This window comes from Pecten maximus, chromosome 16, assembly GCF_902652985.1.
Source record: "Pecten maximus chromosome 16, xPecMax1.1, whole genome shotgun sequence".
Lineage (NCBI taxonomy): Eukaryota > Metazoa > Mollusca > Bivalvia > Pectinida > Pectinidae > Pecten > Pecten maximus.
The window spans coordinates 8,915,903-9,060,081 of NC_047030.1; the positions used below are offsets into that span (position 1 = coordinate 8,915,903).

General features: G+C 36.6%; 3 protein-coding genes across 4 annotated transcripts in view; 1 reads left to right on the forward strand and 2 right to left on the reverse strand.

Moving 5' to 3' along the window:
* Nucleotides 1-2,432: 2,432 nt before the first annotated feature.
* Nucleotides 2,433-52,307, reverse strand: LOC117345122 (5-hydroxytryptamine receptor 1-like). Of its 2 annotated transcripts, none has more exons than XM_033908083.1 (2): nt 52,219-52,307; nt 2,433-7,471 (listed from the first exon to the last, which is right to left on the reverse strand). In XM_033908083.1, exon 2 carries the CDS (start codon nt 7,417-7,419, stop codon nt 6,208-6,210), a length of 1,212 nt encoding a protein of 403 aa, XP_033763974.1. In that variant the 5' UTR covers nt 7,420-7,471; nt 52,219-52,307; the 3' UTR covers nt 2,433-6,207. The 2 variants fall into 2 exon arrangements, with proteins under 2 accessions (XP_033763974.1, XP_033763972.1); XM_033908081.1 differs by lacking the exon at nt 52,219-52,307 and adding an exon at nt 16,950-17,300.
* Nucleotides 52,308-125,781: 73,474 nt separating this feature from the next.
* Nucleotides 125,782-128,514, reverse strand: LOC117314601. Its single transcript, XM_033868667.1, has 2 exons — nt 128,472-128,514; nt 125,782-128,129 (listed from the first exon to the last, which is right to left on the reverse strand). Exons 1-2 carry the CDS (start codon nt 128,512-128,514, stop codon nt 125,782-125,784), a joined length of 2,391 nt encoding a protein of 796 aa, XP_033724558.1.
* A 6,290-nt stretch (nt 128,515-134,804) lies between these two features.
* The window catches only part of LOC117314602 (integumentary mucin C.1-like), a 10,449-nt gene continuing 1,074 nt past the window's right edge, over nt 134,805-144,179 (forward strand). The window contains exons 1-5 of the mRNA XM_033868668.1: nt 134,805-134,926; nt 136,605-136,819; nt 138,406-138,669; nt 139,615-139,908; nt 142,373-144,179. The exon at nt 142,373-144,179 is cut by the window's right edge and continues 1,074 nt beyond it. Coding sequence (XP_033724559.1) covers nt 134,805-134,926; nt 136,605-136,819; nt 138,406-138,669; nt 139,615-139,908; nt 142,373-142,683 — 1,206 coding nt within the window. The 3' untranslated portion in view covers nt 142,684-144,179. The remainder of the gene's footprint in view (nt 134,927-136,604; nt 136,820-138,405; nt 138,670-139,614; nt 139,909-142,372) is intronic.

Consider the following 144,179-nt stretch of genomic DNA (forward strand, 5'->3'; position numbering starts at 1 on the left):
CACAACGAAAGATTGAACGACACCCACAAAACCAAAAGAAAATTAAATGACACCTACACAGCACAACGAAAATTTTTTGACAACCACACGGCACAAAGAAAGGATGATATTTTAGAACGTAATGGCTAAAGATTGATATGCCATTCAAAACATAACGAAGGACTGAATAATGCAGTTAAAACATAGTGAATGATGTTCACAATATTGAACTATGATGGCTATTCAACTACATACATTGTTACATTCCTATTTATATTTCGGATTTCTTTCCCAATCTTGAACTGTTTATGTTGCATGCGGAATAAACATTACAAACTATGCCCAGCAGGAGGAGCAAAGGACATTAGTTTTATCGATTGGGCTATATTGAAAGATCGTGAACGTTCTGTGAAATTGTACAAATCTTATGAAAACCGTATTAGTATCTCTGTTTTTATCGGTAAAAGCTATCATTGATAATAACAATCTTGCTCTTAGTGATTCTTAGAATTTGATTTTCCCGGAGTGTGCGAGTTAAAGACACCCAATTCTGCTGTGCATGTTTCTATCAACATGAAACCTAACAGACGTGATGCTGTTAAATGGCTAGGCTGTCACCAGCAACGTTTCCAGAAGGAACAGCATGGTTTTTTCTAGGGTAATAAGGACATATTTAAAGAGTAATTATAAAGGCTTACTCTGGTGTGTCCTGCATAACTGAATGACTAACGCGATCGTGACCTGATGCCTTCCCCTGTGGCACAACAGAGTTAATCATCTGTCCGTGGGCAAGACAAACTATCAACCAGGATCGACCAAAATAACTTTTTTCAAGGATTCTGTGTGTGCTTTTTGTTGTAACAAGATTGACATCTTTGTATAAGCTAGAAATCATAAAGATTTATCTACACGCATGCACCTTGGGACATTTTGTTTTGTTTTATTTTGTAGGGGTTTAACGACCTCGCAACAGCTAGGGTGATTGAGGGTTGGTGTATTTACAAAAATAGATACACAAATAATAAAAGGGTCTTTATTTAGATTTAGATATTGACATTTCTATTGGTCTATTCCAATCACCTTCTAGGTTTCAACATATTACTGGTAGATCACTATCGAGTCCTAAAACCTACTTGGCTATACTGTGTGTAATGCTAATTGTATAAAAAGGTGTTGATGTCCCGTGTTTTGTGCATCATTTGATATTGAAATGTGGTAGACACTGCTGTCGACTTAAGTCCCCGAGGTTAACTGTAACCTGTATTATACTGGGTGGTAGACACTGCTGTGGACTTTAGTCCCCCAGGTTTACTGTAACTTGTATGTTACCAGGTGGTAGACACTGCTGTCGACTTTAGTCCCCGAGGTTTACTGTAACTTGTATGTTACCAGGTGGTAGACACTGCTGTCGACTTAAGTCCCCGAGGTTTACTGTAACCTGTATGTTACCAGGGTGGCAGACATTGTGGACTTTAGTCCCCGAGGTTTACTGTAACCTGTATGTTACCAGGTGGTAGACACTGTGGACTTTAGTCCCCGAGGTTTACTGTAACCTGTATGTTACCAGGTGGTAGACACTGTGGACTTTAGTCCCCGATGTTTACTGTAACCTGTATGGTACCAGGTGGTAGTCACTGTTGTCGACTTTAGTCCCCGAGGTTTACTGTAACTTGTATGTTACCAGGTGGTAGACACTGCTGTCGACTTAAGTCCCCGAGGTTTACTGTAACCTGTATGTTACCAGGTGGCAGACATTGTGGACTTTAGTCCCCGAGGTTTACTGTAACCTGTATATAACCAGGTGGTAGGCACTGATTTCGACTTTAGTCCCCGAGGTTTACTGTAACCTGTATGTTGCCAGGTGGTAGACACTGCTGGTGGACGTAAGTTCCCGAGGTTTACCCTAACCTGTATATCATGTTTTAAATCATTTGAATAATTGCACTTTCTTTTGTAATCAAATATAAAAAAGGATGAACTTTTTTTAATAATGGGTTTACTTCATCTCCCCATTCTAATTTTGACAGTTATGTCGACCTATTTTAGTCACCTCCTATGTATCAATACTTCAGGTCCTTAGCATCACTGACGAGTCCTTACAGGACAAAAAAACTACTTGATACCATTGAATTAACCTTTTGCTTTATTGTATATAAATCTAAAGTAATGAAAGTGCTGATATCTTGCATGTAAACTTAATTTATTTTACAACAATTGAAAAAAAACCACATTAACTTATATTAATCTGTCTTGTTGTAGGAGGACGGATACTCAGAGAAAACCCATGTGATTGGGCAGGTGACCCGACCACATATGTCCATGTCCGATCGGAGAATCGAACCCCGGCCGCCTAGATGAAAGTGCGTTGCCAATATGTCACCCGAAAATACAAAATCTAATTGTAAAAAAGAAAATGAAACAAAACAAAATCAATCATAACGAAAAAACGGATATTAATTTTTGGCATTTTATTATATTTTTGTCAGTTTATCATTGTTTCTTGGATAACAACATAACGACGGATACTCACGATACACTAGGGATTAGTGTGTATATATGGACGCCAGTACAACCAAATGAAAGACTAGAACAATTTATTATGATCACAACATGGCATAGACGTCGCTCTACTGGAACAACACCATTAAACATCTCCTACACTTTGTCATGGTCGCAGTATGAAACAAATATTGCCTTTTAAAACGTTTATATGTGATAATATAAATTCAAAACAGGCATCATCTGATCTCATTATCAATAAAGCATCACTTTGCTAGATAAGCCTGGGTGACCTCTCAACAAATACATTCCATATACTCACACACATACATATACACACTCATAATCTTCCTCACACACCATTCTCATACACAGTAATCTAAATGCGTCTATGAACTTTTTCTTAGTTTGTGAATTGAATATTTATTAACATTTATCTAACCTTGAGAGTTATGATGCAGATGAAATTACTCAATAAAACAAAGAAACATTTAAAGTTCTCATAGAAACCTTTCAAACTGTTATACCTGATGTTTGGTTTACCTTTATCATCTATTATAGCATATCTCTATTTCAATTCCGAGATGGTCACACTTTTAAGATTTCTGAAATAATGATTCGTCTGAAATAGATTTTTTTTTAAATAATTGCGTGAAGCTTGATAAAATATGTCATGCTGTTTGTAATGACATTTTGTATAATGAAAATGAAATATTTGTTCCCATACTACAATTGTCTGTTACTCGCGTGATATATATTAGCGATAGGCTATATATTCCTCGTGTTCACTGTGTATAGCACGTTAACCATATCCTCTAGTTATATAAGAACAACTGTACTCTCAGATCTCAATTATTTGTTGGCGGTTCAATGGCGGAGAAGTTATCAAAATACGGATAATTTGGCTGCCCGATTTATACACGTATACCGCCTGCGGGAACTGTGATAAAGTAATTGTGGTTTTGTGTCATGAACATATTCAATTATCATTATAAGAACTGAAATTGAATTTAAGCTTAAAATAATCTAGGTTTATTTTTGTTTTTCGCAAACTCAAGACATTTGGCGTCAACTATTAGAAACGGGCCTGTTGCGAAAACCCAATTAATGAGTTAAATTACTTTATTTCGGAGTCCTATAAGTTATCACGTGATGTAATAACGATTTAACTGTCTACAACTATGAGGTCACAGCATTTCGCTTTCAACGGTTAATATGAATTTTGCTTCCGTTGAATCACGGAATAAGTGATAACCCAAACGCTAGTTTTCTAAAAGAACATTGACAGTTCGACTTTTCGTTACAGCAATATCACCAGTTTGACTTGCATGACTTACTGCGGCATATATCATTACTGAATATTAGCACGGGATAAGCTTTTAAATTTCAGTATATCGGAAAACCCTTTCTTTTCCAGTGTATTGTGTAACAATGTTTCTCGCAGTATACCTTTGTGACGTCAGAAGTCTAAACTGAAGCGATGCATATGCCATGAAAAATACAAGAATGGATATTTTCTTTACATACAGCTTTGCTTACTGTAGACGTACATATTTTCGCGGTGGAAGCACTGCACTAAATGATTATAGCGCTAATTACCTTATCTACAAATTCTATATTAAAAAATGTTGGTACGTCCTTTCATCATCACTCCTATCTGTTAGTTAGTTATTAATTAGTGCGCTTGCAGTATATACACTATAACGGAATATGACTTCTCAGAAGGTCCATAATGTCGGAAAAGCAAAGTGAATAATTGAACTCGGACAACGGTCCAGATTATACTATTACCTTGTGACCACTGCTAGCCTTTTCAGACCTTATTTTAACGATATTTTAAACTGATGTTTTCATTAGAGAAGATTAAACCTCCATGCTAGTAAATGTTGTGTATTGATTCACGGAATTAACATCATACTTTACATAAAAGTGCTTTCGAGAGAAAGTAATGTCCTCTTTTGTTAAAATGTTTAATGTTCTGTCCACGGGCGATTTAACCAATTTGTTACCAGCTGTGTGGGTATACTATAGACAAAGTTTACTGGGCCATACCATTGTAAAAATAGCTGTAGTACCTTTAATATTGAGTGGCAGACAGCAAAACTGCCGAGTCAGCGGAACTAATTTATTTAATCGCATATTAGTAGATTTACCCTTATTTATATCTTTTTGAATTAAACTATTATATTGCTTGCTGCATATCTTGTTATTATCTTTTGCCTTTGGTGGTCATTCGTAAAATGATATACGAAATGACTCGTGACCAGCTCCATTTTGTAAAGGTTTAGTGTATATTCTTTAATTTGTAATTCAATTACAAAGATAATGCTTTTTTTTTTTTTTTTTTTTTTAAGATTATCTATGTGTATTTCCAACAAACAAACACAGTTGAAAATGAATTTGCATTCACAAACCATGCAGGTTTGATATCCAAGGCGTAGTCTTATCCGATAGTATGCGGCACGTACATGTTAAAACACACATTTCAACGCCACATTCCCCCCTTCTAATTGCTAGATCAATAATATCACTGATGCTGGTATTACAGCAAATTGCCATTAACTTCATGTTACAAAAATAGTCTTAGTGTGTCGGTCGCCCAGCGGTTACGTAGCCTACGCATTTAGTAACTATATAAACCCTATATTAACCTTAGTGGGACGACGTCTATTTCTGTCCTCGTGTTAAAGGATTTTTGTACACAGATAATTTGATTTGTGATCTTGTAAAGCAATCTGCAGCTATTGCTATTGTCTGGGACTCTCGCTTTCGCTTCGTATAAGTCGGGTATTTATGGGCGTTATTTAAACCCATATCGACATAGGGAGGGTCTATCAGATAAATAGTTATCAGATAATGATGTTCACATTAGATGATTGAGGTCGAATGGTTGTGGGATATTATGTCATTACTTCAACTAACTAGTGGATCAAAAACAGTGAAAGCTAAACACGGTACTAATTTGTCAATATACCAATAGTTGTCTAAATCATTCAAAATAGAACAATAACTTTAAAAGCCTGCTAACATAGTAAACATTATTTAAGGGCTGCGATCTGTTGTTTTGGGGCTAATTGATGATATATATTAATCTTAATTGTCTCCTGAATATCTTGTTCGCTGAATTATCTCTTATTCCTAAAATCACTTTTATCACTTTTTATTAATTTCTATTCTGATATTGTTTAACCAGAGGGACATTTGTTTTCATCTGTCTTGGAATTTTTATGAAAAGGATTTTTGTGTTTAAAATGATTGGATAGTTACAGAATAATAAAGCGCAATTTACAAACTCCTGTCACATTAACAAAACAACCCACACTCTCGCGCCACTCGCTCATGCTAAGAATATAGCTTTTCTTTTATGTTACCACACCGTCTTACCACACTGTGTTACCACACTTTGGTACCACACTGTCTTACCACACTGTTACGTTATGTAATATAACCTTCGTCACTCCCATCTCACATTATCATTATAAATATCACAGAATGAACTAGAGTATGATTATATGATCCTTGACCAAATTGGCCTCTTAACACATGAACATGTATATGTATAAATAACAAACCAGTAATTACGAATATAGAGCGACAATTTTGACATCCATAAGCAAAATATGTAATTTAACAGCGAAAACATGAAAAAATATTATTATTTACTGCTTTTGAATACTATCTTGATGAAGTGAAATTAAACATACAAATGTAACGTGTATGCACTGCTTCTTATATTACAGCTTTGCGTTGTTGACATTTTGGAGAAGGAATGCACCTATATACTTTATCTTTTCTGAGGGACTTTATCTTCTTTACATACGGACAACACTTCGTAAACATAGATTTGTACACTTTCCGAAAGTCTCTCATAAACAACGGATAAATGATGGGATTAATTAAACTGTTGCAATACCCTAACCACACGAATGCCGTAAATAACTTAACGGGAATCACATGTAAATATGCGTCAATGCTATTGGCAATTAAGAATGGCGTCCATGTCACCACGAAGGCGCCTACTATGATGCCCAGAGTCACTGTGGCTTTCCTTGTGAAGGGTTCACGGATGTGTTTGGCAGCCACATGTTGTCCGAGAAGCACATTTCCCGCGGCGATCAGGCTACCAACAAGAAAAGCCTGTCGTTTAGCCTCATTGGACACCCTCCAGTACAGAGTGAGGGCTACAATGATGGGTAGCAGTATAGTCACTGATCCCGCTATAACCGCGTACGGGAAACTCACTATAAATATACACTGGGGTTGGTCACTAAATATCGTCAAGTTTTCTAGCGTTGGCAGATTTGGATTATGTAGTCCGTTCTCCACGGGGACAAATGAAGAAAGTATGGCTATCCCCCACACTACCAAAAGCATAAGGATAGCCCGCCGGTTTGTCATCAGTGACCGGTACCTAAGTGGTGTCATAATGGCGATATAGCGGTCAATGCTTATCAAACAAACATTCAATATGGAGGCACTGGTCAACATGACATCAAATGACACCCATATCGAGCAAAACTCTCTGGCTAATATCCACTCGTCGAAAATTTCATTAAGGGCCGCGGGTATCATGACTATTGTTCCGACGAAAAGATCTGTCAGACTCAGCGATACAATGAACATATTAGATACCGTCCGTAACTTCCGGTTCGAAAATACGGCTATAAGTACAATAACATTTCCAGCCACTGTGAGAATAATTAGAAAGAATAGAATAATTCCAACGAAAACGCTTTCAATTGTGTAAGCATAACCGATAAACTCCGGATAAACATCTATCACGATTCCAGGTTTAGAAACATCCATAACACCCGCTGTGGACTGATTGATAAGGGAGCAGTTCCGACACCGGACTGTTTCCATGGTGACTAGGGATAGAGGAATCGCCGTGTACAGCTCTAGAGATGGCGCTCTTTCCGATGAATTAATTGTCCTTTCCATGTTGGAACTGTGTAAGTGTTCTGTTCATTAGTTGATGATTATGGGAGATGATCTGTAATGTAAAAAAGAAAAGAATAGAAAATTAGTAACAGTACAAGGTATTTGTCTTGTTTTACTGAGTCAATCTATATTTGTCTATGTCAATGTATCGAGGCACTGTAACAGCTGAAAATATAACGGACAGGTCTTACATTTTTTTTTTGTACATGAGAAATGGTTACAGACAACGGGTTTTGCACGCCTACCAGCAATAAAAGTATCGGTACACTTGATAATCAGCAGTAAGGGCAAAGGAATACAAAACAACCAATCTTGAAGACAGTCTGGAAAATGAATAGGCAGTTAAATACAATATTGAGCTTGCTTTACGCCATTATTTACCATACCATTATGGGGTTAGAAGTATCAGGCTAAATTTGGTCGTTTTGCCTTGTACGTGGATGTGCAAATGGTTAATATATAGTCATTATGGAAAAAATCTAATCACTGCATATATCTATTACAGTTTGGTCACCTCTTGCAGCATAGGCTATTTTAACAATGTATATAAATACAATAATTTAGTCGATGTCGGACGCAAAGCCTACCAGATCCCTGTACATGTTTACGACGGTTCAGTCGATACCTGATACAAGGACTCCACTGCATATATAACAACCATTTTGCGGAGTCAATCACTGAATTCAGTGCCCAAGCATGGTCGGCGAGGATTCAAGGATTTTTTCTATAGATGGAATCTATCCGGTCATTTGAACTGGATTTGATTCCAATGTCAGTGCACTTTTCAAAAGATTACATCATCTTCCCTGTTTTTCCAGGTTATTTTCCTGTTATTTTGTCTGACAAATAGATTTTTGCCCCAACACGATGTAAACAACAGACGTCTGAAGTCTTACAGCTCCGTATTCTAATACTACATCATTTCCAGTCTGTTAACGATGAACACATTTCAGACAAGGGAATATAGACAAGTCGTTATAAAGATATTTCAAAATTGTATTCTATTATCACTTTTGTGCTTTTCAGTTGCTTCTGCGCAAAAATGAGTTTTTAATGATACACAAGAAACGACTAAAAGTAAGAGATGATGGGTTTACCCTTTGTGCTGTATTTTGCTCTTGGCATAATCTACTCGTTAAAGCCGAAATGGCATACAACGCGACCATGGCAAGGAAACGGGCAAGTGCGAGCTGCTTGAGAACTTAACTAGGTCATACTCTATCTGTTTTCCCGATTTTCTATTTTCAGACCGAATCAAAGAACGATGTTTATATGAGATAGATTACCGGTAAGTGGAATTTAAGCTTGTTTCTGCTTGGCTGGTTTTATAGGAATGCCAATTAGATGATCGGTATGAGATATTTTCGATTTTGCCCTATAGGTATAAATATGTAACGAGAAAAACAATTTTAGGTTTTATTAGGAAGCAATATAGCAAATTATACCATTTACTCATATTATGTTCCTTGTGCTAAAGGAATATTCTAAAATGTTTGTTTTTTTGTTTAAAAAATATGTTGATAAACATCGAACCATAGTATTAGGTCATTTTTGGAACGTTATTGCAAAACGATTTTATTGGATAATTCGGATATATTATCACAAACAGTGGTTATTATTTTCACTGCGCCATTTAACGATCGAACGATCGAGCAGAATGCATAATTAAAGAAAGTGTTTCACCTAATGGCGGTATGGGGTTGGGTCGCAGGTGTTCTGTGCAAATGTCGCTCCAGATATCTAAGATGGATTAATATTGAAAAAAAGATACTAAATTATTTTGTTGTTGTTGTTTGAATGTAAGTGATCATAACGATTAACCATTAAATGAAAACATTGTTTCTACCACAATACCCTGTGTTATTCAACTCTCAGACCATCAGTTAATCATTACAGCTGTTGATTAACAATCTGTTTATACCACACGTGGTATAAACTCTGTACGCATTTCGATTGGCTAACACGGTGAACTTTGACCCAAGCTGCAATTGTTATTGACGTCATCAATAATCTAATGACGTCACATCATCGGGTCCCGGACGTCACCGGTACACTTTATTTGCATACGCGAAATTATACTTGGCCACGTTTCCCTTTGATTCAAGCCGATATTATTGTGGTAGAAACAGGTCACACGACTCGAAATTGTTGGATATGGAATTTATTTCACACTCGTAAGTTTTTTTTTAAAGTTGCAAAAAACACTCGCTAAAGCTCGTGTCTTTTGTAACTTTTAAAAAATAACTTACTCGTGTGAAATAAATTCCATATCCAACAACCACTCGTTGTGTAACCTCTATTTGTTAACACAGCATTAAAAATAAAGGGGTCAAAATATAGTCATTTGTAGTAGCATTAGTATATCACCAAGAAGGAGGAGGATGCTTTAGATTTGTGATATCCAGAACGGAAAGTAAGAGTTAGAATCGGTTAAACAAAATGCTAAAATATACAAGGGTTTGTTCAGTTAACGAATAGTTGCATCAATTTGGTAATTTTTCTGATACTGGTGTTCATCATAACATAAACGTGACATGCATGAATGCGGTAAACTTGGGAAAAAATGTCCACCAGCAGTGTCTATAACTCTGAAAAGTGTGCATGTCCGAATTTCTGTAAATCAAGGTTACATAAAATGTGCATGCCAAAGTCAGAGTTTATGTAAATCATGTGTAACAGGAAAGAGAGTAGTGTGTTCTACTGAGGATCGAACCAGCGACCCTGGGCTTACTGGTCCGCCGCTCTACCGACTCAGCTAAAGGGAAATCTCCCCTCAAGCGAAGCTAGAAGTCGACCTTATAACTATGTACAATTAAAATCTGCCACACATGGTCAGCTCTTGCATCTTTCATATAAGATGGTATTGTTTGAAGCAATCACGGTGCATTATATACTTAACGCAACTCACAAGATCATTAGAAATAGAATGAACTCATTAATAGCATTTTGTAAAGTTTTATTTTTAAGTGTGGCTGTACATTTTTGTTGGTGTGTATGTAATACATTGTATGTTGTTAATGATTTGTATAAAAATGAGCAAATATATACACGTGTAAATTAGGTGTTGAACGAAACACACTACATTAGATATTGAAAGCTTCTGAACAGATATTTAAACTTCCAATAGTATGTTGATATGATACATTCCCTTTGATGTCGACGAAATGTGTCGAACGAATGATTTGAAGGTATTTAAAACGATAAGATATACCATATACCGTTAATGGTTTTCCTCTCTACCTCATACATAACAAGTAGAGATATCGATTAACGGATCTGGTGACGTCACGTCCCTTCCTACCTGACATGCATTCCACGTCCTGCAGCAGGAAACCGACACATAATCCTGTATTAATGTATCAGTGACAATAGAACTCACTTGTAGTGATCATGTTGTCAAATCCCATTTTATATAATCAATATATCAATATCTACCCACAACAAATCGCGTGGGAAGAGGTTCTGTGATGACGCTGATGATGAGGCCGAGTTAACGCTTATTTAAATTATTAAAGATGAGGAAATTGAGAGAGGAGAAACATGTAGGAAGGATTAGTACAAGAAAAATATGACTGAATTACTAATGGTGGAAGGTTGATTAGCAAATGATATTAATGAAAATGAGAGAAGTGAAAGAATTCTCCTATGAAAATAGTCATGGTAACAGAGTGGTGAGCCTAGCGCCCAAACTCTGTCATATCTCCAAACTTTATAAGGAATAGAAGCCAAACTGTAACATTAAAATGTGATAATAAGGACAAATCACGAGAGGATATAATATGGAAAATGTTGGTATCTAAGATAATAGACTTGTGTATTTAATTGACATGGGGAGTTATTCGTAGTAAGACAAACCATGCTACTGTTTGTGGTAAAGAGGTAATAATGAGGGCGAAAGGTAATTGTTCTAAATATAGACGTAAACGATGAGAGGAAAAGGTTAATCGATATTTAACAATCACTGTTCCATCACAAGGTAATCCTTACTCTGTCATAATTAATGTATACATTCATTACTCTACGTTTGTTTATAAATAAAGCTTTCACCGTGTAAAACCAGTAGACCATACATAGTTATATAAATAAAGATATTACGTGTAACACCAGTAGGCCATACATAGTTATATAAATAAAACTTTCACCGTGTAACACCAGTAGACCATATATTGTTCTATAAATAAAACTTTCACCGTGTAACACCAGTAGACCATATATTGTTGTATAAATAAAACTTTCACCGTGTAAAACCAGTAGACCATACATTGTTCTATAAATAAAACTTTCACCGTGTAACACCAGTAGACCATACATTGTTGTATAAATAAAACTTTCACCGTGTAAAACCAGTAGACCATACATAGTTCTATAAATAAAACTTTCACCGTGTAACACCAGTAGACCATACATTGTTCTATAAATAAAACTTTCACCGTGTAACACCAGTACACCATACATAGTTCTATAAATAATTGAAATCGTCAAGTGCTTTGTCCACTCAAATACTTTTTTTTCTTTAGTGAGAATCAGATATAGATCTGTAGATAAGTTAGGTAATTGAATTGTTCTTCATAAATATTCTAGTTTACTCTATATTTAATAGAACAGGTTTCGCTTGTTTAGTCATAGTTATTTATTTTTTTCCGTAACTACCGTATATCCTTTGATATTTCAGTTTTTTACACAGAGATCTTGTAATTTTCTGCAAGCTGTGTGTAATTTAATATATCCTGGTACACATGGAATATTGTATAGAAGGTTTATGGGGTTGTATTAAACATTTTATTAAATTGAAACAATTGCTAGTTAAAATACGCCAGGACTCTGACAAATTCTCAGATCCCCATGTTTGTTAACCGGGCGAAAAGAAATGTTTGCTCTTACTTTTAAAACGTAGTATGAGTACGTCAATGAGAGAATAATATATTTACACAATCACGTCACACAGGATATTAAAAGTCCATTGCACGCGTTCATAAGTAGTAAAACAGCTTGCCTGTGACATCTGCATCGCACGTGCACGTATATTTTTGTCTCGTTCGATGCTATATGCAGTACATGTTATATTCAGAAACGATTGCCCTGGCCCTAATATACTCGTCGTGTTTTCATTGGCATATTACACAACACGCACATGTTTCATGATTGTCCCGCAAGTACATACACTGTATAATATTATACACATGCAATATCAGTTATGCAAGGCCAAACATCAAGTAAAAAATGATAAGTTTTTTCACGCCGCTTTAAACTGCTTTCCTATATATAAAACTGTCGTAAAATGGTAACTTAGACGTCTAACACGTGTTATCAATTGAATTTCAACTCAATTGAGACCGTAACTTCAACTTTTAGGGAAATGAACATTTATTTATAAAACTCGTTCAGGCGTACACATCATCAGGGGTATTATTCCCTCCAGACGGCCAGCAAACTATTCCTAGGAAATAAGGTAACTGTATAATGTACTTTAGTTAGATTATCTGTTTAATTGTCGGTTGGTAAATCTCTTGCGAATTAATGCAGCTACTGGAAGTTATGGTGACTATATTGTGATCGAAACTTGATTATCTAATGGGGATGTATAAAATTGGATTATAGATTTAACTGGATTATCGTCTTAATTAAGGTGACTGACTTGTCTCCATAACAGGTTTTAGACGTGGTGATCTTTTGGGAATGAAAACAATAGGAATATATATTGGAAATTAATGCAGCTGGGTTATCTAATAAATAAACGGTGGATGATTAATATACTAATAATGAAGTTAAATGGATAATCTACTTCTACTGGGGACATAACAACAGGAATATCACTGACTTAATTTTCACTATGAACTTATCGAAACTGGATTATGTAATGGGGATAGAAATGCGACCTATCGAATGCATAATTTTACTTTAATAAAGCAAAGTCATCGATGAAAGTTAATTATTTTTAATTCTGAGTCCAACAAAATCCACAATGATACGATTTGTTATGGATAAGAACTAATGAGTTGTCTCAAGGTCATTATTTCCCGTGTAAGTCACGTGCGGAGTAAACAAGGTCAGAAGGATGGCAGTATACCCAGGGCATACAAACCAAATCTATTGGGAAATACATAATACCAATACTTTTCGCTATTTAGATACATGTATTTCAAAGGTGAAGTGCAGTTTTGTGGGCTTAATTCTATTATAACGATGAACATAAATATTCACACCTTTTCATTCAGACGAAGCTAAGCTGGATAAACACTTGGAAGGTCGTTCTTAATCCATTTCTAAATACACACGGCATTTTGACAATATATCTTTTACACAAACAACATTGATTCGTACCCTGGAGGATTTGAAAAACGTTAAATAAATCTATCCCGAGCCACCTGTGTCGCATTCATACCAATACTACTAGTATTTCAATCTTTTAATATCTGAGCTCCTCACCAGATTTTAGTATCTGACGGGCTTGTACAAAGGACACAAGATATTAACACATTTCAATAGAATTTTAGAATCAGATACAGTACAGCCTTAAATAAATTAAACTACAACATACAGATGTTTCGTCCATTTGTAATCGTCAGTTATACTAGGGACATCATACAGCTGTTTCGTCCTTCTAGGTCTCGTTAGTGATGTTAGGGACACCATACAGCTGATTGGTCTTTCTAGGACTCGTCAGTGATACAAGGGACATCATACAGCTGATTGGTCTTTCTAGTACTCGTCAGTGATGTTAGGGACATCATACAGATGTTTGGTCATTCTAGGACACGTCAGTGATGTTAGGGACATCATACAGCTGTTTCGTCCATCTAGTATGTCAGTGATGTTAGGGACATCATAAAGCTGTTTTGTCCATCTATTATGTCAGTGATGTTAGGGACATCATACAGCTCTTTTGTTCTTATAGGACTCGTCAGTGATGTTAGGGACATCATACAGCTGTTTCGTCCATCTAGTATGTCAGTGATGTTAGGGACATTATACAGATGTTTTATTCTTCTAGGACTCGTCAGTGATACTAGGGACATCATACAACTGTTTCGATTGCCTAGGACCCGTCAGTGATATAGTTACTTGTGGAAACTATGGATATATACATGATAATAACACGAGACTTACATACTGTATCTATAACGTGTTATACCAATAGCCTGATAAATTGTGCTTAATAGGCCATTACGTACGGTTAATATTTACCCACTGAAATGTTATGCAATTGTATGTAGTCTGTATGCAAATTTCATTATTTTCTATATGCTCAATACATATACTATCTATCTACTTAATATCATAATGTATATGATATCTTACCTAGCAGGCTTATATGTATGAGCTATATATCAATCTGAACCTGTATCTATATTTATGAATTATAAATCATATTTCTAATGACTTTATATATGATATTACACGCCTGCTGCCACCAACAGAACAGTACAACTTATCATTTAAATATCATTTCTCCTCTGTGACCTATATAGTGGAAGTTTCTACACACGCATGAATTTCATGGCATAAGACAGCTTCTTTACAAGTATCTTGCCGTTGATGAATCTTTATACATAATGTAAATTTGAAACTTACATTTAAAAGTTATAATAACAGGAACTATTTGTAGTGATCAATACGTCATTTTTTAGTTATCAATAGTCTTCCTTTAACTTGAGAGTGCGATAGAGAAAAACCCCGGTTCATGGTCCTTAAAATATATCAACGAGGATTGGATATTTCCAGTCACGTCCTCAAGGTAGAGAATGATTATTTTTCTCCCAACATACAATTTCATTTACGCATCATCCGCTTATTGCGATGCAACAGAATATGGACATGACGTCATTAAATTGTTGCAGTAACGTCATTGTATTGTTGCGGTAATGTCATTGATTATTGCCAGCACGCGCTACCTGGCATACACTATAGGTTGGACAGAGAAATCTTTAACAGGTATAATGTTATTTAAGTCTGTGGATGATAGAAGAGGGGGATTTCTATGTAGATATCACAGGGAGGACAAACATGATTTCCCAACGGTTACAGAGCTCTACTACGTGTATATGGCACTGTACCACCACTTTATTAGGGTGGTCGGCTGACCCTGTGCTAACACATTTGTCTTTCCACCTAGGCGGTCGGAGTTCGATACCCCGATCGGAGGTGAACAGGTATGGGGGTCACCTGCCCTACCACGTGGGTTTTTCCCGGGTACTCCGGTTTCCTTCCACAGTAAGACCCCTCGCGCGCTTCCATCCGGGCCAACAAGAGTGATAAATAATAAGTTGATATGATTTGTTTCGCAATTGTTGTAAAATAAATAAAGTTTATATTTACTTCTTACATATCTCTTTTATTAAAACAATTTCATATATTTTACCTACAGAGACCTTTATTCGTGTAGAAATATCTTTTGCTATTTAATGACATGGATAGTCGGTTACTACTTAATTTGTTACCTAAGGTATAGTTTGTGAAGCAGATAAGACACTTTTAAATGCAATCCTTACATAACTAGTGCATACATAAACATGTGCATGGTTTACAGTTACGCAGGCGGCGTGATAGGACATATAATGTTTTTGTCTTTATGTGATATCATGGCTGGTACCACAACAGTCTAGGTACCGAGAGCGAAGTTTGATAGAGAACTCACAGTAATGCCCATGTCTAGTGGACTCGGTTAGAGGCGGATATTTGATGAATATTTAAGGTAATGTCTGGGATCGTTACTCACTTTACTATTCTAGTCCTGCCATTCACTGGAAACTCCAGACATCCTAATATATTTTGTTTATTGACGACTTAGAGAGGATGTGTTGGACTGACAATGGATTCTTATATTATCGAAATGTTATTTCACTAGTCATACATTTATTCATTCTCCTTTTCCTTCTTAAAAATGAAATGTATATCAATATAATAATGAATAAAAATGTTTCGTTTGATAACTTCTGTTAGTGACAAGCGGTATATCATTTTTTTTTTCCGAAAATGTGCACCGAGGCATTAGTCTTTAATACAAATGATAGATAAGTATGCAATGCACAGCCAGGTGTTGGCTAATACACACTCATCTTAACAGGAAAAAACAACAACTTAATTCTGTTTAACGAAAACCTGTTTCTCTATCTACACACTTATCACTAGGATATCAGAAATATATTATGTTGTCTTTGAAACATAAAACTTGGTGAAAGAAAAATATTCATGTTTTTGGAAACAATTTGGGTCGCATTTAACATCGAATTAGTATAATATCAGCAAAATGGGCACGAAATTAGTGAAATTTGGTAGATTATGTCAGAAAAAGATTTTTAAACGGTGTTGTGATTAAAAATACTGGCTACGAATTTAGCTACTAGATTTTATCTGCTTATGTCCTGAAATTGTCCTTTTTATCAACTTTTGATTTCATCTCTGTTTTATCATATACCCAGGTTTTATTACACATTTTATATTTTATATTGAATTTGTAAAACAATATCTTCACGATCTAAAATAAAATGTTCATAAAATATTTTTTTCATATAAGTAGTAAGTCAACATACCTTCATGGTGTTATGACGATTTTGAAATCCTGAAGTAAAGTATATCATAACTATTGTGTCAATATCTTCATAAGTCAGGCCAGCTAACCAGCTCGGACGGATACACCCCACAACGTCCATCATAACATATACATCCAGCCGTCTGATCCATTCAATAAGTTTTAGTTTGGTTTCAATAAATGACCCTGGTTATATACACACGACTGTCCCACTACTCCTACAACATGTCCTCCTCTGTAGCTGATGCTGGAATGGTAACACCATCACACCGCCTAGTAAACCTTCTGTCTGAGGAGACACGGCGACTATCATAGCAGTAACACTATTCCACTGAGTGGCACATCAACGAAAGCGACTCACGAGAGATCGACGTCATATATAATCCACTGTATGGGACAGGGGCTCTCGAATCGTGTCAACGAAGCGGGTACACGCACCACTCTCTGGAACAGTCGTATACACTGCGACCAAAATATATCCGCGAACAATCAATTTGTATATCTAACTTTTTCAAAGTAAAATATAAGAAAAGATGGACTTTGATTAGCCCCTTTCATGTCTATGATCAGTTAGAAAGTAAGGAATTGTTATGTCACAATTATTTCCGACAGTAATTGATTTGTGTACTGAAATGTTAACGACTTAGACGGGGAAGCAATACGTCAGCTTATTGTTGAGATCGCTTTTTTGTCTATCACGATTTATCGGATTGCGTCAGCCGGAAGGTACAGTACTGCTCTAGTCAAGACGAGAAGTACTGAAATATTGAACATTTTAAAAGTAGATTCTATTCTCGGATGGAATTTACGGCGGAACAGGGAATTGATACATACTTCGTTGGTATTTATGGTGACATGAAAATGGATAGACCACACAGTATATATACCTACAGTACGAATCACTTTTACGGCGATCATTAAAACCAAGCTAAGAATACAAGAATACAGAAATGTAAAGGCTATCGTTGTTCATATTAAATTTAGGGGAAAGTACGTTGTTTTGAGTGGCTATACTGGCGATTAGAACATGAAATTTGGTTTCAACTCGAGACCGTGGGTCATCAATCATAAATGATGCGGAGTGTTGAATTTCGCTAAGAGTCGAACCTAACGCCAAATTGTTTTGATTAGAAACGGGGCGTGGCTTAACACGATATATCATGGTTCTATCGCAGATTAGAACACGGTCAATAACCAATCAAACGAATCGTGTTAGAATTAGGGGTAAACATGAACATGATAACGATTAACATGACGACATTTGATACCAAGGAAAATTAGACCAGACGTTCACGAAGCGTAATCGTCTTCTGCTCAATGGGGAGGGCGCGTCATGTTAATACACCCAGGTCATTCCGAGTACACAGAAACACGCTGGAATATAGTAAAACATTCGAATGGCAGGCATATCTGAAGTTTTTTATTTGTTATTTAAGGAGGAACGTCAAAGCAGATCACACGTACAACAATTTAAACCTTAAAATCGATTATAAAATATAGGATCCGACATGACATCAAAATACAGATAAGAAACTCCAACAAAAGGTAAACGAATCGGAAACCTAATTCTCCAGCTAAAACACAGCCAGTCTCTATAGGAACATTTGTGAGGAATCATGTATTGAGGTTTGCCAACGTTTGGTATGCAAGTGGGCAATAACTGGGAACCATGTCGTCCAATGGATGATGTAGTGGTACTAGGTGCTCAATATTGTGAACAACCGAAGTCATCCTGAATGATCCCAGAGGATGAAGTTAAGTTTTCAGGCTTGCTGAGAGCATGCATTCAGTGTTTACGGGACTTAGGACTGCCCTGTTCTACCAAGTGCGTCTTACTCAATTTCTTCAAACTCAGTTCAGGTTCCCGTTCAGTAATCGGGTCAGCAGCAACTGTGCCCCTCTTTATCTAGCGGTAGTGAATGGCTCTTCAGGCAGCTTCTGTTCATTTACTGGTGGTGGACGTTGATTACTTTCCGTGAGAGTCGTGACAAAACGTGCCGAAACGTCTACCATAACTTAGCTTTCCGTGAGAACCGTGACAAAACAAGGCGAAACGTCTACCATAACCTAGCTTTCCGTAAGAGTCGGGACAAAACGTGCCGAAACGTCTACCGTAACCTAGCTTTTCGTTGAGAGTCATGACAAAACGTGCCGAAACGTCTACCGTAACCTAGCTTTCCGTGAGAGTCGTGACAAAACGTGGCGAAACGCCTACCATAACCTAGCTTTCCGTGAGAGTCGGGACAAAACTGCCGAAACGTCTACCATAACCTAGCTTTCCGTGAGAGTCGTGATAAAACGTGCCGAAACGTCTACCATAACCTAGCTTTTCGTTGAGAGTCATGACAAAACGTGCTGAAACGTCTACCATAACCTTGCTTTGCGTGAGAGTCGTGACTTAACGTGGCGAAACGTCTACCATAACCTAGCTTTTCGTTGAGAGTCATGACAAAACGTGCTGAAACGTCTACCATAACCTAGCTTTGCGTGAGAGTCGTGACTTAGCGTGGCGAAACGTCTACCATAACATACAAAATGTAGCTTTCTGTGAGAGCCGTGACTAAACGTGCAGAAACGTCTACCATAACATAGCTTTCCGTTAGAGTCGTGGCAAAACGTGCCGGAACGTCTACCATAACCTAGCTTTCCGTGAGAGTCGTGACTAAGCGTGGCGAAACGTCTACCATAACCTAGCTTTCCGTGAGGGTCTTGACAAAACGTGCCGAAACGTCTACCATAACTTAGGTTTCCGTAAGAGTCTTGACAAAACGTGCCGAAACGTCTACCATAACCTAGCTTTCCGTGACAGCCGTGATAAAACGTGCCAAAATGTCTACCATAACCTAGCTTTCCGTGAGAGTCGTGACTAAACGTGCGAAAATGTCTACCATAACATAGCTTTCCGTGAGAGTCGTAACAAAACGTGCCGAAACGTCGTGCCAGAACGTGGCGAAAGAAGACAAAACCCGCGACAATCGTAAAACAGCCGTTATAAAAACATGCTCTACTCTAAACGTTGCGAAATGTGACACAACGAACCGCATGCAAGTTTTTGAAGGCCTATTAATTACTCATGTTTTCTCGTGTTTACCTTGTTTTACTGAGCTTCCGCATCGTGATAATTGTTTGACTGTTAAAACTACGTTCATACAATAATTCTGACGGCCACGGTAGCCCAGTTCAACTCCAGCGTAGATTTAACGGAATTAACGTGAGACAACGCCGGGGACGGGATGGTCAAACGTGAAATGGTGTGATTGACATGGATGCCGCGCCAGATCTTTAAATTGTTGTCAGGAAATGACCATGGCACTTGTATTAGATGATGTAAAAGATGAAGAACATGATAATTAACCAAATAAAAGTCAAGATATGTTTGAGCAGTCGTGATTATATACTGTGTACTTTTTCCTTGTGACCTTAACTGAAATACAGTATACTTTGTCTTCCCGAATCTACACATGTCAATATATCGGACAGACACGTGATCTAGACAAATGCATGTGACACATATTAGATATACCACGACCAAGTGGATCGCCCAAAGCCTTGCTATAAGAATGATCGGATCATAGTCTATTTATTGTACAGCAGTAGGTTGTCACGTTCATTTTGTCACGTTTATCTTTGATAATTATATCCGTCAGAGAGTTTGTATACTGTCATGACACGTGATGTGTTTTCACGTTTCAAAGCAGAATTTGAGTGGGTATGTAACCAAAACTACGGTCTGCTTTACCGACCGTTAGCTCTAACAGTACAATAAAAAAAACATCTCTGCTATGTAGGTAATAGTACGCAAGCATTAATATGGAATTGGTACTATAAAACAACATCTATCCTATGTAGGTAATAGTACACAAGCATTAATATGGAATTGGTACTATAAAACAACATCTATCCTATGTAGGTAATAGTACACAAGCATTGATATGGAATTGGTACTATAAAACAACATCTATCCTATGTAGGTAATAGTACACAAGCATTAATATGGAATTGGTATTATAAAACAACATCTATCCTATGTAGGTAATAGTACACAAGCATTGATATGGAATTGGTACTATAAACAACATCAATCCTATGTAGGTAATAGTTCGCAAGCATTAATATGGAATTAGTACTATAAAACAACATCTATCCTATGTAGGTAATAGTACACAAGCATTAATATGGAATTGGTACAATAAAACAACATCTATCCTATGTAGGTAATAGTACACAAGCATTAATATGGAATTGGTACAATAAAACAACATCTATCCTATGTAGGTAATAGTACACAAGCATTAATATGGAATTGGTACTATAAAACAACATCTATCCTATGTAGGTAATAGTACACAAGCATTAATATGGAATTGGTACTGTAAAACAACATATATCCTATGTAGGTAATAGTACACAAGCATTAATATAGAAATGGTACAATAAAAAAGCATCTATCCTATGTAGGTAATAGTACACAAGCATTAATATGGAATTGGTACTATAAAACAACATCTATCCTACGTAGGTAATAGTACACAAGCATTAATATGGAATTGGTACTATAAAACAACATCTATCCTATGTAGGTAATAGTACACAAGCATTAATAAGGAATTGGTACTATAAAACAACATCTATCCTATGTAGGTAATAGTACACAAGCATTAATATAGAAATGGTACAATAAAAAAAACATCTGCCCTATGTAGGTAATAGTACACAAGCATCAATATAGAAATGGCACAATAAAAAAAAACATATCTGCTATGAAGGTAGGCAAGCATCAACATGTAATTCAAATTTAAACAATGTGTATCATTACATGACCTGGTATACTGTAAACATGTATTCGACTGATTATCCATCTGTTATTTGTAAATAATGTTAATAAGGGTAGCGCTGGTCCTCCTTTATAAGAAATATTAGCTATTCAGGTTCGTGAATGGACACAAAGACACAACGGGCACTTACTTCCTTCTTAAATCCTTCTGTGCATAATTCAATTTGACCTATTCAGTGGAATGAAGATAGTTTGATAAAACATTTTGTAATTAATATGAAATGGAACAGGTAAAATAATTCGTATCATTGTATCTAATTTCATGACTATGACTGGTTTCCATTCACTATTTGGGAGTTCCTTAGTCCTACTTCTATTTGATTTTCCCTTTTTTGGGGGCTTGCGTTTCTTCTTTAAGACCATTGATAATGGGTGTCTCGATGGATTATATTTATAGATATTGAGGACGTCATCACAATAACAGATTCTGTTGACATAACTTGTTCTCGCAAATGATATTATATGCCAAAAATGTGAAAACTCAGACATGAAGTTATCTTGCTTATTGGAGCGAAGGTAAACTTTAGACCTTAGGACAGCAGCACGTCGATTCCACATCTAATTATTACAATATAAATATTTTAGGTGTGGAGTGCAAAATGCTAGATTGCAGGTCAGTGTATGATATTGGAGTGATCGCCCCTTCTGGGGACCCCGTGTGAGGAGATGCGTATCACTTTCTCTCAACAAACGTGTTTTGTTCTTTCCTCCATGGGATCTAGGATCTGTGCTCGGCAACCACCGGGAAATATCTTAACATGAAGTAAATAGCTAGTTGTTACAGTGACCACACAGTAGACTGGCTGTAAGGCGATTTAGTGGGACAGAGACAGAGCGAATTATTTCCAGCAAACCACAAAATCTGCTTGACTGCAGTACGTGTTACATGCATTGATATCGCGTGAGTGTAGAAAAACGAAGAAAGATACAAAAGCATTGATGTCATCAAAACAGAGACAACATAATGTATTCAATAACAGGGATTCTCATTCCAGATGCAACGGAAGCGTGATTTCTGATTAATCCACACCAATGTACGTCACATGAAACACAATAATATATGTATCTATATGACGTAAGTACTGAACTATTCATTCAGGTGTTGTTAGAAATCTATACACATTCCAGTTAATCAACACAATAATATTAACCGACATCAAGTTTGAGATAATGATGTTATTCGAAAACAAACCTTTCATATTAAAATACATATTCGAATTCACAATTACATATTATCGTAGCCATTAAAATACACACATTCCTCACCACCAAACATATTTAAATCAACTCAGAATATCGAGGTAATAACGAACACTTAATTCAAACTTAAAATCTTATAAACGAGGGCGAAATATTAACGAGGCACAATGGAAATAAGACCAGGTGTTGATAGAGGGTAAGACGTCTCTATTGATGAGTACTAGGGTGGTTAAAATAGAACCACCAGGCAAATCAACAAGTATCAAACACCTCTGATGCAGAGATGTTGCTATCTAGAATGGAAAATTAACAATAAATAAGGAAATTGAAATCATCATGCTTATAAATATAATACAGCATATTATATACACATCTCATAACGCCATATACCTTGAAGCCCAGGTACACAGAAAATATCGCCATATCTATTAAAATACACACTTAATAATATATTTATTCTGAATACCCATTAAAACCGCCATTCATGTTAAAATAAACATGTCATGTCATCACATAATATAAAGTTCACATTAAGAGAATGAAATGCTAGGACATGTCAAGTTTATCCTGAAACAGCTATGAACGCAAAGAAACATCTTTTTATACTCTAAACGTGGAAATTTAGGCGAGGGGAAATTTACTCCTATTACACGGAGTCCTTCTGATCGCGAAAATTTCCCTCACGCGTATTATTTTGATATCAATTTGCATAATCTCGAACTACAAACGAAGGTGGATCGATCGCGAAAATTACCCCAACGCGTATAGTTTACATATGGAAATCGCGAAATTACCCCCCCCCCCCCCCTCCCGCGAAAATAACCACGTTTACAGTACTCTAGACCACCAGCAATACAAAGAATGAGAAGGAAACCACTACTTCTTTCTAGAGAGATGTTAACATCACAGGAAAAGGATATTAAACATTTTTTCCCTAGCAATTCCGATTAAAGTTTAGTACAGGAAATGTATTAAATACCATGTAAAGGTTTATCGATTCCTCTTACAGTTTTGATTGCAGGAAATCTACCAAATGTCTCGTTATAAAGTGAGCGAAGCCTTGTAACATCAACCAAGTGTAACGCTTTAAGTTGATTTTACTTAAAATATGAACCACGGGCACTAATAATAGATAACAATTATACACAAACTGGCGCGACAAATATATAATTAAAATCAAACATATCGTGAGAATTGTTAAAATTGCTTGAACAATAAAATATAAAACACCTTGAAGTTTTATTATCATTAAACAGATCAGTTTCAATAATATGTAATCGCTTTCTTACTTAATCACATGGCATTATAAATATAAGCTTCTAAGTAATTTTATTACAAAATAAAATATTTTCATCAAGATTGTCTGCCTAAATATTGCAGGTGGTGTTAGCGTCAAATGAAAATATAACGATAAAAATCAGCGCCGATGCTAATTAATATTAACAAATATATGCTTTTAAGTGTCTGAAGCTCACATAAAATCCCTGAAGTGTTATTAATCACAAATGTTCGCTAACAGAGCGTCCCTACAAATTACAACCCGTATATATATATTAAACCGCATTAGTATGTTTAATACTTACCTATTCCCAAATGCTCTCGATCATGCTCTATATTTCTAGCATATATATCATATCTCGCCTGTGTTTTATGTTCCTTTCCCTATCCCTTCTCAACTCTATTGTGTCCCTAATTACTTGTAGTCTCACCTGTTCGCACAAACATACTGTTCACGTTTTCAATACATGTACGCTCGAAAGTAGAATGTCAGATCGCATCCGACAGAGTCGTGAAATTTTTGATAATGGGTAATAGTACAATGTGTCATAGGATTGCGATCGGACTCTTCTACATTAAAGCGCATAGTTTATCTATGAAAAAACAAATATTTTTGTTAAATATTTCAGTACAACTAAGTAATATTATGAAATGCCCCAAGTATTTTTGTAAATTGTTCCTATTATGCATGCAGATTTATTTAAACAATAACGTATTTACTATTATCTTGATAACATTAATGCGTATGTGTATGGATGTTGAGTTAAATCCAGGCCCTGAAATTAATGGTATGTCGATTTTTCATTTGAATGTTCGCAGTATTCGTAATAAATTAAGTTATATTGAGGATATAGCAAGTGAGTATAGTATTATATCTCTTACAGAAACCCATCTCGATGATAATATCTCTATGTGTGATATTAAATTGGAAGGTTTTACAGACCCCTTTAGAGCTGATCGAAATTTTGCGGGTGGTGGAATCTTAGTCTACGTTTCTGGACAAATTAAGGCAATTAGAAGACCAGATCTAGAATTCCCCAATGGTGAACTGATATGGCTACAATTAGATTTTCCTCAGTACTCTATATTATTGTGTACTATCTACAGACCCCCAAACTCAACAAAAATATTTTGGGAACAACTATATTCATCTTTAGAATCAGCAATAGACTCGTGCCCAAATATCATTATTGTAGGCGATATAAATGTAGATATGCTTACAGTCAACCGACATGCAGTTTTAGATTTAATGGCAACCTATGGTTTAAGAAATGCCCCAACTAGAATCGGCAATACGAGAGCTAGTCTTCTTGACCCAATTCTTTTGTCAGAACCAATTAAACGTATCGAATCAGCAGTTTTACCTATAAATAGAAATATTAGTGATCATGAAGCTTGCTTGGTATACGTTGATATAAATAGCAACTTTTCCTCTTCTTATAAGCGCGAAATATGGTGTTACAAACAAGCGGATTTTAATGAAATTAATAGATTGATTGATGCCTTTCCGTGGGAGGAATTATTATTACAGTCTATAAATACAAATGAAGCTTGCACAAATTTTACCAAACATTTTCTAATTATGGCGAGGAAATGTATCCCCACCGAAACTGTTACTATCAGACCCAAAGATAAACCGTGGATGACGTCAGAGTTAAGAAAAATGATTAGAGTACGTGATAAATTACACAAAAAAGCTAGAGTAAACAGCCGTTTGACTGATATTGTAAATTTTAAGCGTGCACGAAATAGAGTGAACAACATGAAAACATACGCTCGGGAATCCTTTTATGAAAACCTAGATAGTCTTTTTAAAAATTACCTCTCTTCTGATCCGAAACAGTATTGGAAATTATTGAGAAGAATTTCCAAGTCTAGTAGTCACTCTGTAGAAATTCCACATCTTACTGATCCTCTAAGCGGAAACATAAAATATGGTGATAACGAAAAAGCAAATTGATTGAACAATTATTTTTCATCTATAAGTAATTTAGAAGATTCAAACATCTGTGTTCCGACTATCGATCCTAAAACAAATTCCTTTATGAGTACAATACATATTACTCTAGAAGAAATAGTAGATGTATTGGAGGTACTGAAATTAGGAAAAGCCTGGGGTATAGATGGCATTAGCCACCACATGTTAAAATATACAGCAAAAACTATTTGTAAGCCATTACAAATTTTATTCAATAGATCACTGTCAGAGAGTTTATATCCAGACCTGTGGAAACAGGCTCTAGTTATGCCTGTATTTAAAAAGAAAGAAAAAGACTTGCCGTCAAATTACAGACCTATATCATTATTATCCGTAGTAGGAAAAGTCTTCGAACGTGTTATTGTTAAACATTTGCATAATTATTTCTTAGAAAATAATCTTTTTTATAGTAAAAAATCCGGCTTCCTGCCCAGTCATTCAACGGTACATCAGCTTATTGAAATTTACCATAATATATGTCTAAATATGGAAGGGAAAAACATACATGTATAGTTTTTTGTGATATCTCAAAAACTTTTGATAGAGTATGGCACAGAGGTCTTATAGCAAGGCTTAGGTCATATGGTAATTCAGGAAAACTTCTACAGTGTTTAGAAAATTATATAAAAGACAGGAAACAAAAGGTTTTTATCCGCGAATCTCATTCAAATATTCGAACTTTGAAGGCAGGTGTTCCTCAAGGTTCAGTGCTAGGACCCTTGTTGTTTTTAATTTTTATCAATGATATTGCAGATAAACTACTTAGTGTGTCTAGAATATTTGCAGACGACACATCTATGATGTATTCCTCTTCTTCTTGTATTGAAATTGAACGTGTAATAAATCATGATCTGAAATGTATAGACGATTGGTCAAAACAATGGCTGGTCACATTTAATCCTAACAAAACAAAAGTATTATTTATCTCTAACATAACTCATGATTATGACTTTGAGCTACATTTCAATGAAACTATTCTTCAATTTTCAGAAAACCATAGGCACTTAGGTGTTAAGCTTAGTTCAAATGCCAAATGGAATGATAGTATAGAAAACATCTATTATTCAGCGTTAAAAAAGTCAATGCATTGAGAAAGTTAAAATTCTTGGTAAAGAGAAAAATACTTAGTAAAATATATTTATGTTTCATACTTCCAACCTTGGAATATGCTTGTGAACTTTTGAGTGGGTGTACTCAATACCATATAGATCTGTTAGAAAAAAAATCAACTCTAAGCAGCTAGAATTGTCACAGGACTGCCTCGATATGCTAGCAAACAATCACTTTATTATGAAACTGGTTGGGAAACTTTAAAAAGTCGGCGAGAAAGAAGAACACTTAGTTTATTTTATAAAATGCATAATAAAATGACTCCTTCATACCTCTATAATTTATTACCTGGTTTAATTGGTGAAAGAATTCCATATTCATTGAGAAATAATAGCAACTATATTGTCCCCTTTTATAGTTTAACAAATACTCGATTATCTTTTTTACCAGCTACGACTAGACTTTGGAACAACCTCTCGGAAACTGACAGAAATCAGCCATCTCTGAATACTTTTAAAAAACATATACATATAGAAAACGAAAGCCCCCCTTTATATTTTAATTGTGGAACTCATTATCTCAATATTCTTCTTAATAAATTAAGACATAATTGCAGTGCATTACATTATGATCTTTATAGAGTAAATTTAACTGATTCACCATCATGTACCTGTGGTTATCCATGTGAAAACTCGTACCATTTTGTATTAGAATGTCCTATATATAATAATATAAGGAACGATATGTTAATAAAGTTGAATTATTATCAACCATTACAACTGGATACTCCCCTGTATGGGCATTTCTATCTGAAACTGGAACATAACACAATTATTTTTGAAAGTGTCCAAGAATTCATTCATGCTAGTAACAGATTTTAAATATATTCCTGCAGAATAGGTGAGACTATGAGACTATTTTAAACACATTATATCATACAAATACTCTTAATATTCCATCTCCTATATTCCTGTCTTTCTATTAATTCCCTACACAATTCTAACACCACCCTTTCTGGAACGTTACGAATTGATATTTTTGTATAAACTGTCCACCAATTTTTTGATTTGTTCTGTAAATATTATTCTGCCTGGCACAATGAAAAGTTACCTAGCAGGAGCTTGATTATCTAAAGGAGAACGATTAAGGAATGAGTATAAAAGGACAATGATAAGATGAAGGAGCGTGCATATATACTTAGTTTGTTCCAGGCAGATATTATATTATGTTATTGTGAGTAAATCAAATATTTTTGTTAGACATAAATTAATTATTGTATAATTATCTGTCTTCCCTTCACTTTCCCACTTTAGTCTTCCTTTTCTAATTTGTCAATCGTAAAATTAATGTAAATGTCCATTGTTTTGTGTCACATTGTTGTAATAATTTTTTGGAGGAGAGGGCTTTAATAAGTTGTATAACTTGTGCCCAATCCTCATGCTTACAGTTTGAAGCAATACAAATATGTTTAAACCTACAACCTGTATTGTTTACACGTATTTACAGCGAATACATAACACAAATATAGCAGAAACTCGTTATCTCAAAGTTGACATCGAGTTTAACTTCGGAATTGAATGGCTTTTCGAGTTATACGAGTAAGAGAGAACAAGGTTTGACTGTAATTTGTAAAGAAAACATGAGTAACCCGAGAAAACCGGTATAATTTTTTTTTGCAAAACCAATGGTAATTTATTGTTATCTTATAACATTGTTTTATAACCTTCCATTTCTACATTATACAACACAACCTTCAGGTCTAAGACAATAACGCTCATGAACAATACCATGTCAAAATCGCTTTGAACAGCCGTCTTAAGAATAATGAATAATGATTGCTCTTAATGCTCCTCCCTTCTATGTTTTAACACTTCTTTGGGCCAATTTGGTTAAACATTGTAGAGTTAGATATAGCAGAGCCAAATGAATTGCACCATACAGCTGTGCTGCAGACATCAACAAGTTTTGTTCTTCTAGGACTCGATAGTGATGTTAGAGACGCCATACAGCTGTTTCGTCCTTCTTAGACTCATCAGTGATGCTAGAGACATCATGCAGCTGTTTCGTCCTTCTAGGACTCGTCAGTGATGTTTTAAATAAGGTATTTAACAATGAAACTTGTTTAATACAGGATATTTTAATTAACGAAATACTGATATTGATTTCTGATACGGAATTTTAATAAGAATCAGCATGCTGTTTATTTTTGTATGGATGCAAACATAATTTCATAGTTAAAGATTCTATTGACTTCAGTTTCATTATAATACAATCCTGTTCTGTTCACTTGAGTTAAAAATCGAAAGCGTAATAGAAATGGCATGGGAGTATGTGCATATATATTTGTAGATAATGCTATCTCGGTAATTACAACTTGCTGTTGTTCGTGTGGCTAATGAACGCTTCAGTAACACACACTTTACCTACACTGCCTTACCGACAACAGTGTCATATCTCATAACTATATACGCGCTGGTCAGCTGATACCGATAACCATTGTGGTAATTAGGCTATAAACGTGTGTAAGAAAAACATAACATATTATCAAGACTTTCAACGGACTAAAGTCAAATAAAAGATGTTTCCGTAAAACCACAATAACATATTGACCAGATTAATTTTAAAGTATGGTGGTTTAGGTAACGCGTGAGGGTGGTGGATATCATACAGGAAGTGATAAATACAAAAAATGTAAACAAACATCCTGGTCATTAATATATAATATGATATCGGCAATTTCACAAGATACACCTAGTACATGTTTCAAGTAAACAAAAGCAGCGCCATTGTTACGATTAGTTGTCTTTTATAAATTTTGCAGCCATTAACATAGAGTCAATCGTAACCGTAACGTTGTTTAATGGAAATATTCTCCCTCGGTTAATATTTGATTCTACCAGGTTGATATAACATCATATAAACCTCACTAAAGGTCAATAGTGTATACACGTATTATGTATTTTTTTCATTTAAAAAAGACGTTCTTAGATGAACCAATAAAAACGAAAGTGAGTGTAATTAACAAATGCCACTTTTTCACTTTTCCGGGCACGAACGCGTTATTCAAGAATCAGAACGATATTCGCTTCGAAGACGAACAAAACATGAATAACAGCGGTTATAAGAACACTTTTTGGCAGGAAAAAGCTAACAAATTGGCCCAATCAGTTTCAATATATTTTACACGAAATTGTATTTATCCGTATTTTTTCCAAAAAATAAAATAAAAAAATCATTTCTCTAATCAGTCCATTGTGCATTGATGTAAAACGATACTAATTCATTAATGAAATAAAAAAAAAATCCTTAGTTTAATGCCATAAATGATGCATGCGTATAGGAGTAAATAATCAGGACTAAAAGTCGGACTCAAGTCTTAACGAGAGCTATACAAATACCCAAACAAAGAAACGCCATTATAATGATATGTATTAATATCATAATTGATATGATTAAATTGAAATCAATGGAGAAAAAATATCGTCGATAATTACACGGAGGTTTATTCAATGGTTTACATTGGTTCACATCTATTACTACGATACGCCATAGTAGTCAATGGTTTACATTAGTTCACATCTATTGCTATGATACGCCATAGCAATGCCGGTTGTTGTTTTAATTAAGATACCAATCACTTCAGACGTTACTCATTGGTGCTTGTGCGCCATCCTAACCTTGGAATATTCTTCCTCGAAAAAAAGTTTTAAATTCTAAAATAAGGAGGGGAAATTGGCATGGCGCTACATGACCGAGAATGCGACCCAATTAGTTACGAGAAGAATGTAAAAAATGAAAAAATAAATAACTAATAAATAATTTTCCTTTATTTGAAATGACATGTGCATTATAAAAGATACAATCGAGGCAGACACATAAGTCGTACAACTACATTTAAGATTTATTAGTTCGATAAAGTAAGAGATGGCATCATTAATTTTCGACATCTAAAAATGATTGCCTTCGCTATATATACTGTATCTGCACTTCTAAAATATCATTTGGGGCCGCGGTGGCCCAGTGGTTAAGGTGTCCCGACACTTTATCACTAGCCCTCCACCTCTGAGTTGCGAGTTATAAACCTACGTGGGGCACTTGCCAGGTACTGACTGCCAGGTACTGACCGTAGGCCGGTGGTTTTTCTCTGGGTACTCTGGCTTTCCTCCACCTCCAAAACCTGGCACGTCCTTAAATGACTCTGGTTGTTAATAGGACGTTAAACAAAAACAAAATCTAGCAAAACCAAACCAAGCATTCCTAAACATATTGATCTAGATAACACGAAATGAGCATTCTTTGACCCGCTTCTGTTATACATTGTATATCACCATACGATGTGGCCGATCTTAGCGTGGAACAATTACCGATCTAAGCACCATCCGAATTATAAATTCAATACGACTTATCTTAGGGACTCAATGAGCGGAGAGAATATATATGATAGAATGGATGAGATTGCGCACGGACTTAGCGGTCAGTACCCAGGACCTGTCGTCCCGAGGTCACTCTTCTTCGGACATCTCAGTTCGTTCGGTCGTTTTAAAGCCCTAGTAATTAGTTTTAGTCCTATTCCAATTATCATGATTTCCGTGACAGGTGTCGAATACTGACAAAGAAATTAACAACAAAAGACTCCGAGGGATGCATGTTGATGAAAACCATATGGAAGTCTTATGATCGACATATTGATCTTATTTGGATATATTCTATTTTCTGGTGCAACATGAAGTTTGACATGCCTGATGCTTGTTGATAATATGCCTCGTGGTTCCGTTGTCACCACCATGACTTTTAGTTTTGAGAGTATGACTTAACCCTGATAGGACCTTAGAAGACGCTTACTCTTCAGGAGCACTGGTCCTATTCTCCATGTATTCGGGAGTCTATGAAATTCTGTAGTTTTGTTCACATTTTGCCCTCGTTTAATGGACTTTGAGTTTAGATTACTGTTTCTTTAATATGGTAGTATTCTTTGTTTTTTACTTCTGGTGTATTTGTTAAAGTGTAATGTGTTGTTGCGTCAATCAAATAAATGTCAAGTTTACTATGCCAGTGTTTTGGGTTGTTCAATTCTTGACATGGGATCAATGTATAGTTATGTAGCTGTTGGTGATTAACTCACAGCGAGTAACACATCAATAATAACAGGCTTAAAAGTCAAGGACATTACAAAATAAAGTTAATCATCGTTAGCTCAAACTTCTGATAACTCGAAGACTCTACTTAACTCGAAATAAGAATTAAGTTTCGACAGTTAAAAATCTGTATCAAATAGACTGGATATATCTAAAGGTTTTAAATTACTCCACTGACATCGAGATAAAGAAATTCGATCATATTCTGCATCAATACCACGAAACATTGATCTCCATAGATGTAGTTACAGCGAATCTTTATGACAGGTTCTGGTAAATAATGACAACGTAGAAATCTTATCAACGGTATCATTATCTTATTTGGATTAATTAACCAGAATGTAATATGTAATTTGGTTTTTTAAAATTTCGATATGTTGTTAGCCTAATATTGAAGGATTTGAATTTTGCCGGATATATAGAATTAATTTTCAACACAATCCCCTCCTTCAGTATCTATACACTCTAACCAGTGGTGCTTAAGGGTCTCAATGCCACTTTTATAGAACTCCTTTTCTTGGCTGTTCAGAAAGTCAACCACTGCATGTATAACGTCATCATCGGACTGGAAGTGGGTGCCTGAAAAAGCTGTTTACAGTTTTGGAAATTGATGGAAGTCTGATGGAGCAGGATCAGGTGAATAAGGGGGATGCTCTATAAATTTAAAGCCACAATCGTGAATGGCAGCCATGGCAATGGCAGACTTGTGAACAGGAGCATTGTCCTGATGGAATAACACACCTTTAGTGAGCTTTCCGCTGCGCTTAAGTTTAATGTTTTCCCGAAACTGCCTCGGAAGTGAAGCATAGTATGTGTCATTGATTGTTTGTTCTTTATTGAGATAATCTATCAGCAGAATACCATCTGCATCTCAGAAAACCGAGGCCACAACCTTCCCAGCTGAATGAACAGTCGTTGCCTTCTTTGTTAGAGGAGGTCAAGGAGCTTCCATTGTTTCGATTGTTGTTTAGCCTCTCGGGTAAAATGATGGACCCATGTTTCATCCATAGTGACAAACCTCTGAAGAAAGATTGCAGGATCTTCCTCAAAAAGGTTAAGGTTAGCACGCATTGATGGGCACCTGGTGTGCTTCTGATCAACCGTCAGAAGTCTTGGTACACTACCTACTACCTATCAGGCCGAAAGATTTATCATTGCAAGATCCTCGGTCAGAATTAAATCTACTCTTTCCTGTGGTATGCCAACTCTACTGGCTGTATATCTTTCTATGACTCCTCTGTCAGTCATAACAGTATCATGAACTTTATTGATGATTTCCTGGGGTTGCAACATTGACAGGCCTTCCAGGACGGGTGTTATCGAGTACCTCCTTCAATACGAGGTTCACAATATATCAACCATCCTTCGTACCTTTGACATTTCTCTGTTTTTGATTTTGAAAACGTCAGCCACTACAAGGAGACTCCGACTCTAATGATCTGTTAGTTGTTTATAATGTAACAAACCTTATAATCAGCTGCGTCATTTGTATTTATACTGGTCTAGATTTAGCGACAAAACTGTTAACATGTGAACAATTGATCACATAGTTACTTGAAAATGTGTATACCATACATCAAAAATAAATGATGCAATCCCTGTGTTGTCAATAGGAAATTGTAACAAAAACGAATGGTCCAAAGCAGCACCCTGCTGGACACAGTAGTATTCCTAATCAATATGTTTTGTTAACACACCTGTGCACAAATGGAACTACCCACTTTGAATATTCCAGGTCAATGCGACAGGTCATTCTGGTTTGACTATACAAAATCGCTGTTTAAATATACTGCTTTGGATGGACTATTTTCTTTTAGAAACTATTACGCAGCTAAATAAGCCAATCAACGACAACGTCATTATTTTTTGATGTTATGGCCTCAATATATACTTCTTTTATTATGGAGTTCTGTTTCACGTCGGAATGCGCGTGTCGTGGTTAACTGTACAAAGGTTTCTCTGCATTTCAGAGACTAGATAAACAAATCTTTCATCAGTAATAAACAACATCGTGTTGTTGGTAATATTCGCGAGAGATTTCATATAGCTATATACACGATAGTTTAATAACTAAATACCGTGCGAAAAATTTACAAACAATGGGTGTGTGTAATTTAGTACCTGCGCAGTGGGACCCATTGGGACAAGCGGGAAATGTTAGCAGCGTGAAATTTATCAAGAAGATCCTACGTCATTATCGGAGAAAGCACTAAAATAACGGAGTTGGCAGAGGATTTAAAAATATTTCACAAGAGTGGAAGCGAAATAGATTATCCGGAAAGGCATACGTTTGCTTGAGTACTTTGGGTTAAGCTTAGGACAGTTAAATCAAAGTGAGAGTGATGCCAATTTCTTGGCGATGAAATAAGATGGATGGAACCTGAAGCCTAAAATAGCCTCACGTGTTTGTCGTCATCAGCGATTGAACATTACGTGACCTACCGATTTCTAATCAACATCAAAGCCACACAACCGCGTCAACAGAGTATTTTCTCGAAAGTCACACTTCACAGAGATCTAATTTCAGCTCATTGTAATAGTACGAATCGGTATGTAGTAGCGGACAACTCTTTGGAATAGGTGTGTTTGTCTAATTGAAGACAAATGTTAGAACATGCTAAAATTATGAAAATGAAAAAAAAAAGAAAAAAAAAGAAAAGAAATGCAAATGTACAATACTGAGTGTAACAGGTATATATTTGTTAAAACCACGAATAAAGTTCTTATGATTTTATAAATTTGCTAAGTGAATCTCTCGAGGCTTTCTGGCATTACGCAGTTCCATCTAACGATAAAGCATAATTACGTTTACACTTATATTGAGAAAATATATAGGCATGTCTGTTGATGAAATAGACTCAAGTCACGCGTTTTTCACACTTATCCTTGGGAAACACATGTCCGGCCATGTGAACCGAGAGAAAGATGAACATGCGGAACACGTATGCTTACTAAATATGGTAAAAGTATTACCATGTGAGGACACGTGAGAATAACTAATTAAAAATGATGATATGGCGAGAAAAGATCTATTGCAATAAAAGTAATAATATCGAATAAAAGTTATATCTTAACACACCTTCGGAATTTCTTTTTGTTAATAATCATTTCGCATCAGTCATCATTTTGATTGATGACATGGAACGCCACGCACTTTTGTTAACAAGGCGTACAAGCTTCATCTATCTGCTGAAGACAGCAATAATTCATGGCATCTGTAATACAACCGAGGGGCCCAACCTCACAACATCTATAATATCACCGAGGGGCCCAACCTTACGACATCTATAATATCACCGAGGCGCCCAACCTCACAACATCTATAATATCACCGAGGGGCCCAACCTTACGACATCTGTAATATCACCGAGGGGCCCAACCTCACAACATCTATAATATCACCGAGGGCCCAACCTCACAACATCTATAATATCACCGAGTGGCCCAACCTCACAACATCTGTAACATCACCGAGGCGCCCAACCTCACAACATCTGTAATATCACCGAGGGCCCAACCTCACAACATCTGTAATATCACCGAGGGGCCCAACCTCACAACATCTGTAATATCACCGAGGGGCCCAACCTCACAATATCTATAATATCACCGAGGGGCCCAACCTCACAACATCTGTAATATCACCGAGGGGCCCAACCTCACAACATCTGTAATATCACCGAGGGGCCCAACCTCACAACATCTATAATATCATCGAGGGGCCCAAACTCACAACATCTGTAATATCACCGAGGGCCCAACCTCACAACATCTATAATATCACCGAGGGGCCCAACCTCACAACATCTGTAATATCACCGAGGGCCCAACCTCACAACATCTATAATATCACCGAGGGGCCCAACATCACAACATCTGTAATATCACCGAGGGGCCCAACCTCACAACATCTATAATATCACCGAGGGGCCCAACCTCACAACATCTATAATATCACCGAGGGGCCCAACCTCACAACATCTATGATATCACCGAGGGGCCCAACCTCACAACATCTGTAATATCACCGAGGGGCCCAACCTCACAACATCTATAATATCACCGAGGCGCCCAACCTCACAACATCTATAATATCACCGAGGGCCCAACCTCACAACATCTATAATATCACCGAGGGGCCCAACCTCACAACATCTATAATATCACCGAGGGGCCCAACCTCACAACATCTATATCACTGAGGGGCCCAACCTCACAACATCTATAATATCACCGAGGGCCCAACCTCACAACATATATAATATCACCCAGGGCCCCAACCTCACAACATCTATAATATCACCGAGGCGCCCAACCTCACAACATCTGTAATATCACCGAGGGGCCCAACATCACAACATCTGTAATATCACCGAGGGCCCAACCTCACAACATCTATACTATCACCGAGGGCCCAACCTCACAACATCTGTAATATCACCGAGGGCCCAACCTCACAACATCTATAATATCACCGAGGGGCCCAACCTCACAACATCTGTAATATCACCGAGGGGCCCAACCTCACAACATCTGTAATATCACCGAGGGGCCCAACCTCACAACATCTATAATATCACCGAGGGGCCCGACCTCACAACATATATAATATCACCGAGGGCCCCAACCTCACAACATGTATAATATCACCGAGGCGCCCAACCTCACAACATCTATAATATCACCGAGGCGCCCAACCTCACAACATCTATAATATCACCGAGGCGCCCAACCTCACAACATCTGTAATATCACCGAGGGCCCAACCTCACAACATCTGTAATATCACCGAGACGCCCAACCTCACAACATCTGTAATATCACCGAGGCGCCCAACCTCACGACATCTGTAATATAACCGAGGCGCCCAACCTCACAACATCTGTAATATCACCGAGGGGCCCAACCTCATAACATCTATAATATCACTGAGGGGCCCAACCTCACAACATCTGTAATATCACTGAGGTGCCCAACCTCACAACATCTGTAATATCACCGAGGGGCCCAACCTCACAACATCTATAATATCACTGAGGGGCCCAACCTCACAACATCTGTAATATCACCGAGGTGCCCAACCTCACAACATCTGTAATATCACCGAGGCGCCCAACCTCACAACATCTATAATATCACCGAGGGCCCAACCTCACGACATCTATAATATCACCGAGGGCCCGACCTCACAACATATATAATATCACCGAGGGCCCAACCTCACAACATCTGTAATATCACCGAGGGCCCAACCTCACAACATCTGTAATATCACCGAGGGCCCAACCTCACAACATCTATAATATCACCGAGGGCCCAACCTCACAACATCTGTAATATCACCGAGGCGCCCAATCTCACAACATCTGTAATATCACCGAGGGGCCCAACCTCACAACATCTGTAATATCACCGAATACCAAGCTCACGATATCTGTAATATAACCGAGTCGCCCAATAGCCTCACGATATTTGTAATGTCAGCGAAGATCAAGCTCACGACTTTTGTAACATCAATGGGGTGGCCAAACCTGATGACATCTGTAATATAACTATGGCGGTCAAACCTCATGACATCTGTAATATAACTATGGCGGTCAAACCTCGTGACATCTATATAATATAACTATGGCGGTCAAACCTCATGACATCTATAATATAACTATGGCGGTCAAACCTCATGAAATATGTTATATAACTATGGCGGTCAAACCTCATGACATCTGTAATATAACTATGGCGGTCAAACCAGGAGACATATATAATATAACTATGGCGGTCAAATCTCGTGAGATCTATAATATAAATATGGCGGCCAAACCACGTGACATCTATAATATAACTATGGCGGTCAAACCACGTGACATCTATAATATAACTATGGCGGTCAAACCTCGTGACATATATAATATCACTATGACGGTCAAACCTGATGACATCTGTAATCTAACTATGGCGGTCAAACCTCATTACATCTGTAATATAACTATGGCGGTCAAACCTCATGCCATCTATAATATAACTATGGCGGTCAAACCTCATGACATCTATAATATAACTATGGCGGTCAAACCTCGTGACATATATAATATCACTATGGCGGTCAAACCTGATGACATCTGTTATATAACTATGGCGGTCAAACCTCATGACATCTGTAATATAACTATGGCGGTCAAACCACGTGACATCTATAATATAACTATGGGGGTCAAACCTCGTGACATCTGTAATATAACTATGGCGGTCAAACCTCATGACATATATAATATAACTATGGCGGTCAAACCTCATGAAATATGTTATATAACTATGGCGGTCAAACCTCGTGACATCTATAATATAACTATGGCGGTCAAACCACGTGACATCTATAATATAACTATGGCGGTCAAACCACGTGACATCTGTAATATAACTATGGCGGTCAAACCTGATGACATCTGTAATATAACTATGGCGGTCAAACCACGTGACATCTATATGATATAACTATGGCGGTCAAACCTCATGACATCTATAATATAACTATGGCGGTCAAACCTCGTGACATATATAATATAACTATGGCGGTCAAACCTCGTGACATTTATAATATCACTATGGCGGTCAAACCTCATGACATCTGTAATATAACTATGGCGGTCAAACCACGTGACATCTATAATATAACTATGGCGGTCATACCTCGTGACATATATAATATCACTATGGCGGTCAAACCTCATGACATATGTTATATAACTATGGCTGTCAAACCACGTGACATCTGTAATACTGTATAACTATGGCGGTCAAACCTCATGACATCTGTAATCTAACTATGGCGGTGAAACCTCGTGACATCTGTTATATAACTATGGCGGTCAAACCTCATACTATCTGTAATATAAATGTGGCTGTAACTGTCCTGATATCTGTGATATAACCAAAGAGCCCTTTTCTTGTATCACCAAAGCGGCCACACCTCTTGACATATGCTATATTATTGAGATGCAGAACCCCATGAGATCTGTGGTTTTAGAAACTATAACTGGCAAGTCAATACGGCGGCCGTGCCTTACAATAAATATATTTTAACATCAAAGACTGATTTGTTAAGCAGATGAAAGACATAGTCTAGTGGATTTGGTAATTAATTGTTTGACGTTTATGTGCACATGATATTTATACGTTGGATTAATTAGTTTATGTAAATATTCATGCACATCCATTGATATTAACAGAATAGGAAAAATCATTCAAATGTTGTATATTTAATTGAAGTGTGAATTTCTAATGTAACTCAATAATAAAACTCTATACCTTTTGTTCGAATTGACAATGTCTTATTAATTGCTTATACACCAAGCTCAATGGTTTTCAGTTGACACACGGACGCATTTTAAATGTCGGATATAATAATATCATTGTCTTTACATTGTCACCTACTGATATTGGATATCATTTCTGGGAAGTAAGCTCCTTTTAGACGACAGTTGTAGTTTCAAAAAGGAATGTTGACTCCTGTAAATGAAATATTTTTTCTGCTGCACAACAACACACGCGCGATAAATCAGTCAAACCCGATATTAAAGCATACATGTGATTCGAAACAATAGAGGATAACTACATTGTATTCTACCCTTATTGATCACATAAGTCATGAATAAATCTAGACAAAATTATAAAAATGGCACGCTTACCAACAAAAAAAAAAAAATAGAAAAAAAAAATGCTGATTTGCTTCACAAACTATCAATTACAAGTAATGAAATATATGTGAATACCGAAACTTTTGTTTTTGATTTGATTTCTTTGGCCATTGAAAGCTTAAACATTTGTATGTACTCTTTATATAATAGTCGACTAACATTGTATTCATAACTTAATTTATATTCAAATAGAATCTTCACACGTGCATGCGTGTCTCGTGCCTAATTCGATTGCCAGGTACGATCTTGGTAGGTACTTTAGCCGTCTGCATGTTGCCAGCGATCTCTCACTGGAATAAAGCGAGTATCGGGCGACAATCATGGATATATCGATTGGAGTTCTCGTTTGTAGTCTCGGGTCAGGGGCCGTGTTATACTACCACGTGTTTTGCTGTATCACTTGCGTTTCGCTCATCAAATTTCCATTTAATTAGCCTCGGAATGATAAATCGACAATTTAGATTGGCCCTAGAACAGTAACACTCCACACGTACAGAGATTTATCAGGGAGAAAGAAATTTACTGGGAGATACCGCAGATAAAAACGAAGAAAAAAATAAAAATAAAAATAAACAAATACATATATAAAAAAGTCCTTTCCCCCCCAGCTCAGTATATAAAACTTATTACCACGCAAACACTTTATGCAGATGTTGAGCCCTTGTAGTGCCAACATTAAGTCTGTAACCATGACATCGTTATACAGACGCCATCTGACAAATCAATCTGATTAGGTTCAGTTTCGTTTGCATTCATTGTGAAAATGTATATGTTTTATGCATACGTTGTATATGAAAACCTCATCTTTTCGAGCTCTTATAACACAAACACAGTGCTTAACTCGAAGTAAAGACTCAGTTCTCATAGTAAAATGTATATATATTATATATTCTGTTACCTTCAATACTCTGGATGTCTCGAAGGTTTTTCATAAGATCTCGAAGCTTTCTGTATGACCTCAACTGGCTTCGAGGTTATGATGTTCGACAGAATTCGTCTTTATCGTTCTTATGAATCGTAAATTGAAATAATGACATATACTGCTGTCATGTAAATGAATCCCGTTAAGAGAAGGTTATTTACCAACTAGTACCTCATGATGTTTCTTTAACAAACGCAGTTGTCATTAATGTCAATAACACATCTTGGTTTTAACATTTTGTGGGTATATTATTGCACTTTTTGATAAGCCTTTGACTAGAATGGTTTTACCTCCAGCATACAGCTAGAATATAATTAGCTCCTACACCTACATGTTGCTAAAGATAACATCAGTATGGAATTAATTTTATAAACTTTGGAATACACTTTTGCGGGTTGAATATAAAAGAAACTTAAATTTGATACGGAAGTATAAGTATTAAACCGCCTTCTTTGGAAATCATGTTCCTTCCATTCTCACGTGAACGCAGACAAATTAATCATAACGCTGTAAAGACTATTGTTTAATTTGTCTGCAATCCTGTGAGAATTATAGGACAATAATTGTCTAAAGAAGGTAGTTTTAGCCTTAATTATATATGTTTTTTTGTATAACAACAGCACTTATGCAATATATAATTTTTATTTACAAAATCGTGTTGACGAAAAGAGGACATTATCGATCAGCGAGTGTCGTGCACGCTATCAACGTCATTCCTAAGTGACAAATAAATAGCTATTTGGGGAAATCCACTCAACCTTTAATTGAAATCTAAATACCTGTAAAGGTTATAAACTGTATAAGGATAGCTGTGGCTTCTAGGACAGAGATTTGAATGGGAGAGTACACACACACGGCTACCACCCTCGCATCTTGTCTTCCACGTGCAACCATAAAGGACCCTTGTGTAGAAAGTTAAGCTTCCATTATATTTACGACCTCGACTTGATGTGTCCACAACTAGTGTGTACCGATGTACTCTTTGTCTTTATTGTTAGTTTGACTTCAAACCCGCACAAATGAAATACTGGTGTAAGAATAATTTACATGTTGTGGCCGCCCGCTGTAGTTTGTAATGTATCAATCTTACATATAAAAATATCACATATTTATAGTCATCACCACTTCCCATTATGTTTTGTTGTCAAATAAGCTTTCGTCTTTTGTTATCTTGTCCTTTTATAGCGACTTGTGACGCACCACAATGGCTATTTTCGTATTTTCAGAATACATAATACGTATGAACTTGTTGTGAGGTCGATTAAACACTATACATATTATACGATACAGTTCTATTTAAGGACTTGAGATGTTATCAACATTTACGCGAGGGACCATAACATCTGGACATCGTCGTGTTTTACAACCCACGATAACACATTTGCATTTAATTAATTTTTCTCAAATCTTTTAATGTAACTGCTAATGTGATGCAATGTGATTTTGAAACGCGGAAGCAACCATTCACAGATACCGTCTCTTGTTTTGATTGGCTGAAATGTAAAGGAAGGGAATTGTTGTATTGGTAGCATTCTCGTAAAGCTGAAAACCCGTCCATAATGCTTCTATTTCATCCCTTGCGGATACCCACGCGAAGTGATGTTTCACGTATAAGTAAAAGTGGTTTCCTTATAGGGAACTTTATAATTATTTTATTTAGGAAAAAATACTACAAATATAACCGTAATACTAACATTAACAATCAAGATGTCAACGTCAAGGTAAGGAAACAAAGAAAAATGACTGTTGTCTCGTTAACGGTATATACGAGTATTTTAAATGACTTCTCGTCAACGGTGTACATCGTACGTAACGTCTCGTTAACGGTAAAAACCAATCTTATTTTTCAATCTGTTGACAACCGTTGATAAGCATACACCTTACGATATAGCGTGTATACCCTTTACGGACGAATACTTTATAGTTATATATTTCAATTTCTACTCAAGTTGGACTCAATGAAACTACCAAACTTAATCTGTTTCATTTGCTCATGAATTTGACCAGATTAACACTGATCAGTACGTATGAATACATGGTTAAAATCCTTCCGTGGAACGATTTCACTTTTTCTATATATTGTTGGTATAAACATGGAATAATTATTAAAATTATCAAATTTATAATGTATTCTTGAATTCTATGAAAGACCAGATATGCTAGATACTTCTATTTTGACAAAATAATGCTATTTTCAATCCTAAAATTGCGGACTATTTTACTCGACCGACTAGACATGCACAATCCGGAACTCCTCGGGCTTTTCCGCATTTGGACTTGCACAAGCTTCGAGACATTAATATCTAGACCGACTTTTTTATTCGAAAAACTGCAAATTCGCAGTTCATTAAATTTGTCTCAAGAGCAACTCAATTCATGACCCCATGAAATCGACCAAATCAAGATTCAATCCTTAATTGATACGTATTCGATGTACGTTGATAAGCCTGCCTCTTCCGTTGTCATAGATACGGTCTTTATTTTGGGATATAACTAATTCGAAATATGACCTGAATTTGTATATTGGGTCTTGTCGATGAATAAGACACCTAACCCTCCCGAACACGTCTTTTTATAATGTCAGTGGTTTAAACAAGTGGATAGGACATCTAAATATCAACTTAGCTACAGTAGGTACATGCATTGTACAAATCCTTTCTAGAACTCACCAGCGATGGTTAAAAGTGTGAGCATCTAGATGAGAAGTCGGGAATATTCAAAATGAGCCTGAACAAATGTTAGAATAAATATTCATTAACACGAAAAATGATACATTTCATATATATTTGGATACGTATGTATTCTAGATCTGCCTTTTGTGTATATGCTGTCTTCCTTTTAACAAATTTGAGACAGAATTATGGTTTCTTGAACATATCCGCACCCTTTCGATTTAAAACCAATGTGAGAGTGTCGACCTGTTATGACACCTCAGAAGTCGGTTAATGGCTATTCCATACAAGATTATTATTACCCACGCACGCCTCCTTATACAGCTTCCCCAAATTATCGAGCGAATTACTGGTTACATTAAAAGCAGGCATTAGCAAAACTTGAACAATACCAAGGAGAAAATATTCAAAAACTACAATTGATTAAGATTGATTACAAACATTTCCGCTCACGTAATACATTTGTTATTCTTTATGTCGCGTATCAATCATATACATCATGGCCGCCATGTAACATTTCCAAAGAAAGACAGGAAGCTTGATCCGAGCTGGATTCATTACTGCTCAATTGCGCAAGGCCTGGGGCATAAAGAAGAATTTGTCTAAAATCTGGATAAATTCTTACATGATGCACGATAAAATAATTCTCCCCCAGTAACCTTTACGTCTATGGACGATAAAGTAATTCCCCAGAGTAACCCTTATGTCTGTACAAATGTGTACTTTCTTAAATGCAGGGTAAGATTTGATGACCCTTCTGTATTTACCAGTCGTCTGGTTCCTTAATTCGTTACACAATTCTGAGATTTGTCCACGTCGTCAATATTGATACTGGACCATGTTCCGACGAGCGTTGCTTTTTGTGCATTTGGAATGATTCAATAATGATTCCAGGGAGTGGATTTCCCCGGATATTAGCCTAATCAAATAAGACTCTATATAATATACAATGTATAGAGAACTGGCCAATCCCTGTTATTGTAAACCATATAATCAAAAAGCGATTTACATGTAATATATAAATGTTGACTTGTCATTGTAGGCGTCTTCCGAAGGCTCAGTGCCCGGGCGTATTCATGAAACAATTTTCATGCTGAGCATGACATCTGTCTTCAACCAAATATCTTTTAATCTTGATTCAATAATAAAATCAGCATTTAAGAAAATCCTAAACATTGTAAAAAATTGATACCTTTAAATTTTTTCCCCAATTTTTCTGGTTATCACTGAAAAAATATTGAAGTATTATTATTAGTAGTATATTAGTTCATATATCAGAATTACAACCAAAAGTATTTTACCCTGATACAAACTGGTTTTGAGCCCGAGATCGGTTTCACAGGCCACGGTCTTCTCATCCTGATACTTGTCATTGTTTTCCTTGTAAATCAATATGTTGGAATTATAGATCTTCTGCACCTTCCCATCCAAATTTGAGCAATTCTTTTGAACTATTTCGATTTTACGATTTGGTCGGCTCCTGTCATCAACGGCTTTGGCTATTAGAATCTTTGATGGGTCCATGAAGGACAGAAGTATGGTGCAATATGATTCATTTTGGCTCTACTCGATCTAACTTTTAATTTGTTTTGAAAGGTTTTCATATCTTGTGTGTCCCTTTTGTACAATCCTTCTAGATGAACACCGATCACTACAACCGTACACACGAGACTTGTTGGCACGTTAAGACGATAAACACTCAACTGCTCGTGAAAGACTTGAACAGAAAACATTTTTACTTATGAATGTGCCCCCACTGTATTACACTAGTAACTAGTTGTCGGGAAAGGACTATAACAACAGACTGCTCGGATAGATACAATAGGCCAAGCGACTATAATACAGCGTCCTTCGTATTAGTGCGGTTTGATGAGTATATCATAAAATAGAGAGCGATCAACGGCAAGGTTGGCATTATTGAACATGCTAACAATATACTTAATTTTCAGCAGAAATGAGCAATCACAAAAAAAAAAAGAAAAACAAAATTACACAGATTTCCAATTTAGGTCCATATATATCCTTGCAAGTTTCTACACTTGATAAATTTAATGTATTTTATACAAGTATGGACTTCTGTGAGGTCTATCGTTGATTTATGAACCTGGTCTGAATAATATTCACCGGGGATAAGGGCGAAAACTGAAACTCACATTTGTTTAACTTTGTGGCATTTTAGAATGAGGTTAATGATTTTTCATTTCAAGAACACAAGATTAACAATTAAATTAACAAGTGGAGTACTTCAAACAAAAAAACAAAAAAACAAAAACAAAAAAACAACAAAAAAAAACAACATAAATAAATAAAGAAAGAAAAGATGAAGGTAGATGAATACCATAGGAATGTTTAATTGTCCACATCATGATCTCATTTGAAAATATTTTATTTCCTTGTGCGATATGAAATCAGACGTGTTCAACACTTCATTTTGAATAATTTCTCTGGACTGACAGGTTCATATTTAAAACGTTAATTGCTTCATGAAAAGGCATATTTTAGCAAAATGACATGAACTAGTTTTATCCATAATACAACAAGGTAGCAATATGACTCGATCCTAAGTGCCATCCTTAAACTTACTGGATAACGATAATGAGTCCCTGACTTAAGCCAATCATAGGCAATTTTGATACCAGCATACAACCTACCATGGAAATTGTCTGTCGTGAGGTGAATACACCATCAGTAACACAGCAGATGGTGCTATTTGTGGTGTTGTGTGACGATGAAATGTTCTGTCAGCAACACATAAGCAACACATAAATGAATGACTATAAGTGTTATTAATCGATTTTTTTCAACATCACTTTAAGGTATTCTGAAGATAGTTATTATGATTTAGGTTATGTCTATTGTAAAAAAACAAAATAAATAAAAACTCGAAATTTGTGAAACTAATACAAAAGGCATAGTTGTTCAGCACAAGCACGTCCATGATATAGTATGTATCTCGCTGTGAATATGTAGGATGGAAATGAAGTGGCAATTACAGTCTAATCGACACAATGACAGCAATAGTAGCATGGTACACAGTGGACGATTATATAAAAAAAAACTCGTCTAAATTGGTGTGTTTAGATGAAGTTTAACAAAGTTATTCTAAACGGTTTAAAGGAAGAGATGTAGTAAGGAATCGCTGTAATCGGTAAACTTGTCTATTTCTATGGTAGCAAAAGTAATACCATAACATGAAAACTCCTAGCAGGGGTCATAACAAGACCACTCAATTGATATTTGTAGGAAATTCGTGGAGTTATCTTAATTGGGTATAGATATAGTCAATACAAATTCTGAAATTAATTAACTTCACAGATTTTTAAATTCGTAGCCACGAAAAACATTGAAGCTGAAAAGTGCTCCATAGCACAAGGCTCTACTAGACAACTTGATGGTTATGTGCAGAACATTCTGTGAAGTTATCTTGAAGAGTTTTGAAGACATATGCATACTCCAGAAGCGTCCTCGGACGGACGTTTGGACGGATTAACGTCCTGACGGAACTGTTTGTATATGTCCCGTCCAACGAAGGCTACATTGTAATCTGAAGACCATCAAAAGCAGAAGGTGAACAGGTATTCCAAAAATGTGAGTGTTTTTACTTTAACGACGACACCCACAATGTCAATCAAGGTTAAATCCAGGTAATTTCATATTAAAACCTGAAAAAATGAGGCAGATATAGCGGACACATCGCCAATAGGACAGATACTTAATCAGACCGAGAATATGGAATTTACGTAAGTAACCCTCAGCAGACTTTTGTACAAAGTTCAGAATGTCTGTAACTTCAATCATGACATCTAACACGTGTATAAAAAAACTCACAGAGAGATCGTGTCACATCACTATGAACGGAACCACATAAGCATGCATTGAATATTTCTGACATTACATCGTATACGGAAACAGAATATTTTCCAATGAAAGTCGATCATAAAACTTTCCCATGGTCCTCATCAACCTTCACCCCACGAAAACCAACGTGGCATATTGTTATAAGCCAAAGTACACCACTTACTTGAATAGTGATATTTCCGGGTGACACATTTGATCAAACCATGACGTATTGATACATGAAACTGCACTTTTTACCTCTCGCGGAAGTAACTTGGTATTTTATATACAACAAATTACTAACAAATGACAACAGTCGGCGACCATAAAATGCTACAGAGCGTCATTAAGTAAGCATCACCATGAAGGATACGCAATTATTGACCTGTATATTAAAAGTAGTTCCTTAATATTGTGTTGTATGTCATTTTATGGTTCCTGTTATTCCCTGTACAGTAGCGCATTTTGGGACTACTTTTATGTTCATTTCATAGTTAAACTTCCTGTCATTTACAATATGGTAGTGTATTTGGGGACTACTTTCATGGTCATTTCATAATGTAACTTCCTGTCATTTACTTTAGAGAAAGTTATCTTTGGACTGCTTTTATGGTCATTTTATAGTTGAACTTCCTGTCATCCACTATTCAGTAGCGTATTTGGGGACTACTTTGATTGTCATTACATAGTTGAAGTTACTGTCATTCACTATAGAGAAGCGTACTTGGGGACTACTTTTATGTTTATTTCATAGGTAAACTTCATGTCATCCACTAAACAGTAGCGTATTTTGGGGACTGCGTTAATGCTTATTTCATAGTTGAACTTCCTATCATTCCCTATACAGTATCTTATTTGCGAACTTCTTTTAGGGTTATTTTATGGTTGAACATCCTATTATTCACTAAACAGTAGTGTATTTGGGGACTATTTTTATGGTCATTTTATGGTTGAACTTCATGCCATCCGCAATACAGAAGCTTATTTGGGGACATTTTTTATAGTTATTTTATGGCTGAACTTCCTTTCATTTGCACAGTTGCGTAATTAGGGACTACTTTTATGGTCATTTTATGGTTGAATATTCCGTTATTCACTGTACAGTAGCGTATTTAGGGAATATTTTTATGGTCAAAGGGTTTATTTCAAAGAAAATTAAATCAGCTTTTTCGTCAACACAACATAATTATTACGGTAAATATGTACTGTACATGTTGTGTATAAAGGGACATTCTAATTCATTTAAATCCCTTTCGCAGTTAACGGGAGATTTGATCAGTCTTGTATAGGGATGAATATGGATATTACACTACCGTCCATACGGCTTACCTGTAGATACAACGGACACATCAGGCTGGTCTTACTGAATCAGAAAGTAAGATTAGCGTCTGGTCTTACGGAATCAGAAAGTAAGATCAGCCTCTGGTCTTACTGAGTCAGAAAGTAAGATAATCCTCTGGTCTTACTGAATCAGAAAGTAAGATCAGCCTCTGGTCTTACTGAATCAGAAAGCAAGATTAGCCTCTGGTCTTACTGAATCAGAAAGCAAGATTGGCCTCTGGTCTTACTGAATCAGAAAGTAAGATTAGCCTCTGGTCTTACTGAATCAGAAAGTAAGATTAGCCTCTTGTCTTACTGAATCAGAAAGTTAGATCAGCCTCTGGTCTTACTGAATCAGAAAGTAAGATCAGCCTCTGGTCTTACTGAATCAGAAAGTAAGATAAGCCTCTGGTCTTACTGAATTAGAAAGTAAGATAATTCTCTGGTCTTACTGAATCAGAAAGTAAGATCAGCCTCTGGTCTAACTGAATCAGAAAGCAAGATCAGCCTCTGGTCTTACTGAATCAGAAAGTAAATTCAGCCTCTGATTTTACTGAATCAGAAAGTAAGATCAGCCTCTGGTCTTACTGAATCAGAAAGTAAGATAATCCTCTGGCCTCTGGCAAATTTAAATGAAATAGAAGCATTAGTTTACCACACACTAGGTATTCTGGTAGGCCGCCAGAAAGGTGGAGAACGGCTAAATGCAATCTATAACGTGAAGCTGATTCTATACAGCGGCAATATCTATTCTGATCTTTTATCTGCAATGTCCTCTCCTTATAGAGACCCTAGGACTGACATGTTTTCGACATTTGATGGGACAGTGAACAGTGTGACGTGACACACCACCTAAGGATACACAAATGTAACAATATGCAATAACATCATTAAAACCCTGTTTTGATATTCTTATGATGGCCTTTTCATGATAATGTTTTCAAGATATTCATCATGGTCATCATGATGCATTTAACGATACATTGTAGTAATATGATAGCAGTTTTAATGTTTAAATTGTCATCTTACATACGATAAACTTTATCACTTCTACCACTTTTGAATGTGAATTGTACTGTGTGTCCATACCCAATCACGTAGTACTTAACTGAGACATGGTCAGATTAAGTAACGAACATGAAGGATATCTGATACAGTCTGTAACACTTCTAATGACTCCTAACACGATAAAACACTTGTATGATCTTTTTTTCATTATGCGTATTCGGCTCGTATTTTATCCAGTTTATATTTATTTTAAATTTTAAGCTGAGGTTCGATTGTGTACAATTCTAAAAGTTCGCACCCAGGAAAAGCTGATCACTTTGTTGAAATGTTGTTCTTTTGGTTTTGAGACCAGAGTCCATTCATTGTACAGAGACGAGTATCTACTCACTATATTTAGATAAATGTCCATTACATTCCACGAGACCAATGCCAAGTGTTTATTACACTTCCGGTTATGACGATACGATGGGTATATGTGATATTCTACCACAATGCCCTGTGTTATTCAACTCTCGGACCATCAGTTAATCATTACAGCCGTTGATTAACAATCTCTTTATACCACACGTGGTATAAACTCTGTACGCATTTTGATTGGCTAACACGGTGAACTTTGACCCAAGCTGCAATTGTTATTGACGTAATCAATAATCTAATGACGTCACATCACCGGGTCCCGGACGTCACCGGTACACTTTATTTGCATACGCGAAATTATACTTGGCCACGTTTCCCTTTGATTCAAGCCGATATTATTGTGGTAGAAACAGGTCACACGACTCGAAATTGTTGGATATGGAATTTATTTCACACTCGTAAGTTATTTTTTAAAAGTTGCAAAAAACACTCGCTAAAGCTCGTGTCTTTTGTAACTTTTAAAAAATAACTTACTCGTGTGAAATAAATTCCATATCCAACAATCACTCGTTGTGTAACCTCTATTTCTACCACAATACCCTGTGTTATTCAACTCTCAGACCATCAGTTAATCATTACAGCTGTTGATTAACAATCTGTTTATACCACACGTGGTATAAACTCTGTACGCATTTTGATTGGCTAACACGGTGAACTTTGACCCAAGCTGCAATTGTTCTTGACGTAATCAATAATCTAATGACGTCACATCACCGGGTCCCGGACGTCACCGGTACACTTTATTTGCATACGCGAAATTATACTTGGCCACGTTTCCCTTTGATTCAAGCCGATATTATTGTGGTAGAAACAGGTCACACGACTCGAAATTGTTGGATATGGAATTTATTTCACACTCGTAAGTTATTTTTTTAAAGTTGCAAAAAACACTCGCTAAAGCTCGTGTCTTTTGTAACTTTTAAAAAATAACTTACTCGTGTGAAATAAATTCCATATCCAACAACCACTCGTTGTGTAACCTCTATATCCTAAATGATGAGACGTCATACAATTTGTGTGAACCCTCCGTCGAGACCCTATCATGATATTGATATAAATATTTCATTCTCTTGGAGATCGTTGAAATCCCGTGTAAAACCTGAAGTTGGTAAATGTGGACCCTCCTTATATTGACGGTGACCAATACAAAACAATGGTGATGTGACCTTAAGGAATACTTCTTGTTTTTTTATCGTTTACTTGTTTGTAAACTGCATTTTTTTTTTTACAGATATTCTAAATTACGCATTCACACTAATCAGTCATGTGTGCACCGGTCTGGCTATGAACAATGTAATCCTACGCGTCAAATTGTAAACAATGTTTTCGTTAGTAAGGTTACATAACGAACACACATCGAAAATGTAAATATAATTAAATAAGTAACATCCTTGTCTCTCAACTCTGCAGTAAGATGGAGAAAATTCACACCGGTAAAAGTGCGATTACACGTTGCTAGCGTAAGACAAATTAACAGACAAATAACACGGTTACAGTAACAAAAGATACTGCTTACATTGTGAATATTAATATAAAAGCAAAACGTTTAAAGACAAATTAAAAAGAATATCGTCAAGTAGAGCTGCAAGACAGATTGAATGAGAGAACACTATTTATCAGTGGACATTACATTAGATATTTCAGTGTAAATTGCCAGAATATTTTGCTAAAGTCTGCTAAACTTGATTTTACCCAAACAAGCACTTGGAACAAGTTCTCTAATCATCAAATTAGTACACTTTAATATTAAATGTGCAAGTGTTGAGTCTATTACCTTATGTCGGATTTACATAGTGAAGTCACAGCGAAGATATTTGAGATACATCTGCATGAATTTGTTAAGGAAGAGTGAATAGATAACATAAATGTTACTACTCTAAGCACTAAGATTCAGGGATGGAAAATGCAAAAAAAAATATACTTACATTTTTAATGCGTATTAAGTAAGTAACCTGATCCATCAGTAAATTACCATGTTCCTGTTGAATACATGACCTTCCATCCACGTAAATAAAGTCTATGCACGAACATCAAAGTCATGTCGTTATCACAGAGCGTAAACACTTCCGGTGATGACGATGTACGACGCTAAGTAGAGGCCGGAAATGCGCAGTTCATATGTCTAGTCGAAGTTTCCGGAGTTTTTATTATAGTCTTGTAGGAACATCCGATCGACACATAGAAAATAGATAGTCTGGCCGTTATATACACATTGTGAGCAACCTAACTAATTAATTAGCTTGTTGAAACATTTTTGAGAGGGTGGAACAATGTACACATTGCATACTTTGATAAAGTTTTACTTTTACTCTCCCGACAATATTTTTTGTACTTAATTGTTTATAGCTCATGCAAGTCATTGCTTGCATAAGAATTCGATTGGAAATACAATTTTGATAATGACGATGTATCGTAAGATAATGTATAGGTACATTTTATTGTCATGCATACTAAATAAATTAATGTATAAATCAATTGATATACGCTTTTGGCAAATACAAAACCTTATAAAGTTCCGGATTGTTTATTCAGAAAAAGAATAAACTCATTATACTACTTTAAATTTGAAACCAGTCTTAGGACACATCACCTTTTTAAATCCTCAAGCATGTGACCTTCCAATTTATCTTAACAAATACCATGTCTTCATAAAGTTCCGATGAAATAATTAACACGTCATGTTGAAGAAGTATGATAGATGAGGATGGTTGTCTTGGTGTCAGAACTTCCAGATTCGCTGTAGGTCTTTCTGATTTAATGACGTGTTACCATTGGTTACGATGTTTCCTTAGGTCCTGTTGCTGTCATATTATTTTTACTTCAGTTCGGATTTCTTTGATTCTGCTGGGCTGTATTGTTTACGAAATAAAAATGTGAGATGTTCTGACGGGTTCTCGAGGCTCTGTTATGTAATGGCAGGTCCATTCACTAAATACTATCATTAGGTTTATAAAACCAATGAGTTTTATTTTCTATATTACAAGCCCTTAAACTAAGCCATCTTGACACAAACGGTATGCCTTCTACTGGCAAGACAGTGGGATATTGACGCACAAATTGCAAATTTTACGAAGAAAAAAAAAAGAATTCAGTATCCGAAACAAGTCGTATGAACTTAGCTTTTGTAAATAGGTTGTGTGGTTAATTTGTACTGCTTTCTGTTCTTTCAAAAAACGCTGTACAATATTGCTTTTGTGTGTTGAATCATCAATAAGCTGTATGTGTCGGTCATCCCTCCATTGGACGCTTTTTCATGTTATTTTGCAGATGGGTTGGAATTTTCAAACATTATGTCGCTATAAAATTTAAAAATTGATTGTTTCCCGTCGCCTGTATGGCACTGGCCTTATAGAATTAAAACAGTGGCATCTATATTTCGTCACATTTTATACGTTTGGAAATCAGTGGTATTGTTTTGCCTTTTGAAAAATATTATCTATTGGCCTTTGGATTTCAAAGGAGCATGCCAATGTCTTGACTCGTGAAAGCAAATACCATGCTTTTTTTTTAGAACTTTCCTGCATAATTTAAACGTATCAATAGCTGGAGGATCCATCGAACACAAAACTGTCTTAGACTCTAACGTTTGGTTATATGTGGTATGGACTGTATTCTTTAATGTCAACCTTGGCACAATCTCGGAAGCACCATAACAACTATCCTTCTTAACTAATGATTCCGAAGCAATGCTATTTTTATGCAGAAAAATGGCTTGCCTTGCCATGGTTTCATTTTTTTTTTATATGATTGTTACCATCATTAAACAGTTTTCAAATAGCCGACAACAGTCCCATGTACTTCGTGGTCTGTAAAGACGCTAGGCCATTTCATATTCTAGTTAAACAAGAGCCATGTATTGACAGAATGTATTGAAAACCCTCTTTACCCAGACAGAGTGGAACATTAATCATCAAAACGTATGCCATTGGACAGAAAGTTGGATCAGCAATTAATCATAAAGAGCCAAAATCATAAAGCTTGGTTAGCATGACCCCTATAATGTAACATTGATATGTTAGCGGACATAAAGCTTGGTTAGCAAGGCCCCTATAATGTAACATTGATCTGTTAGCGGACATAAAGCTTGGTTAGCAAGGCCCCTATAATGTAACATTGATCTGTTAGCGGACATAGAGCTTGGTTAGCAAGGCCCCTATAATGTAACATTGATCTGTTAGCGGACATAAAGCTTGGTTAGCAAGGCCCCTATAATGTAACATTGATCTGTTAGCGGACATAGAGCTTGGTTAGCAAGGCCCCTATAATGTAACATTGATCTGTTAGCGGACATAGAGCTTGGTTAGCAAGGCCCCTATAATGTAACATTGATCTGTTAGCGGACATAGAGCTTGGTTAGCAAGGCCCCTATAATGTAACATTGATCTGTTAGCGGACATAAAGCTTGGTTAGCAAGGCCCCTATAATGTAACATTGATCTGTTAGCGGACATAGAGCTTGGTTAGCAAGGCCCCTATAATGTAACATTTATCTGTTAGCGGACATAAAGCTTGGTTAGCAAGGCCCCTATAATGTAACATTGATCTGTTAGCGGACATAAAGCTTGGTTAGCAAGGCCCCTATAATGTAACATTGATCTGTTAGCGGACATAGAGCTTGGTTAGCAAGGCCCCTATAATGTAACATTTATCTGTTAGCGGACATAAAGCTTGGTTAGCAAGGCCCCTATAATGTAACATTGATCTGTTAGCGGACATAAAGCTTGGTTAGCAAGGCCCCTATAATGTAACATTGATCTGTTAGCGGACATAGAGCTTGGTTAGCAAGGCCCCTATAATGTAATATTGATCTGTTAGCGGACATAGAGCTTTGTTAGCAAGGCCCCTATAATGTAACATTTATCTGTTAGCGGACATAGAGCTTGGTTAGCAAGGCCCATGTAATGTAACATTTATCTGTTAGCGGACATAAAGCTTGGTTAGCAAGGCCCCTATAATGTAACATTGATCTGTTAGCGGACATAAAGCTTGGTTAGAATGACATATGTAATCAAACATATAAATGTCACACATTTATTTAGGCTTTGATAACTTGACATTAGGCACACCTCAAGTATCTCTCAGCGGACACAATGCATAATTTAAACGCAATTAAACCGCAATTAAACACTTGACGATAAGAAGACATGTTTGGCAGGGAACCAATCAGTGAAGTGGATGTTACGTTCAAATTACTATTGCACTAAGTGATCATATACATATGTAGCTAGCGCTTCACGTGCGTTCCTTTATCGGGTCTGTACCAGTTGTACCTAATAGTTACGGCACCGTGCACGTATAATGGAAATGAACTGTATCGCAAGCTTTATGATGGCGATGATGGCGGGCGTCTCAACAAACTATACCCTTTAAACATAAAAATCAATTGTTTCTGTTTTTAATCACATTACGTATGTAAAATTGATGTCTGAATGCTTTCATCATTTTGATAAATGTAATTCATACAATTTCATCAGCATGTGCTATAACAAAAACACATTAGCAAAATGAACCCGATACTCGGCACATGTTTATCGTTTGTAAAGACCATATACACATTTATTCGTTTTCAACTGAGTGGGCATTATTGTATTTTGTATAAAGGCAACAGAAGTCGAACATTAAATTTCATATGTTCAATTGCCACCGTTCTAAAGCCATATTATTCCCATAGGCCCAATAACAAACGTACATTTGACACTGATTAGAGACCCGCTGTCGTTATAGCTCAGATTGCGGCAATTCGTTATTTCTTCATACAAATCTCAAAATGTCCAGGTATACCTCCGACAAATACTGGTAAAGTAGACAGCACCAATCTGAGGTCTTTAACTCCTGTTCTACATCAATGTTATTTGACTAGACAGTTGACTTCTGTAATCCTGTGCTGCTTGTCAGGAGAAGCCATGGTATTTCTAATAACGAATATCGACTATAAAGCGTGTCTTGAGACGTTCTCCGGAGGTAATCGCGACGCTCATGTTACCAGAACATCAGATATCAGATTTGATATTAAAAATACTGACATTATCATCTTAAGAAATAAGACATGTAACGTTGACTCCTATGATTAGTGTTATTGATAGATGTTGTTGCTGACTTTAGACCGGAGACTCTTTACATTGGGGATTTTAGGATAAGAAAAGAAGTGAAGATCAAATACATCAGAGAGCAGACTCCTTAACCCCCCACATCCCATAAAACATTTGATATTCGATTATCAACTTGTAGTTGACATTCACCATGAAATATGATATACATATAACTTATAACCAAGAATGATGGTTGGCTCCAAGGTATATAACTCAAAAAGAAGATGAAAAAAAAAAAAAAAAAAAAAAAATGGCGACCGATGCAATAAGCATTTGTTAAAAGAAGAAACGTTTTTGTATATTTCTGAATTTTGGGTCATAATCTAATAAAATCATGGGAACAAGGAGGCAATAATGCTATACAAATCACGCATATTCCCTCATCAAAGACACAAAGGAAAAAGAACTATATTAATAATAATAATATGTGATATTTATAAAGCGAACTATCTAATTTGTAAAATACTCTCCTGCGCTTCACATTACATAATATAATAATACATATTATTTCAATTATTACCCAATGCACAGAACATGTTTAAACATACACTATTGCAGTAGTTACCGGTATTTGCACGTCAATGTTTAAATACCTTTCATTAGTACAAGATTATAATTTTAAAAATTAGTCTGTATTTATTCAACTAAAGAACTTACACTATATTTGGAAGTCAATTATGATGTCGACTCCATCTGCGCATGGTTGAGTTTTCAGCTTTAGATATATCTTTTTCTAAATTTCTAAAAATGTTATAACGATTTATAAACATCATCTATGAAAACAATAAATCAAATTAGATTGCCTGTGTCTTAAAAATGGAATTGTTAAATAAGATAGCTGTAAAAATGATATGTTTATTAAAGAATTAAGACACTTTAAATGGTCAAGGTATGCTCTGCATCACTCCGGTAATTTAAAAGATGTCACTGAAAACATGCTGATTGAATATGTTAACAGTATGGGTTCCAGATTGACTTGTCTTGTCTAGGGCTTTTATAATTCTGCATATGCCTCGAACGAGTTGAATCGAACTCGAACACAAACGGGTAGCAGTTCCTTTTATCGCGTACATATTTATGTCGACATTGTAAAATAACTTTTTTTTTTTTCATTTCTAAACACTTCAAAATCTATCTGAGTTACCTCAGCAGCTGTTGGTCATGAGTATACACATAATATTTTATAATAAGTTCCTCGTTCTTCTTCTCTCTCTTCGGTGATGTCATTTGTGCCTATCCAGTGGTTCCTTTCTCGTAATGCTGCAATATATCGGACAATGGCCTCAAGGTAGTCTAAAGTATTGTGGCCTATCCTCTTTCGGAATTCGTTGTACTGCTGGAAATTACATTTAGCTTGTCTAATCACTCTAATTAGAATACTCGTAAGGAAGCTGTATTCCATAATCATCTGTGGAATCCCGCTTTCAGACTCATCCTGAGGTATATTTGATATAATTTGACTTGATACCCCTAGGTCTGACATTCATCCGCTAAGCATCCGTAGCCCTTCTTGGAAATGCGAAAGTGATTATACTAACTAGCCCTGTCACTAACATCCATGGATACGGAGTTTCTTTATCCATTCCGTAGTGTACGTGACGTTAACACTAGCAATAACAGAAACATATATTCATTAGCATTTAATTTTAGTGGTTTCTGTATTTACAGTTTGTTGGTTCGACACAGATTTTTTTTTTTCGATAACAGAAGTAAAATTTGTAAAATATGTGATGACTTGACAGTAGGCCTGGCTGCCGGTGAGATAGTCTGGTTTTCGGGGATTGCTTGATATTGAGAAACAGGAAAGGTGGTAAATGGGTAGTTGGACAATCGAGTATGCGGTAATTGGGTTCATGAAGTCGGAAACAAAGACAAGATTGAGTTATGGGGTGCAGTCTTTAGTCTGTGAACATGTGGGGTGCAACGCATATGTTTAAATGAACTATTGACATCACAATTACTTTCCGTTCATTCCGTCGCTATAGAAAACACATGCGCAGTGAGGTTTAAATGATGAATTATGGGAAAAACACGAAATTACATTTTTTATACCTATAAGCGGCGAAGATATTTGCACAGAATGAATCGTTAATTAACCCCACAAGTATATCGTAGTGAGTACGGACAATCGGATATGCGGTACTTGGGTTCATAAAGTCGGACAATTGGGTATGCAGTGATGGATTCATGAAGTTGGACAATCGGGTATACAGTAATTGGATGAATGAAGTCAACAAACGGGTATTTGTTAACTAGGTAGAGGGAAAATCGGTTAGGTGTTAATTAGGTAGAAGGAAAATCGGTTACATGTATGTAATAACTAGGTAGAGGGACACTCGGTTATGTGTTAACTAGGTAGAGGGACACTCGGTTATGTGTTAACTAGGTAGAGGGACACTCGGTTATATGTTAACTAGGTAGAGGGACACTCGGTTATTTGTTAATTAAATAGAGGGACACTCGGTTATGTGTTAACTAGGTAAAGGGACAATCGGGTATGTGTTAATTAAGTAGAGGGACAATTGGGTATGTGTTAACTAGGTAGAGGGACAATCGGTTATGTGGTAACTAGGTAGAGGGACACTCGGTTATGTGGTAACTAGGTGGAGGGACACTCGGTTATTTTTTAATTAAGGAGAGGGACAATTGGGTATGTGTTAACTAGGTAAAGGGACAATCGGGTATGTGGTAACTGTTAAGAGGAACAATATGTTTGGCTATGTAGGGACGTTGTAAGTGGGCCAATTAAAGAGGTAGTGACCACTGGAGAGTGGGTCAATTACAAGTATACCCGGTATGGTGTTTTGGACATTCATATACATTGTCAGTGTTCAATGAACTTAATGTGTAAAATAGTCTGCCTCAACGCCCACATATACTATAGTGCTAAATTCAGAACAAATGATAGAGAACATAAAATACATAGTAGAACGTAATATCATTTGAATGATTCCATTTGTTAAACATAGTGTTTTATAGTCATAAAACGAAAGAAAGCTTTATTCATTTGTTATGTCGACAATACAGAATTCCTGTATGAAGTCAGACCATTTCCATTAGTCCGGCGCGAGAAATCCACATCCTTGGTTAATAGAGGTGATGCTTCGATTCAGTCTGGAATTCAACAAGGTGGCGTGTGGCGCCACAATGCAGAATTTCTATGCATTACAATATGCGTACCACTGTAAAATCATTACTGACATTCAACAACATGTGTTTCTGTAATGAGTTATATAAAGTTGTGAATATGAACAATATATTACTGTATGAAGTATACAGTTTTACCTTACAAATAGGACTTGTAAGCACGAAAGCGACGGAATGAAACCATATGCTTTGGATGTTGTCGTCGTTTTGTCATTTCACGTCGGCATATGTCTGAAAATGTTATATGCGAATCATTTTAAACATGTCTAAGACAAATACATGTAAATAGTCCCGAAGAAACAAGTCATGTTCAAACTGCAAGTCAAATCAACAATCCATGGTAAACTAAAGCTGGGTTTACACCTACCAACGATGTCTGCGACATCCACAATTCATATAAAGAATTTATTGCATGAAGCTTCCTTTTCTCTTCGCTTTCCTACTCTCCCAATACGCTCTATGACTATTGTTACTACTGTTCAATATCTGTCGTCATGTTCATCACGTTTATTCTAGTTCTGTCTAGATCACGACGACATGTTATAACGCTGTGTCACGTAGTTTTTCGATCTATCACGCTCATAAAGTGTAGTCCAGCAAGATCTCCGAGCCTAACCTTATCAAGAAATGTATGTTATTTATATATTTAATCAATATATAGAGGATATTGAATGGTTTCCCGTTTAACATAACATATATTTCACGAGTATGACAGAATATCGGTATTTTTATGAGTGCGAAGCACGAATGAAAAATATCGAAATATTCTGTCATACTCGTGAAATATGTTATATTAAACAGGAAAACAATCAATTATCATTTTATTGCTTTTGATATACTTAAAAGCAAAAATAAAAACATAAAAAAATTAATAATGTCAAAAAGCGCGGAAATTAGTAACATGATTCATAACGTCACCTCTTTGTGACGTTACCTCACCTCAACTTGACGGCGCCATTTTGAAAGGACTGATCAACGCTAGTTAGCGTTTTCTGCTGTTATCGGAGAAACTGTAGATCAATAGCTATCGTCAAGTGAGTATTTTGTCGATATAAGTTTTAATTAGTTTTATAAATTTCTAAATTTCACTGGCAAAAATGCAATAAATGTATATATAGCTGTTATGTCTTGTCAAATAAGTGTAGAATATATTTTCATAAAATTTAAACAATTACCTTCCTATACTCATACGAAACATTATGTTGACGACGTTTGTTGCACATTTTAACTCTTGAGATTCGTGTTGTTCTATCAGGTTTGTTTTGTCTTTTTTATTTTGTTTCCTAGATTGCTTTCGCCCGTTAAAATGGAGTAATACGACATCGAAAGGCTATAACCGTGGCAAAATAGTTGATAGGCAAAAATTTGCCACGATCCTTATGATCATCGCAATTACATTAGTTCCCTCAAGATCGGCACGATTCCATATCATGAACCCCATGTTCACCACGCTTCACTGAAATCGTGGCGACCCAGCATAGCAAGAACAGCAAAAACCTGGAATATTGTGAGATATGCAGGCAGATATGTTGGATGTACGTTGGTTTGCCCTGTGGACTCCGCGGTTTTCGTTCTGGATTGGACCAAGGTTTGTAGGGTGGGTGTCTTCAATGAAGCAGAGAACATTAACCTTCCTACAACAAGTAGACTTTTAAGTGACATTATATCTCATGTCAACATGTAAATCTATATTGTATCAATATAGTTTCCTCAGTGGTATCAGTTTCGAGAAATAATTGCTTGTGTTTGCTAAGCAACATTGACTTTACATAGGTCAAACACGTTAACATTTATGTTTTAAGAGATCCTCGTAAAATAAGTGTTTGCATTAAGGACTATCAGCAGACTGTCCTTCGTAAGTAAATGTCCTTCCATACTTTATGGTTATTTCGCAAAAAGACAAGTTCAATATACGTTACTAATAATGGCATCGCTATAACCTATGACCTTATATGTGTTCGACAAGCCAGTGATTTACACTCTACTCGCTAATTATATTTCCGACGTACAGGATGACGGGATAAACTGCTTTAGAACATAAGCGAAAGTCTAACGAGATGTTATCAAAGTTTATATACGGAACCATTTTATTTAACGGATATATTGATATCTGGACTATGTTGGACTTAATCTCATATCATAATGAGTAATCAAGGAAGAATCGTCACGGTAAAACCGACATGAGAATAAAGTCATAAATCGAGCTAAAAGTACATAAAATCGATAAAAAGTGGGGAAGTTATCAACACAAGAAATGTATGGAATCATTTGGGAGGTGGGAAGGTGGGATGCAATTAGTTTGTTTTTAAAGACAATACATACGCCATTTAAAGAAAATGCATGCACCATTTATAATTTATAATTAGAATTAAAATCTAGATCTATTTTTTTTTATCAAATTTAGTTCTTTTCTGATCGTACTATCGAAATGGCCATTGCGTTATTTCAATTTTGCCCTCGTTAACGATTGCTATGTATACACGTCCATTTTTCACAAAGCAGTTATTGGCGTTAGAACGTTGTAACATGCAGTTCCAACATGGCAACCTGATTTACCCGCAACCTGGAATACGTAAATCGATTTCAAAGACTTTAACACCCCCTTGCCAAGCTAATGAAGTTTTCTCAGAATGTTTAACTACATGTCCATCTTACCAATCATATTCAATGTCACTACTAGAAGTATATAAGTGTGAAGTGATAAAGGTCAGAATACAAAAAGTGAAAACATAAACGTCGAGTAACAATGTTTGTAGTTACCACTGTCTGTGGAATGATATTTATGATATTTGGAGAACCATTTGGACATATATTTTGTATATTGCCATTTACATTTGATAAATCGTGCTCATTTTTTTGTCAAAGAGGAAAATTACTAATACCGAATCCATTTCAATCTCCATAGATATACGGCCTCTAAGGATTGGTTTAAATGTATTTAAACTCGCGCAGTATACACCTAGCCTGTTAGCTATTGTTGATTTACTGTTCACATACGCGGTTCCAACTACACACAATTAGAGGCCTACATTATTGCTAGAGTACGGGTCGATTTATAGGGATGCATGCTTATCAGCTTATGCTTTCTTCAAACTTTTTAAATGTCATGTTAAAATGAATTTTATACAGCTGATAGATAGTCTAATGAACTCTTGTCGCTAATATACATATAGTATTATCAATCATGTGTACCATCAACTCACAGCAGAAGAACGTTACAGTAGAATTACGTGCCTGGCATTTTGAATAGTTATAAACTAATATTACATGGAACCGGGATGATTCATAGTAATACACTGAGGTACACCTACAGTTCTCAGGAACTGTTATCTGTTGAATAAATTTACGTAAGAACATGTTTTTGCTAAAGGGGATATTTAGAGAAGGTGGAGCTTGTTTTAATTTTTCCATAGTCTATATAATCCGGAAAAAAACGTTTACTAAATTACTAGTGATTAATATCTCATATCTGTTTTGACGGTATTCAATTTTCAACAAATTAATTCGATATTGTCCAAATTGACAAAAGATGATGATTTTAATGATATTATGTACAGTCAATATCATTACGTTTTCTATAACTTCTTGTCAAAACGAGACTCAAGCATGACTTGCATTCCTAATTCAGATTCATTTCGATTCGCAGTACTTTACCTCGAGACTAAACTTACTAGGTTAACATAGTGTCACTGCAGCACCGATGCAAATTCAACCGTATAGTTTTATATTTAAGTGTTTTGCAAGTTATTTCCATTGTTATCGACTTAATATCAAGCTAGGGGGAGTTTGCCAACTACGATATCATACAAATATAACTTCATCATATTGGCGTCCGTCGTCGATGAAGAAGACGCTTACCCTTTCAGAACGTCTGGTCTTAATGTCCTTGTCTCTTTAACAATGGTTTCCTTGTTAATATATTTGCTTTTCGTATGCTGTCCTTGTTGACCGATTAAGACTTAAATTTACACTTTGGATTACATGTTTTTTTTCGGTTGTTTTTGTTCCAATTCCTGAAGAATTACTCATTTTTAATTATCAGCAACTTCTTAACATTAACATTGGTAATTTTTAAATTAAAATTAACTCCTAATCTTCAACAAAGAGCTGTCATGAAACTATAATGTGACAAACAGACGAGCTGCAATGCAAACCACTCAACAGTCGGACGTAAAAAACCTGTGCTAGATAACTAAGCCTTGGCGAAATCTACCTAATCATCTATATTGTATATATTACGTCACAAGTCAATATGAGACGGCTCGTCATGATGTCCAATCTTTCTGTCAGATGTTTTATGCCAATAAGATTGCTAGAAATTAAAACAGAATCGAAGATAGAGCGCTTAAATGTGTTAACTTGATGTAACATGTTCTGGGACTTTATTTGTCGACTTACTTCACGATCAGCGAGACTCTGGATGGAAGAACTGCATTTTATTCAATTTGCACTAATTGACTGCGATATAAAGCGTTTTTCTGCTGAATTAGTAATACAGGGTAGCCTGTAAGACCGACACATCTATGTCCAGGAGATTTGATGTTCGTGTCGTGTCTGCAATGTAGCCCAGACGGATGGCAGATAGCGCTTTCAATGGTTTACAGATTACAGAGATATCTACAGCATTTCAGTTTAGGTGTTGGAAAACTTTTAATCAAAGTAAACAACACATTCTAAACTAAAAGAAGCACTGGTTGACTTTTTCCTTCGGCGTTTTAATTGTTTCACTGATTTATCGATCACACCATACATACCATGAGATCATTTATCTTTATGTACATGGTTAGGTTATAAATAGCGATGCATCGTGCACTATTGAGATAACATAAATACACGTGATTGGCTCTGCATTGTTGAAGAGCTAAAGAGTCCCAACAGAAGTCATGTCAACCCAAGAAAGATGTTTATCTTAATAATGTCAGCACCAGACGCAATAAATAAAGGCCTTCGACTGGATGCAAGCATGTTACACGTTGTGTTACAGTCAAAGCATTTAAGAAACTACGAAATGCTTTTTGCACTGTTGACGTCGTTTTCGGCGCAAACCCATTTTGCAACAAAAGTCTTTGATTTGATGAACATTGAGAAGGATTACATCCTAAAAAAATACAGTTCTGATTAGAGGTTGTATATGAAAGGGTTACAGCATGCAGTCATATAGGTTTGACTAGATGTTGTATTTGAAAGGGCTAACGCTAACAGCTATATAGTTTTGACAAGGTGCTGCATATGAAAGGGTCACAACTTACAGCCATATGTTTTTGACTAGATGCTGTATATGAAATGGTTACAATCTAAAGCCATATATTTTTTACTAGATGTTATATATGAAAGGGTACAGTCTACAGCCATATATTTGTTACTTGATGCAGTATATGAAATGGTAACAATCTAAAGCCATATAGTTTTGACTAGATGAAGTAAAGGAACGTCTTAAAGCTTACATCCTTATAGTTTTTACTTGATGCAGTGAAGGAAATGATTACCGCCTACAGTCAAATCTTTTGACTTGAGACAGCGTTAGATAGTGCTTCAGGCTGAATCCGTACAGTTTCGATTAGATGTTAAAAGGGAAGATGTTACAGCCTGCATTCATTCAATTTTTATTAAATGCAGCACATCGGTAAAGTTTTGACCTGAGACAGTGTTGTCGAGGGTTACTGTTTTCAGACATTTAGCTTAGACTAGATACAGTATGAGGGGATAACATCGTACTTTACAGTTTCGACTAGATATAGTATTGGAGGGTAACATCCTACTTTACGGTGTAGAATAGATATAGTACTGGAGGGTAACATCGTACTTTATAGTTTGGACTAGATAGAGTGCTGGAGGGTAACATCGTACTTTACAGTTTAGAATAGATAGAGTATTGGAGGGTAACATCGTACTTTACAGTTTAGACTAGATAGAGTATTGGAGGGTAACATCGTACTTTACAGTTTAGACTAGATAGAGTATTGGAGGGTAACATCGTACTTTACAGTTTAGACTAGATAGAGTATTGGAGGGTAACATCCTACTTTACAGTTTAGACTAGATAGAGTATTGGAGGGTAACATCGTACTTTACAGTTTAAACTAGATAGAGTATTGGAGGGTAACATCGTACTTTACAGTTTAGACTGGATAGAGTATTGGAGGGTAACATCCTACTTTACAGTTTAGACTAGATATAGTATTGGAGGGTAACATCGTACTTTACAGTTTAGACTAGATAGAGTATTGGAGGGTAACATCCTACTTTACAGTTTAGACTAGATAGAGTATTGGAGGGTAACATCGTACTTTACAGTTAGACTAGATAGAGTATTGGAGGGTAACATCGTACTTTACAGTTAGACTAGATATAGTACTGGAGGATAACATCCTACTTTACAGTTAGACTAGATACAGTATTGGAGGATAACATCGTACTTTACAGTTAGACTAGATAGAGTATTGGAGGGTAACATCGTACTTTACAGTTAGACTAGATAGAGTATTGGAGGGTAACATCCTACTTTACAGTTTAGACTAGATAGAGTATTGGAGGGTAACATCCTACTTTACAGTTTAGACTAGATAGAGTATTGGAGGGTAACATCCTACTTTACAGTTTAGACTAGATAGAGTATTGGAGGGTAACATCGTACTTTACAGTTTAGACTAGATATAGTATTGGAGGGTAACATCCTACTTTACAGTTTAGACTAGATAGAGTATTGGAGGGTAACATCGTACTTTACAGTTTAGACTAGATAGAGTATTGGAGGGTAACATCCTACTTTACAGTTTAGACTAGATAGAGTATTGGAGGGTAACATCCTACTTTATAGTTTGGACTAGATAGAGTATTGGAGGGTAACATCCTACTTTACGGTTTAGACTAGATAGAGTATTGGAGGGTAACATCGTACTTTACAGTTGGAGTAGATAGAGTATTGGAGGGTAACATCGTACTTTACAGTTTAGACTAGATAGAGTATTGGAGGGTAACATCGTACTTTATAGTTTGGACTAGATATAGTATTGGATGGTAACATCCTACTTTACAGTTTAAACCAGATAGAGTATTGGAGGGTAACATCTTACTTTACGGTTTTAACTAGATAGAGATTTGGAAGGTATCATCATGATTTACAATTAAGACTAGATACCGTATTAGGGAGTGTTTCGGTCTACAGACATACATAGTTGATTCAGTAATAACATCAGAGCGGTACACTTTCTACAGCTATACATTGTTTTCTTGATTCATCCTTGGAGAAACTTTCAGTCTGCAGCCATGATGTTTTCGCTTGCTGCATCTTTGCAGAAGGCTTTAGCTTGCAGCAATAGCATTTACACTTTACGCCGTCCTGGAGAGGGTTACAACCGTGTACAGATTTGATGAAGATTATTGCATCAACCATACAATTTCAATTGCAACAGGGCAGGAAAACAATGTCGATTTGAGTCGATGCATTTTAAGACAAGTTTACAGTGTAGAACTGTGACCTGATGCAGCACTAGAAGAAGATACGATATACATCATCGAGGAGATGCAGTATTGGAGCGGGGTTCAGAAAGTGTCTCCGATCTGATGATGTGCCGTCTCCCTCATTTTAAAGAACTGATTACAAATATGAATATCTGGTATTGCAATCTACAAATACTATCCTGAAATTAATTACACCCCAATTGAAAATTACAGATTTTATTTGATACGATAAAGAAACACACCGCGGCATCCTTGTAAAGTAATCTTCTTCTGAAGTCATTATCTATTGCCGAGAAAATTACGAGAAAAAAATAAACTTTTAAAATTGATATTCTTCCTTTTATACAGATGCAATAACTAGGCAACTGAGATATGACAATACCAGTGTAAGAAATGGCGATAAGAGTTTTATTACCCAGTCTCCATCAGCTCTTTGATACATGCGAAGTTTGACGTGTTTAGAAATATAATTAAAACATGTATGGTATTGATTTCTTCAGCAAAAAAAAAAAAAAAAAAAAAGGCATGTTGTACAATGTAATTGATTAATATCACTTCATAAAACGTGTTCAGTTATAACTACACAGACTCAAACTGTAATCTTTTAATGTCGTAAATCTGCTGGAACAAAAATGAGATGTGGCATACACATATTGTATACTGCCTTACTATTAATTCAGTAGGGGCGATGTGTCGAACTCATCGTCTCTATTAGATAACTATCAATCCAGTAGGGGCGATGTGTAGAAGTCATGTTCAGTAGGGGTGAAGTCTCGAAATCATCGTCTCTATTAAATAGATATCAATTCTCGAAACCATCGTTTGTCCTACCTAACTATCAATGAAGAAGAGGATATGTGATGCCATCATCGTTTGTCCTACTTAACAATCAATGAAGAAGAGGATATGTGATGCCATCATCGTTTGTCCTACCTAACTATCAATGAAGAAGAGGATATGTGATGCCATCATCGTTTGTCCTACTTAACAATCAATGAAGAAGAGGATATGTGATGCCATCATCGTTTGTCCTACCTAACTATCAATGAAGAAGAGGATATGTGATGCCATCATCGTTTGTCCTACTCAGCTATCAATGAAGTTGAGGAGATGTGATGAAATCATCGCTTGTCCTACTTCGCTATCAATAAAGTAGATGATATGTGATGAAATCATCGCTTGTCCTAATTAGCTATCATTAAAGTAGAAGATATGTGATGAAATCATCGTTTGTCCTACTTAGCTATCAATAAAGTAGATGATATGTGATGAAATAATCGTTTGTCCTACTTAGCTATCATTAAAGTAGAGGATATGTGATGACATAATCGTTTGTCCTAATTAGCTTTCAATGGAGTAGAGGATATATGACGAAATCATCGTGTCTCCTACCGAACTACCAATACAGTAGGACAAATGTTATGAAATCATCGAGTGTCCTACCCTACTATCAATGAAGTAGGAGAGCTTTGACGAAATCTTGGTGGGGAAATGACGCGCCTTCAGCATAACTAAAATAGGGGTCGATGTGACGAATTAATCATTTTCCTTGCTTGAACGAAAAGTGACAACAGTATCTCGTCTCCTGCTGGAGTGAATGAGATGAAATAAGACGGAATTCTAATGAATTCACTGCCGTGCTCTGTTGTCATAAAATTGCAATGGATATATTTTACAAAATATTTCTTTGGCGATAAAGTCTTTGATCATCTTTCTAAGGTCTATCAATTGCTGCTACTTGTTTATGGATTTTAGTATTAAGGTATTTCATTATCAGTCCTAAGGCACGCAAAGAATCGGGAGGATCTTGAGGGATCTGTCAAGCTCTCACAACAAAGTCCGCTTCTCCATAGTAGATAGATCGATATTTACCTGTCAGAAATAAACCCACGGCTTCCGTTTGGCATACCGATATTGATTAATCATTGTCTTCAAAGATTGTTATAGTATTTAAGTAATTGCCGTCCACAGATATAATCTTTATGTCTATTTCTTCGTATTCGTTTTGTCTTTGTTACTATGCGGTTACCTACTGTAAACTTACCAGTAATGTTTGTTCTGGAATCTGAGTTAACAGTATGCCATGTCATTAAAAATGACACTGTTGTTTCAATATTAACAAGTATACCGACATCTGTCTCTCGAAGACGTTCTGTACACATTATAATATATTTACTCGAGTCAACATACCGTCGCCTGTATATATTTTGCTATTTCTGTTATAAGGAGACGAATTAATATAAGCTTTATGCTTGTTTTCGAATCCTTACATTCATGTAATGTGTACAACTTTGCTGTTTACAAAATAAATTACTGTTTAAACCAACATATGTTATACATGTTCTTTATGTTGGGTCAATCTTTAATTAAAATGTATTATCATATTATGTAACGTAAAGCACATACGAGTAATTTTACAACTTAAATAGCTTAATTGTAATTCATACTCAAAATCAATAATGCGATATATTAAAATATAAATAATAATAGTTTACATAGGGTTACACACTGTTATATGTCATACAAATACATCATGGGTGTCTGCGCAATAGTCCAGAATATTTGACACGAGGTACTGGTAGTCGACCGAAATTCTATTGCACTATGACAACTGTACGTACAGTTAAGGGAAATCAAACGCATTATGTAATACTAGGTATTAACAAACTTCCTATCTAATGTAGACACAGATTGTAGAAATATCTTTCAACTTCCAAAGCCTGCACTTATAACCAACCTGTTTATTGTCCATACAGCATCCCGGAGGATTTGAAATCACGTCGTTGTACACCAGCAATAATCCTTATGCTTTGATATATATAAATTCATTGGCAGAATCACAAAGTGATTTTGTATTGTATTGGTTTTATGACAAGGTGATCTCCGAATATGACATAAATTACATTTCTATTTTATTTCTTTAAAAAGCGATAAACCATCTGTGTCAAAATTGTCCGGATAAGTATTAAATTCGCAAACTTTGATGTTGCTTCGTATTTTAATAGCAGTCGAATCAGTATACTTTCCCTTTAATCTTTAACATTTATTTAGGACCAATTTATGATCCCTTATGACTTCTGCCCTTCTAAATAACCTCTTTTTTGGCCCTTTGCCTCACTGAAAGACCTAAAATGTATATTCATCCGGCATTATACTGTATACATTACTAATTTCTATATAAAATTGTTTTAAGTGTTCTATCTTCTGTACCTACCATGTAACAATTGTCAACAAATCAAGGTGGTGTTGAATGGGACTCTCAGAGCTATTCTAGTGCTATCAACTGTTAATTGAATATCAATGATAAAAAAGAATAATGAAAAATAATAAAAAAAAATAAATAAAAAAAAATCAACATAAAACACAGCCTAACAACAATCTAAGCTTTATTTATGCATCTTGAATATAGACACAGATTTAAATGAGGTCAATGACAAGTTCCTTTATGATCCGTTGATATTAATATTTTATCGTCCCTTAAATTGATATATGGTTTTATATAGTATAATCGTAGTACGTTTTATCAAACTTATAATCTCTTACTATTTCCTGGAAAAATATTTGATAGTTTTACAGTGGAAATGGTGAGATTTTGAGTTAAGCACTCACTTGGACTTAGGACTAAAGACACTTCTTGGAGGAATGATTCCACTATCCAGCTTAGATTGATTGACCCGTCTCTATTTTGGTCGGTAAATACCAAGCTATTATATGCCTCATTTAGATTGACCGTAGACGGACGATCGTTCCCTATACCATCTAATCAATCAGTTTCTGGCGATTCAGGCTAAACCAGGACTGAATCCAAAACGAAAAGCGTGCGGAAGTGTAATTAAATTTTCAGGCGATGTTTTTGGTGGCCAGGAATAACCACACAGCCAAGATGTGATGATACCTGATATTAACCTTCATATTGATCTCTTCTGTTCTAATTAAAACGACAAATTAGGGTCATAGACGCAGCACACGAGTCTTGTGCAAAGAAGAACCGAAAAAAATAAAATAAAACAACAACAACAACAATACAGTATAGGAATTTTTCAAATAGCATAATTATTTATTTGTTTGCATTTTGCTATTCTACATAATGAAACAAGATCAGGTCATCTAAGGAATTGATTTCTAGCGGCCGGTTTCTTACGAGGGCGCCTCTCTTTGGCTTGTGAGCTCAATGATGTTGTCTTCATTTTTTCCTGTTTTCTTTTGGTGGTCTTCGTTTACTTTGGCGTCCTAGATTATATTTTGATAGTTCGGATGTCAATATTAATGCTTTTCTGATTTTTTTTGTCTGTTTGACTTTATATAGGCAAATATCCATTCGTATGTATGTCTTTAATTTGTTGCAATTTATGTCGCTAGGATCGGATAGATGTCAATAATAAGGTTTTAATGTCAGTTCCTTTCATTGTGTGTAGAAATTGTCAAATGTTCGATCTTCTGTACTGATAAAATTACTGATGTGACAAATTGTATTATGCTTTCTCAAATACCTACAACACTATAAAGTGTATACTGCTAGGATTTGTTAGAACACCCACATATCGATAAAATCGCCGAAGTTCTAGGATCTAACCAGATAATGGCACAGGGTTATTTATTTTGTACCGGTTACAGTTTTAACTGTACGACTGCCTAAGGACGGTTAATTAAATTATTTAAACCTGCATATTCATTACCGTTAGACAATTTTAAAATAGAATTCCTTCGTTTTGTGAAGTTTACGTCAGTTTTGTCTTGGACATTGATAAATACTGTAGTCAAGAATTGAAAATTAAAAAAAAACACATTTTAAAGGGGAATTTTTGGTTATTATGGTGGGTTGTTTGAAGTATTTAGAATCAGTCAACAGCCAAACATATTTCCGTTCTGTGTTGAGACCAACTATTTCTGTGCCTGTGCCACCTGTTTAAAAAATAAACAAAACAAAAATAGCACCGATAAAAATGTATAGTACTTTGGTCAGCTCGATATCGCCAAAGTTAAACTAATTAAGGCTTAACTGCCTTGCTTTTCTCTTCATGAAATATACTCTGGTTATTAAGGAAATGTGATTAACACACATGCGCACGAACTGCCTAAGGTGCATTATGTATATATGTTAAATATATAAAACTCATCAACCATTTGATTTGTTTGTCGTTTCTTCAATCAATTTACCTCAGGAATTAATCAAATGTTGTCACAGTGAGTTCAATGTGTTTCCTATTGTTGATTAAACATAAAAGATGGGATGTCAAACAGCTTTTAAGGATATAACGGTATATCTGTTTATCAATTTACTACGGATAGATATCTGTGTTTAATTAAAGCTCACGCATACTATATTTGTGGAATATCACATTAATTAGGGTTGAGTATATAAATTACGTTTCCTTCATCGCAGGTAGGCGTTGGAACCGTACCTGTTACCCCCATATAGGGCGTTAGAATTAATACCTGTTACTCCCAGGCAGGGCTTAATAATTGTACCTGTTACCCTCAGGTAGGGTGTTAAACCTGCACCTGTTGCCCTCAGGTAGGGTGCTAAAACTGTACCTGTTACCCTCAGGTACGGTGTTGACATTGTGCCTGTTGCCTTTTTTTGCATGATTCACAAGAAGCAACTATTGGGACCTTTTCTGCCTCTACTTTCTCTTTTGGCAATGCCTTGCATTTGTTCATAAATGAAGCATTCGCCCCTGTGAGGTTTTTAATTCTGTCTCCTGGTTATGTCTCTAATATGGTAGTTTCTACTCGTGCTTAAAGCTCAGTATTTTGGGAGTTGGACGACTTCCTCGTCCGTTCTCAGTATAATGTGACCTAGTGTGGTGTCCTTCCTTCGATTGTTTTCCTATAATTCAAATTCAAATTCATTTCAATCTCTTTTCACATACTGATTTGATGTATAGAGAAAAAAAACATATTTACAATATAATATATACAATTTAAGTAGTGTTCCGGGTTGATACACGGCACTGTTTCCTAACAAAGCATTTTCATTGTTATCTAGGAGGACAAATCATGTTATTAATTATATTGATAAAAATACACCTTTTCATTAGTTTTTTAACATTAGTTATATTCATTAGCTCGTTTAACATAATAATATTTGGTCTTGACCAATATGAGGTAGCACTGTAAATTCCTCACTTGTTCACAAGGAGACAAACACGAATATACCGCAGCCTCCTAAAATACTCACATTCATTACACGCATGTAGCTTGCACACAGACTAGAAAGTAAGGACGTTGGTTAAGTAATTATCGGTAGCATCATGCTTATTGTTGTCTATTTACGCATGACAATGGTTGTCATTCATAATTGATTGTCAGAGGTTGATAACTGCTTTACGCATCGAGGTATTTTATAACAATGTTCTCATTGCGAGAACGTGGCTAAAATACAAAGGAAATGTTAATATATTATGACATTATTTATATAACTACAATAACTTACAAACGACAACAATGTTACAGTGCCAAATATGTTACAATATCAACCTATTATAGTGACAAATTTGTTACAATCTCGACCGTGTTACAGTGTCAGTCATTTTTCAATGTCAACCGCATTTAAGTGTCAAACATGTCACAATGCCAACCGTGTTATAGTGTCAAATATGTTACAATGTCAACCGTGTTATAATGTCAAACATGTTGCAATGTCAGCGTCGTTTACATTTGTTTGAAAATACACATCCGTCACTACTTCTAAGAACCAACTCTTTTATGATTAATTTTTTCTGACCTTCGATGTCTATAGTATTATTTTGTTATTCTGTCCGTGCCCTTCGAGCCGAACATATGTCCAATATATTAACGGGTGTTAAGGGATTGTTAGTTTATGTTACATTGCCCTCAGGTGTGTCACTTATTAACCAAAGCTAATCAAAGAGATGAAAGAAGAAAAAAAACTGGGGACCAATCAGTAACACAGAACTGTGGCTGACGATAGAAAGATTACGTTGGCTTAGTCTCGTTTTAGAACAGGGATAGGTTTACATAGATAAGACACATATAATATTTGATGATAATTTTCGCTAGCAAATATGATGGAAAGCATAATGAGATCTTGATGTAGGATCACTTCCTTGTCAATTATTTGGCTTATGATACGGTATTTATATATTATAATCCTGACTCGTACTGTGCGGATGTCTTATGATACGGTATTTATATATCATAATCCTGACTCGTAACTTGTGGATGTCTTATGATACGGTATTTATATATTATAATCCTGGCTCGTAACTCGCGAATGTCTTATGATACGGTATTTATAGACCATCATCCTGACTGGTACAGTGCGGATGTCTTATGATACTGTATTTCTAGACCTTCATCCGGTCTCGAACCATGCGGACTTCTTATGACACGGTATTTCTAGATCATCATCATGGCTCGTACAGTGTGGATGTCTTAGTCGTTAGATATATACATAAGAACCATACGACAGGGTCAAAATAGTATAAAAAAAAGACATATATGTTTAAATCTTTGAAAGGAATGTGTCTTTTTGAAAATATATTTGGAAGAGGAGAATGCACCAGTAGTTAATGAAAGACATGGTTACCTAAAATAAATGTATATTGTTTGAACTAAAAATATTTTCAATTCGTCTTTTGAAGTTAACACAAATCAAATACATCTAGAAATCGTGATATTGATAATTCTCAAATATGTTATCAATGATATCGAAGTAATTCGTGCTATCAATTACAAAGAAAAACACATGCCATTAAACAAGCATTGTGATGCATGCACCGGTAATGTCACGCGGACAAGCATCTGTCTCCTGGAGTGCTGCGTGCGATGCCTGTTTTATTCTCCGAGATGATTTTCAGAAATACGGTTTTCTTTGACTTGAAAGCTTTTAATAAGGCTCCGAATTCCACCAGGGGACATTGTGTAAACAGGGTGAAACAGTGTACAATGTAACATGTAACACATTTCACATAAGGGAATTATCATCCAATCAACAACGCCCACTGACAATTGCCCCGCATTTCAATTTCCAAGAAATCGATGTTCCATCTAGAAACATTATAAAACTCATTTCCGACTAATCTATGTCCTCAGTCCAGAGTAATAATTTTGTTTCATACATATACACATACGTTAAATGTATGTGATTGCAAAATATTTACCTTTCTAGTAATGTACTATGCAGAATCGAAACAGGCTTACTTTCCTAAGGGTTTAACATCCAAACGAGAGTTAATACTGTTATGGATGATGGGGCTCCTGACAGACGTCTTGATTAGGAGCACGCGGTGGCCGAGTGGTTAGGGTGTCCCGACACTTTATCAGTAGTCCTCCATCTCTGGGTCGCGAGTTTGAAACCCACGAGCAGTTGCCTAGTACTGACCGCAGGCCGGTGGTTTTTCTCCGGGTACTCGGACTTTTCCTCATCATGGCATCATGGCCTTGGCGGTTAAAAGGACGTTAAACAAAATTAACCAAAGTCTTGATTAGACCAGAAGTCTGAAATGCCACAATATGGTTGTTTGCCCCCCCCCCCCTCATCCAAACAGGTTAGTCAATACTTAAAACGGGTAGCTACGAACTGCTGTTAGGTTCAATGTACAACAGAACGTTCTGTCAATAGATTCATTACGATCAGTATTACCGGTGCCAAATAAGTGAATACATATTTAGTAATCTTGATTCTATACATACAATGAAATTATAACCAAGTTTCCTCCAACGCCTTACTAATCACTATATATACACAAAAATACTGACGTTTTTATAAACATCCAACTGCGGTGTACGTCTATGGTAAATAGTTCAGCAAATATAAACTTGTCGCTTTTCTCGTAATTCTTTTTACAAATAACAAGATAGTTAAGAAGATGGAAATATGGTGTCTTTCTAGGAAATACTGGCGAAACAAAACAATAAAATATTGAAAGCCTTACATCCTGTGCACTGCCGAATCATCAGAGTCGCTAAACGTGAAATTTATACTTCAGCTTTGATTAGGACAACCGGTCCGCCTGTTGTCAGTATAATGTGACCCGGGGCGGTAACGAGCGGTGTGCTACTTGGCAAAATGCTTCAATAGGTAACACTACAATATGACGGCATCATTTCCGTACTATCACAAAGAGACAAGCATGCTATCATACCGCAGCCTCCATAACACATACTCTGCATGGATCTCGCAAACAGGGGAGACCATCCTCAAGTGATCACAGCTGTTGATAGGATATCAGACAATGTTAAATATAACTATCGAGTTATTACATACGATAACAGCAAACCAATTACGACCAGCAAAATCGACATAACCAGCCGGAATTATCGATGACATGAGAATGCATGAAATATTTCAAGACAGGTGTTTTCCTTCGTCAGAAATGTAACTATCAATGTTGTATTATCTTATGTATCCCCATTTTATGATACACGTGGTTAAGAATCTTATCTGTTTTTTTATTATTTGAACTGCAATATCGTATTCTGGAGTAATGCTAAATTGTATAACAATATATTGCAAAAGTGTGAGTTTTACATGTGTTAGTGTAGTGTCAACATTTGAGGAAGACTAATGAGAGAGTGTAGTGAAGAAGTCACTAACTGACACCTCCTTAGGTGGCGAGTTAATTCATATGGTAGTTTAATAGTTGATAGGGTTTGTGATGGCAATTTCTGAACTAGTGTTAATTTAGTATGAGAGTTGTTTATTTTCTTTGTGTTGCTTTCTATGTTGCAGTTGTGTCTTGAGGAAGTATTTATAAAATTCGAACTCATGAGCCTATGAATTTTCATTGCATGTTTCAACCTTTGTGTGTTGTAGGATATCAAAATTAGTTTAATGATAATCCAGGACACACGAAATGTTACACACGCTGTATATGTGTAATTGTTTCCTCTGACAGAGCAATACCTCGAACAAAGGTAATACAGTGAAAATTCCTGTCTGTACTTAACCAAAGACGTGTTGACAAAGACTTAATGATTAGTTCATATATATTACATGAAAGCACGCCACGACCAGGTAAAATGTACTCAAGTAATTCATCAATTACTCCATAATCAGTGAAACTATGGCAACACTAATTATTTCGAACTGCTTTATGAAATTAAGCAACCGGAAGTTACTTTTGTAAAAATCCTATGAAACGATAAGCTGCTAATTGAGTTCGTAGAATATCACGGGACACAGTGTTGAGGTATACATACTGTACATGTGATGTAGACAGATAACCTGAAGGACATACCTATCTGCAGTATTCACATATAGAATGCTGTTGAAAAGCAGAAATACCATCAGTATTCAGAACAAAACCCGGTAAATTGGCGAATCTCTTGTTGTCTGGGAAGACCTAGGGAAATATATTTTCCATTAGCCTAAAGACATATGTCAACAGTTGTCGAGCTCTTTCCTGTCGTATTTAGAGCTTGGCAACTAATTTTTCACTGTTGTCTTTTTACTGATGAATTACTGAATACTGTCACATATATATTAAAATATCTACTCTTGTTGAAATCTTTGTAAACTGTATCTTACTATATTTACATGATGTGTTGCATTTGCCTATATGTCGTTAGAAAACCAAATTGTATTCATGAGACTGTATACTACAATTTACTTCAGGTGTTGCATGGTAAACTAATTTTTATCTAATAAAAAAACAGAGAAAGTTTGATCAAAATAAGTACAATATGTAATTGCTTATTTAATAGAGAGCAGAGAAAGTTTGATCAAAATAAGTAATTGTTTATCTAATAAAGAAACAGAGAAAGTTTGATCAAAATGTGTAGTTGTTTATCTAATAAAGAAACAGAGAAAGTTTAAAGAAAATTGTTTAGCTAAAAGAGAAAGAGAGAATTTGAAAATTGAATAATTTGAACAAAAATCTTGACTATCTAATTCACTTTCCAAAATGGACCCTCTAGCTATTGCATTCTCTTCTACGTTATGATTTTTAATTCCGATCGAAGATTAGTCCTACAGGACAGCTTCAAAGCAAGACTATGTGGGCTTTTATCAGAAACAAAATATTGTTACGCAGTATAATCGAATGTATTTATGGCCGACATCGTAACTTCATTAAAGAGTATTGTATTTCCTTGTGCAATTTGAAGATTAACGTATCTACCTGGTTATTTTGCATCGTTTTCAACGAATTTGATCTACGGTATTTTTGTTCTATGTAGGCTGGTCTCCACACGTTTTAATAACATGTTCATGTTGAAATATATATTAATTAAACCGATGTTTTATCCAAGGTTTCGATGTGTAGGGACTATCTTTGATATCTGGAAAGATCTATACTATTTTCGAATAGGGATGATAGATTGTTTGATATGTTATTTTCAATATTTCAGATAATTTCCATATATACATTGCTATTTATAAAAGGAATTGCAGAAAAGCCTCGTTTCAATAAACATGTAAAGTTTCTCCCATGTTAACAGTATAATAATGCATAAGCATATTAAAGGAATAGTGAATTGGTAAATATGTACGTAACATCTGTATATCCCTTTTGACAAAAATTGAATGTGGATCGAACAGCTATACTTTGGTGAATCGTGTGCACTGGCTGATGCTTGTGTTTTGTTTATGAAGAATTTAAGCTGTTACTAAGCTATTGTTGTGACGTCTGGCAGTTGCATAAGTATACATAAATACAAAAAGTAATCCGATTGGTCTTGTCAACAAAATCACTTTGAATGTAATAATTTTAAGCTTACAAGTTTATAATTTAATTTTGTATAATATCTCCATAATATATCATTGGCAGATGGTGGATACTGCTGGTGGACTTTTCGGTTCTCGTGGTTATCGTAACCGCTTATTACGTTTTATTCTTTATTTTAACAGTGACAAAGTTCTGAATATACACATGCACTAAACGTTCGTTTAAAATCCAATGTCGAAAATTAGGAAATTTATCAAAGTTTTTGGATATTGTATCTCCACATAAGGGTATGATATTGTTTCTTGTAACATCACTGATGAGTCCTAGTATGACGATACATCTGTATGGTGTATTTAACACCACTGACGAGTCCTACAAGGATGAAACAACTGTATGATGTCCTTCGTATCACTAACGAGTCCTAGAGGAGCGAAACAGCTGTATAGTTGAGATCAATTCACTTTGTCGCTAATAAATTTACCTTTCCATTTGATTTGGAACAGCTCTATTATAAAATGGATTTATTTTGCTCTACTGTATCTAACTATCTATTTTTTGTTTGTTTTTAAAGGTGTTACTATCTTGGGTGCCATTTGTTTAATCCTTTGATACGGTGATGTTTATCGAAGTTTTCAATGCTTTAATTATTGGTTTATGCTTAGTTTTAAACCAAAAAAAGTTCACTTTCATTTACCATCGTGCCAATGTTTTCAGTAGGAGCTTATTTACGACAACAGTTGGGAAATCTTTCCTTAACCAGACATATCATTTAGGTGTCATAGACTCTATGGAAGTTTGGTTGTGCTGTGGGCGAATGCGATCCTTTGACCTTATCTCACGCCATTCCACTGTTTAATATGATAATCCTACTTGATGTCTCGACATGGCCGGTAAATACATTTTAATGACACAACAGATACATTGCATGCATTAAGGTCCTCTGATTCCACTTTCAACAACACTTTGATCAGCCGTGTGGAATAAAACGCTGTATAATATACATATATAGTAAACACAGTTGTCGTGCCTTGCCTGTCAATACACCTCCGACAAACAGTAATTATGATCGATTGAAAACAAGCATAAGCTGCTGTACATTTACATAGATGCATATATTTAGCATTCTAACTGTAGGATTTACAAAAGAACCTGTACTGTCAGCTCAATGCGGTTTAAACAAATCATGACCAGGACATTTACATTTAAATAACCTTTCACATTAATTATAGTTGCGATGACAAAAATAGACATAAATTTCCGAAGGGAATATTTAGTGTTCACAACATGAAGTTGATAATTAATGATCAGAAAATACACTCAGTCCTTATATTTAACTACAGCTTGATAACAGAGTTGGTTTTCAAAAATTGTAAAATATTACTTGGTTTCTCCTGTGATGAGCTAGGTGAGACTAGAACGATTTGATAGCTGTCGATAGCATCATCTCAAGTGACCGGCTATTCTGAAAGTCTAATGTTTTTTGACAAAATGATCTTTTTCTCACTCTAATCTTGAAAAGTTTATATTGGTAATCCTTGCTAGAAGATTGGTCTTCGTCTGTGACATAGACTTGGACACTTCGGGATCATATTATCGATATCTGGTATCAAATTAGATGCTCTTATCTGGACGTTTCCAATAGCTTTTATATGTAGTGTCCTGTTAAGGCCTCCATCGTGGTTCGTATATTCAATATAATGTTATGCGGTCCCTTTATACAGAGTTTCGAATTAATCACGGCCCATATACTTTAAAGTTCTCCTAATAACGCAAATAATCGAATTCGCTTTATTGTTTCTTTTCAGATATGTGTAAATCAAAAGAAAGTAAACGGAAGTTCCATGTTCTAGGTTGTACGTGAGGGCAATGCTATCGTTTTATTTTTCCTATTTTCATGGCTATGTATTTATCCGTATGGATGTCGCTGTCTGTGTCTTTAACAAATATTTCTGTAGAGCCTCGGTTGCATTTCCTAAAGTTACATAATTTTCGCTTACACTAGACTTTTTATGTTTTAAATTTAAAATAAATAGGTTTTTATATGAAATTGCATTCCGAAACTAATTGCTATTTTTACAATTTTGTTACTAATTATGTTGATGTATGATATCAAAAAGCACTTTCAAGGATATATTAATTTTACAACCTTGCGTAACTTCCATCTTTTTTCTTGAATAATTCCGATATATCTCGGTTTTAAAAAGGCATTATTCGTAAAGGCGTGATAATTCACACCAGGAAAAACTGTATCTGGAAAATGTGTAGAAAACACTTCTTGAAAACGCATATTTCAGTAGCACAATTTGATTGGGAATGTGTATCTTAATTTGACTGTAAAATGATTGTGTGGATACTTCATTGTATAAACCTCGTTGTCACCTAATTAGACCCACGCATATCACTTTTATACAAATACTAAGGATTTGTGGTTCCAAGGCCACCATTCTATAAAAAAAGAAAGAAAAACGTTTTCTATCCTGACATTATTTATATATTACAAAATTGAAATAGCGGCCTTGAAAGCGCTGAAAATGATAATAAAACATCTATTTTAATTGTCGCCTGAAATTCTTTAATGTGATGAAATTATCATAAACGCATTTGAGTTCAAACGTGATTTATGTTCTGTAGCTAATATTTCTATGAGTAGGGCTTGGCCCTAACATCCACATAAGCTCCACACATCAATGCAACAGCTACCAAGTCCAGGATATCATGATAACATCAATTATAAAGCCACATGAATGTAACTCTTCAGTCTCAGACTTCTTCCTTACCCCGTCAATGATAACAGGCACTCACGAAAAAACAAATGACAAAAAAGTAAGGAAAGGCTTATCAAGACTTAAAGCAAATCGTGACGGTAACCATAATAAAAAGGACAGCTTATCACTATGGAAAACATTATCACAGTATCGATATCAAGAGGAAATCCGTGAGGGTACCTTGATAAAAAGGAAAAGCTTATCACTGACGACAAACATTATCACAGTATCAACATACAGAGGAAAGTCGTGAGTGTATCCAAATAAGGGAAAATTTTTATCACTTACGACAAACATCAACAGTATCGACATGCAGAGGAAAGTCGTGATGGTACACAGATAAAGGGAGAAGTTTATCACTAACGACAGACATTATCACATTATCAACATACAGAGGAAATTCGTGAGTGGTACCCAACAAAGGGAAATGTGTATCAGTAATGATATCAACAAAAACACCAAAACCATTGTCACAGAAAAAGGCATACAAATTGGAAAGTAAAATAGTTATAAGATACTGTATATTTGGTAGTATTCGCGAGGGACTTAAATTCGCTATATCCGCGACTTTACATAATTATAGCACGAAAATAAACAGAGAGCGAAATTTATATGTACACTCATATGTTTACTACAAAACGATAACAAGTCGCTGTTGCCCCCGATTTAATACCCGCGAACTATTTCCGACGGGACGACCGCGAAATAATAGGCCCGCGAAATTTAACAACTATACAGTACCAAGTGTTTTCTTATAAACAAAAAACTTGTGGCAGGACCAAATTTATTTTGAAATTTCAAAAGCAAATTTTGCTGTCTTTTACAAAAAGTATATAAAACCATAGTAAAGATACAATCTAATGATGGTTTATCACGACATTCTATTCTAGTCTATCAGTGTGGATCAGAGGCGCAGAAGGTTGATCATTGTGATTGCGTCTAACGAACCGAAAAATCATGGTGTCGTTAGTTCTTGTCACAAGCATCTGACGTTAGTTGCTTCTTTTAAATCCCATTTGTCTTTGTTTGTCATGCTGTCAGAGCTGATAACAATTCATCCAATCTTAAATTAAAAGTTAAAATTACTGATAATATGCAACAAGGAAGTATACTTTTTAAAGGAAAATGAATCAGAAAAAATCTTTATCCATCAAAGGAAGTAACATTGATTTTGAAGGACACGTCAGTGTGAGAGAAGAGTTTTTGTACGGGTTTAATGTCTCCGAGTGTCATTAGATTTCACATCACGGATGGCATGTTGCAAATTGAAATTATATTTATCTTCACCAAATTTTCAAATCTGTATACGGAAAGTTAATTAAACTTAAAAATCACCAGGAAATCATATTTCACGGCATACGGTAGGTCTACTTTCCAAGCATAGTCACCTTAATTTATACGAAGGCTGTCTTTATTAAAATTTTATCTTGGGTTCGAACGGAACGAATCGGCATTCATACGACATAGGCATTAATGCACTATTGGTAAGACAATGCCATCTGTTCCTGTTCTTATCGTGTGAGTTTTTCTGAGTATGATGCTTAGCCCGGATAAGACGTAGATTTGCATAGCGTGTCTCGTCGATGACGCAGAAGACACTTACTCTTTTGCAACGCCTGATCTTATTATCCTTGTACTCTTTTAGGTGACTCACATTTCATTCATATTTTTTCCTCTTTTAAACGATTTTGAATAATCAAAATAGTGCTTGCGTGTCGGTATTCTCAGTTCAATTTTAAACAAGAAGGGAAATAAGCCCAAAAAAACTTGTGAATTGATGTGAATTAAAGCGATATGTAATTTATCGATCTTAATATGGGAAATCGTTTACAGTAATATGCCCTAATTAGATCACGAAGGCGATCTCATAACCTATCAATCGTTGCAATCAGGCAGCATATATCGAAAACATTTCATTCAATGCTAGCAGCATAAAATTGTAATTGGGAACACGGACTCTGAACGTGTCATCAATTGCAAATTTAAGCATCACGGCTTGAGACTGTAGGGATATCCATATATTCCAATTGAAAATCGCCAATAGTAGATGACAAAGTCATTAGAGTTTTGAGCGACCTAATGATAGGTTGTTCCTGGTGATTCTGTAAATAAAGGCCGTGGTAAGCAGCGGATGTTGAATGAAATCCTGCCAGTGTCTTCAATGTAGTTAGGGTTCGTCATGTAAATTATGATCCATCGTAGACGCCGTTTATCAATTTATCCAATTAGTTTCGTAAACTGTCATCAGAAAAAAAAGTCATCATTTGTTATTCTGTTAAAATTTGGTCCACATGTTAACTAATAACAGGGTACTCCATCATTGTAGACCTCGATCTTTGTCCACATTACAGAGAGTCATATGTTGTGATTCTTTGTACTGCTTTCACGCTCCTCATCTTCAGAATAATCTTAAACCCCTGAAAATGTAATGACTGTTAATTTACTGTAAACGTGGTTATTTTTGTAGGGGTTTTATTTCGTGAAACCGATAGGTTAACTATACGCATGGGGGTTATTTCCGCGATTTTATCTTCAAATACTGTACTTCAGTACCATAGCAAAATAATACGCCGGGGAGGTGGGAATTTATTCGCGTTAAATGGCGTTCGCTTTATTTAAATATGTTTCAACGGGGCATAAATAGTACGAGTTCATATTCAAACATAGAAGGTTCTCTTACGATCACGTGTCCCAACTAATGCTTTGCCGATAATGAAAATCTTGAAATGAATTCAAACGAGACCACACTATGAAATTATCTACCAATTAAAACGCAAAATGTAATTTCATAATTCAAATCTTTCCTATTGAAGGTTACTAGCAGGAAATTACGTATTATACTCTGTAAAAATCACGTAACATGTAGTTACTGCATGCCTTACCAGTCAAAATACGACCCGGAAAACATCAGATACTTTTATTTTTGGTACACAACCGTTTGTCTCAAGCATAGGAAAATAATTCATCGGATTGGTCCCCATCACCAAGTGGTAATGGTTTTGACTGTTGACTGCCACTGAAGGCCTGGAACCACCAAAATTATCAAATATACGTCATTTGATAATTAGACCCAGAAGACTCTCGTCGGATATATACTCAAACGGTCAAAACGACCAGAAAGACGCTTTATCGTTATCAGTCGAGTGCTTGGCGTTCGAATGTTCCACGCCTGTCGACAGGTTTAAATGTTTTACTGGTTTGTTTTGATATTCCAGAAATATTCCTGGAAAACTGTCGAAAATACTTAATATACAGTCGGGTTACAATACTGGTCTTGTTATACTTGTGCGGAGATATGTAGATAGGACAGTATAACCTAGTAAAGGTGATTACTACATAGTGACAATCGATAGCCATATATACGAGATAGTTTTGTCTACCAGTAGTGGGTACCGTACTGCATCAAAATTAAAACACTTTAAACATCCTATAAATGTTTATCCCATTTTCTAATACGCCATATTCATCAGTCCATTTATTCTGAACAATCAATGAATTTAATTGCCTTTTGTTTACCGTTATTTGTTTTAACATAAGGTATATAGCGAGCAGGTAATACACAACATATAGTCAGTCAAATAGAAAACAATGAATACCGACATAACAGAGGAATCAATATTCCAACTCAGTCGATCAAACCGAGGACGAATTATAAACAATATATAGAAGTGTATGGTGACCCTTAAAAAGTACAAACAGAGAAGACAAGGGGCTCCTATAGAATAATGGGCTGCTCTAGGACAAGGGGCTCCTATAGAATAATGGGCTGCTATAGGACAAGGCGCTCCTATAGAATAATGGGCTGCTATAGGACAAGGGGCTCCAATATAATAATTGGCTGCTATAGGACAAGGGGCTCCTATAGAATAATGGACTGATATAGGACAAGGGGCTCCTATAGAATGACAGGCTACTATAGGACAAGGGGCTCCTATAGAATAATGGGCTACTGTAGGACAAGGGGATCCTATAGAATAATGGGCTACTATAGGACAAGGGGCTCCTATAGAATAATGGGCTGCTATAGGACAAGGGGCTCCAATAGAATAATTGGCTGCTATAGGACAAGGGGCTCCTATAGAATAATGGACTACTATATGACAAGGGGTTCCTATAGAATAATGGGCTGATATAGGACAAGGGGCTCCTATAGAATGACAGGCTACTATAGGACAAGGGGCTCCTATAGAATAATGGGCTACTGTAGGACAAGGGGATCCTATAGAATAATGGGCTACTATAGGACAAGGGGCTCCTATAGAATAATGGGCTACTATAGGACAAGGGGATCCTATAGAATAATGGGCTGCTATAGGACAAGGGGTTCCTATAGAATAATGGGCTGATATAGGCCAAGGGGCTCCTATAGAATGACAGGCTACTATAGGACAAGGGGCTCCTATAGAATAACGGGCTACTATAGGACAAGGGGCTCCTATATAATAATGGGCTGATATAGGACAAGGGGCTCCAATATAATAATTGGCTGCTATAGGACAAGGGGCTCCTATAGAAGAATGGACTGCTATAGGACAAGGGGCTCCTATAGAATAATGTGCTGCTATAGGACAAGGGGCTCCTATAGAATAATGGACTGCTATAGGACAAGGGGCTCCTATAGAATAATGGACTGCTATAGGACAAGGGGCTCCTATAGAATAATGGGCTGCTATAGGACAAGGGGCTCCAATAGAATAACGGGCTGCTATAGGACAAGGGGCTTCTATAGAATAATGGGCTGCTATAGGACAAGGGGCTCCTATAGAATAATGTGCTGCTATAGGACAAGGGGCTCCTATAGAATAATGGACTGCTATAGGACAAGGGGCTCCAATAGAAAAAGCGTCTCCTGCTTACACGGCAACCGCCATAAAAATCTAGGTCAAAGCCAGGTAAAGTCATAGTCGCAAAATAAGAGCTACATGTAGGTTGGTGACAAAGCAACATTTTTACAAATTGTAGGCGGGCATACGAGGAGATTGAAGCTAACATCACGTCCTTATCATAAGCATAATTAAAGACGATTACGTTAATGTCCAGACAGCATTCAGAAGATTTTGTTTAAATATAGACCGTTGACAGGAAATGCATGTTAAAAGAAACTTTTTTTTCTTTCACATTATGTGAAAAAAACATTTGATAAACGTATACTACACACGCCATGCCATATATTGATTTTTTTCACGCGTTACTGATACATGAATGTGACACTAAAAATGTCCGTTTTCTTAATGGATCTGTCCATCAGGTGGATTCGTGTTCTTGTAATATCGTTACATTGGAAACATATCAATACATACCGACAATCTACGACATGTATATCGGTAAAACAGGCATGGCAACATTAAGAAGCAAACGTTTGGAATTGAAAAAAGCTTAGTGGTAAGTCGTCCCTGTTGGTAATTTTAGTGGGAAAGATTGAGGTTTAAGTAGCTGATGTCTGAGTGTACAGTGATTTGAGAAGGATATTACTTGTCCTGACAAATATATGTATACGTACAGATTGATCAGATGAGATCTATATCAATGTGTCACGCCGTATCACTGGTTAGAACAATAGTTTAGTCTAGATCATCAGTGTGATATCAGATTAATGATTACATGTCATTCCTCGAGTCTCCAGTGGAAGATAAATCACCATGTCTGTTGGACAGATGCCCGATTGAAGCCTTCTCGACCATCACTGGTATCCACATTCATGAAGCATGGTTTTACCTTCTCCGTTGGTACAATAATAGAACCCGACTTGTCAAAATATAATTCAAATCGCTTTGCATGTAAATTGTATATTAGGAAATAGGACATGCTGTTATCTGTGTAAACTGTTTGGTAGTAATGAAAGCTGTGGCGTAGCAGAATCAATAGGTGAAAACATAGTGGCACATATAATTGCCATCGGTCATCAAAAAAGGTTGATCTAATCGCCTACGTCTCTAAAAATACATTTAGTATGTCAAGTCCTGTTTTAGTAAAAAAAAAAAAAAAGTACAATTCTTTGAAATATTCTCAATTCTATATTTAGATTGTGAGACGATATTCGCAATATGGTGTTCGCGCATGGGCAATTGATTGATTAACATAGGTTCCATCATGTCATATCCAATGTTGGTCTCGAAGGAGAAATATTATATACATTGTATATCGTCCTGTAGTTATAACTTTTCGTTAATCATAAAAACTCACGTCATAGTAAATAAAAACAGAAGATGAAATGAAACTGGATGACAGTACAGGGACAAAATGAACAAAGGAAAAATGTCCAATGGGATTCTTGTGCGAGGTAAAATAAGATACATCCATCTGTGACACTTCAAATGATAATCTGCAATGTAATTCAAATGCATTGGGATGTTTTTATTAAATAATTGATTAAGAATAAAAGTATTTCAATTTAAAAATGAATACAAGGCTGCTGTAGTGAGATATGGACCCGACAAAATATAACCACAAGTATGTCTTCACAGAAAAAAACAACCTAATGACGTTGTTGAAATTATGCAATATCCATTTATATCGTCGCAAAATGTGTAATACAACCGGTGGGTTACATAGATTGACTGAGCATTTTAAAATATGTCAGCGATTAATTTAATATATGGCCAAGATTCTATCCTGATGATAAGACATTGATATATGGACAACTTCATTGCCTTTCTTCCTATAGCCCAGAACATGCCTATTCAATTAATCAATATGTGATCGTCTACAAGATACCCGCCCGCAGACCTCAGCCTAACACTTATCGTATGAACACTTCAAAGATTCACGAGATTTTACGAGCAAAATGGGAGAGATGATTTTTAAAACTGCTCAAGGTTAACATTGATTTTGCTTTGAGTTTTGATTTAGGTCGATCTGGAAACTAGCATACAATAACGTGAGCAGACGCACCTGCCGTACCAATCGGACATGATATACTCTCATCAACCGCGAGATTCTCAGATTTGTCAGGGTAGTCTATGCCGTTTGTGAACCATCTAATGCAGTTTGGAATGGATCACAACATTTTCAAAGACATAAACTTCAGCATAGACGTTTGATTTCATAGAGCTAATATTACGCGGTCGTCCAAGTCGGACCTACTTGGCGTGTATCAAATTTCGCGGTTGTCCTAGTCGGACCTACTTGGCGTGTTTCAAATTTCGCGGTTTTCCTAGTCGGACCTACAATGTACTTGGCGTGTATCGAATTTTGCGGTTTTCCTATTCGGACCTACTTGGCGTGTATCAAATTTCGCGGTTTTCCTAGTCAGACATACTTGGCGTGTAACACATTTCGCGGTTTTCCTAGTCGGACCTGCTTGGCGGTAATCAAATTTCGCGGTTGTCCTTGTCAGACCTGCTTGGCGGTAATCAAATTTTGCGGTTGTCCTTGGCGTGTATCAAATTTCGCGGTTGTCCTAGTCGGACCTACTTGGCGTGTATCACATTTCGCGGTTGTCCTTGTCAGACCTGCTTGGCGGTAATCAAATTTCGCGGTTGTCCTTGGCGTGTATCAAATTTCGCGGTTGTCCTAGTCGGACATACTTGGCGTGTATCAAATTTCGCGGTTGTCCAAGTCGGGACCTACTTTGTGGGTATCACATTTCGCATAACTACGTCTTATCAACATTATATAATCATTTCTAAGCATTGTTTCGTATTAATAGATATCATGCATACAAAATATTTATTTTTTACGCTACATGTAATGACCGCAAATACATTTTAAAGAGACAGAATGCGTTGATGTGTATAGCATACTAAGTGTGTTTTGGTGAAATCGTCAGCAGTCTTACATTCTAATTTTGTTAAACGAATCAGTATACAGTAAATATCGTATATAACATTTGAATCTATATATTTAATGGAAATGTCATCCTCAACAATATCGTTGCATTTTAAAATTATGGATGCACACTACACGTGCATTTGATAATTAGCTTAGATTTTAGTTTGTATTTCATACTTGTGTACAATGTCACGTTTGTATTTGCAAATCCTGGAGTAATCAACAGCTTTTGATCTACCAGTCTGGTAGTGACGTTAGAAATAACAGTTAAATGGAACTCGTTCCAAAACAGGAAATTAGATAACGAGCGACATCTACGAAATACCGGAAACGCCGAGCGACATCTATAAGATACCGGAAACGCCGAGCGACATCTATAAGATACCGGAAATGCCGAGCGACATCTATAATATACCGGAATCAGACAGGCCTGGGTATCACCATTGTTTGTCGTGTTCACCCCGCGTAACTCACTACACACACAATAACAGGACGTCTTTACGTTGTAAACTAATAGTGTTTTAGATTGTCTGTTCGTCATATTCCTCATCAAGTAGGAAGTCTCCGGGGCTGCGTACGACATAACCTGTGTCCCCGGGGTCATGACATTGATACGTACAAGCAGACACCTGTGTGGGCGGCAAATACTTAAACAAGATTTTTATGATACCCTGGAGGTGTGAACAGATTGGTTACTGTTAATTACTCTTATTTAATCGATATCCTATTACAAGTAGTAAATATGAGGTATATGATTGGCGTGTGACATTACATGTCTCGTACAGAATGTCTGAACGTGCTAGACTAATTGCTATTTATATATAAAGTTGTCTGTTTATCAGCGTGTCAAGTTAAACGACCTGTCAACTTCGCAAATGGTCACAGAGAGACAATGATACAAGCTGACAGATTGACTAGCGCTGGTGACAAGAACCATAAGTCTGGTAATGGCGGGAAATGGCGAGAAACTCGATGTGGACTAAAAACGAGTTCATGGTTCAGCTTCAGCAACTTTTGATAGATGAGCAATGAGACAACGGTGAAACCTCACATCAAAATGTAACCTTGACATGTTTTGAGTTCCCGCTGTCACCTTTCCTAATCGAAATAATCTGCATTATGCAGTTTATTTATTTTGGCTCCAATTTGGTTGGGTTTGGTTTATCATGGTTCAAGTCCAAGCAACAGCTAAGGTCTTGAAGGACGGCCTCCGTGCGTTCGAGTGTTTTGGGAGGCTGCGGTATTTCGTGTTAAGTCTCCCAGAAATAGCCCGGAACTTTTGTCGAAATATAGTGCTTTGTATCTACATCTGATTTTGCTTTGACAAAGGAACAACTGCGCATATTGACATGCATTGCGCGTCTAACTTAACACAACCCAATGGAACACATGTAGAATAGTTCAAAATGAGACCTTGATATCGGCCTGAAAACGTTTACGTCATCTCCATCAACATGCATCTCTAAAAACCGTTATATACATGTAGTAAAATATAATTCCGTACCGACGATGTTTGGCATTGAACTTTATATTTTCTAAATGAATACATAAAAACAGTTTTAGCAAGGATATGACTGTTCAGATCTTAAATGCCAGATCAATTATATCCATCTCTCAGAGAAAATGGGCCGGGGGCTACATAATCTGCACCTGGCGACATAAATGTTGGGAGATTAATCAAGACAGTGTTCTAGCCACAAAACTGTTGGGAAAGGAACAGCATGTCTTCTTCGTGTAGACACTGCTTTATCTGTCAAAACTCTCATGTCATTAAAAAAAAAAAAAAAAAAAAAAAATCAACGAGGCGTAATGACAGGAAGCATAATGTCATGATAGACATTAAAATCACTACATGGGTTGAAATACAAAATGTACCAAACACTAGATCCTTCGTAAGGGAACACTGGCTATCACACACAGAAGCATTCTAATGAAATATAATTAAGGATTTGATGTGTTAAGGAGAATTAGTATGCTATCTTCTAACATTAGATACTATCCTGCAAAAAGGAAAAAAAATCCTCTCGCAGAACGTTGAATTAGAAAATCGTTGATAGGTGCTGAATTACGTGCGCTTTTATGACGGATACCACATGTGGTGACAGGAACTTTTATTAATTGTGACGCATGTCGTAACAGGATATGAAATGATGTGTGTCGCATATGATATTTGGTGCACATTTTTGAAAAGAGTATTTTCAGGAGACATTGGACAACTTCTTCAGTGGCAAAGGGTGCTACATATTGTGACGAAATTGATCATAACGGACGAGGGGTGAAGGTAGATCATGTGACGGGTACCACATTTGGTGAAGGTAGATATTGTGACAGGTACCACATGTGGTTAAGGAATATATTGTATCGGGTACCAAATGTGTTGAAGGAAGACATTGTGACGGGTACCAAATGTGGTGAAGGAAGATATTTTGACGGTACCACATGTGGTTAAGATTGATGAGGGAAAATATCGTGACGGGTACCACTCATGTTGAAGGAAGATATTTTGACGGTACCACATGTGGTGAAGGTAGATATTGTGACGGGTACCACATGTGGTGAATGTAGATATTGTGACGGGTACCACATGTGGTGAATGGAATGAAGATATTGTGACGGGTACCACATGTGGTGAAGGAAGATATTGTGACGGGTACCACATATTCGTAACATTAGATTGTATGACCAGTGCACATATATTTTGAGAAGTTTACTCCCCTTAAACATATGGTCCCTTTTCCAGTTTTTGACGTATTTGGCTTTCTTCTCCAGTTCAATATGGTCTCCTTTATTATTATCATATCGACTGCGTGTTCGCGTTGATACAGTTGGTCATTCTTCTTTTTATACAGCTCTCCTTTTGTTGATGACCACAATCTATACTGTATCGGAATATCTAACTCACCTCACCGCCCCCTCATCTATTCTGATTTGATTACTTCCGTTATGGCCTAGATCCCCAGCTAATTATAGCAACTGTCTTTGTAGCTGTTTATCAACCCATAATTTGGGTAAATCACGAGCTAGCCCAGCACTGTCCTAACAGATGCCCAATCTTACAGCTAGTACTTATACCAAACAGTTTGACACCTGACATATTGCAACGAAGAAGGATGAACTAGAAATGTGTCTTTATTGTTTCTCTGTATGGGTACATGGTATTACAGGTATTCGATCAGACTGGAGAAATGTCTAAATATATCTCCAGACACCAACGAGAAAAGTTTGAAAGTTATGATTATGTTCTATGTACCAAATTAACGAGTATACTATATAAACATGTATATAAGTACATCAGACGTTATAGGAATCATACATATCGTTATGGTAAACAAAACCAATCAAAACGACTTGGCTTTGGTTCAATACGTGTATTTTTGGACGATTTTTATTATTTTTTTCTTCGAAACTATGACATATTCAATGCTGGTAAACAAACGAGAGAGATTTTCGATATCTTCAACTTTATATTCAACTTCCTATTCAGCGGATATCGATACTGTATAGTCAATGGTTTGTTTTTGCATTGTTTAACGTTTTCTAAACAACTATTGCCATTTCGTCGCGTGTGCGAGCTGAAATCGTGTGGTGACGGTGTGTATGACTGCGGCATGTTCTTGATTGCACCCTTGTGATAGCACAGAATAATACCGTCAGCAATGACAGGGGACATACCGTATATATTTACGTCCACCATTATTAATCTAGGGTTTTTGGAATCATATTCTCCTATCTGTAGTATATCTATATATGTACTGTAGCTGATTTGATGTTTACGAGCTAGCGCCGAATATTAAGATGTTTATAGTAAATGTCGAAAGAAAATAGGAACATTTGCATATATATGTATCATTTCATGATGTAGACCGGTAGATTAATTGGTGGCTTAACGGTGGCCTACGCATTCAAACAATTGCTATTCGATTGGGGTCAACGTAAGGCCTATTCTATATTATCAGTTCACTGAAATGTCACACGCCCTGCCGCTTGACATGTCTTCCTCCAATCTATAAAACCGACATTGAAATTAGACAACTGTGTTCTTTGTAATCCTTTGAGTGTTGAATGCCATGAAGCATTGTTACAAAAACAATAGCTCGGGCAATGGTTTATTGGAAAATGATCGAGATTTACATTGCTTAACGTCTTGTTAGCAGCTATGGTCATTTAGCAGTGAGTGTGATATGTATGGATGTACTAGGTGTATTCATTGTGGAAGGTTGCGGTACGTTCATGTTTGCCTCATTGTGATAGCGCAGAACTGATGCCATCTTAAAGTGTTACCACACTGAAGCATACCGCCGAATACGACACAGCAGAACACCAAATCCTGGTTACAATATACACTGTACTGACCAAAGACGAACCAGTCGTCCAACTCCCGAAATGATAATCAGGACTAGCAGCTACCATATTAAAGACCTACAATGTTTCGGCTAGGGAACCAACCTAAAACAGGAGCGATAGCTCAACTTAACGTCTGTCATGATATTTTAAAGGAGAAAGATTTCTCAGAAAAAAATAATGAAATAGAATAATAGATAAAAATGAAAATAAAAAAGGGAAAAGATCCCAAATTAAGTCGCCTCTTAAGAATTACACTGTTGGGCAGCATGGACAATTTGTAAGTCATACTTGCTTAATTTGATGCAGATATTCAATATTTAAATGTTTCCTGATTGCGATATCTATGATCATAGAACACTGAAAAGAGTTGCCTTTTGAAGGATGCATAGCAACAACAACGTTAAAGTTTTACTCTCCACAGACAAACACACGAGGAGAATTGGCTGGTTTTTTTTAATATTTCGTCGTGCCTGCATATTTTCTGTCCTCTTTATTAGATAATAGATAGTCCTAGCACATGTGTCCATCAACTAAATTGATAACAAAATAATTGTCTGGTGAGGCACGGAAAAAAATAGCAAAATGTGTATTAATCTTATTTCATTCGTCTGGAGTTGAAATTCGAAGAAAAGAAATATCTTTTATTCACTCTTTTGGGCATTGAATTATTAATTTTTGATATGCTCAGTTCTGTTGCTTTACCATAAATATCAGATCGTGTAAATGTTATCATGACAGCACACTCTATAGAGCTTAAGAATTTGACAAAGCTTTGATAGAATATACTTTGCGGTTTTTTAATTTCACTCTATTCGCGGCATTAAAGACAGTGAGAAAATAGATACCAAGCAAAGATGTCGCCGTGAAATACAATCTTCGTGAATGTTTATTATATGCTTGTGAACGTTAATACAGAAATGTAAACACGTGTTGATTTGTTTACTCCAGAATATTGAAATTTTATAAGCGTAAACAAGCTTCAAATGGGTTAACCGCGAAATGAAACATTTTTACAGTAGATATTAATGTTTGTTTGCTGGGTTTATCGTCCCGTGAACAGCCAGAGTCATTTTGAGGGGGGTAGGGGGGGGGGGGGGGGGGGGGGTCTCCTTGTAGTAGCTGGTGGCAGCCTCATTGAAGCGCGTCGTATGGCACCAAGAGCAATTAGGGTAAAGTATCGTCCCCTAGGATACAACCACAACAATACAGACCAGCCCGTTTCTCAGCCTCCGCGAAACGCAATCCGACACGGGTAGGGAGCGTCGAACTGCGAACTTTGGGTCTCTAACCGACTGAGCTATCGAGACCCATCTAGATATTGAGTAGATGGATGCTGTGAAGGGTATAATGACTCATGGGATCCGATAAGTAATAGCATGACTATGTTTTGACATGTTGCTTAACACATACATATTTTAATGCACTCAAATTGTCGTGCATAACCTGATTGAAGTAGATAAGTGCAACGAGGGCCGCACGCACTTGTCTTAGCAACCTGGACACGGAAGCTCCGATTAGCGCCATTTTAAATTACTGGAAAGCTGTTAACGCAAAAAGCACTAAAGAAAGGTTACCGCTAAAATATAAACGTTTATAGTAGATTTATGATGATTTTATTAAGATCGATTAGATTTTGAAAGGAAAACTATGTTGTATTGGCTTTATTGTGTCTTTAGTCTTGGTAATTGGCAATTATGTATTAATTGAAGGCTCTGAAAGAACCTATTGACACTTCAATTCAATTATTTTAGTTTATTTTCTTACAATTTCTTTCATGCAAATAATGTCGTAATCAAAATGAACCTCGCACTAATAAACTTAACTATTCCATGCTACTAATTAGTAGTTATTTTTAAGCTCAAAACCAGATTGAGCATTTCAGTGAGATTTGTGCAATATTGACCGTCTGGTTTCTATAGAATGTTGCTGATCCAGCTGTACCTGACTTTTCTGTTGGCAGACTACCCCCCGCAGTTCTCCGAGAAACCTATTACTTTAATTGGAGTGGAACAATTGTTCTTTATGTTTGTCAGGATTTATCCCAGACGTTCGTTATTATATACTTCAAATAGCTCAGATATCCACGAGAGCCAATCCTTCGTCGCCACCATACAGTCTCTCCTAAACCTACTCTCTTTGACCTAATTCCTAATGTTCACCGATTGACCTGTTTCTAATCGAAACTTCCGTTCTGATCAACTTGTTACAAAATCTGTTATTGACCCTCTAAATCAATTGGTTTGTTTGAAAGGTTTTGTCCGCATACTTCTTACCCGTTTACCGATTTCTTATCTAGATATAACCTGATTAGAGATTAGGGAATTTACTCGGATTGCTTCCTTTGTTGAGCAAGAACAAGTGGACGTGATAAACTAATACAAGAGATATTTATCATTAAAATGGGTATGGTAACCTTTTAGAGTGCGTTCCGACAATGATTTGTTGCTTCTATAATACTACTAATAGCTGGCGGATTTTATAGGTCGGTGTCGTTGGATAACCCACATTCTATGTAAACTTCGTTTATTTAACAATTGAGTAAACCCATACATTTTCACGTCCGACCGAGGATTCGAACCCCTGCCGCCTAGATGAAAGGCAAGTGTGTTACCACTGTACACTTCGACCACAAGTTGGTTGACCTTGATCTGCCATGTGACTGTTTCCTCCCGAATCGGAAAGATGAATATGTTATCATTTCGTATGTAAACAGACAATAGTTCTGCCTTTTCCTTTTAGGGTTCCGAGACGGTTTACCGCTAGCTTCGCCGGCAAGTCCTAGAGTTGTGAGCACACTGTTGGATACAATGTTTGGAAGTACAATTCACTAGTGCATTTGTACAATCCTTCTAAATGATGAATGGACGATGTGACAAAACCTGAAAGCCATAATCTAATAAAGCAAATTAAATAACAAAATATGCACAATTTTTATTCACGTGAGTATGTTGTGATGCTGTGAGGTATTCCTTGTGGTTCGGGTTCCACGTTTTCCTTTTCGGTCATGATAGAAATACTGCGTCAACTTAAGCTTCACAATGAGGCAGATATCTCTAATTCTGTGTGTAATTCTATGACTATTGATACCCCGAGAAAACACAACCCCGATACATAGTTTAGAGTTACTGGTTCATTATAGAGTACCCTGCGGAAAAGTCCCCACCGGAATCCAACGTTGACAGGCTCATTGCATGAAATGTAATTAGACACGATGCGCTATCGATCGGCCTTTTAGACTTGGGATTATATGGACACATATATTAAGTTGCAGAACAAGTCTATTATATTTTGATAATTCCTTGACATGCGATACAATTTGATATGTCTCCTTCAGTATGCTGTTGCCACCGTCGCGTACACGGGTAAGATTCTATTACTGGAATAATTATGTCTTGATTATAAAACATAACCGTGCAGCTACAAAGCTTATTAGATTTTAATGTACAACATCAAAACAAATCATTTGTCTTGATTTTTTTTCTTTTCAAATCCAAACAAATCTGCTATGGAATGGATTTTTCTTTCACTGGTAACAGTAATGAACGACAAGAACATGGTAGTAGATGCAGGCTTTTTTCAATAATCGTTAACGTATTTAATCCATTGCATAATAGCAAACTACCTTGAGGACATCACTCAAGTTGCATATACATAATTTGATATTCCAGCTTCCACTGCCGTGCAGGTAGGGCGTAAGAATTGTACCTGCTGCCCCCATTGCATGATCGTAAGAGGTGACTAAATTTGTGATCTTATCTTTTCTCTTCTTAAAAACTTTCTTCTTTCTAATGTCTCCCTTGACAATGCCTCACTTTTGGCCTTTAGTTGAGCGTTCGCCGCTGTGAGGAAGGCTTTGGGTTCTGTCCCCTAGCCGAGACATACAAGAGTCTTTAAAAATGGTAGTTGCTACTCCTGCTTAGCGCTCAGCATATTTGGAGTGGGACGACTGGTTCGCCCGTTGTCAGTATAATGTGACCGGGTGGGGTGTGATGCTGGGTGTCTTCGGCAATATGCTTCAGTGAGGTAGCCCTATAAATCGGCAAAGGTTCCGGACTATCACAAGGAGACTTAGCACGAACATACCGCAGCCTCCCAAAACACACATACTCACCACACGCATGCATGTCGCACGCACGGGAGGTCGTCCTTAAATGACCCTAGCTGTTAATAGGACGTTAAACAAAGTAAACCAAACCAAATCCAGCTGCTAATTAAATCAATAATTAAACATAAAGATAGATGAATAATGTATACACCGTCATCTCTCAAAAGCATTAGTTACTTTATTTACCACGAAGATAATGATAATGAGATTATAATCCTTTTAATATCTTATAAACTGGGACCTTTAAACACCACGGGTTGGAGAAGGGAGGTTACTATTTAGAAATGGAAAATTGATTAGAAAATTGAAACAATCACGCATACAGCTAAGTTCTAAGTTGTCCCCGCTGGATAAGTTATAAGTAAAATTGAGGTACATGGTGGCTGATGTTGAAGAGTCTGTAAGGACTAAGGGGTATATTCGATCGACATGGTCAAATTAAGGTTTTAGTCATGTATAGATAGCACCTTGGCAATATACCTATAGTTAAAATTGAAGGTCTTTGCAAGGTCGTCGCTATTCTTTCTGATAATCTCTTCAACATTAACATCCTGGTATAAAAAAAAAAACCAATCGGATAACAATGGTTCACGTTTTGGTCATATGGTTATGCCAATAGTTAGATACCCAACTCAACAAAGCTGGTGTCGATCAGCTTTTGATTTTATTGTCCTGTTGGTATGTTTAACGAAATACGCTCCCGTATATTCTACAACCATTCATTCATTAAGTACTTCTCCTTTCTTGTAAAGTAAGCTCTCTTCGCTAGAAAACGAAAACGTTCCTTAAACAAATGAAACAGTAGCCACAATAGACAAGTATAGATGCTTTATCTGCAGGTACAACCATAAACCTATCGTGTACACTTCAATCGTGGTTACGACATAGGGATCAAGAAATATATACTTATGTTTTGTTTTCATATTGGATTTTAAGCTGCTTAACCTTAAAAAAAAAAAAATTATGGAATTAATCCACTATGACAATACCTTTTGCAGCAGGTTCTCGTTTTACCCATTCTCTGACATATTCTTTGACGGAATTTATTTTGCAATTAAAGGAAAGTATGCATACAAGTGAATTTGTAAATATTACATTTTGTTTTTGTCGTATCAATAAAATCTTTACACATGTGCTCAGCTAACTACTGTATCATTCATTACACAATCCCTTTGCTAATTCTCGTATTGTTTTATTTCATCAAATGTAATTATACAATTATGTCTTTTTGATATGGTTAATAAAAACCCGAGGAAAATATCGACCGATATTTATTACATTACTTTTAGTACGTACCGCTTTCAATGATCTGATTATATATGTTTTATATAATTACGTTGGTTCTCTTCGGAAATAAAGACCTTTAAATATTACTTGTAATGTATAGACCTTTGCGTAGCATATAACTGTACATTATGATAGTTCTACATCATGACTCTCTCCAGTAATTAAACTAGCATTATACACGTTCGCCTTAGAAAACAATTTCAATTTCCTCCGTGTCAGTGGAACAAACAAAGAATGCCAGCGTGTTAACGGAATTGTGATAAAAACTCAAATTAAGAAACAAGTGTAAAGAGTTACGCGGAGACCCCAAAACATACAAAGATCGTGATACCATGCGTGCAAGAAGGATAAGCGTCTTCTGTGTCACCGACGTCCACCATTTCTAATCTAGGTAAAATATGAACTTATGGCAACGGAATAACCAGGCACGTGCGGAAACAATGGTATTCTTATATAGCTAAGTGTTATAGTGTGATTGAATCTAAAAGAGACAGACGATACCGAAACTGAATCTATGACCTTTATATTTATCAAGGATATTCGATAGTTACTTGTTGAAATTGTTCACTGTAGGTTTAAAGTGTAAAGGTCTAGATAATAGCGCGACTCTATAAAACACCCTTTTTGGCTATGTTTCGTTTTATAATTATACGCAATGGGAGGTTCGTGAAGTCTGAAGCAATAACTTATACTCCTATACGTGTACAATGTATACAATAAAATGTAGTCTAACAGTAAGTACTCCGACTTTAAAAAAAGCTACTGCCGACGGGTAAATAAAACTGCAGCCAGTATCGATGTACATTCATATATAAAACGTTGGGGAATTTCAACATCATGTTTTTTGTATGATAACCATTTGGAAAGTACAAGAAGAGAAGGATAAGACCAGTTGCTGATGACCCCCGCATTAATCTAGGTCACATTCCGGCAATGTCACGCGCTCAAAATGAGAATAATGATTCTGGAAATGGAAGATCTCGGAACTTCATGTATTTCCAAAGATATAATACCGACCGTAAAACTTCAAAATATTCTTTAAAATTTCGCATCATTCAAAACATTTGTTGTTTTTTACACCAAAGGTTGTTGACGCCTACCTCGGAAATCACAAGCCCTTGAATATCTACCAACTGTGACATGTGACTACCCGTTGGTTGGCTAGAAAAAAATTGCGGGATATTGCTATAGACATATTAGCTACAATGTATTTACAAAAAGGAACTTTAAAACAACCAGTTCATCCAACAGCTTTAATCGCGAGATGCCCTGTTGTCTACAGTGTATAGATCGGTATACGCTTCCTCAGCTGTCGTAGAAGAGTTACACGGCCATGTCACATCATAAGACACATGTGAAATATCACTATTATGACCTCAAAAATACTTACAAAATGCGCCTGTCTAATAAAAAGATTAAATTGAAATTTTTTTAATTATATTCTCATAATACAACTTAGGTCATAAACATAATATTACACTCGTGTATGAGTAATATGTATTTCTCAAACTCATGTTAGATGATTGTATAATGCAATTGGCCTTAAGGATCAAAATTATTGAACTTATTTGATAGATTCCATATTACATAGCCACTCATGACAGATCCATTATGTTTACCATAGACCTCACTGAAAACAACGAGTCGACCGAGTTAGGGACAGCTTGCTCCAAATGGATATGTCTATACCCTGTTGGATGATCTCCCAATCCAACAAAGATTTTGTCAACCAGAATATCAACAATATAGAATTATCAACTTGAACCAATAATCTTTCCCCGTCCCGTTGTCATGTTTACGAACACGCATTTCGCTTGGTAGAAGTTGGATTGGATAATAGTGATATGTCTTACACTACAAGTAAAGTGAGGAGAAGTCAGGAAGGAATATGCCTTTTGTATCGCACACTAGAATGGTGTAAGGAACCACTATTGTGGCAACCCTCATCATGATCGGGTGTGGTTTCCGCGATGTTAATGAGACAATGGAGAGACCTAGCATGAATACCGCTATATGTGGGTCATAGGTTTTTCTTGATGGATATTCTGCTTAGAGACATTGCAGATAACAAAAATGGTATGTTCCCCTATTCAAACACTTCAGGGCCCATTTGATGAAAGGGTGATTAAGCTAATTGGAAATTTTGGATTTTCACTAATCAAGTGATAAAGCCATTTTTTCGGCCTTTTTGATGGCATTATACAGATCATTTCTTTTGGGAGGAAATTAAACACCGTAAGAACAAAATCCGTCCCAATTAAAGCACACTTGTTCAAAATAAAAAAACCGCAAAACAACCCATTCTAATCGCAATTTCGCAATTCAACCACTGATGTTGCTATTCCTTTAATGATTCCGAGAAACGACAACGCATTTGATACCGGCAGTTACGGCAGATGCACATTTTTGAGGTTGACCAGGTCAAAACTAATTCAGGTGCGTTAAATTTCTCACAATACCGCTTTGTCAAATATATGTTATGGTGGCATATCGAGTTGCCGCCTTACGACTTAAATATGTCGACATATTTCTGAGAAGATGTCAACATCATCAAAAATTGTGCCGACGTAAACCGAAAAATATGTCGCCTTAATAGTTTACTTACCGAGATAAAATTGCCGTGATAATTATCTAGGAAGTCGATGGCAGAAATATGCCACCGTAATATATAAAGCCGAGTTTCCGATTTCCAGGATAATTATCACGGTGTTATTATCTTGGCAATTAAGCTAATAAGTCGACAAATTTTTCGAATTAGGGGGTAGACATATTTGTTTATAATGTTGACATCTTCTTAGAAACATGTCGACTGTATGTATGTGTTCAGACATGTTATAATATGTTGAATGCCGGCGACTCAAAATTTCTATTATACATGTACATCCATATCATCCACTGTATATTTGTTGAAATGTTGACGTCTTTGATCTCGGTACAGGGTACTGTTTATTTTCATTATTTCGGTTACTCATGCTTGTATTTATTTAAAGCGCAAAAAGTGATACGCCATCAAATATATATACGTAATTCTCACTTATACCGCGCGGTATCATTTCCGACGAATCACACATTTTTATTTATATCGCTGTAATTGCTTGCCTTTTAAGACAGCATTGAATTACGTACTTAAACATCATACTTGATTCAATGACAAGACCTTTCTCTTTGTCATTTCCCTGTTATTAGCTTTGACACTCAGAGCATCGGTCTTTGCCATTTAACGAGTTTTTGATTTTCGCATTCGTTATAGTATGACAGCCATTCAATGATCAGTCCTTGGCCAGGAAATAATTCCGCCAAGACAGATTAACGTGGGTGAACACTGGTGCCTTGGGCTCTGTCCTTCATTATTATTTTTTTGCCCTATCTATCTTTACCTTGGTAAATAAGAAGTATACGCCTTCGCAGTGTTGTAATCATTCGATCAATGTATACGTCGTCTTTAGAAAGAATTGATAATCAAGAGTAACCTGCTATCCATATTAGAATCCTTACGATATAAATATTATTTTTTTTCAATTAACTTTTAATACAGGATTCTAAACAATATGACCTTTCTAATATTCTGATGGCTTCCACAAACATTTGAAAATATCAACCTTACAAATGGGTCTACTTGTTATTATTCATTTTCTCGTGATATGATAGGTCTAAGCGTGCATATTTAACATCATAATAGATATGGACTATATACTGTACTGTCAATCAAACCATTAAAGCACTGCGACATATCAACAATTTCTCTGTGAATAATCTGGAATATACTCGATACACGCGTATGTTTTTTGTAAACAGCTAACGTTGACATTAAACAAATTAATGTGCACGAATGAACAATAACAATAACAATTGCTACCTGTATCTCCCGATAAATTGAAGATTACATAAGCAAATCAACAGTCAAATTACCATCACGTGCAGACACATATGTTATAAGTGTAAATATGTACTTACATGTATTGAGAAACTTATCATAAGTTTTTCAAATATTTTGTTAAACAGTTGATACAAATATCTTAACTTGTATGTCTGAAATATTTAATATTTTCATTTAACAATTCGTAGTTCAGTGTACTTCCCAACAAAGTATTATCTAAATCAAAGTCTGGTAAATCGTGAAGAGAAATAATGATATTTATACTCCACCTTCTAACTAGAGGTCACCATGATAAATCTCAAACTTTAATATCCGGTGAAGAATAATATGTGTTATAGTATCACTGTATAAAAAACCGAAATAATGGCATGATTCTAAGATTATACACGGGTTAAACTGCGATTAAGTCTTATGATGAATGATCTTTAATCTTTAAAAAAGAAATCGTTATCGTTTGACATACGTTCTAACCATGCATTTTTTACTTTAGGTATATATCCCCGAGAAATACAGTCTCGAAAACATAACGAGGTTAATAAGTGACCAGCTGTCGAACCCCCCCCCCCCCCCCCCCCCCCCCCCCCCCCAAAAAAAAACAACAACAACAACAAACTCCATTACATTACAAATCTATATTATTTCTATTTAGCCTAAATACTTATACCTATCACTTGGTGTTTATACAGAGAATGGTTGGGGGAGCATTAAAATGTACATTTGATGTACATGTATATTCAATTTTGGTTCAAGTGCGCACCACGACAAATACCCGTGCATGTCGCATCTGCGTCACTTTAAAGCAAAACAGTAAGAAAAACAAAAACACAAACAAAATGATGATGTGGTTGCACAATTTTTTTTTATGATATTTTTCTATCCATCAGACGTTAAAAAGACACTTTTTGATTTATCACCAGAAAGTACCAGGATCCTGACAACATTCCAAATAACTGACAAGGCGAGTCGACATGATGTATCAATGTTTTGCTTCCTTGTCTTCTATGATACCTTCCTGTACTTCTATGATACTATCTTCGCATGAGTCATCCCCTCAAACTCGCCCTGCAATATTTATCAAACGGATATTTCGCTGAAGCTAGGATTTCATCTGATACTTTTTTTGCCGCGTCTTGATAGGTAACGAGAGTTAGATAAACATGATAAACAACGGTCACTTGTAGGGGAACCTCTCTCTCTATATATGATCAATTTATAAACGTTCGTACGGTCTTATTAACGTAACTTTTAAAAAAAAATTTCGCAGTGAAATATTATGTTTTATGGTGAAAATATGATTATGATTGCCGCTTCACTCGAGTGAAAATACCAGATTTTATATTACTTACCAGTCGAAGCACAGTATTTGTATCACTTTGACGGAATTTTCTGTTTTTGGACAATTTACACAATATTGAAAAATATCCGTCGTCTGCTTTCTTCAACTACGACAAAGTTATCATTCAACGATCCCGTATACGGTCACATAGTGATCATGTGAGATGACACATTCGTACGACTGACCATTACATAGTAAATATTCTAAGCGTGTGGCCGTATATGCGGAAATACGAGGAAAAGAAATAGTTATACATCGTTTTTGGAACTTTTTAGTAAACATTTTGAGGATATAGGTGTGTGTTATCATAGACGTTCTTAGGGCGTTATGGATCTTTCACTCTATGACCTCCTGAGTGTTGCACATATGATCGGGCCTGAGTGCCAATGATAGATGCGATCATGCCTGAGTTTCCAACAACTTAGGCCAGAGTGCCAAACTTGATAGGCCGGGAGTTAATATACGTGATTATCACGGTTATGAAAGAATGTGATTACTATTTGGAGGACATGAACGCAGAACATATATCATAGGGGCATTTTCTTTATTTTTCCTACTGGTAATGTCGAGATTGAAAACGACGACATCATGATTGTGGTGGTTGACTGTTCAAAACGTGCCCACAAGAAGAAGAGGAACTAAGGGGTGATGGGAATACGGCGGGTAAATTGAACTACTGCTTCAATCGCAGGCTCAGATACTGATACCCATTAACAAACTCACCTAATCAGTGAAAGTGGAAAACTATTAATGGCACATGGTACGGCAAGCATCGTGACTCAATCCCTGCAACGGCAAATTGTACAATATGCTGGCTGTTCTGGTATTGGGGACGCCCCCTCTTGTGATGGAGGATCCGGCGATAGTGGACTGAGCTTTGCTCATCTGGGCTACTTTCAAGATGGCGGCGCTCATAAAATGACTGAAAACGGAGATTCAGTGACTTAAACGTCGAGTTAGATGCCTTTTTGGATGAAATTGAGGACGCTAATGGCCCTTTATGTCAGGTTTATGGTCTCTTCAAAGTGTTGAGATATATAACAACAAAGATATATGCGGGCCGAACAGAAATGACAAACTGGCAAAGCTCCTGCAACTGTGCTTTAAGAAGTACGATCAGCGCATGACGTCGTTACGCTGACGCTAAGGGAAATATCACCGTCCAGACAATAGCCCTAATTTGACTCCTACGGTAAACATAGAGGTTTGGACAGAGACCAAACCGCTTACAAAATCTAAGGACAGATCAATTAAAAACGTGACATCCATGATTGCAAACGCTACCATATCAATCCCTGAAGTGATATACAGCCTTATCAAAGCTTCAAAGGAGGTAACACGGGACTAGACGTAAAGGATAACGTGCTCAAACTCAAGGATGCATTAACCATGCAGGCATGGACATTCACATAGCTGCCATAGATCAGAAAAGATAACTTTAAATACTCTCTGGATAGGTACAAAAAGTCGTGTTGACTCGAAAAGCGATGTCACAACTCGAACAACTGTTTTGGAACGAACTGCCTCAAACAAATAAATGACATTCATGATAAAAGATATCTTTCAAAAAAGGGGGATACACCAATCAATCTACATCCTCTTCATAATACCGGGGCAAGCCATACACTTACCAAAGTCATTCTGCTTACAGGAGAAGGTTTTCACAAAGCTACGAACCAACATGGCAGTGCAAGAGAATACCAACATTTTAACCACAGAGATCAAAACCAGTCAGCACCATACTTTAAGGCAGCCACTAATAGCTGCGGATACTTTTTTTGGATCGCAGAGGCCGATACAATCAAAAGTATTAGATTTGTCGAAGGTAAGACATGTGTCTCTTTATTTCCTCTTCCAACTTCTCTCAATACTCCCGAAAATTTTCATTTTACGAAAACACTCTCATCAATAAATAACGGGCATTATACAATATCAGATGGTTAAATTTTGAATAGTGAAGCCGCTGACCAAAGGATTGAACTAACCCTTCTTATCAATGGTGAATACATCTCCAACAATTTTACTCGCATGAAAAAAGATGGGACAGTCCGTATGATCCTAAATTTCAGATTGCTCAATGATTTCATCGGAAATCGTCATTTTAAGAAGGACGCATTAAAATCGACCATTGTCATGATTAGGAAAGATTGCTTCTTTTCCTAGTTAACTGAAAGACGCTTATTACTAAATTCCTGTTTAAAACGAGATAGCAAATTCATGAAATTTTACTGGGATGACCAATTATACCTGTTTACTTGTCTCGGGATAGGTTGGCTAGTGTACCGCGTGTATTCACAAAAATAATGAAATACAGGTTATGTTAATGATTATTTTTTTGCGGGCTAGCAAAAGTAATGTTTGGATATTGACATCGTTAGGATTATGGACACTTTGGGATTTACAATGTATCCCCATAAATCTGAACCTACACAATGCATACCACATTTTGGGATTGAACTTAATTCCTAAGACATAACGGTGAAATGTTTAGTGGTTTATTTTGTTTAACGTCCTATTAACAGCCAGTGTCAATTAAGGACGTGCCAGGTTTTGGAGGCGGAGGAAAGCCGGAGTACCCGGAGAAAAACCACCGGCCTACGGTCAGTACCTGGCAACTGCCCACGTAGGTTTCGAACTCGCAACCCAGAGGTGGAGGGCTAGTGATAAAGTATTGAGACACCTTAACCGCTCGGCCATTGCGGCCCCTATGTGAAAAAAGCAGCAGAAAAAGCAATTAAGGTTTAGAAACTATGTAAGAGCTTTTGGTACAATCGGACAATTTCCTGAACTGATAGGCATCCTAGTAGCGCGTGAGCACGCAGTAATATATGTTGCATTACATTATACGAACAACTAGAGATTTTGAAAAAAAAACCTTAATATCTAAAACAGACTTAAGGTAATCATCATGATAACATGCATATTTTACACGAATGTAATGAAGACCTAATGTGGTGGATTAATAACATTGAGTCAATATGTGAAGCGGTCACGATGAAGCGCCGTACCTGACCTTCACACTTGACGCAAGTTACAAGTTACAAGCTGTGTTATTAGCTTTGCAGACTTTCTGTCCAGACATAAAAACAACTCCCACAGCAGATACAAATCTGAACAACCAAAAGGAACCAATTCGACATATAACGACATAACGGGGCATGGATGTAGGTAGACCCATTAACCAGGGGTAGACAACACTATAGCTGAATCGCGACACTTCAACATACATATAGAATGGACGTAAATCAAATCGGTGTTGTCAGAACTGTTTAATGTGTTCAACAAACCGACATTGGATCTGTTTGCACCGCGCATGAAGCTGAGCAGCATGTGGTATGGGGCCCAGGCTTAGGAACCATTGCTATATATATACTCTCTCATTTGCTTGGGATTAACATCCATATGTCTTCCCTCTTTTCAGTTGTCGTGTTTTAAAAGTATTATTAAAGGTAAGGGAAGACCTGGCAGAACTGCAACTAATTGCTGACGTATAGACAACAAAGTGTTGTCTCCCTCGACTTCCGAGGTTAGTGGTAGAAGAACCTCGTCTGAAAAAGACACTTTAGTAATGCTACAAAATAGACAAATGACACATCTGTTTCTAAGAATAATTTCATGATATCGAGGAAGCCAGCTAAAGCCAGGAAATTTCGCCGTGTACAACCAATATCGTCTTACAATCATTGGGCGATTTCACAAAAAGACAATAAGGACATATCAAAAATAAAAAGTTTTATTTTTTTCTGACAGAGACGACATTCAGATCCGTGTTCTCCCAATTTAACAAGTATTTTGGAATTCCTTACATCACTCCGAAGTGCGGGTATGGGTACTGTATTTTAAATTCAGGTAGGTCTGCGATAACAACACGATTCAAACGAGTAAGCTTGTTGTCTGTTTCATGAAAGAAGTCTTCTATATTAGACCGGCGTTGCCAGATAAAACAAAACATGGTTATTGCAGGTTGTGTTGACTTATATCAAGTCATTAGGTAATCGGGCTGACAGAGATTTAAACGCGTTAACCGTTCCACTTTATTAGGGTCCATTAGTACGAACACAACACCTGCTACATATTGAAAACATCCATTTTAATGACACAAGGACAAAGCTACATATTGGAGACATTTTAATGTAAACTAGGCCAGGAAACTGTCTTGGAGAGAAATCTCGATACTGTGAGTAACTATTCTGCATATATTCTGCATATATTGAAGAAAAAGACATCAAAGGAAAATGAAGTTAAACTCTTCATTGATTATATGCTACACCACCATGTCTCCATGCTTCAGTGTTTGTAAGGACACCATCAGAAGATGGATAAAGTCAATATTAAGCGACTCTGGTATTAGTATTAATACTTGTAAGTCACACAACATTCTCCAAGAATCAACCACATTTGTAACAAAAGCTTACAAATTTCTACAATACTGAGGACTGCAGGTTGGAGCTCTTAATGTATATTCAGGTAGTTCTACCACACATCGGTTGTATCGGACACTTCCTTTAGTAACTCAAGCAGGTGACACATAATTGAACGATCCAGAAATCATATGAATGATATTTCATTAACCTATCTAAAGACAGTACACATGTACGCTGTTAGATGTTATATATAAACATTGTCTATACACTAACTTTGTCTAAAACCATGATTATTACTGAACATAATATTTAAATAAAAGTGCTCTTTCTATTCGTTAACTCTTGTAACTTAGTTGTGTAAAAAATATAGAACTAAGACACAACCGTAAGATGACTCTTAACCTCTCACGTGATCACTCAGTGACCTTAAATGCAAGTGTAAATTGATCAATTAAACGAGATTAATTGATGTTTGATTACGATTCCACATTTGCATATATGGTACTGACGGATTACGTGTCATCTAAGTACGTATGTATACGTACCTCATCCACTCATGTTTGACATTATACATGAACTGGGAACATGCTAGTGCACTTAATTGCAAACATTACCATTTACTACTGTTTACTTTTAGGGCTGACACCTTGAACGACTTTGTCATCTCATGCAGTCCCTCAGTACCATATTTGTATGTTCGGAAGCTTAAACAAACATCAATAAATCTCGTTCTGAATCGCGAGATCTCTCATATTATGCAATCAACAGATCATGAGCAACCCCCGCGTTCATTTCTCTCGTCCAAAGTGTTCAGGAATCTTGCACAACTACAAGCAAACCCCAGTCTCTACAGTTTAAATTGTCTTCTACTAACCTCAGGATATGAACATCACGCCAGACCTCAGAGCGTCAAACGAACATGTGTGTCGTCACGAATAATGTCCGTCTCAAGTTAAAGACATAATAAACACATACGTTTCTTTTCTGACAGTGACAGTGATTGAATATCATACACACAGATCTTAATCTTTTCAGTCAATATCTACTTGTCGGTGTTCATCTTCCGTGTCCGTCTGCAAAAGAATATCCATACATAGATCGGCCTACAATATTCACACCCACAGACATATCACTTGTCAGCTGTGTTGCTGTTGATACTATTACGCAAACATTTTCAGTAATTCGAAGTGGTAAAAGCTACTAAAAAATCTATTCTAGAATATTAGCATTAAATAGCCGAAGCATGCCATGCGTTGTATATATTTACTTTATATTCATTTTCTTCGAAACCTGTGTCCCATTACAGCAAACAGAGTGGGATATTTAAACTGACATCGCTAAAGGTGAAAAAAAAATCAATTAATGAAATATTCATTTTTACCTGATGATAACAGTTATATCTCATCGAGTTGGATGGAAACTTTGGCATTTTTCACGACAGAATCAAAAGAAATCCTCTATTTATTAGCCAAACATTTTGAAATATTTTTGTACATATTAAATTTAATTCCAATCTTTAATCGAGTAACCCTTCAGTTCCGTATTCACCCACACAGTGTTTAGGCTGTCTGATTTTTAGATATTACAATCAATTAACTTATTTAAACTGATCATACGATATATATATTAATACTGACATACGTTTTAGAAGTCATCAGAAAGAGTTCCCACACAGAACGGCTAGATATGTTCCAACTCGAGTGGAATATTCCTTTAAAGAAGCTGATGTCATCAGACGGATCATCCTATTGCATAATGCATGCATCTTTGTATAGGATTATTGACCAAACAACAGTTGTATCGTATTAGGTACGTCTCCGAACTATATCTGACTTGGACTTCAGTGCAATGTGGTGTACGACATTATCTGATCTGGACTGGCCTGGTATAATTTGTCTGGTCCCAGATGTAGGTCTGGTCTGGTCTGCTATCATTGGTCTAGTCCCGATTGCCGTTTGGTTTGGTTTTGTCTGAAAATATTGGTTTCTCTCTTCTTTGGTCAATGAAATTCGTACCTGTCACTGTATGATATGCATCTTATAACATATTGTCAACTGTTGACTTGACCAGACCAATGAGACCAGGGCAAACCAGATCATACCTGACCAGACCAGACCAAACCAGACCAATTAGACTAGGTCAAGCCAGAATCCGGGCCTTTTCCTCGATTATGTGACGCCCGGGTATGTTTGTTTAAATCATCCCTTGTAATGTTGTTCGCATTGTTTCAATTTTGTTTTTGACATCCTGCGCCGTATCTGATTCGGAGAAAGCACATCTTTCCTTCCAAACAGAGGGGAATGCTGCCATATTGAAACTTTTCTATCGTTTTTTTTTGCATGTATGATCACCTCAGCGTTTGATACGCTTATAATAATTACACTGTCAAGCGTCTCCGCGATCTCCGAGCCGTGTCGGAGCCTAATAAACGAATCGGTTCGATCCGGAAATACATCAATATTTATAAAAATCGTAAAACTTCCGCCCAAATAGTAAGACATGGCATGTATGATCTATGGTATGATTTCTAGGATAAAGGGTTGTGTTTTATTTCTGTGATCTACCACGTGTTTGAGGGATTTAGACAGTAATGTGACATATGATACTATGGTATTAATACAAGCGATTTTTTAATTTGGTTGGTATATTTGTACGCTGATAAAAGACACGAGGATTTACCACGTGAGGCAGAATGTTAAAAATTGTGATATTTTGTTAACAAACATTGAAATCGTCCATTTATATATAGTTTACAATAAAATCTTTCAATCTAATTAAGAATTAATCTTAAACACAAGGCCGTACCACGTGCAGTAAGAACATTGACGACATATGTTTCCGAGAAATTTACTTTTTTCAACGTGACATTTTGTTTCTCAATTCTCACGTTTTCTGTGTTGGTGATATTAAATCCACGTGCCGGCAAACCGTTGATCTACATGGCTACGTACAACAGCATACTGCCCTCCAACTATTTACATTAGCCCTGTCACAGAACGTCTCATTCGTTGAAAAGCACATAGCCTCGAAATAAAACATTCAAGTAGTGGAGTATCAGCTCATAGGATTGCTTCATTAGAAAATAATGGTAGTTTATGGATTAAAAACGCAAGATATTTCCCGCCAACGCGTAGTGATGATTGATAAACACTAGACCTGACGGCAACACGTACACATCATGTTTCTGACTACGGTTAATGTCATGTGCGTTACGAGGCGTCACACCTTATTCAATATGATAATAAATGTTATATATGGTGATTACATAACATACAACTGTGACGTCAGTAAAGCGTATCAATTGATTAAAATAGTTAACACACTCTACTAATGACTAAAAAGTTGAATTATGATTTTTAGCAATTTCAGACGTCAAACTTCTATTTTTTCTTTAGAAATCTGAAAGGTCAAAACAAATTGAAATAGACTTGTTCCTTTTGTCCCAAACTTCAAATATTATCTTGAGAATTAAATGCATACTCTTTAGAGTCTAGTCGAAGGCTTGCCGTTGAAGAACATACATGTCTGTTCCTCAATGGGCAAAGCTACTGAAGTTCCTGTTTTGAAACTTTATGTATTTGTCATTGACTTACATCCTGATAATACTTTAGATATGATCAATTATGTACGACCTCTCCTGTGTGCGAGAAGTATACATGCGTGTGGTGAATGTGTGTGATTTGGGAGGCTTAGGAGTGTCTGTCTCCTTGCGATAGCGCGGAACTGATGTCGATTTTGAAGTGCTACCTCACTAAAGCATACTGCTAGAGACATCCAACAGGACATTCCATCCTCTCAGATTATACTGACAACGGGGAACCAGTCGTCCCACTCCCAAACTAGGTCACATCATACTGACAACGGGGAACCAGTCGTCCCATTCCTAAACTAGGTCACATTATACTGACAACGGGGAACCAGTCGTCCCATTCCTAAACTAGGTCACATTATACTGACAACGGGGAACCAGTCGTCCCATTCCTAAACTAGGTCACATTATACTGACAACGGGGAACCAGTCGTCCCACTCCTAAACTAGGTCACATTATACTGACAACGGGGAACCAGTCGTCCCATTCCCAAACTAGATCACATTAGACTGACAACAGGCGAACCAGTCGTCCCACTCCTAAACTAGGTCACATTATACTGACAACGAGGAAACCAGTCGTCCCATTCCTAAACTAGGTCACATTATACTGACAACAGGCGAACCAGTCGTCCCATTCCCAAACTAGGTCACATTATACAGACAACGGGGAACCAGTCGTCCCATTCCCAAAAATGCTGAGTGCTAAGCGGGAGTAGCAAGTATCATTATTACAGAATCCTGTATGCCTCCACAGACAGAACACGAAGCCTTCATCACGGGGGCGAACGCTCAACTAAAGGCCAAGTGTGAGGTAGTGTCAAGGGAGAATCCGGAAGAACAAATCGGCTAGACATAAGAGAAAAGGTAAGCATCCAAATGAAGACGTCTCTTACGATCATGCAATATGGGCAGCTGGTACAATTCAAATGCCCTACCTACAGGACAAGTTTATGATTGTATCTGGTAATCTATTTTTATAATACATATGTGTGCCACTGTTTATTTGCAGTGTAAATATCGATGTTATCTGTGATTAACTTCTGTTAGAGTTACAAATGTATGTTCCTTAAATGTATGTAGTTGTAGAGGTTCCCTTCCTTATCAAGGACAATCGAGCTTTGCGGTTGGGACATCATTGATTCCAAACAATCCGCCACACAAACCGAGGACATTTTTGAAATAAATGATTTTAGCTGCTTAAAAATACGAAAACAAAAAACCAAGGTATTTGATTAAACACTCTGTCAATGTTAATGAGGACAAGATTGGTATTGATACAAATATAGTAGCGCCTCGTCGTATTCTTGAATTTTTAAATTGATGATCTTGGTTAAATTGTTACCTATTCAGATTATTAATTAAAGGAATTAAGGCTCCGATGATGGGTTTTTTTCTTTCATGCGTGAAGGCATTATGCTATAATTTTCTATGAAATGGGTTTTATTTATTTATTTACAGTGATGTGACACATGATGCTATAGTATTAACAAAAGCGATTTGTCGTTTGGTTGGTACAGTACATGCTGAAATAAGACACGGGGATATACCACGTGAGGCAGAATGTTGAAAATGTAATATTTTATTAAGAAACATTGAATTCATCCATTTATTTATAATGTACAATAATAAACACAAGGCCGTACCACGTGCAGTCAGAACGCTGACAGCATATGTTTCGACGGAATTTTACTTTTTCAACGTGACATATTTTTGCTTCTTAATTCTCACGTTTTCTGTGTCGGTGATATTAAATCCACGTGCCGGCAAAAGAGTATAAATGCCCTACAGCTATTTACATTAGCCCTGTCACAGAACGTCTCATTCGTTTAAAAGCTAAGCACATGGCACGAGACAAAACATCCTAGTAGCGGAGTATCAGCTCATAGGATTGCTTCATTAGAAAACAATGATAGTTTATGGATAAAAAACGACAGTGCGTGGTGATGATTGACAAATTTAAGACCTGCCGGCAACACTTATACATCATATTTCTGACAGCGATTAATATTGTGTGCGTTACGAGGCGTCACACCTTCATCAATATGATGGTAACAAGTACATATGGTGATTACATTCAACACTTGTGGCGTCTTGAAAACGTAATAGTTTCTTAAAATAGTTAAGATACTGTGCTATTGATTAAAGAGACAAACATTAATATTTAGCAATTTCAGACGTCAAATCACATTGTCCAGAAATCTAAAAGGTCAACACGAAGTCAAATAGGCATGACCCTTCAAGTCCAAGACGTGAATATATTATTGAGGAAAGTCAAAATCGTACTCTTTAAGGTCTTCTGGAAGGTGTGGCGTTGAAAAAAACAGTAAGGTTTGTACCTCAATGGGCATAGTTACTGAAGTGCCTGTTTTAAAACTTTTTGTATTTGTCATGGATTTACTTCCTCACAGTACATAAGGTCACGACTGTGATTTATAGTGTCATCACACTGAAATGCCATACCTAGACATTGTATAACTGCACTCCACCCGAAATGAAATTAATGTTGTCGAAAGTTTTAAAATAGATCTGGACATTGGCGTGTCATCATTCAGAGCTCTGCGATCACATTAATAATTTTCGCCGATAGCGTATATCACCACCTAAATATTAGTTTATTTCTGTTATATTTGATTAGCAGTTATTAGTTTATTTCAGAAACCCTTATGCATGATTGCTAACGACCTCTCAAAAGCTATGATCGTTTAAGGATCGCCTTCCCCCTTTGTACGAGAAGTATCTGTGTGGTGAATATGTTTATGTTTTGGGAGACTGGTGTAACCGTGTTTGTCTACTTACGATAGCGAGGACCTGATGCCGGCTTTAAAGTGCTACCTCAATGAAACATACATTTGAAGAAATCTAGCAGGACACCTTACCCTATCTCCAAGTCACCCAGTGACAACTGGAGAACCAGTCTTCCCACTCCAAACACGTTGAGGGCTAAACAGAAATAGCAGCTATATTTTTCATAGAATCTGGCATGTCTCGGACTGGAACAGAACACAAAACCTTCCTCACAGGAGCGAACACTCAACTATAGGCTAAAGGCGAGTAAGCGTCAGAAAATTAGGAAGAACAAAGTTGCTTGAAAGAATAGAAAAGGTAAGAGAAAAGGGACAGCTGGTATAATTATCACGCCCTACCCACGGGACATGTTCGTGTATTTAGTAATTTATTGTAATAATACATAAGTGTGCCGCTGTGAACAGTGATTACTTTCTGTAAGAGTTTTGTCCCTTTAATGTTCTGGGTTTACAGTATGTGATTCGATTTATTTTATTGCAGTGGTTTCCTCCTTATTAAAGACTGTCACGAGAAAATCGACCTTATGCGGTTGGGTGCTGAATGGAACACTTTCTCAAAGTTAATTAAGACTAAATATACATATATGTATATATATACAACCTGTAAACATGATCTATCGGTTTTTAATTTCCAGATTTAATACATACTTAACCCACGTTGTACCCGGATAACGGGCATGCTCAGTAATGGGATATGTGTCCGGCTCTTTAAAAACCAATACATTTGTAGTAATCCCGTTAGGTAATTAGTGAACGTCTTGTACTCAAAAGTAACTTGGGGTGTCGAGTTATCTGTTTTATTGTACTATACATTTATGTCATGCTTCCCAATATGTTATATAGTTATTGATCTGTTTAGATATAAACCGCTTCGGGTAATTTGATTAGATCTACTGTATTATATAAAGTTGTAAGGTCTACTGAAAAAAAAAAAATATAAATATAACCTGTTTGATATATTCGAATACAAACGTTTTCCGTTTACTATTTAATATGGCAAATTACATTACAATTACATATTGCATTCGATGTTATATCAATATTCATGACTTGTAGAATAAACATTGTGAGATACCACTTACTGAATAAACCGCTCGCCATTGTTTTTGACTCCTTTATGACAGCAGTATTATAGCAGTTTAAATAACATCATATTATTAACATGTTCGTCATAACAACAATGCAAAAACTAAGTATAGTATTAATAACGGCTGGAAAGCAGAAAGATTCGAAATAAACAAAGGGAAGTGACTCGTGTGACCTTAGATTATTTCTGGTTATAGAGCCATGTTCCAGAATGCCATCCAGAGATACAGAAGAATCGATTCCAAACATGTACGGCTATTAGAGTTTTTCTGATATATAGTTGTTACAGAACTCAATGATAAGAATAATTTCAGACTTCTTTTCGATTGAATTATCTTCATTTGTGTTACGACTCAGAATGACAACTTGATGTGACGTCATTTTAATTCTAATTCTATTGTTGCCGTGACGCCGACCGATTTCTTTTTTTAATAGGAGAATCATTCCTCCCACCCTTCTGTTTAAGATTAGGTCATAGCGTATAAAGTAGATAAACGTCAAACATACATTATATTTTGATTTTGAATACGATCATATGTACGCTTGAAGTGAATCCATTTATATTTTGATTATGGATTAGATCACTCATACGCTTGAAGATGATATATATAACAAGTAAGCTGCAGGTGTCTACCTCATTTGAATATTTACTATATTTTGTAATCATTTCGAAGGGTCTCCACATATATCATTTGATAATCACATATTTGAATATCAAGTTATTTTTTTTTTATACCTTTTCTTTATATTATCAGCTAATTCATTGTTTTATATACTCAATTATTCCGTTTAATTTCCATATTGAAATCATAAGAAAAACGAAGTTAAGTTCATCGTTGATTGAGATGGTGTGACCTTAAAATTTAAAGCTTAAGATTGAAGTACGATCTTGTGAACTGTCGTCACTGAAGCAACAAGTTGCTATGGAATGTTAAGAGTGGGCCTATTAAGTAATACAATTACTCTCCGTTGATACTGAAAGCACAGGCGTTTTCGTCTGATTAGTATTTATAGAAAAATATTAAGCCCTACTTCTACTATTCGTACAATATATCGACTATGGAAAGGAAGTAAACTATCTATCTTAGAGCTAGTTTAAAACGGGCAGTCTGATTGGTCGACAATTATAGTTGGTATTGTTTACAGAGTTGGGTTGTTAACCAATCAGATTGCCCGTTGTAAAACCGATGTATTTATAGCCTAATTCCTGTCGATGCATCGTCGGGTATCATGACCCCATTTTCTGATCTTTGAATCATTGCAATGCGACAAACGAATAACATGCATTGATTTTTGTAGGATTCTAGAGGTACGTTGCTGAATTTTGTGATCATACATTCAAAGTGAATCCAAGCCTCTCTCCCCCCCCCCCCCCCCCCCCCCCCACCCCCACTTCCGACTTTCCAAGTGTTACACCTTGTTGATATAGTAGAAGTGCTATTTTTTCTATAATTACTAATCGGATACAGACGCGTGTTAAAACTCGATTGTAATTCACTTCAATGTGTACGTTCTGTGAACACAGACATTTTATATTATTTAAAAAAATAAAAAGAGATAATAACAAATACCTGTGATGTAACTGGTAACAAATGAAATTAAATGATAATAATATCAAACGCCTGTGTTGTGAGCCATACGGTTATACGATCCAAAACACAGTACTAATACACGGTAACGGGGTCAATAGTAATGCTGTTCATGAGAGTGATAAGTTTGTGTAACCTTGCACACATTTTTACTCGCATACAGAACTGTACTAATACCATAATGGCCGAGAGCGCTTCTTAATAACATTTTGTTTAATATGTTTACCGATATTACTCCATCGTTTTACGCTATTGACACCAAGTTATTGACAAAGTATGAATACACTAGGATGACGGAATAGTATGGCCTCAAATATTTGACTCGTGTAAATGTCCATGAAAAGGATATTAATGATGACATAACATTTATCCCCTGTATCATGAAAATCATTTACATTTTTGGTACATTTTGGAAATCCAGTTTCTATACCACTCAGGTAAATTGTCTACATTGCAGGGGGTCGGAATTTATATGTTACAGATCACTGTGAATGAGGGTGAAATGAATGTTTAATTTGATGGATTTTTATAATTACTGTCGACAATGTAGACATGGCAAATGAATTTAAACCAATATTACAAAAGTGGACCAAGACGGATTGAGATGATATCGTCGATATATCATTGTTTTCATTGATACATTAGAATTCGATAAACCTCCATTAATTTTTTTGCGACATTTCAAATAGAACGGTTAGTTCAAAGGCCGGCGATATTTGGTTGGCTATTGACCTTGGCATTGCTACTGATGTTGTCCTAATGTTGACAATGATATGACGTCAGACTAATATAGTTCACTATTCAGTTAGTGATTGTATCAGGATGTTGACAATTCATTATCGTTTTTTGACGGGGACACATTGGGTATACATTGATAAAGCAATGCTCTCAGAAGGTTATACTTTGGCCTAATGTTACATTATAAGATACCATAGGGACCTGTACGACAAGTCCCTGGTTCATTCAAAATATATTTACAATAGTCAAAGATGCTGTACAATGCAGACCTTTTTTATAACGCATCTCCAGTTTAAAGGCAAGTGTTAGCTAGAGTAGAATCAACTTTAATCCCGAGTCCAAGGCCACAACGAACTGTAAAAGAGACTGTTTTTGTAGTTTGCTACAAATAGATAAGCATTGTCGGTTTCCCTGTTTAAATGTCGGGCTTCCTGGACTCTTTTGACACGCTTTGTATAAAGCAATAATTTACATTTTACCAGAGAATTATCTACTTCCTAAAACACGTCATACCCTAATTTTAAAGTAAAGGAGAGAAGTATCCAGGCCGTCACGTCCTCAAAGTAGAGGTGATTATTTTCTCCCACGACGTGACATCATAACGTGTCCCAGAACGTCCTATCTGTCATGCCCTAGGGAGAGACAGAGACATCTTGAACATGTAAAAGGGGAGATAAATCTGTGAGTGATGGGAAAAATAAGAATCTTATATCTTCACTAGTGATGACTTAACGTTTGGTTCCGACCAATCAGAACTGTGCTTTCTATTCACCGCACTGAAACCGATTTTTCGGTTCAGTTTGAAATGAAGCCAAGTATATTTTATTATTAATTTACTGCATTTCTGCAATATCAAATATATTTCTTGTAAAAGCAGTTATTCAAACAAAACGTAACAGGTAAGAGTGCTGCCTTCAAAATGGCGCCGTCTTCTTGTCAGGCGTATTGTCAATATCTATTTTCCTGATTCCCTCGTTTTTTGACTCACACATATTTCGGTTTTTTCTTTCGTCACTTCAACTGAAATAATAAATGGTTTCCCGTTGAAAATAATATTTACTTCACTTGTAAGACAGAACATCCTCTCTACCTGTTAGAACCTTTGATTGAGACGAACTAAAGGGGTCAACAGACTTATGACAAATTGAAAGTAAGATACAGTAAAGCCAAAATGAACAAGCATACTTGGTATTGCCAAAGCCATACATGTCCCCAACCAGTCCCCGCTACTGGTACTGAATGAGAGGTCGGTGGTTTTTCCTCGGGTACTCCGGCTTACCTCCACCTCCAAAATCTAGCGCGTCCTTTAATGACCATGGCTGTTAATAGGACGATAAACAAATTGAAAATAACCAAAACCGCTAAAAAGTAACAGTGACCTTGACCTTGTCCCCAAAACCCTGATACTCGAACTTGTGTTAAATATCATGGTCCTGTATCAGTATGTGGAGTGTGATCAAATCCTTGACGAATGAAGCTTGTACTAATAAAACATGATTACTTCTGAACACCATCCTCTTTCTTTGTCCTAATAAATTGTATATATCTTCAATTATGATGAATTGTAGTAGAAACAGGCCACACAAACTTGTGATAGATGTTCTATGCTTGGTGTATATGAACAATAGCCAAGTGAAAGAAATACCATACATCCACAACTGGATGTGTAACCTCTATTTAGGATATTAACGGTGATATTGCTAAATGTACACATCCAGCTTAATGGTTTATCGGGAAATGGGGAGTATTTGATGGTTAAAAAGTACTGTTGCAAATAATCTGAAAAAAAAAATCGATGTTTTCAATTATTCCCAAAGTGACCCGCTTTATAATTTACAGGCAAGGTTTAAATTTAGAACACATTTGCTAGACCGCCCACAACGGCTATTAATTTAAAACACTCAATGTTAAATACCAATTATTTATTGTAGACGGAACAATAACTTAAGGGGGGGGGGGGGGGGGGGGGGGGGGGGGGGGGGGGGGGGGGGGATAAAAATATATTATTACAAAATTGTAAACGAATTTCAATTACATCGTGCTAACCGACAAATATCATTGAACGGGAAGAATATAACAAATATATTTTAACTTCAACACTGAACATTTCATTTTGTAGTTGATCACAAATCAGTCTTGCTTGTCAAATTAATCAAGCTTATAAGTGACAGTTTCAACAGTTGTTGGACTTATTATTAAACGAGTACATAGGACCTTACTGGGAATACTAGCAGGACTGAAATAACGAAGTTTGTTATTACAAAGGTTCTAATTAGGAACGCTTGATGAATCTAATTACCTTGGTGTATTCCTAAATTGTAACGGTGAATCCATGATCACTCAGCGAAAATATCGGACCAAGGTAGAAAAGCGTCATTTTCTGTATTAAACATATGCCGACACAACTATTTCAATTTTGTAAAACAAAAAAGGTTTTTATTTCAGCATCTGTACAACAGTTGAAGTTTACATATTTGTCTGAAAAAGGCCGTCTCATGACTGAACCTGTATACATGTATATCCATATTTGTGAAATCTACTCTATTTCTGTATATGTCTTTACTCTAAACTGATGAGCTAATTAGCTCAGAGTAATATAGAACATGAACTTGAACTCTGTTAATTGGTACCCCTGCATAACAACGTATGGGTATGATTATGTCCTGTATATAATTATCGACTCTCGAGAATAAGGCCATAGTCAGTTCAAAGAACATTGATTCCCCAGTGTTAATTAGACTATCTGAATTCGATATTTGATTTATTTATGATTGTAGGCGTGTAACTTTACCAGTTACACTGAGAGCAGAAAAAAACATTCGAACGAAACCCTATTTGTTAATAACTCAATATCGATAACACAAGGACAACATATAAAGTCAATAAATTTGCAATCTGGGAAAGAACAATGACAATAAGACGAGGTGTTCCGGGAAAAAACAGTCAATAGTCACCGAGCCGATTTAAACCACGTCCTCAAAACGAGAAATAGCGTGACAACTACTGAACCACTAGGAACACTGACAATACTCGAATACGTCGGACATCGTATCGCTCAAGAAAATAGACTTTTTCCGATGAGATCTTGATGCTGTCATTAAAACGTTCCCATTGTCTTCATCAACCTGCATCTTTCGAAACATTGTGCGAGAAATGTCGGGTGTAAGATGTTCGCGCCGAAATGACAGCTCCGCTGTTTGCTTCCCACAGAGTTTAGACAGTTATTTGATGGTTGCTAAAGGTTAAATAACCACGTACAGTTGAGTGTAGACTAAAGGTTACACCCAAGTGCACTCCGATCTATTCATTTTATATAGGGTTAACTAATAGAAAAAAATCAATTATATTAGATGCTGTTAGTTAACCAACGAAAAATGAACCAACAAAATAATAAGATGATATATACAAAGATAAAACAGTAACACATATCTTATTGTTAAATGTTTAAGGAGTCAAAATGTATAAGAGTATATATCTATCTATAAACATTATGTATATATGTACTTGGTTACAGGTACATGTGATACATGTGGACCCAGGTAGGATTGGGGCCTGATAGGACTCCAGGTAAACTTGGAGTGCACTCTGAGTGCACTCCAAGTTTACCTGGAGTCCAAACGGAGTGCACTCGGAGTGCACTTTGTGTAACCTTTAGTCTACACTCAACTGTATACTAATTTGTAAACTGTTTTGAGACGTCTATTTTACTCTGATGTAGCGGCATATCAAGCTTCAAATCATTAATTATTAGCATTGTTATGACTAGAATAAGAAATGTAAACACCAGCAAAAGCAATGGTAAAACTTATACCAATGATTGGATAACTGCTATAAAAGGGACGATTACCAGTTTAACTACGGATTCAGCTTGACATATAGTAACTGACGATATAGGCTGTCATGATTTAAAGCTAACACGACAGAACAACTAACCAATGCAATCCCTGCCATTTATGTGTCAAGAACCACTATTCTAGGATGATGTCTGAAACAAGCTCACAAATAGATGTATTCGTCCCGACAGGAGGAACTGTCAGCGAATTAGCGACCGCCTCTACCGAAATACCAATAGGCCTGATAATACAGTTGTTTTGGGTAATTTGTGTTGTTACTATCAAGAAAGGGAACGTTCAAAATAAGAAAATCAAGGTAAGTGACTTGTAGAATGGTTAACAATAAGAAAGGTTCAGACAGAAGTCAGGATATAACATCGATATAAAGTTGAAACAGAAAAAAGGAAAACACCAGCAAAACATACTACAATTTTTCACTTTATGATTCACGTACGTCTAAGAAAAGTTTATAAGGAGACCGTGATCCATATGTTATCGGTAGTGTGAATCTAATGTTTGCATGTACTGTCATCTAATAAGAACACCAGATCTCCACAGGACCACGTCTTAGAGTTCCTCTATATAACAACTGAGTGTTTGGCACTGGAGTTCGGTGACGCATTCTTCCGATAATAATTTGGTTGATGGGAACAAACTGTGGCCCTCTCTTGGCTGACTTGTTTTGTTTCAATCAGAGTCTGATTTTATTGACAATTCAGAACAGGTCATGCAACACATTGGAAAGGTACTTCAATGTTATCTTTAGGTATAGTGATGCTGTGTTGTCAGGCACTAATAATGGTATTGACCGTGTCGGTCGGATATATGTATGATACAAAACTTGAAAATAAGGCCACTAGGGACTCGTCAGCAATAACCGTTTACCTCGACCTTTCTTAACAAAGTAACAAGTAGCTAACACATACATATGAAGCGTTTCACTAATATGTAGTAACACTCCTGTCTCCAAAGCCTACCGTATTAACATGTCACAGCTTAAACGATATTGATAGGTTTCGACCCAATATAATGGAAATGTCAAAAAAAAAACAACAAAAAAACAATTTTTCACGAATGAAAACCATTTTAACGCTTTGTGGTCGACACCATGACATCACTTATCGTTGTGCGATATGAAGCTTGTTCACGTCCCGTTGATAAGTCCGGTATTGTCATTGTCACCATCCCGATGATCAAATTGAAAACGTGTCATTACCTTGATTACATTGATATGGTGAATGTCGTTAATGAAGCAGAAGACGCTTACTCTTCCGGAACATCTGATTTAACTCCCATTGTTTGAAGGACCTATTTTATATACCTTTCCCCGGGTGTTATCGATTTCGAACTAGGTCATTTAAACGGTCCCGTTGTCTACTTCTGATTGTTAATATTTACAGCCCGAATAGATAAAAGAAGCCCAGGAGGTAATTCAACAATGGTATTCCCTGTCACAAATATAGTGCACTCTTATTAGGTATTCGTTTATGAAAGCAACCGGAAGTTTAAAAAAAATGGAAATCCAGGATTGCTAAAGCAAATATTTAACAAAATAAAATTCAGTCACTGTGTAAATATATTGTTTGACTACTCTGATACATGAATATTGAATATCGATTGTAAAATATTTGAGTATGTTCTTGAATAAACAGAATATATGTGCCATACATTCAACAGAATAATAATAGCTTTACACACATATAAATAGCATATGAAAAGATAGAAGATTTCCGCATAGGGGGGAACCAAGGTCCAACCATTATTGTTTCACTCCAGGGGCGCCACGTCATCGTCACACGTTTCTATTTATAGAGATATATCTAAGAAGATTGTATTATTGTTTCCTGGTTCTTGTAATCAATATTTACCTGAATAATTCGGGACTGGATTGGGAAATTTAGTACTGTGTACGAGATAGGCTACTTTAAGAGTTGTAGCTTCCTGTCGGCTTAGTGATACAGACGTCGATAATATTTAGATTTGTTTACTGAATGGATAACAATTTATCCTACGTTGCTATTCACCAGTTTATAGAATATTTCTGGTATTTTCCTTCACTTGGTACGTAGACCAGTGAATACTGATCTCAGTTCCGGTTACCCGGCCTGCCGGTTAGATTCTCATCAATAGCTCTACCTGGCCAGAATATACACTAATACAAAATCCAATATCCAAAAGATGGTAATTGCTCCTCCTTAGGTTTGATATCGGTGTATATACTTTCTATTTACTTAACTCTCTTTTAGCTATCACAAATTAACCCTTATAATCACTGACGAGTTATAGAAGTAAGAAACATGATTCAGCATATATCCCTCCCCCCCCCCCCCCATGAACTAATTCATTGTTGAAGGTGTTATTATAGTGTAAGCCTAGAAGACGAATCTTCATTACATCTAAACAGAACGTTTTATAGACGTTTACAAACTAGTAGAAATCATCAAACAATAATAGGAAGAACTGACCATACGTGGACGCACTGTAGATATTTATAGACAAATGGTTGTCGGGCGACACGGTGGTAACACATCTGCATTTCACCTTTTCTCTAGGTAATCAGGTTTCTTTCCAACTGAGACCCTCGCACTCTTCTATCCAAGCAATATTATTGGTTTTGCAGTTGTTTTGAAATACCTAAAGTGTCCGTTTAAAAAAAAGTGAAAAAGTTGAAGTCACTCTCTATCCACATGGGTTTTACTTCCTTTTTCTCGAGACACTTCGGTTTTTTTTATACAAGATGTACTGACAGTAAACTGTCCCATTGACTAATTGACTAAATGTTAAAGATAGGAAAACTATATGTAAATTTAGAACGTCAAATATTCAAACTTCCGGTTGAAACCGGAAGATGGACTGGAATCCAGCGACAAGATAGAGTATGTCCACTTTGTAACGCTGGTACTGGAGATGAGTTCCATTTTTTATTTGTGTGTAACAACCATAATGTACTCCAGTTGCGTAGTAAATATATCCCAAATTACTACTACAGAAATCATAATTACTTTAAAATGAAAGGAATGTTCTCAATCTTTTATAAGAATCTGTATATGAATGTCAGTTTATTTACCCAAAAACTAGTCAAGTTATTATAACATACCTTTATCATCCAGCATTGTGATTATGCAGTATGTAAGCTTTATTATATTAATAATTATATTTATGAAAGGTTAAAATGTATCTATTTTTCCACATTTTCTCTTCAAATTATATTATATTTGGCTGTCATGCATCCATTCTGTTGAAAATGTCTGACCTCTTGTTATACACTATTTTGTGTGTCTGAGTGAAAAATAAAATCTTGAAATCTTGAAATCTTGATAGTGACCCGATAGGTGACCTCGATAGGTGGCTCGATAGTGGCTCGATAGTGGCTCGATAGTGGCCCGATAGATGGCCCCGATAGGTGACTCGATAGTGGCTCGATAGTGGCCCGATAGTGGCTCAATAGTGGCCCGATAGTGGCTCGATAGTGGCCCGATAGATGGCCCCGATAGGTGGCTCGATAGTGGCCCGATAGTGGCTCAATAGTGGCCCGATAGTGGCTCGATAGTGGCCCGATAGATAGCTCGATAGTGGCCCGATAGTGGCCCGATAGTGGCCCGATAGGTGGCTCGATAGTGGCCCAATAGATGGCCCCGATAGGTGGCTCGATAGTGGCCCGATAGTGGCTCAATAGTGGCCCGATAGTGGCTTGATAGTGGCCCAATAGATGGCTCCGATAGGTGGCTCGATAGTGGCCCGATAGTGGCTCAATAGTGGCCCGATAGTGGCTCGATAGTGGCCCGATAGATGGCCCCGATAGGTGGCTCGATAGTGGCCCGATAGTGGCTCAATAGTGGCCCGATAGTGGCTTGATAGTGGCCCGATAGATGGCCCCGTTAGGTGGCTCGATAGTGGCTCGATAGGTAGCTCGATAGTGGCTCGATAGTGGCCCGATAGATGGCCCGATAGTGGCCCGATAGTGGCCCGATAGGTGGCCCGATAGTGGCCCGATAGTGGCCCGATAGTGGCCCGATAGTGGCCCGATAGTGGCCCGATAGTGGCCCGATAGTGGCCAGATAGGTGGCCCCGATAGGTGGCTCGATAATGGCCCGATAGATGGCCCGATAATAGCCCGATAGTGGCCCGATAGTGGCCCGATAGTGGCCCGATAGTGGCCCGATAGATGGACACGATAGTGGCCCGATAGTGGCTCAATAGTGGCTCGATAGTGGCCCGATAGTGGCTCGATAGGTGGCTCAATAGTGGCTCGATAGTGGCCCGATAGTGGCCCGATAGTGGCCCGATAGTGGCCCGATAGTGGCCCGATAGTGGCCCGATAGTGGCCCGATAGTGGCCCGATAGTGGCCAGATAGGTGGCCCCGATAGGTGGCTCGATAATGGCCCGATAGATGGCCCGATAATAGCCCGATAGTGGCCCGATAGTGGCCCGATAGTGGCCCGATAGATGGACACGATAGTGGCCCGATAGTGGCTCAATAGTGGCTCGATAGTGGCCCGATAGTGGCTCGATAGGTGGCTCAATAGTGGCTCGATAGTGGCCCGATAGTGGCCCGATAGATGGACACGATAGTGGCCCGATAGTGGCCCGATAGATGGCCCCGTTAGGTGGCTCGATAGTGGCTCGATAGGTAGCTCGATAGTGGCTCGATAGTGGCCCGATAGATGGCCCGATAGTGGCCCGATAGTGGCCCGATAGGTGGCCCGATAGTGGCCCGATAGTGGCCCGATAGTGGCCCGATAGTGGCCCGATAGTGGCCAGATAGGTGGCCCCGATAGGTGGCTCGATAATGGCCCGATAGATGGCCCGATAATAGCCCGATAGTGGCCCGATAGTGGCCCGATAGTGGCCCGATAGTGGCCCGATAGTGGCCCGATAGTTGCCCGATAGAAGCCCGATAGTGGCCCGATAGTGGCCCGATAGATGGACACGATAGTGGCCCGATAGTGGCTCAATAGTGGCTCGATAGTGGCCCGATAGTGGCTCGATAGGTGGCTCAATAGTGGCTCGATAGTGGCCCGATAGTGGCCCGATAGATGGACACGATAGTGGCCCGATAGTGGCTCGATAGGTGGCTCGATAGTGGCCCGATAGATGGCCCCGTTAGGTGGCTCGATAGTGGCTCGATAGGTAGCTCGATAGTGGCTCGATAGTGGCCCGATAGATGGCCCGATAGTGGCCCGATAGTGGCCCGATAGGTGGCCCGATAGTGGCCCGATAGTGGCCCGATAGTGGCCCGATAGTGGCCCGATAGTGGCCCGATAGTGGCCAGATAGGTGGCCCCGATAGGTGGCTCGATAATGGCCCGATAGATGGCCCGATAATAGCCCGATAGTGGCCCGATAGTGGCCCGATAGTGGCCCGATAGTGGCCCGATAGTGGCCCGATAGTGGCCCGATAGTGGCCCGATAGTTGCCCGATAGAAGCCCGATAGTGGCCCGATAGTGGCCCGATAGATGGACACGATAGTGGCCCGATAGTGGCTCAATAGTGGCTCGATAGTGGCCCGATAGTGGCTCGATAGGTGGCTCAATAGTGGCTCGATAGTGGCCCGATAGTGGCCCGATAGATGGACACGATAGTGGCCCGATAGTGGCCCGATAGTGGCTCGATAGGTGGCTCGATAGTGGCCCGATAGATGGCCCCGTTAGGTGGCTCGATAGTGGCTCGATAGGTAGCTCGATAGTGGCTCGATAGTGGCCCGATAGATGGCCCGATAGTGGCCCGATAGTGGCCCGATAGGTGGCCCGATAGTGGCCCGATAGTGGCCCGATAGTGGCCCGATAGTGGCCCGATAGTGGCCCGATAGTGGCCCGATAGTGGCCAGATAGGTGGCCCCGATAGGTGGCTCGATAATGGCCCGATAGATGGCCCGATAATAGCCCGATAGTGGCCCGATAGTGGCCCGATAGTGGCCCGATAGTGGCCCGATAGTGGCCCGATAGTTGCCCGATAGAAGCCCGATAGTGGCCCGATAGTGGCCCGATAGATGGACACGATAGTGGCCCGATAGTGGCTCAATAGTGGCTCGATAGTGGCCCGATAGTGGCTCGATAGGTGGCTCAATAGTGGCTCGATAGTGGCCCGATAGTGGCCCGATAGATGGACACGATAGTGGCCCGATAGTGGCCCGATAGTGGCTCGATAGGTGGCTCGATAGTGGCCCGATAGATGGACACGATAGGTAGCTCGATCGTGGCTCAATAGTGGCCCCGATAGGTGGCCCAATACCTTTTGACACGTCTGATCGAGGACTGATCTCGGTAGAATGACTGTCCCAATGTAATGTATACCATTAGTATCCATTGTTTATATGTGTAGGTAAGATCAATAGTGAAGGTAAAACCTGGTGAGATACCCCGCGTGCTGATTCTTACGGCTATAGTGACAGTGTACGGCATCGCGGCAACATGGACAGGGCGAAGATCAGGTAGGGTGTCTTTTTGTAATCAAATGTTATCCCTTTTAAAGTATAACTGTTTTGACAGTAGCTACATATTCATATGAAAAAGTAGCGCATTGAATGCTAGCAAACTAATCTGTAATTGTAAGTTTTTATTATAAGATCTCAGTCGATTGTATTTGTTTTCTTTTCATTTGATATCAATATGAAACGAATAAAATACATTTGTAGATGATAACGTTTAAAAAGGAACGACGGATGGATATTTCCTAAAGGTTTTTTAATTCACCTTTAGATTAACTTTCAAAAATATCGAACAGCGAATATGATAAATGACAGAAAATGACCGTTTTTAGAAGAAATTCTGAATCAACTGTGACGTTATGAAGGAAGCGTATATGATACACTTATATGTTCATGTCGATTTAAATGTAAATAAATATAATAAGATGCCATGGTGATTTTGATATTAAGAAAGAAGATAATTATAAAGTGAGCACTACGACGCTATTTCTGATCACGCAATATCTGTATGTATAATGAATGTTGAGATGGTTGTCATGCAATGGTTATGTGTGTCGTTGACGCAATGATACATGTAATTGATATTTGGAGTCCTCTAATAAAGCCCAAATATATGTTTCCAAAATTGTAACAGTTGATGTTTCCCTTTCTTTTCTCTGCACTCTCTTTCTGAGCTTTGTTTTCGTCCATATGTTCGCGATACCTGTCACCATATGACTTGGCTACATTGAGAACATTTAACACTTAAAATCAAAATAATCCGTATCCTGAAATACGCAATCATTTATCGTAGGTGTTGATCCCCTACCATTTGAAATTTAAGCAGTTGTTTTAGATCCTTTCATTTCCAGGTCCATTTCTGTATTTCCTAACGCTTGCCAAACTGAAAATATCTGTTGTTTTATGAATGACGCAGCTTTTACTGAACGTTGTCTATTACTACTTCTATATATCAATAAGTGTTTGGTTCTACTGTATCTAACTCTCAATGTGAATTTAAAGTATTAATATCTTTTGTATAATCGTTTTAGATAGCAACTGTTGGTTTTAGGTCTCCATCGTTGCCGAGTCCTAGCAAGTTTAATGAAATATGGGCTCTTCAATTCTCAGTTTGTATTGTTTAATCTTGCATACCTTCGGTACAGTATTTAATATACTCTTCATGTACATGTCTTTTGTGGGATAGTTCAATGCGAGTTTTGGTATTTTGATGACAAGACAAATGTGTGATTTTTTTGTTGATTATGTTTTATGTAATGTTTTTTTCTGCAGCTTTGAAAATCAAAATTAGAGGTTGTTTAGCATTGTCATAGACAAAACATACTGAAATACTCGAAACGGCGTTGAACGATTTATTTAGTTCGCTGCGTTTGTTTTACATTGTTGCAATAAATAACGTATCTAGGGTGACGCATACTTGGCTGTGATTGTTATTTATACAACAAATAGTTGTGTTTATATCCATGGAGATATAAACAGAATTTGTATACACATTTAGATCATTATCGATATTATTAAATACAAATTGGCAAAAGTTGATTACGTTGATCACGTTCTGGGCCGCGACAACACTTCGTGCCATCCGGTAGCGACCGAGTCCCACATAGAGTTGCCCTTACTCAGAGCCTTTCGTACCTATAGATAGAGTTGGTAAATTGCGGCCTGCATGTTTCATATTTGAAACTGGAAATAGATAACAGAAACAGATAACATTATTTTAAAAAATGACGCTTTCAGCGGAAAGGTATTACAATGTAAAAATGTCAGCTATGATTTTATTTATTGAGTTATTGAAGTAAAGTTATTAAGTGGATATTGAATTTGAACAATTTTAACCAAATGAATTTGAAAAAGTGAAGCCCTGCGGAGAATTTTGATTAAAAGTTTGTGTTATTTTTTTCTGAATGATAAACAATGTTAAATTTACCAGTTAAAAATAAGTGTTAATTTCAACTATTTCGCTTACGCTTGATGTCAAATTATATCTAATTTGAAATCTTTTAAATTGCATAGAAACGGAATGTACTGTAATATGTTCAGTTTGTATAATTATACATAGAACTTGTAAATCATCATATCTACTTGTACACATGTTAGCTAATGTGCCAGTCATTAGATAGACCTCGGTTCTCTAAACAACCTGGATGTTATCTAACCCATGTTCATGTAATACTGGTTGTATCCAATTATCTTCGTGTAGTTCTTATTAATGTGGTATTTAGTGTAGACTTCAGCTCATGAACCCCATAACCATATTAAGTCGGGGGAAATCTATCTGTCCGGCCTATGCACATTATGGTATTATAAAAGAGTAGTCGTTCGTTCATACTAATGCCACTCCTACCCGTCTTCGAACGGACACAACATATACCTACACCAATAAATAGAAGAGCCAACACTCTACGACTTCATCTTTATTCTACAACTACACATCTATACTACAAAATACACTAGTTTTGCTCTTGTTCTGGGAAGACATGATCACCAAGGCTAAGTAATAAATGTATAATATAGTAATCAATCAATGCCAATGTAGGTGTGACATTTTTGTGAACTGGTTGATATTTGGAAAATTATATAACCAAGTCTCATAGTAAACATTAAACTCGTTGTGTGTTATACTTATATCGATGTTAACAATGAAAGTTTGAATATTAAAATGAAAGAACATTGATTTAACAAATAGTCAGCTGTCATTCTAACTGAAATACTGTCGGATTGACAGTTTACATTGTTCGACTGACAAACGCTCACACCTCCGGGTTATTCGACGTTTCAATAATAGATATTTCTTTTGTCCATACTATGTTTTGTTGCGTCTCATCGGTTGTAATTAAGCTGTTATATGTTCAAAGACAAAAGAACCATATATTATACTGTATAACCTGTCGCGATCGTTTGGTATACATTCCCGTTGTTATCATGATTGCTACGTTACAATGAATATAAATACATGTACAAGGAAAAAAACTGTTATGTGTATAATTATTATAAATATTTCATGTTAATTGTTGCATTGGCTGATCACGAAATAATTTGAAACCTCCAAATCACGAACGACTGTGGACAAGAACATTTCGTGTTCTTTTGTATATTATTGATCATTTCCAGATATACGTGGATACGGTGAAACTTAAATACTTTATTGTATCGACAAGGTCTATTATCATACCAGGGTCAAGTTTCGGCAATTTCTGATAACTTGAGGATATCAATTTACTACAAATGTCCATATCTTTATTACTGATATCTTGATTAATAAGATATTGGTGACAGGTGATATTTCTACTGATGGTTAGAGGTTTGTTGTTCTTTACATTCTTCCCACTATACAACAGTGACATCTCTATTTTCAAACATGTATTGCTGTCTACCTGTCGAGTAAAATAATTAGTATTAATGAAATTCAAGAAATATTTCGATTTAAGAATTTCCTGCTTACTAAATACAAGTAACGTTTCTAGCTGGTAGGGCCATCAGGCTAGCGAAGAAAACAACCACAGTAGTAGTCATATACATTTCATTTTGGATGTAATTTCGCAACACTTCTCCCAGTTGTAAATGATAACGAATATTTAATGGAATTGCGTCTCGGCACTTACAGCTACACTGTAATTAAAGCATTCCATGTTCTAGTAAAGTATTAATGCATAAAACAGACTGACACTGGAAAAGTTACAACTTGTCGACAGAGTGAATCCCTGGGTTGAAGGTTTTCCCAGTGCATTCATTTTCATGTAAGGTGAAGTACATGAATTACTTAGCAAGCTCTCGTCATTAAAAGTAGAATTATATAGGAGGAAGTAGGGAATTAAATATATTAGCATTGTTAATGCGACTTAAGCAAGGCAGGCAATACGTGGTATATTTTGTAATCTCCTGGGACAACATGTCAAGAGAATCCTATAGTCTCTTAAGGACCAGTGTACGCGATCAACACCATTTATCTGTAATCGAGCGCGACTCACGATATTTTCCATGTATCACTTGTAACCCGACCCGGAATAAAGATCGAAACTAAAATATGATAATATCATCCGATAAAGATGTATATTAATACAGTGGAACCTCTATAAACCGAACACGCACGGGACATGGATATTTGTAGATGAATAACTGAATAATTTCAATAAAATTAAAAGAGGCATTAGTAAATTATAGAAGTGGAACAGGTATGAATCGACCGTGTTTGAATATGCAATTTCATTTTAGGAGTATTTTATTATGCATTTTTGTTTGTTTGTTTTCTTGCGATCTGAGATATGGTAAACAAACACCTTAAAAAGAAATGAACATAATAAAATGTATGTATATACAAATAAACGGTTTTCCTGTATATAAAAATACCCCAACATGTTTTGTCTCATTTCACATTGTAAATTTCCCATTATGTTTATGTTCAAGTTGATAGACTATTTGAGGACCTGTTTCAGATAGCACACATTCCTTAACAGATGCTGACAACACAGTTGTGAAAGATGCAAGTTGATAAAGACAAAGGGAAGGTTATATTGTCATCATGTTGTCATTGGGTTATACGGTTAAGGTTTGGGTCAACCCTTGTAGCCTACCACTTACAAAAATACACTCTGCTTCAGGGACTGCTAATATACCAGCTATGACTCACCAGATACAATGTCACAGCGAACCTCAGGGGCTGAGTGAACATCCAATTCATAATGTTACAACCACCTCATTTGTATACCAACTATAAAGTTACGGCCAACTTATAGTCTATTAACTAAAAGATACGCGCAAACCTTATTGCTTGAATGTCTACCAACTACAAGGTTAGAGCCAACCGCATTGGCTGATAGATTACTAACTACGAAGTGACGGCCAACCTTATTGGATGATAATCTACCAAGTACAAAGACACGGCCAACTTCATTGGCCGACATTCTATCAACTGCAAGGTTGGCGCCAACCTCGTTGGCTGAAAGTCTACCAAATACAAGGTATCGCCAATGTTATTGGCTGATTGTTTACCAGCTACAAGGTTAGCGCCTACCTCATAGACTGATAGGTTACCAAATACAGCGTTATTGTTTTCCAGTCCAAGCAAAGGTCAACCTCTGGGACTAATATACAACCGGCTAAGATTACAGCATACCTCGAGGACTGAGAGTCCAACAAGAGTTTTAAATATAGTCCATGCTTATGTAGACATGAGAAAATAAAAGCACAGCATTAACAATGACGAAGGTTAAAGGTGATTATTATTATTGTTTCTTACAGGTTGATCGATCTCATCGCTTGGTGTTCTCTTTGGCTAAAATTGTGTGAGTACATATTACTTATTTGTTTTTCCTCACTTAAATTGAGTTGTTTGATCATAAATAGAATATGGTAAATATATTAATTAGGTAAGAATTCCTTAAAAGTCAATGTGTAAATACACTGCCAATATTACTAATAACTTTAGGTAAAAACCAGATCCCGGCAATTCAATAACCAATATATGTAGCAATGCCATATACAATAAAACAAATACTAGCTGTTTGTTAAACATGTACAGAAATTGTACACTCCTGCATACAAATGAAGGCAGATATTCCAAAACGCTACCAGAGCATCGAAAATTCGGTCGGACCAGAGGCTCTTTCCGATAACACAATTTCATGGTTTCTTCTTTTTCTCCATTTTCTTACTGTACTTGATTTTTTGTGATGACGTTGTGATTGTATTTTCTCACTTAAGGGAATACGAAGCGGTCAGGAAATAATAAATCGATTGTCATGAAAATTAAAATCAGTGCTCTTTGCGCCACCGTTTGTTTTGTTGCCAACAATACTATGCCATTCCATGCTTTTTGGAGAAAACATGCATTTTTTTCAACAAAGTGATTGTTTCAAAATAAGGATAAAAATGTCGCAATTCTCGACAGATGCTTATTGTTTCAGGTATAATCCTATTTCAACAAAATATGGAAACTCGAAGTTTTTGTTTCAATAAAATTATTTTGTCAAATGAAATCATATAAAATGTCTTGCAGTGTTAAATCGAATCGTGAGAAATATTACATTATGGAAGAATAAAAACACTGCCTTACCATGAAAATAAAAACCTTATATTATTGTCAATTTTTTTCTTTTTACAACATAAAGAAGAGTTATCACCCCCTTTATATTTCATCTCGTTGTTCTGTCGCTTTCGATTGGGAATGTTTTTTCGGGAGGTAGCATTTTATGAGTTTTTTTTATATCACATTAACCAGGTATAGCCATTTCTACAAAAACAAAATTTACGCTACTGAAGACCCCAATGACATGGAATGAAGCGAAGGTGGCTTGTGAAAACCTTGGCATGGCTCTCGCTAAAGTCGATACTCTCATGAAGCAGGAATACATCGATACGTATATAGATACAGACTGGAGCCCGAACGTGTAAGTAATAGGTGTATATTATAGCTATCAGTGAAGTAATAGTAGTAAAAGTAGTAGTAGTAGTAGTAGTAGTAGTAGTATTTGTAGTAGTAGTAGTGGTAGTGGTAGTAGTAGTAGTAGTAGTAGTAATGGGAATGGTAGTAGTAGTAGTAGTAGTAGTAGTAGTAGTAGTAGTAGTAGTAGTGGGAATGGTAGTAGTATTATTAGTAGTAGTGGTAGTGGTAGTGGTAGTAGTAGTAGTAGTGGTAGTGGTAGTAGTAGTGGTAGTGGTAGTAGTAGTGGTAATGGTAGTAGTGGTAATGGTAAATGTAGTAGCAGTGGTAGTAGTAGTAGTAGTAGTAGTAGTAGTAGTGGGAATGGTAGTAGTATTAGTAGTAGCAGTAGTAGTAGTAGTGGTAGTGGTATTAGTAGTGGTAATGGTAGTAGTAGTAGTAGTAGTGGTAGTAGTGGTAGTGGTAGTAGTAGTGGTAGTAGGTAGTAGTAGCAGTAGTAGTAGTAGTAGTAGTGGTAGTAGTAGTGGTAGTAGTAGTGGTAGTGGTAGTAGTAGTAGTAGTAGTAGTAGTGGTAGTAGTAGTAGTGGTAGTAGTAGTAGTAGTGGTAGTGGTAGTAGTAGTAGTAGTAGTGGTAGTAGTAGTAGTAGCAGTAGTAGTAGTAGTAGTGGTAGTAGTGGTAATGGTAGTTGTAGTAGCAGTGGTAGTAGTAGTGGTAGTAGTAGTGGTAGTTACTATTGCCTTAATAACAAAAATGAATTATAGTGCATTTTGATAATATCTATTAATCGGTTACGGGTATAAAGGTATATAGATATTCAAACAATTAACTCTCTGTTGGTTTAAAGCGTGAATATTCACAGATTATCGCTGGTTTACTGTCTTGTTTTACTATCAAAGCGTTTGTTGACTATTGATGGAGGTTATACGTGTATCCCAATAGAGTAGTAATGCATTATGCATAATACGAAACCTGACGAAGCACGGCCTCATTGTTATGCATTGTCTTTTAAAGTTTAATGAGTGACTTTAAGGTGGTATCACACGCCCCTAGTATCAAAATGTGGCAACTAACTGCTCAATCGCGTATATGTACAATTTTTACACTCCATGATCGGCTGAAATAGTGTCACATGATTATTGATAGTTAGTCACAGCATAATCTAAATAACCGGTACAAATGATTATGCAAAGTTCAAAGTCATGAGTATGTTTTCCAACAAAATAAAGCGAACAAATAATGAAAATCCATTCGAAGTACGTCGTGTACTATTAACGTTGAAATACTAGTGTTTATCTTATTTAAGCGGGTTTTTTTCCGCGCTGAACGCTGTCCGCTTAATTGTGATTGTTGCGCTGAAGTGTTGGTATTGATTTTTATGTCAAGCATTGTCAATGCGCCATCAGCATTGGTAATGCGCCATTATCATTGTTGATTCGCCGTCATAATTTTTAATTCGCCATCATCATTGTTAATTCGCCGTCATTGTTGTTAATTCGCCATCATAATTTTTAATGCGCCGCCATCATTGTAAGTGAGCAAAAATCATTATCAACTCGCCATCATCATTGCGTTAATCTGCTTCACTCCGGTAACGTTTTTTTACTTTGCCAGCACCAGATTACGTACATTTGTACGTTTACAATATTCAATCAAATCCTTATCTTGTTTATTTCGATATCAATAGGACAGGGGAACTGTGGATTGGACTTCATAAGATTGATATTGCCCAGCCAGGGCTAACGAAGTGGTCGGATTGTACCGAAATCGGCTGGAACAACTTCGCTACGGCCGAACCCAGTACGTCAACTGACAAGCTGTGTTTTGCATTATCAGAAGACTTAAGCTGGATATCGCATGTGTGTGATACACAACTACAGTCTATCTGTGAATCAACAACAGGTAATTTGTATTCATATTTGTTACTTAAAGCATTCATAGCTCACTATAGACACATAAGATTCATAAACATAGAACAATCCTGTTTAAGTACCATCTAGAGCCTCACCACCATAATAATAAGTTGCATTCACGTATTTCTGTCTTCCCCTTTTATGTTGTATTGACATGTTTTCTGTCTGCCCCTTTATGTTGTATTGACATGTTTTCTGTCTGCCCCTTTATGTTTTGTTGACATGTTTTCTGTCTGCCCCTTTATGTTGTATTGACATGTTTTCTGTCTGCCCCTTTATGTTTTGTTGACATGTTTTCTGTCTGCCCCTTTATGTTTTGTTGACATGTTTTCTGTCTGCCCCTTTCTGTTTTGTTGACATGTTTTCTGTCTGCCCCTTTATGTTTTGTTGACATGTTTTCTGTCTGCCCCTCTATGTTTTGTTGACATGTTTTCTGTCTGCCCCTTGATGTTTTGTTGACATGTTTTCTGTCTGCCCCCTTGATGTTTTGTTGACATGTTTTCTGTCTGCCCCCTTGCTGTTTTGTTGACATGTTTTCTGTCTGCCCCTTTATGTTTTGTTGACATGTTTTCTGTCTGCCCCCTTGATGTTTTGTTGACATGTTTTCTGTCTGCCCCCTTTATGTTTTGTTGACATGTTTTCTGTCTGCCCCCTTGATGTTTTGTTGACATGTTTTCTGTCTGCCCCCTTTATGTTTTGTTGACATGTGTTCTGTCTGCCCCCTTTATGTTTTGTTGACATGTTTTCTGTCTGCCCCCTTTATTGTTTGTTGACATGTTTTCTGTCTGCCCCCTTATGTTTTTGTTGAAATGTTTTCTGTCTGCCCCCTTTATGTTTTGTTGACATGTGTTCTGTCTGCCCCTTTATGTTTTGTTGATATGTTTTCTGTCTGCCCCGCTTTATGTTTTGTTGACATGTTTTCTGTCTGCCCCCCTTTTCGTTTTGTTGACATGTGTTCTGTCTGCCCCCTTTATGTTTTGTTGACATGTTTTCTGTCTGCCCCTTTATGTTGTATTGACATGTTTTCTGTCTGCCCCCTTGATGTTGTATTGACATGTTTTCTGTCTGCCCCTTGCTGTTTTGTTGACATGTTTTCTGTCTGCCCCTTTATTGTTTGTTGACATGTTTTCTGTCTGCCTCCTTGCTGTTTTGTTGACATGTTTTCTGTCTGCCCCCTTTATTGTTTGTTGATATGTTTTCTGTCTGCCCCCTTGCTGTTGTATTGACATGTTTTCTGTCTGCCCCTTTATGTTGTATTGACATGTTTTCTGTCTGCCCCCCTTTTCGTTTTGTTGACATGTTTTCTGTCTGCCCCCTTGCTGTTTTGTTGATATGTTTTCTGTCTGCCCCTTTATGTTTTGTTGACATGTTTTCTGTCTGCCCCTTTATGTTTTGTTGACATGTTTTCTGTCTGCCCCTTTATTGTTTGTTGACATGTTGTCAGTCTGCCCTCTTTATGTTGTATTGACATGCTTTTTGTCTGCCCCCCCCCCCCCTCTCTCTCTCTCTCTTTTTACCTGTATGCAACAGGCTACTGTGATTCATTGACATATGTCTTAATCAATACTCGATCAGGTGACTGCACATTTGACACTTACCCTGAACATGGCTGTGGACACACTCTAAAAAGTAGTTCGGAATCAGACTGGGATACGTGCCTCGCTGAATGCCTCACTGATACGCTCCCAACCGGTGAGGAATGTTGGGCTGTTGGACACTGGGATGGATATACAGGAGATGACTGTTGGAAGTTTCATTCTGCAGATGACCCAAATATTTGCATCACTGAGATGTTTTCCTATTCTGCAATTAATGTTGGCATCAAGATATGTTTTGAATGTAAGTAGATTGCTTTCAAAAAAGACGAAATGTTTATTTATTGCATTGATTTTGTAATATCAGACCATTTTTAAACATAGTTATTAGCTTCTCTTTCCCAAAGCCCATGACATAAGTGCATATGTAGCCTTGCTACATATCTGTTATTAAGGATTAACCCACTATTTTGTTTATTTAATGAGATCACAAATCCAGTGGAGTAAATGGTGTAAACGTGAAGACAAGGGTTCACACATTCCAGTTATCTAAGTCATATTAAATTGCAATATTTTATTTTTTAAGGCAATGGTACACTTTTCATAGTATCTTATGAAATAAATATCTGATGTTGTTATCAAAATTAGGCATAGTGTTTCTTAGTAAAATTGCCAGGTGGTTTTCTGAAAGGAGTAATATTTACATAAATTCGTACGCGGCGAACTGGGTCGCGTTCTACACTGAAGTTATGGAGAAATAAGCAGAGTTGATCAAACCGAGGACGTCGATTCAAGGGCTACCAAGACATTGTTAACTATTAGGAATCATCTACTGCTATTTGCTCTATTGCTCGAGTGATGGGTCTATGCTATCGGTGATTTTGCATGCATTTTATGGGAATATATGTATATTTATCATGCATGTAATGCCTCGTGTTTACCTATTTACAAGCAAAGATTTGTGCTATATATGTTTTACATATTGTGCAACCATTGGAATTTCATTATGTCATATAATAAAATCTTTTGACAGCTATATTATATTATCATTATTTCATCGACCTTGATTTGGAAATACAGTTTCGATTAATAATAAGTATTATTTTGTTATTTTAACCCAATGATGGCAAATAAGCTTTAAAGTCTTCTGTATAATGACAAAAAGTATTCGTTGTTGCGGTATGTTTAATTTCAGAAAAAAACACCAAAATAGTCATTGATAAAACATGATTTGTCGTTTTTTATAAAGCTGACATCGACGTATCGGTTCCTCCAAGTGTGCCTAGTTCCTTTCCGAATACAGATTGCTTTGTAATTTACACTACCACAACCATTGATCCTACTACAATAGCAATATCCACTTCACCATCATCAACATCAACAGCAGAAGCAGCAGCAGAAGAAACAACAATAATGGAAACAACAACAACGACGACGCCACCAACAACGACATTATCAACAACAGCATCAACAGGACCTACAACGATGCCGACAACGACGAAACAGGATACAACCATTTCTAATCAAATAGCGACAACGAATGGTGAGAATTCTGCTTTGAGTAATACCTCTATATTGTTTTTTTTCATGTACTCAAATATAAATGTTGTACATAAAATCTTATATGAGGTATTGATGAGTATCCAATCATGATACAATCTTATGTAATGCTGACCTGTAAACACCGTGAAATTTGATACAGTGTGTATCAATATTACAATTCAACCATTTTGTCCTCCAATGAATGGAGAATTGTCAGTGGTTATAAACGTTGATACGGAGGTCAATCACAAGATGATTTAGCAAAATAACAATACGTCTCAACACATATTTAAAAAAATTAAAAGAGGCGATGATGGATTTTTTATTTGGGAAGGGGGGAGGTTATTTCAAATAATTGAGTAATTTAACAATTTTGATATTTCCGTCACTTAAGACCTAGTATAACTTTTACGGTTAGGGGAAGCGATATTATATGATTGATGTGTCTTTCCATGATTTGTTAGAATTAAGTTGTTTCTTTACCAACACAAATAACACTTTTTAAACATCTGACGTTAATAGCCCACAGACACAATGCAGTCTGGTATGAACTCAGCCCCGGCCACCAATATATATATATAATATTCTTTCATACAGCTTACAATATTCCGCAAAGTTTTTTGTGTTTTGACACATTAACTTAAAAATAACGGTTTATTTTTTGCATGTCATTCATTACAATTTATGTGTAAAAATAATCGATATCAAAATAGATATCAATCTACTTAAAACCATAAATAATATTTGTGATAGTTACCAATTTATCAAAACTTGTTGATATATCATTGAATTTGAGCATTGTGTATTTTCCATGCGACTAGGCTTTTCATGTCATTTGCATATTCTCTATCAATTTAAGTTATTCGACATGGTTCCATTGTTACGGACTTATTTGTCAATGTCAAAAAATAGATATAGGTCTGCATTATCAAACAACCTAGGGACAAAATTAATATTTCAGTACAACTTGATGTGACAGTAGTGATGTTGAGAACAATCATATTATTCCTGTTATTGTATCATAAGTGATATTAAGAACAATACTTTTGTTCTGTATATTGGTGTATCACAAAGGTGAGAATGTTGGCCCTACTAACATCATTGTACTCACGTACAAGCTATTGGAGGAGCATATTTCATGTTTCAAATGGCGATTCAGACAGATAATTTGTAAATTATAAAGGTAAATGTTCAAATAATGTGAACAAAGGGCGTTGTTGTTGGTGGGGGTGACGTGGGTTTACAATTTTTGCATTATCATTATTGTCATATTTTCATACGGCATTACGAATAATCGATATACTAATGCATATTCATGTCCTATATTTAAATGATGAAATTTATTCAACTTAGGGTATTTTGCATTTCCCCGTCCAGATTCTGTATTTATTTTGTCCTGTTTTGAGTTTTTGGTCGTCTCCTAGCTATCTAGCTATCAACACTTTAAACCCTTAGTATCACTGTCAAATTTAGGCAGATTAAACAGCTGTATAGCACTTTAACTTATTTTGGCTCTCCTCTTTCTGCTACCAATTTGTTTTTAAGGTGCTAAAACCTTGAGTGTCTTTTGTAAATCTTTAAGGTTCAAGTAATTTGGTAGTGGCAAAGTTCGTGGAAATGATGACAACGGTACTTGTTATAGCGGGTTTGAGGCAAACAATGTGAAAACTATTTGCAGCTTTATTGGTTTTCTTTTTGTGAAATTGCTCTAATCATAATAAGTATTTATATTTTTTATTTAAGAGCTGTTATGAATGAATTATCTTCGTGTTTGTGTATTGTTGATATAATCAGATATAGAGCAATGTCAGATCCTTACTTTATAGTTTAACAAATGGATGTAGTTGTTGGGCGGGAGATTAATACACCCCGGATACTCTGGTTAGGATCATGGTACACAGGTAAGGGAGATATTGGCAGGAACCTTATAGCACCATATGTGTACAAGCTATAGACTTTGGAAATTTGGCAGGGAATATCATAATGCTGTAAGTGTATTTGCTCGGGACAATAGAAGTTTGACAGGGACCTCATAACGCCGTAGGGGTTTTGACTAGGGACTGTAGAAGTTTGACATGGAACTTTATAACTTCGAAGGGGTATTGACTCGGGACTGTAGAAATATGGAAGAGACCTTATAACGCCATAGGTGTATAGACTAGGGACTGTATAAATTAGGCAGTGGCCTTATAACGCCGTGATGTATTGATTAGGGACTGTAGACGATCATGGTACAGAAAGAGGAGATCATTTGTCAGATACCTCATACAAACATGTGTTAAGGACTTTAGTTGACAATAAACAGTTAGTACACAGTTGAATGATTTGTGCCGATTAAGATAACGCCCCGCGTGTATGGGTGGGAACATTTCTGCAGCTCCTAACGTTACCATGACTTTCCTCCGTGATGCCTAATGCTAAAAATACAGTATGTTGTTATTATGATTGCGTGGTTATTATTCCAGGTACACTTCCAGTTCTAGGCGTATGCAGTTGTACATGTTCCATGATCAATACGTCGTTGATCAATCTACAAGAAGAAATCGAAAAACTCAAGGATTTACTGACTGTTAAAAAATCTACAACATCTTTATACAAACGGAAGTTTATTAGCGTCAAGGACGACCGTGTATCATCAACATCTATTGGATACGTAGGCGTCACTCTGCTTATTTTGTCATTCGGAACAATAATTGTCCTGGATTTTCCTGTTTTAGTTAATCAGATAAAAATAGCATTTCGAGGTCATTCAAAACATCGTGTATCCTGTGCATAAACATATTTATCAAATTTGTTTTAAATAAAATAAGCAATGAATATGCATGTATATGTTCTTACCAGGTACACAATGGAGACCAACTATGGTATCGACCAACCATGTTTTCAGTTATCACTGATAATTAAATACATCCATCACATCATCAAGAAACTGTCTTGAGATTTGAGCTTGAAAAAGTACATTTACATATGTATCTGAGTACCTAAAGGATAAAGGTTAATTCGTTTGCCACCTTCTTGTCTTTTATGACCTTGTTCAATTCGGGAACGATGGATTTATATTTCTTTTACTTATATATCGTATACTTGTTTAAACACTTTTAAAGAAGTATAAGATATAGACTGAGATTACAACTATGCTCATTCAAGTTGACAATGTTGGATACATTTAAAATGTTGTAAAAAATTTGCATGTTTTCTTATACATGTATCACTACGCTTACCTCGTGTATGTCAATATGATATGTTTGGTATCAAAATACACTATAAACTATTTAAATTAACATAAGCATGTGGAAATTATTTAACATTTTATTATGTGATTCCCTTCACTCAACCTGGCGTAAGAATAAAACAGACAAAATAAAAGTAATTGAAGTGGAGCCAAATACTGACCCCACCTTTGAAACACATTAACTATCCTTGGAATGAACTACCTCTGGCTCTACATCTCACGTATCCGATTTAGCCCATTTCATATATCATTTTAAATGTATGTAGTGACAATGTTAATATTTTACATTTAGAAACTCGTACCTACCAGAACAGACAGTGATGAATTCCCTCGACGACGTATTCCGTTGTTCCCACTATCATTACATAAGCTGCTTTTATACAAATATGCTTCATTGTGATACGCGCAAGTTTACATTGATGTTTATCAGTTTGATTGTCAATATTAGACAGTAATATATGCCATGATTAAAATGTGTTATCATCCCAACAACAGCAACTGCTTCTTGTTTAAAAGTGATATTTTTTTTTGTTTTCATTAATAAAAGATAGCATGTATTTTATATCTGATGACGTCTTTTTTTAAAGTTAGATATCCTCTGATGTTTGGCAGTAACTATTACAAGCTATGGACGTCAATAACGCCATCACCATCATACTGTAGTTATGGTAACTCGATAGACATGGAAGTTGTAAGGAAAATAATCCGTATTTACATTGTATACATATCGATAATAAAAACCAGTTAAAGTGTCATTGACCTAAAACAACTGACTTTATTCCTAAAATATTATAGCCATTTTGTTTGTCAACTTGTACATTATGGCATTTCGAATCTAATGGACAACAACAACAGTTAATCACTAGTAGGTGTATTCCAAGCGAACACAATACACATTTTTATTTAAAGACTGTATCATCTTAATATCAAACATCTTATCGTGTTTCTGGTCAATACTGAATCCAAACTGCAGATGTATTTATATCTATAGAACGTTGATCAATTTCATAGAAAATGCCATAGCCATTTTCATTTAAAAA

Bases quoted from the DNA above. Each gene is read 5' to 3' on its own strand.
- LOC117345122 (XM_033908083.1), bottom strand. From the start codon at position 7,419: ATGGAAAGGACAATTAATTCATCGGAAAGAGCGCCATCTCTAGAGCTG.
- LOC117314601 (XM_033868667.1), bottom strand. From the start codon at position 128,514: ATGCCGTACACTGTCACTATAGCCGTAAGAATCAGCACGCGGG. The intron at 128,130-128,471 runs GTATCTCACCAG...GCCACTATTGAG, and splicing joins CGTAAGAATCAGCACGCGGG to CCACTATCGGGCCACTATCG.